The sequence below is a fragment of the Tamandua tetradactyla genome, chromosome 12 (genome assembly GCF_023851605.1).
Source record: "Tamandua tetradactyla isolate mTamTet1 chromosome 12, mTamTet1.pri, whole genome shotgun sequence".
Classification (NCBI taxonomy): Eukaryota; Metazoa; Chordata; class Mammalia; order Pilosa; family Myrmecophagidae; genus Tamandua; species Tamandua tetradactyla.
This window is the reverse complement of record NC_135338.1, coordinates 17,586,062-17,730,240: the sequence shown is the minus strand read 5'-3', so window position 1 is coordinate 17,730,240 and position 144,179 is coordinate 17,586,062. Positions and strand designations below refer to the sequence as shown.

The 144,179-nt window shown below is 35.0% G+C and overlaps 1 pseudogene; it reads left to right on the top strand.

The window, feature by feature from the left end:
* Nucleotides 1-111,850: 111,850 nt before the first annotated feature.
* On the top strand, nt 111,851-113,134 carry LOC143651245 (G1/S-specific cyclin-E1 pseudogene; annotated as a pseudogene).
* Nucleotides 113,135-144,179: the final 31,045 nt, after the last annotated feature.

The following is a 144,179-nucleotide window of genomic DNA, read 5'->3' as shown; positions in this document are numbered from 1 at the left end:
ACCCGGGGAAATCTGACTAAATGCCCAGATGCCAGCAGAAGATAATGGATCACGCTCAGAAAATTGAACATATGGCCCAGTCAAACGAAGAAACCAATAGTTCAAATGAGATACAGGAGCTGAAACAACTAATGCTGAATATACGAACAGAAATGGAAAACCTCTTCAAAAACGAAATCGATAAATTGAGGGAGGACATGAAGAAGACATGGGCTGAACATAAAGAAGAAATAGAAAAACTGAAAAAACAAATCACAGAACTTATGGAAGTGAAAGATAAAGTAGAAAAGATGGAAAAAACAATGGATACCTACAATGACAGATTTAAAGAAACAGAAGATAGAATTAGTGATTTGGAGGATGAAACATCTGAACTCCAAAAAGAAACAGAAACTATCCGGAAAAGAATGGAAAAATTTGAACAAGGTATCAGGGAACTCAAGGACAATGTGAACCGTACAAATATACGTGTAGTGGGTATCCCAGAAGGAGAAGAGAAGGGAAAAGGAGGAGAAAAACTAATGGAAGAAATTATCACTGAAAATTTCCCAACTCTTATGAAAGACCTAAAATTACAGATCCAAGAAGTGCAGCGCACCCCAAAGAGATTAGACACAAATAGGCATTCCCCAAGACACTTACTAGTTAGAATGTCAGAGGTCAAAGAGAAAGAGAGGATCTTGAAGGCAGCGAGAGAAAAACAATCCGTCACATACAAGGGAAACCCAATAAGACTATGTGTAGATTTCTCAGCAGAAACCATGGAAGCTAGAAGACAGTGGGATGATATATTTAAGTTACTAAAAGAGAAAAACTGCCAGCCAAGACTCCTATATCCAGCAAAATTGTCCTTCAAAAATGAGGGAGAAATTAAAACATTCTCAGACAAAAAGTCACTAAGAGAATTTGTGACCAAGAGACCAGCTTTGCAAGAAATACTAAAGGAAGCACTAGAGTCAGATACAAAAAGACAGAAGAGAGAGACATGGAGAAAAGTGTAGAAAGAAGGAAAGACAGATATGATATATATAATACAAAAGGCAAAATGGTAGAGGAAAATATTATCCAAACAGTAATAACTCTAAATGTCAATGGACTGAATTCCCCAATTAAAAGACATAGACTGGCAGAATGGATTAAAAAACAGGATCCTTCTATATGCTGTCTACAGGAAACACATCTTAGACCCAAAGATAAACATAGGTTGAAAGTGAAAGGTTGGGAAAAGATATTTCATGCAAATAACAACCAGAAAAGAGCAGGAGTGGCTATACTAATATCCAACAAATTAGACTTCAAATGTAAAACAGTTAAAAGAGACAAAGAAGGACACTATATACTAATAAAAGGAACAATTAAACAAGAAGACATAACAATCATAAATATTTACGCACCGAACCAGAATGCCCCAAAATACGTGAGGAATACACTGCAAACACTGAAAAGGGAAATAGACACATATACCATAATAGTTGGAGACTTCAATTCACCACTCTCATCAATGGACAGAACATCTACACAGAGGATCAATAAAGAAATAGAGAACCTGAATATTACTATAAATGAACTTGACTTAACAGACATTTATAGGACATTACATCCCACAACAGCAGGATACACCTTTTTTTCAAGTGCTCATGGATCATTCTCAAAGATAGACCATATGCTGGGTCACAAAGCAAGTCTTAACAAATTTAAAAAGATTGAAATCATACACAACACTTTCTCGGATCATAAAGGAATGAAGTTGGAAATCAATAATAGGCGGAGTGCCAGAAAATTCATAAATACATGGAGGCTCAACAACACACTCTTAAACAACAAGTGGGTCAAAGAAGAAATTGCAAGAGAAATTAGTAAATACCTAGAGGCAAATGAAAATGAAGACACAACATATCAAAACTTATGGGACGCAGCAAAGGCAGTGCTAAGAGGGAAATTTATTGCCCTAAATGCCTTTATCAGAAAAGAAGAAAAGGCAAAAATGCAGGAATTAACTGTCCACTTGGAAGAACTGGAGAAAGAACAGCAAACTAATCCCAAAGCAAGCAAAAGGAAAGAAATAACAAAGATTAGAGCAGAAATAAATGAAATTGAAAACATGAAAACAATAGAGAAAATCAATAAGACCAGAAGTTGGTTCTATGAGAAAATCAACAAGATTGATGGGCCCTTAGCAAGATTGACAAAAAGAAGAAGAGAGAGGATGCAAATAAATAAGATTAGAAATGAAAGAGGAGACATAACTACTGACCTCACAGAAATAAAGGAGGTAATAACAGGATACTATGAACAACTTTACGCTAATAAATACAACAATTTAGAAGAAATGGACAGGTTCCTGGAAAGACAGGAACAACCAACTTTGACTCAAGAAGAAATAGACGACCTCAACAAACCAATCACAAGTAAAGAGATTGAATTAGTTATTCAAAACCTCCCTAAAAAGAAAAGTCCAGGACCAGACGGCTTCACATGTGAATTCTATCAAACATTCCAGAAAGAATTAGTACCTACTCTCCTCAAACTCTTCAACATAATCGAAGTGGAGGGAAAACTACCTAATTCATTCTATGAAGCCAACATCACCCTCATACCAAAACCAGGCAAAGATATTACAAAAAAAGAAAACTACAGACCAATCTCTCTAATGAATACAGATGCAAAAATCCTCAATAAAATTCTAGCAAATCGTATCCAACAACACATTAAAAGAATTATACATCATGACCAAGTAGGATTCATCCCAGGTATGCAAGGATGGTTCAACATAAGAAAATCAATTAATGTAATACACCATATCAACAAATCAAAGCAGAAAAATCACATGATCATCTCAATTGATGCAGAGAAGGCATTTGACAAGATTCAACATCCTTTCCTGCTGAAAACACTTCAAAAGATAGGAATACAAGGGAACTTCCTTAAAATGATAGAGGGAATATATGAAAAACCCACAGCTAATATCATCCTCAATGGGGAAAAATTGAAAACTTTCCCCCTAAGATCAGGAACAAGACAAGGATGTCCACTATCACCACTATTATTCAACATTGTGTTGGAAGTTCTAGCCAGAGCAATTAGGCAAGAAAAAGAAATACAAGGCATCAAAATTGGAAAGGAAGAAGTAAAACTATCACTGTTTGCAGACGATATGATACTATATGTAGAAAACCCAGAAAAATCCACAACAAAATTACTAGAGCTAATAAATGAGTACAGCAAAGTAGCAGGCTACAAGATCAACATTCAAAAATCTGTAGCTTTTCTATACACTAGTAATGAACAAGCTGAGGTAGAAATCAAGAAACGAATCCCATTTACAATCGCAACTAAAAGAATAAAATACCTAGGAATAAATTTAACCAAAGAGACAAAAAACCTATATAAAGAAAACTACAAAAAACTGTTAAAAGAAATCACAGAAGACCTAAATAGATGGAAGGGCGTACCGTGTTCATGGATTGGAAGACTAAATATAGTTAAGATGTCAATCCTACCTAAATTGATTTACAGATTCAATGCAATACCAATCAAAATCCCAACAACATATTTTTCAGAAATAGAAAAACCAATAAGCAAATTTATCTGGAAGGGCAGGGTACCCCGAATTGCTAAAAACATCTTGAGGAAAAAAAACGAAGCTGGAGGTCTCGCGCTGCCTGACTTTAAGGCATATTATGAAGCCACAGTGGTCAAAACAGCATGGTATTGGCATAAAGATAGATATATCGACCAATGGAATCGAATAGAGTGCTCAGATATAGACCCTCTCATCTATGGACATTTGATCTTTGATAAGGCAGTCAAGCCAACTCACCTGGGACAGAACAGTCTCTTCAATAAATGGTGCCTAGAGAACTGGATATCCATATGCAAAAGAATGAAAGAAGACCCATCTCTCACACCCTATACAAAAGTTAACTCAAAATGGATCAAAGATCTAAACATTAGGTCTAAGACCATAAAACAGTTAGAGGAAAATGTTGGGAGATATCTTATGGATCTTACAACTGGAGGTGGTTTTATGGACCTTAAACCTAAAGCAAGAACACTGAAGAAGGAAATAAATAAATGGGAGCTTCTCAAAATTAAACACTTTTGTGCATCAGAGAACTTCATCAAGAAAGTAGAAAGACAGCCTACACAATGGGAGACAATATTTGGAAATGACATATCAGATAAGGGTCTAGTATCCAGAATTTATAAAGAGATTATTCAACTCAACAACAAAAAGACAGCCAACCCAATTACAAAATGGGAAAAAGACTTAAACAGACACCTACCAGAAGAAGAAATACGGATGGCCAAGAGGCACATGAAGAGATGCTCAATGTGCCTGGCCATTAGAGAAATGCAAATCAAAACCACAATGAGATATCATCTCACACCCACCAGAATGGCCATTATCAACAAAACAGAAAATGACAAGTGCTGGAGAGGATGCGGAGAAAGAGGCACACTTATTCACTGTTGGTGGGAATGTCAAAGGGTGCAACCACTGTGGAAGGCAGTTTGGCGGTTCCTCAAAAAGCTGAATATAGAATTGCCATACGACCCAGCAATACCATTGCTAGGTATCTACTCAAAGGACTTAAGGGCAAAGACACAAACGGACATTTGCACACCAATGTTTATAGCAGCATTATTTACAATTGCAAAGAGATGGAAACAGCCAAAATCTCCATCAACAGAAGAGTGGCTAAACAAACTGTGGTATATACATACGATGGAATATTATGCAGCTTTAAGACAAGATAAACTTGTGAACCATGTAATAACATGGATGGACCTAGAGAATATTATGCTGAGTGAATCCAGCCAAAAACTAAAGGACAAATACTGTATGGTCCCACTGTTGTGAACGGACATTCGAGAATAAACTTGAAATATGTCATTGGTAACAGAGTTCAGCAGGAGTTAGAAACAGGGTAAGACAATGGGTAATTGAAGCTGAAGGGATACAGATTGTGCAACAGGACTAGATACAAAAACTCAAAAATGGACAGCACAATAATACCTAATTGTAAAGTAATCATGTTAAAATACTGAATGAAGCTGCATCTGAGCTATAGGGTTTTTTTTTGTTTTTGTTTGCTTGTTGGTTTGTTTGTTGTTGTTGTTTTTTACTATTACTACTACTTTTATTTCTTTTCTTTATATTAACATTTTATATCTTTTTCTGTTGTGTTGCTAGTTCCTCTAAACTGATGCAAATGTACTAAGAAACAATGATCATGCATCTATGTGATGATGTTAAGAATTACTGAGTGCATATGTAGAATGGTATGATTTCTAAATGTTGTGTTAATTTCTTTTTTTTCTTTCCGTTAATAAAAAAAAAAAAAATAGAGCAAATGATCACTGTGCTGATTTGAAAGGATGTATGTATGTCCTCTAGAAAAGCCATGTTTTAATCTAAATCCCACTTTATAAAGGTAGAATAATCCCTATTCACTACTGTATGTTTGAAACTGTAATCAGATCATCTCACTGGAGATGTGATCCAATCAAGAGTGGGAGATGTGATTTGATCAAGAGTGGTTGTTAAGGTGGATTAGGTGACAACATGTCTCCACCCATTTGGGTGGGTCTTGATTGGTTTCTGAAGTCCTATAAAAGAGGAAACATTTTGGAGAATGAGATTCAGAGGGAGCAGAGAAGAATGACGTAGCCATGGGAGGCAGAGAGTCCATTAGCCAGCGTTTTGGAGATGAAGAAGGAGAACGCCTCCCGGAGAGCTTCCTGAAGCAGGAAGCCGGGGCAGAAAGCTGGCAGATGATGCCATGCTCACCATGTGCCCTTCCATCCTAGAGAGAAACTGTGACTGTGTTCACCATGTGCCTTCTCACTTGAGAGAGAAATCCTGGACTTCATCAGTGTTCTTGAACCAAGGTATCTTTAGGTATCTTTTTCTGGATGCCTTTGATTGGACATTTCTATTGACTTATTCTAATTGGGACATTTTCTCAGCTTTAGAACTGTAAACTAGCAACTTATTAAATTGCCCTTTTTAAAAGCCATTTTGTTTCTGGTATATTGCATTCCAGCAGCTAGCAAACTAGAACAATCACCATGCTATGGGACTGCTGCCTGTGGTATGAGATACATTATAAGGAAAGTGCCCAGCATATGTTAAATGCTTTGCAATAGGTAGCCTAAGAAAAAAAGGAGACTGGATGAGTTAAAAAATTTAAATAAATAAAATTTAAAATAAGAAAACACATATGCACCCAAATCAGACTAATTTTTAATTTGATTTAATAATTTGGCATATCTTAATGCACACAAAGACTAACAAGTCATCAATTTTCTCCTACCTTCTGTCTTAGAGAGCAGGCATTCCATTTTAGTTCCCAATGAAACATTTGTGGTTGAATACTAGTTTTCATCATCTGAATTTAAATTAGTAACTGAATACCTTAGGCTGGTTTACTCAAGTAAAATCTGATAAAATTAGCACTTATTCAAAAGAGTTGTTTGAGGATTAAGATAACACATGCAAAAGATCTAGCAGGGTAAGCCACATCCATAATAAATACTCAGTGAGTATTAGCGAATGTCATTATTGTTATTATTATTTCACACTACCACACCTTACCTCCTGAAAGTTCTAAATTTAAATGCCTCTGCTTATAAAGAATTATTATAATCACAGAATGAAAGAATATTAGAGAGAGGGATATTATACTGTGGCTTACAGATGGGAAAGCTATGGTGCAGAGATGCACTTGGACCTGCTCAATGTCAGCCAGCATTGGGTATTACCCAGAAACACTGAAACCTGGAGGACTATTCATCAATGCACTTAGTAGTATTTTCTAAATATCCACTTAAGGAAATCATGCTTCCAATTCTTACAGTCTTAGCCTTGGTGGCTTTATAGATCCTAGGGCTAAAAGGAGGAATGCATTTTCTTGTTCAAGGGAAAATTGGATGGATTCTCCTTGATGGGGGGTGGAGATCTATTCCTGGAACCCATAAGATCACTGGGCACATCTCAGTACTCCCATATCCAAACTAATGATACATGAAAAACTGCAGCAACCCGATAAAGATAGTGCCACAAAATACTTGGAGCCTGAAGAAATAAACCCTTTTACCAGCAGAGTTCTGGTAGAAGGTGAGGGGACTGGTGAATACTAAGTAGAATAAGAATGTATGATTATCAGTCTAATTCTATAATCAGCTATGGAAGCAGGGACTATAGCAGTTTCCTATTAGCTTAAATCATTGTTCCCAACCTCCCCCCCGCCCCATGCCCTCCTTCCTTTTATGTAGAGCACAGATGATGGCTAGTTGTGCATCTGAAATTCCAATAGTAATGTGACTGCCCTGATCACAGTACACTGATAGATTGGCTGACAGTGTGTTCCCTATGTAGGGACTCAAGTTTTTCCCTCTGAAGGAAGGGCAATTATGGATGCTGAGTGGCAAAAGCAGTGGCCTGTATTAATTATTCTTTCTAGGCTACTTCTGACCCTTTTTCACCATTTTAAGGCTGCTTTTAACTTTGGTTTATCTCAGAGGAAGCAAGGGCAGCAGATCAGAAGTTGAGAGAAGAGAGAGATTGAACAATTTTTCCTCTACTCCATCCCTGCCTAACCATGGGAGAGTGTAACCTTTTAGGAATAGTGTTGTGCTTCTCTCCCTGTGGCCACTATTGCTATCAGATTATACCTCTCCCATGGCCACAGCTATATTCAGATTCCAGAGACTCCCCTCCTTTCTGTTACCCTTTGGTGATCCAATTGGGTAACAATGGCTCCCTAATGTAGCTAGTGCCCAGAGTTTAACCATTCCTATGGTTTCCCCTTATGTATCTCCACACCTCTGTAAATAGTTTCATCCTTAAACATTTCAATTAATATTTTGATTATGTTTTCTCTTTCTTTACAGTATCCTAAAGGATTCAGTAGGGAATAGGGGTCATTTTGTAGTAAGGTACTGGAAAATGACATATTGGTCTACTGTAACCAGAATTGGCAGTAGAGAAGGCAAATGTGGAGCAGTGAAAGGAGAGACCTGGCTTAGGATTTTGATGTACTCCCTTTACATCATCATTGCACCCGTTTATGGTACATTTCAAGTGAATAGACATCTACAAATTTATCTATCCTCTGGCCTTAATGACATAGATTAGACACGTCCCTCCATTTGCTGAAATCCAATATACATCCAACATTTCAATCTCTTCCATTCTCTAAAGTTTCCCATATTTGTGTGAGAGTCTCCAATGATGAAGTAGGGAGCCTGAGCATAGTTAGATAAATGTGAAGGAACCATTCTTAATTAAAAGGAAGATAAAAGGGAAACTGTGTCTTGGGAAGATGGAGAGCTCTCCCACCTAACATAATTTTCTCCAAAGTACTCAGCAATAAACCTATTTACGATAAAATAACTGAATAATTTTTGAATGTTTAAAGGTGGCATTTAGAAGCATGTAATTTACCACCTAAGAGCATCTACAGTGTAACTGCTCACAGAAATTTCATATTTCACATGAGAAATAAAGAACATTTGGAATGAACCTTTTCTTCCCTGACCACGTATATCCCTCTCTGTCAATTTCTCTTGAAAATATACTTACTCAGAGAGCTTCAGTGAACGCAAATGAAATTAACACCCCATGATTTTCACAGTTTTTGTTTTTTTTTTAATTTGTAAGAGGTGTGTGGTAGATTGAATTATGCTCCCCGGGTTAGATTTTTTTCTCAATCTTAATCCATGTTTCTGTGGCGCAAAGCCAAGGGAACTCCTGAAGAAACTGTTTTAGTTGAGGTGCGGCCTGACTGAAGGAGAGTCGACTTTACGATGGATTATGGGAGCCTATTTTAAGCAGTAGAAATTCAGTCAGAATCGGAGAACGCCGGGTAAGTCCCAGAAGCCAGAAGGGAGCAGCACCAGAAGAGGAAGTGACATTGCCACTTCCCAGGCAGGACCGGAAGAGGAAGTGACGTCGCCACTTCACAGGCGGGCCTGGGAGCCCGTGTGGTTGCTGCGGGGCCCGGGCCGGGGCGCTACAGACTTCGAGGAGAAAGCTGCGGTTTTGTACTTCTAGACTTAAAACCGTGAGTCAGTAACTTCCTGCAGCTTAAGCCATTCAGTTATGTGGTATTTGTCGTTGCAACCTGGGAAATTAAGACAGGACATGTTTATAATTTTTATGTCAAAAACCACTTAAACTTTTTCCTCCTTCATGATTGATATATGATGAGATTATGGTCAAATATTCTACCAGTAAGATAAATCTATTTTGTGGCCTGTAAATTGAAAAAAAAAATTCCACATATGTGGATATGTGTTTATATAATCTGTTTGAGAGCAAATAGACTTTAAGCCCCACACTTCTCTGGAAAAAGATAGGAAGGGGTAGAAACACACAGAGCAATATCCTTCTTAAAAATCTGAGAACTGCAGGACTATCTTTTTAAATTTAATTTAACAAACCCCATTTATTACAGAATTAAGAATAGCATTCCTATAAGAGATGGCCCTTCATTAGTGCATTTTAACTTTATATGTATATTCTTGGTCCTTTTCTTCCCCCTTCCAAATACTGTGGCTTTAAATTACTGCTCAAGAACTAGGAAGCAAGATGGGGCTATTAGATTAAGTGTCATATATTTCCCAAGCTGTATACACAGAACTTTTTAAATATGTATGCAGCCTACTTTAGACTGTAATCTCTTTTCAGTTATTTATACCACTGACGAGCTTTAGATCCTTATTTCTGACACTATAATTTAATGCCATGACACAAGCCCCAGATTTACAGCTTCCACTGTTGGCCCGAGAGTTCCTTTCCACTTCTCTGATTCTAATACAGTGAATTCAGGGGATTTGCAGAAGGGAATTTCATCGGAAAAGTTTTTTTTTCCCCCAGTAGTTTTTTTTAGACTCAATGTCGACTTCTTTGCCTTTAGGGAGACACTCTAACCCCAGGTTTTAACACACATTCTGCAGTTCCTGCTTCCCCAGAATTGACCTTCTACTCATCTACCCAAGTGCTCATGTCATTCATGGAAAGTTTATATGACTGTAGTATGAATCACTGTACTTCTGTAAGAATCTGTTTTCTCATTTGTGAAATGGAGGTAAAATTCCTACTTTATGGGGCTCTTAGGATTAAATGAAGTTTTGCATGGGAAGCACTTATAACACTGTCAAGGGCATACCAAGAGACAGTGTAACATAGTGTTTACAACTTCAGGGGCACCATCCCTGTGGAAAATTATGGGAATGGTCCTTCTCGAATCATTCAATTTGCCAGGTCTGCTTTGACTCAGAATTTCTAAGAATTTATCCCAGAGGAAAAAGTGCAGACAAATATATGCATGGCATATTTTCTGGAGTATTGTTTAATTTTTTAAAAATTCAACTGTTTACTATTAAAGAGCTGTTTAATAAATAAGTAAAATGTGGCATATGTATAATACAGCAATGATTCTACAGCTATTTAAGAAGAATGCAGGTTGGTCTGTACTGATATAAAAATTCTGTAATATATTGACAGAAATAAATTTCAGAAATGTATATGCATCAAGATCCCAATATTGACAATATTTAAAAGTACTTAGGGAAATGTTAAATACCAATATTGAACTATTAACCAATGGTTACATCTGTACTTGATCTTATTCAAAAAGCCAAGAAAGAAAACAATGTTGTAACTGAGGAATGGAAATACAGAAAATTTTCACTTACTATTGTCAGAGTTTCATAATTTTTGAAACAAAAATATATTGCATATGTAGCAAAAATATTAAAAATATCTATTTAATGATAATATTTCTACTCAAACCATTTTACCTATTGGTTATAAAACGAAGTCCAGGATCTTCATAAATTGTGCATTTACCTGCCTGTCCAATATCTTCTGCCATTATCCATCTTGCCTTATCCATATCCCCAAGTTATAGAGAATGAGCCTAGTTCCCATTAATCATATTGTCAGGTGGCTTGGTGGTTTTGTTCATGCTGTTTTCTCTGTCTGTAAAACATAGTTCTGTGACAGACTTTACTGCAATTATCCATTTGCATATCAAATCTCTCTCTATATTTTGACTTAAGGAAAGAAACCTAGCAGAGGAACTTACAAATAATGATCACCCAGTAAGTGCTCTTTAAAAGAAAAGCAAAAGAAGAAAAAAAAGAAAAAGAAATGAAATGTACTAATATTTGGGGAAGTTGATAGGTGAAGATAAGCTGATAAGCATTACTATTTAGAAAAAGTTTATATTATTTTATAACCTGAACCCTGACCAGTGTTGTAGCAAGTTGAAAGACTAACAGTTGAAAAACATATTCAGTAGTCAATGTACAAGTTTTGTTAAATATGTGATGTGAAAATTCACCATATTACATACTACATGTAATATGCATATATACATATTACAATGGTATAAAAGGTGCATTTGGGGTTACAGTAAAGAACTTGAATTGTTACTGCAATGCAGAAATTAGTCAATACGTTTCTTGTATTGAATTATAGGACCCTTGTAGAGAAGGCTGGGGATGAATGAAGCACTAAGGTATAGAAGGTTCAACAGAAATAATATTGGGAAATAATTTGACAGAAATGATCTAGGTTTAAAAGAAGATTAGGAAAGTGAGGTGATTGAGTCAGAGATTGCTGATGTGAAGCAATACAGAGGATGTCTTATAGGCTGTTTTTGGGAATCTTTGATTTAAAATAGCAGCAGAAGCTTTTTTTAGCATCATATGTCTTTAAATGGTTGCCACATTTTTTGGGATGATGCTGAGTACTTGTAACAGAAAACAATTTTCGATTTATTGCAACATATCTATCTTCATTTTTTTTTTTCAAAGAACCACTACATTGAGGGTGGCATCTCTTAAGTTTAGATACAAATTCCTTGGCTGAGCATGTTTGCTCAGCATAGACTAGGTGCCCTGTTGTGGTTCATTCAGCTGGGCCAATGAAGTTCAATTATGTTTTTCATTTTAGCTCAGGTTTTCGTTCCTGTACCACAAAGTTTGAGGTAGATGATGTTCACAGCAAATTTGCGTAGCAGAAAGTCAAATTGCTGTTCACTTATAAACCCAGAAAAAAGGCTTGAAAAACCCTAGATTATTTGTCTTGGAATGCTAGTCTGTAGTACTCATTCATGTATCTGTTCATTTATTCATCCATTCATTCATCCAGCTATCTATCCATCATCATTTCAAACTGGCATTCTCATGAATGATATAATTATTAAGACATTAGACATAGTCCCAGTCATTTAGAAGGTTATAGACAGGTAGGTGGTAAACCAGATGTATTTTGATACAAGTTAGAATAGTTTCATATTATATGCCTTACAGCTGTGCTAGCACAAAGGACAGAGTATTAACTTGTCAAATAAAGTTCATCTAGTGATCATATTTGAGCTGAGCCTTAAAGAATATATATAGGAATTCAAAGAAGATGAAATAAAAAGAAATATAAAATATATGTGCAAAGTTTAGGGAAAAAAAGGAAAACTTTATAAGTTTAGGAAATGGAGAAAAGTTAAGGATGATAGGTTTGGAAGTACACCAGGAGAAAAGTGTAGGAAAGTGGCTGATTCCAGGTTATGGTGTATTTAGTTAGAATATTAAGGGGTTGAAATTTATCAAGGATGCAAGACATCTTTAAGCTGGGGAGCAACTTGATGAGATTAGTGTTTTCAAAATATTAATTTCATAGTGGTGAGGATGGACTGTAGTTGGGTGGAATGAAAGCAAGGAAACTCAATAGGTGGCTTTTTAAAAAGCTTAGGTAACAGATATCAGACTGGAACTAAGGAAATTGTAGTACTTAATTTCTTTTAGTAATTAGGCTTTTTCACCTAAAAAATGAACATGGAAAGGAATAGAATTCTGTGACTAATGAGGTGTTTTCCTACACCTGTGGTCTAATTAATTGTTCTTTGATGTTTAATTAAATGCTTGTGTGTGTCTTTGTAAAGGATGTGGAACAACCAATTACAATTTTCATTGTGGCCTTTCAAAATTAATTAACCATCAAATGCCACAGACTAATGTATGTCTCAAATGTATTGCCCTAGCAGGGGAAATAATTTTTGCATTTGGATGTATCACTGTATCTTCATATTATCTAGCCTATACTCTTATCTCAGAGGGAAAACAAAAGGTAAAATGCAATCTTATAACTGCAAACCAGTGCTCTCCTATAGAATTTTTTGTTTGTTTGTTTGTTTGTTTTTAATATGTTCAGGCTCCAGGAACCGAACCTGGGTCTCGGGCACGACAGGCAAGAATTCTGCCACTGAGCTACCATTGCCCTGTCCTCCAATAGAATTTTGAATGATGATGGAAATGTTTCACATAGTTGCTGCCAGTTTGGTAGCCTCTAGTCATTTGTGGCTATTGAGCACTTGAAATGTGGCTAGTGTAATTGAGGAACTGAATCTTTAATATTTTCAAATCTTGTTTAATATTAATTACTTTAAATTCAAATTTTAATAATTACACACAGCTAGTGGCTACCAGAGTGAACAGGCAACTATAGACCATAAGAAATTTGCAGAATCATTTGGGCATTATGCCGTCTGTAGCTAGGAAGAAGGCTTTTGGGACAGGATGAAGATAATAGGGTGTTTGTTTGAATATAGTCCCAGGGCTGTAGATGGAATTTTATTCTACATCCAGTTAATTAATGAGCTATGGCACCTTGGAGAAATCAGTCCACACAGAGAGGTCACATTTCTCACATGTACTCCTATGTAATTGGCCTAGATATCCATTACAATCCATTTAAACTTCATGTTTCTATAGAAATAAAAGTGGTTTGTCCCATTTTGACTAAATTAGATAGAATTGAAGAAAATGGCTTATTTGCCTTGTAGTTTCTTGACTCTTATTATGAGAAATTGCTCTAAGTGTGAATTTGATATATGAGAATCAAAGATGTATATTTTGAATAGGATGACCATGGGAAGGAAAATGTGTATATTTGTTGTAAACTATTTAGTTTCCATCTAGTAATTTACACTTACCCTCCTTTGTAAATTTTTTTTATTCTAATGTTTGTATTGCCTGACTGTTACCTTCTGTGATAGATAGCCTCCCCTAAGATGATCTCCAATGAGTCCACTTCCTGGAATTCATACCCTTGTTTAGTCTCTTTCCTCATTGGAGTGGGAGTAATCTGTGTAAGTATGGTGAATGTGATTTGTCACTTCTGAGATTAGGTTATGAAAGACTGTGGCTTCTATTTAGATTCACTCTCTCTCTCTTACTTTTTTCACCCTTTGGAAACGTCCACAAGGTGAAGAATTAAGACTTGTAGCCCAGAGCTACTAGCTGAGAGCTAAATGAGTCTCCTAAGAAGCGAATCCTTGAGCCCCATTACAGGCTTCAGATGAATCAAATTGGTTACAACTTCGTGAGAGACCCTGAGCCAGAACCGCTCAGCTGAATATGATCAACCATATTCTTGATCCTGAGTAACTATAAATGTTTGTTGTTTTAAGCCACTAAGCTTGGTGGGTAATTTGTTACACAGTTATAAATAATTAATGCACCTCTAATACTATATTCATTCTTTACTAAACTTTACAAGCACAAGTCATCATAATAAGCTATTTGTAGTCCCTAAAATATTTTCCTCTCTCTTAAGCCTCCATAATGTATTAAATGCTATTCTTGTGGTGTAGAACATCACTTCTCTTGCATACAGCTAACACGTTTTCTTCTTTAAATTCAGCTGGTGTTCCTTTTTCCAGAATTCCATCATATTACCAACATGAATGAAACATCTATTATCATTTACATTTCCAGAAAACCAGGTACCTGTATGTAACTTAGCACTGGTCACTGTGTATTGGTTCTCCATGACTCTTTCTCCCACTAGAATGTGGCTGGGAACTTAGTCTTATTATTTTGACATCATCAATGTCTAGTATATAGCATAGTATGAAAAATTTGCTTGACCATTGTTTTAAATTTTGAATACTAACAGAATGAATGGCCAAATCCCATTACACATATTAGTTTGGATTACATGATATTGCTGACTTTTGACCGTTTTCTGCAAAATGGACATTACATCTTGTTCAACCTATAGGTATATCATCCCCTCACTCTCACCCCACCCCTAGACATACTATCCTGAGAAAACTTTACCAAACCAATGTACCAGTGTTGCTCTTGCTTAACCCTCAGCTACAAATTTAGGGACACTCAAAATCTCTCCCTAATTTCTGAGTCAACTCAGAAGTTTCTTAAGGGTGTCTCATTCATTCTGGCCAGAAATTTACTGCTTATTATTGACATCTGTTATTCTTTCATCCAGCATTGGTGAACTCTTTCTTTCACTTCCAGTGTCTGTGGTAGTATATTTTTATTATTTAGTACCAGATGCTTTCAAAATATGTTCCAAAAGATTATAAAAGTCTATTTCTACTCTAACAAAATATTTTTATCCTGGGTCTGCAGTCTCTTTGGAGGCTTATAAAATTAAGATAATTTCATTGAAAATTTAAGATCATAGAAAAGATGGGCTGAAGGGTTAAAAAAAAAAAAAGGTAAATAGCAAGCCATACTCCAATGCTTCTCAGCATGCTCCAGCCAGATTTCATGGCAGAGGAATGCGTAGCTCTAAGGTGATGTTCATAAAATACTGCATGCTCTACAATATATTCATGTTGTTTTAATGTAAAATACGTTCCTTAAAATTACCTATAGTTGGATGGAATTTGGATTTTGAGAGCACAAACCAGGTTTTCTTCATCTAAATTCACAGTTTTTGCACAAAGATACCAAAAAGGCCCTTCTCAAAAAGAAGAAAAAAATCTCTGTCTTTAACAGAAAAAATTTTTTTGTTCTAAACCTATCTTCTTGGGTATCTATTCTGCAAGTATTAATTATTTTTAGTGAAAATTAGGCTACTTTACAAGTTATCTTATATATTTCAACTTGGGCCTTAATATATCAAAACCTACATAGTGTGAAAAGATGAAGCTTCCATCCTGAGACCAAAAATACTCAGATAAGGTTTTTTTGGCTAATTTTGGATGAAGCATTTAGTCACTAACATTCTAATACATGAAATAAAATGGATCCCTATATTTAAAAGCAAATGAAGTTCTATTGGATGAAAATGAGCCCACCTTGACATTCTTTACTTAGTTATCAGCATTGGTGATAGCAGAGGAAGATGATTAGTGAATGTTCAAGTAACACACTGTGGTTTTTGAGGTCTAAAACTCCCCCACCAAGAATGAAAGTACTAGAAGTTAAAATATATGCTGCACACCCTCTCTGTAATATTGCAAGGCTATCAACTTTCAGTGAGAATTGGTACAGTGCCAGTTATTTGAGAAGTCTCTGCTTGACTGACTTCTTTCACAGAATGTAAGTATATATTTCTTGTTTGTAGAAGCTGGTTGGCATTTCATCATTCCATGGCATATCTCATTGTTTCTAAAATAATGTGATAATAATTTAACAGTACAGTATAGCAGAAATATATAGTGGCTACTCTGTGCTGAAAGTTTTACAAGGGTTACTTTTCTTCTCCTGTGAAGGAAGTTTGTTAGAGTATTAACGAAAGTTCCCCAATCTTCAGTAGTAAAATGAGGATAACTTTTAAACCAGGTTTCAGGGACTCCTGTCATTTCCTCCTTCTTAATATTATTTACAGGAAGCACTTGGAGTTTGGTGGAAGGAGCAGTGGATTTAGTGTCAGAAGATGTAGGTGTGAAAGAGGGCTCTGCCCTTTCAATCCGTGTAACCTGGGAAATAACTGTAGGCTAAGTGTAGCTTTTTCCAGCGTTGACTTCCTTCCTGTGCATAAGAAGAAATTTGAATTGATAATACAAGAAACTTATGGCTTTTCTTATGATGGAGATTATCGGGCAACATAGAAAGAGAACTAGTAGCTAACAATATGATGCATGTTGGAAAAGGGAAAGTATAGGATAAGATGGAAGCATTTAGCAGAAAGATTTAATCAGTGAGTCAGGAAAGCAATCCCAAAATGCTGAATCCTAAAAGTTAAACAGGTGCTAAAGAAAGGATGAGTAATGGACTAAGATTATTCTGGGTGGAAGAAAATAGCAAATATGAAGGTATACAGAAGTGAATAAAAAATAGTTCACTACTTCTAGAAAAATACTTACTTTTTCTATAGCCATGGTAACCAGTAGCCACGAAAATGTGTTTTAAACTCATTTAATAGATCAAAGAAGACAGCTAATCTCAATCAACAAATTTTGACAAACTGATTAATCAGTGGCAGTCCCTAATCTGTAAAACTCTGCCTATCAGAAAACATACACTCCAATAAAGTACCTCTTGGTGGCATCCAGTCAAAAATAGCCCCACCCCAGTACTCAACAGGTTTACAGATGATATGGTCCCACTATATCATTGATAGATCCTTGAATCTACCGATCTACCAATTCCTGGTCACTACATATTCCTTTGAGCCCAGATAATATGAACAATCTGTTCCTCAGAGAAACTGTGCCTGAGCAACATAGCTTTCCTTACTAAAGAAAGCAAAACATTCAGCTTTTATCTATCTATCTATCTATCTATCTATCTATCTATCTATCTATCTATCTATCACTGACATATATTATGTATTCACATATATGTAATCATCCAAAGTGTACAATCAGTGGTTCAAAATATGATCATATAGCTGTGCATTTTTGTGTGAAAAATACATATATCAAAAAAAAGCAATAAATTTCAAAGCACAGCACAACAATTAGTTGTAGAACAGATTGCAGAGTTTAATATAGATTACCGTTCCACAATTTTAGGTTTTTATTTCTACTTGCTCTAAGATGTTGGGGACTGAAAGAAATAGCAGTATAATGATTCAGCAATCATATTTGTTAAACCCTACCTCCTCTGTATAACTCCATGATCGCCTTTGATCTTTTTCTCACTCTTTAGGGGTATTTGGGCTATGCCCATTCTAACTTTTTCATGTTGGAAGGGTCTAGCGATAATAAGGGTAGAGGGATGGAACTAGTTGATGTTCTGAAGAGGGTGGCCCATTTGCATTTCAGGACTTATCTGGTCCAGGGACCCATCTGGAGGTTGTATATTTCTGAAAAGTTACCATAGTGCACGGAACCTTTGTAGAATCTTATATAACTCCCTAGGTGTTCTTTAGGATTGGCAGGAAAGATTTGGTGAAAAAGAAAGATTGTGGACCATCTGGAAACCTGTGTAAATGATTTCATTATTTTTCATAAAGGTGTTGGAAATCATTGAAAAATTTCAATTTGTGGATGATACAGTCACATTTTTTTTTTTTTGATAAATCTGGTTGTAGTGTAGAAAGTACACTGATGAGAATAGATACAGTAGAAACCAAATAGAAGGCCAACTGCTGAGCCACAGAAAATTTACAGGCATGCTGGAATGCTGGTCCTCTCTACTCCTTGGAAATTTGAGCCCTCCAAACACTCATCTTAGGCCCCCAGTGCTTGATTTCACCGTACTGAGTAATTGTGATTTTCTACGTGTCCCAAGATCAAAAAACATTTGGGAAGCAGTGGCTGATCCTATTTTGTTTGTTCTTCAATATGGTTTGATGATTTAACACATACACTGGCAAGGAATTGAGCTCTTTGATTAAGTTGAACAGAAAGAAATTTTTACTCAGAGGGGAGCAGCCCAATGAAAGAGATGAGAAATTGTACTGAGAGGGGATGCCAGCAAGATCACAGGGACCATACAGTTTTGATTTGGTTCCTCATCATGATCATCCCAAACTTTTAACTGTAATGAAGTTCATGCTGTGCATGGTGTGAAAGGGTTTATGGTGTACATTAGGTAACAGGCTGTGCTGGTTTGAAACTATTGTGTACCCCCAGAAGAGCCTTGTCCTTTTATCCTTATTCAGTATTGCTGGATGGGACCTTTTTGATTGTTTTCATGAAGACATGACCCACCCATTTGTGGGTGGTAACTTTTGCTTAGATGATTTCCATGGAGATGCGTCTCCACCTATTCAAGGTGGAGTTGCTTACTGGAGGCCTTTAAGAGGGAACCATTTTGGAAAAAGCTTTAGAGCCACCAGTACCGATAGAGCCTACACAGCCAGAGAGAGACCTTTGGAGCAGAAGGAAAATGCCCCCAGGAAAGCCTTATGAAATGAAGAGAGAAAGCTAGTAGACATTGCCGTGTGGCCTCCCAGCTGAGAGAGAGAAACCCTGAACTTCATTGGCCCTTTCTTTGGAGTTAAGGTATCTTTCTCTAGATGCCTTAATTGAACATTTTCATGGCCTTAGAACTGTAAACTTGCAGCTTAACAAATTCCCTTTTTAAAAGCCATTCCAGTTCTGGTATATTGCATTCTGGCAGCTTGCACACAAGCCTGCTTCTGTGCCAGGGTTACTGTGGAGGAAAATGTTCAACTCTTGCAGGTATACAGTTATGAGGAAGAGCCATGGGAAAGTAATATGAAGAAATGAGAAGTAAATTATGAGAAATGTGAAGAAATTACAGAATTTTGAACTTTTACAAATATTGAAATCAGAAATCTGATCTTAGGTAATTCAGATTTTTGTTGCATTTTTTTTTAAACTCAGCTTTTAGAGCTGAACCCAATCAAGAAAAAGGCTTAAATTCATTCTAACAGTTGATTTTTCTCCAAATGACTTAGTCTTTGTTCTAGTTTGCTAGCTGCCTGAATGCAGTATACCAGAAATGGAACAACTTTTTAAAAGGGGAGTTTAATAAGTTGCAAATTTATAGTTCTAAGGCTGAGAAAATGTCCCAATTAAAACAAGTCTATGGAAATGTCCAATCTAACGCATCTAGGTAAAGATACCTTGGTTCAAGGAGGCTGATGAAGTTCAGGGTTTCTCTCCCATGTGAGAAAACATGTGGTGAACATGGCATCATCTGCTAGCTTTCTCTCCTGGCATCCTGTTTCATGAAGTTCCCTGGGAGGCATTTTCCGTCTTCATCTCCAAAAGTCCCTGCCTGGTGGACTCTGCGCTTCATGGTGCTGCAGCATTCTCTGCTCTCTCTAAATCTCCCTGGCTTTCTTTCTCATTGTTCTCTTTTATAGGATTCCAGTGAACTATTCAAGACCCACAGGTCTCCACCTAATCCAGTTTAACAACCACTCTTGATTGAGTCACATCTCTAGGGAGATGATCTAATTACAGTTTCAGTATATACAATACTGAATAGGAATCGAAGAAACAGCTGCCTTTACAAAATGGGATTAGGATTAAAACATGGTTTTTCCAGGGTGCATACAATCCTTTCAAACCAGCACAGTCTTTTTGCAATAAGATATTGATAACAAAATGGTTTCCCAGGCAAAGGAGCTATCTAAGAGTAACAGGCTTGTCTTTTCAAATTATAGGATTTTCTTATGAAAATTGTCTTATGAAAGCAAAGCTTCCGTGAGAAATTTAAAGTTTCTCTGTCTAGCTCATCTCAACCCCACTTAGTGTAATGTCTCATAATTTTCCTCAGTACTGTAGTCTAGGATGCCTTTTTCCATAGGTATAAAGTGTAAAAGGTATGAAAAGCCTGATATTTTATATTTGCCCAAGAAAAGTCCTAAAATAGAGATCTCAGCCAACTTTCCAGGTAAAATGGAGGTTTTTTCTCAGAATTGCAAATGACGAGAAGATGGATGTCTTTTTTCTAAAAATGTTACAAATTAATTAGATAAAAAAGGTTTCCCTATTAAAAACATGATGAGTTAAAATAACAAAGAAACTACATAAAATAAAAGTGATTAAATAGGGACTCTTTGACAGCAAACATAAAATTTTATTTAATATTAAATTCTGTTACTAACAAGATTTTTTTCTCATTGCATGTGTTGAAGATTTTTGGTGATAGCTTAAAATTTTAACATCAAATCAATTTGTTGAATTGTACAAAACCTTTTTACATCTGCTCTTTCCTGTGAGATGTTACCATTCTAAAAGGAAATAAAAAGTGACATAAACTATTCCATTTATATGACCTAAGAAAATGTTTCTTCCCCTTTCTTTTTCCTATTAACTGTAACCTTTTTCAAAATAATGGCATTCTGAGACCTTGAAGAAAATATTAACAGTCTCATTGAAACTTTGTACTCTGATATCCTTTCTAAAGTACTTGCTATTTTTCTTTTATTGACTTTTTTTCTTTAATCTAGTCCTGTCCCAAGTTGCCTCATGTTTGATCAACAGTATCTTGTGGCAACTAAGTCATAGTGCTTGCTTTTCTCGACTCAGACTGTCTGGAGCCTTGTTCAATCAAACAGTAACTTTGCACTTAACACCTTAATGGTCTTAAAAAGTGACGGAGAGAAATAGAGATGTTCTGAGGTAGGAATAATTAGAGATAGACACACAAATGCATTTGGTGCCAGATTTGATGACCTCAAATGAGTAAAATTAAACATTTTATCATCTCCAATTACTCTAGTTACTCTCCTGAGAATAATGAAGACAAATGGGTAGAAGTCCTAATGTCAAAAACTTTATGTAATTCTAGAGGAAAATGAACAACTTACATTGAAAATAATATCAGATAAGATATAGTTATAGTTCAGTTATTATATCCAGTTATTATATAAGCTGGGCCAATTTCTTTTATTCTCTCCTAACTCCCTTGTCAAATCACACACATCACCTAAGCCCCACTTTCAGTATGCAGGCTTCTTTGAGTACAGCACAACTCAAATGGAGACAGCCTGTTTTAGCAAGAAGCGATTGAGTTTTGGGGTCAGATAATCTAAAGTCTGTATCTTATAAGAAAATGATGTTGAAACACCCACTTAATTTCTTTGAGCTAAAGTTTTAACATCTAACAATAAGAAATATACTAATCCTGCTCATTGCCTGCAAGATCATTGCCAGAAACAAATGTAGTAATGTAAATAACAGTAGTCAGTGAACTTTAAAGCAATGTATGAAGCTTAATCATCATAGTTATTAACCTCATTTTTCTGATTTCTGATATATTTTATCATACCTGAAGAATAATTCTTATAATAAGATGATTATTATTGTAAATTCATAATCCAGCTAGCAAATATTTACTCAGACTATTATGTGTATGTATAGGTCGGTATTTTTGACTGCAAAAATAGCTGCTTTTGGGCGGGCCACGGTGGCTCAACAGGCAAGAATGCTTGCCTGCCATGCCAGAGGACCCGGGTTCGATTCCCGGTGCCTGCCCATGTAAAAAAAAAAAAGTTAAAAAAAAATAGCTGCTTTTTACTGTGCAGTGGTCATTTATTCAGGTAACATGCATATTATTCATTTTTATGTCTCAAATGTCTATCCCAGCACATTTTATTTATTCAACTCCTCAATAAATAGTAAATGAAAATATTAAAGATTAAATGAAAAATAATTTATTGAGTGATTTCAGCAATCATATCAGGTAAGTAAAATATTCAGATGCTTCTTAGATTAAAATAAAAATTTAGAGAAGTTAAACAGTGTACTCAGGATTACAGAGATAGCAGTCAGTGGTAAGTGTGTATTCTATTAAATCAACCTGATAAATTGTTAAGATAATATTTAAATTGTTTTTACTTGGCATGTTTTTCTACTTATAGTAGGCTCCTCCTAGCTAATGCATAATACAATTAGTGATTAAAATAAAGATATTTAGAAATATTCTAGTTCTCAGCTTTGCATCTAAATTGCCTATCTTGAGTTTCTCTGAAATGCTACACGTGGTCTATAATATCTACAGATATACATGGCTCTAGACTAGAAGAATGTTCACATTAAAGAAAATCTATGAAATTCATCCGTCTTTGGCAGAGTTGCTCAGGCATTTGTTTAATGTATGAATATTCAGTGGCCACTTTAATAGAGAGGTTTACATGGCATGCAAATGAAATCATTTTTGTTTACCTTTGCACTGATAACACTGAATTCTGAATACAAATATTACGTGTATTTATTTTTACCCTCTTGGGGGATTGATGAGGATTCACTACTTTTGAAAAATGGTAAAGTTGAAGTGTAGTATCATTTTGGTGGTTTGTTTGTTAATTAATTCTCCAGTGCCATTGCCTTCCCCCTAAACCTGTCTGTCCAGAATTCCTCACTGTTTTTTTTTTTTGTTTTTGTTTTTGTTTTTTTTTTATTAATTAAAAAAAGAATTAACAAAACAATTAGAAATCATTCCAATCTACATGTACAATCAGTAATTCTTAATAACATCACATGGTTGAATTCCTCACTGTTTTGGTAATACCTGTGTCCCCAGCCTAAGCCTTCCTACACTGGCTACCCCTAGCTCTGGATCTTTCCTTTTTTCTTTTAAAAGCTTTAATTTCTCATGTTCTGGATGCCCAGACTAGCAGAGTAGAGTTGTCCAATGGCATGCCATTCAACCTATTTGTTCTTTGCTCCTTCATCCCTGCATTGAAAGAATGTAGTTGAACTTAGTGATTTCTGAGCTTTCTTCTATTTGTACGTCATTGCATTTCCATAATACCACTTAAGAGCTTGCTTTATATTCTTGTCTCACATAAGACTTTCCCTTTTGTATAGACTAACAGTATAGCAGAATTTGAAGGATTTTTAGAGGATTTGCATCTTTGGCTCACCAGACATCATATCTCTGTGTTAGTATTTTCCATGGGAATGTGATTCACTATCTTACAAAGGCAATATTTAAATTTTCTGGTAGTTTTGACTATTAAACACAATTTTCATATAGACTTAATATAACCCCAGCTACAAGTCCTGTGCCTGTTTTACCCACATGAAGGCTTTTCAGAGTCTAGAAGAACTTGGTTCATGTGCTTCTGCAATTTCTGTTTTCCAAGGTTATTTTCTTATCTGGAATACAGTAACTCAACACACCATCAATATTGGAAGTAGTGTGATCCTGGTACATGAAAATAATACAGGGTTAGCGTGTGTTTAAAATCTTACTATAAAGTTTATTTTTTATCCCAAAACATGATTCATAGTTTCCTTTACCAAGTTTTCTTGGTTCTCTGTTCAAGTCTCTTAGAGACACTGTCACACTGTATTATAATTTGAATTATCTTCTACAGGCTTCTTCCCTTTGTGATGAAGGAGCTTGATGTTATTCATCACTGTATCTACAGTGCCTGGTACACAATATGCTCTTAATGTTTGTTTAAGAAAGAGATGCTATTAAAGATGTTATTTCCTGTATTAGATGTCATATAGCCACATCAGAGCAGCATGACAAAGATGCTCTCCATTCCCATGGATTTTGTATCCCTTTTCATGCAACATTGAGCTCCTTTTCATTTCACATCACTGAGGTTCTTTCACATGAACTGAAAAAAAAGAGAGAGGGAGAGAAAGAGCAAGAGAGCGTTGTTTTGCATCATCTTGCCATTTGGGGTGTAATGTTTGGTGTTATGTGTCATATGCCTCCTGCTGAAGTGACAGGACAATCACAGATTGTTTTTTCCACAGCCTTACAGATTAGATGCAAACCCAAAGTGGCTTAAACCTTCTGTTTCTCAGACTAGCATATGCCCCTTGCACATTCTACAAGAGAGGCCCTTTCATACCTCTCTTTTGCTTTCACATGTGTACACACGCACACACACATGCACAGAGTTGGAAGTGCTGTCTCAGAAAATGGGACATATCAAATGCCGTGTTATGGTGCCATTTGTGTACTGCTGTGTTCTTATTGAGAGTACCTTTATCTAGATACAATCATGTTACTATGATACCCTAAACAAGTAAATTTTGTCTTGCAGATTGAGAGGGAGAAAGTTTTAATCAAACTGATCGTTTGAGAACTGAAAGAAAAAAAAATCTTGTTGTTTTGGCTTCAGATTTTAATTAGTAGTTACTGAGCAGATGCTCCAAAACATAATTTTACATATTGCAGTAGCTCCCTGTCTCTGATCTTATCCCTTTTCACTCTATCATGCACACTCCAAAGGGAGAATTTTACGAACACAAATTCAAATATGCCCCTAGGTTTTTATAGGAAAATGTTTGATATTTTCTTAATGCCTTCAGAATAAAGTTTAACTATTTATAATTAAATATAAGGCCCTTTACCAACTAAATACAGCTCATCCATCTAAACACCCAGCAATGTCACATACACCACATATGCACCCCCACACTCATGCAAACACCTACATTTTTATCTGTTTACCTGGCCCTGTTCATATTGCAAGATTCACTTTGTTAACTCACATTTTTGAGCTTTCCCCAGATTAATACCGCCATTTGGATGGTATCTTTTCCATCCTCTCCTTACCTGAAGATTTAAAAATTATTCTTCAAAATTCAATTAGAATGATACCTCCTCTTTGATGTTTTGCTCCTCCACCCATGTATCACCATTTGCTGTATTTGGCTGTTTATTTTCCTTTCTTCCAGATGGGCAGAGAGATTCTCCATAAACATACAGTATGTAAACATACTTTTTTATTATAATAACAGTGACTATAAATCAGATCCTCTAAGGTTGAATCCAGCCTTTGCCACTTAGCTTTATGACATGAGCAGGATTATTTTTTTCCTTTTTAAATGTCAGATCCTTGATAAAGTATAGATAAATCGTTATTTCTTCAGAGTTATTTTGAGAAATAAGTGAGATGCCACTTGATGGAGAGTAAGTGGTCATTTCTAACAACTTATACATTTAATAAGAAATCCTGTTCCAGGTAGTGAATATACAGTGGACAAAAAGACACAGTACTCTAAAATTGCAGAGATCTTCCTGGATGTCTAATAGAACATTTCAGTCTAAAACTGAATTCTTGATTTGCCATCCTCACCTACATCCACTCCTAGCATTCTTCCCCTCAAATCTCATTTCAGTAAATGGAAACTCCATCTTTTAATTTCTCATTGCAAAATTTTAAGATAGCATTTAACCTCCTTCTCCCACAACCCCACATTGAATCTATCAGTAAATACTTTTAGCTCTACCTACTTAGTACATTCCAAATATGACTATTTCTAATCCTCTCCATTACTTCCACCAAAGTCCTAGTCACCATGATTTCTTCCCTAAACAACTGATAACCTTTAGCTGGTCTTACCACTTCCATATTTGGGATCACTAAAATTTATTCTTGATTTCATAAAGTAATCCATATCAAATCAGAAAGCTCAAACCCCTCCATTGATTGTGTGGTGGCCATGGAAGTGGACCTCATAGACCTGCCTTCAAGAGAACATGCTTCAGGGACAAAGTTGACTAACAGCCTCTAGCATTTGTCCCTTTGGATCCACAGTGGGGTTCATGACAAAGCTACATTTCCTTGCACTGGTTCTAGCCAATACCTTAGCACCTTGAGGGTATTTGCGTAGCCAGTTATGCTTGATACAGGGACTCTAACATGCAAACTGTGATTAAACTCCCCACTGGCCTCAACCATTTGTGCTTAGAGGCTCTTTGTATCCAATCTTTCTTTCCTTCTATGCTTGTTGAGGTGCCTCAGATTTCCCCAAGTGCTTCTGCTCCATTCCTCTTTATCTTTTAGAGGTGCTTCCTCTAAAAAATATCATGCACACCTGCTTCTATTTTGACCTCTTCTTCATGGAGATCAAAACTGACACAAACTTCCAATCACACAGAATAAAAGCCAACATCCTTATCATTGCCTTGAGACTCCTATATAATCTGGCCATTGGCTACCCTCTCTTGTCTCTTCTATTTTCTTTTTCTGCTCAATGACTTGGTACCAGCTGTACAACCGTCTTTAGTTTTCCTTAAATATGCCAAGCACATATGTTCCTACCTCAGGGCCTTTAATTTTACAACTCCAACTGCAGGAATATTCTTTCCCTTGTTATAGTCTCATGGTTAAAACCCTACTTTCATTCAGGTTTCTGCTTTAGTAATTTATTTTATTTTTTATTTTTGCATGGGCAGGCACTAGGAATTGAACCCAGGTTTCCAGCATGGCAGATGAGAACTCTGCCACTGAGTCACCATGGCTCGCTCTGCTTTAGTTTTGCCTTTTCCAAGAAGAATTATCTGATTACCTTTCTAAAAGCATCCATAATTCCGTATCATTTTGGCCTTGCTCTCTTTTTCTTCAAGCATATGTTACTTCTTTTATTATAGTTTTTTGCCTTTTAGAATGTAAACTTAATAAAAACATATTTTCCTATCTCACTCTCTGCTGTATACCTTTCCCTTGGAATCATAAATTGGCAGAAAGTAGGCATTTAAATATTTATGGACTCTATCAATGAATGTAAACCCTTTACTTGAATTTACTTTAAAGTTGCTATTGCATGAATAAATCAATAATGATTAATTTGAGAATTATATTTAGTAACTAATGTAGTCTATTTAATTAAGCCTCCTTTGATTTGAAATTTGTGGTTGCATTGTGTTACACTCACAGCAGGCATTTTAGGGTGATGTTTTAGTGGTTGGATTAAATTTCCTCTCTCTTTAGTTATTAAAATTTGCTTTATGAAATATTGTCATACTTTAACAAAGTTTAAATAAATAATATTTTATACAATTATTTATGTTATCACTTATACCTGATAAGATGGGAAAACCAAGCTTCAAGTGCCCTGAAAAGAAACTTTGAAGTTATTCAGAAGAACTTTTAACTCAGATATTCATAAGATCTGATCATCTCCAGCACTTTGGATCTCCTTGGCTTTTAGTAAAAGATTATAGTAGTAAAATGTTAAATAAAAGCATATTTAACTATGGCTTTGTTAGGTAGAGAACATCCAAGGCAAGGATAATAATTTTATTGTTTGCAGGCAATTTTTTTCCCTTGTAAGGTCTTGAACGTAGTAACAATTAACAACAAAAAGGCAGCTCTCTACCACTAGCCATAAAAAGGTTATTTTTTAAAGTATTTATAAATATACCATAAAATTGCCAGAGAATTAAAAAGTAAATGAACAGAAACCAGAAGAGAAATAAAACTCAATCATCCCTTCACGCTTAGATCCCACTCCATTGCTACCAGTGGTCTCATTAGAATCCTTTACAACAAAAGGGTTTTATTCAGGGTCACACATGGCATTTAGTTGTCATGTAACTGCAGTTCTCTTCCAAACAGAGCAGACCCTCAATTCTGCCTTGGTCTTCATGACTTGAATATTTAGGAAGATTATGATTATTCCATTAAATAGCCTGCCCGTTGGTTTGTCTGATATATCCTCATGAATAAACTTAGATTATACATGTTTTGAAGGATTTTTAGGGGGCTGCTATGTGCTTCTCTCACCTAATGAAGGTGACATACAATTTAGATTTGTCCCACTATTGGTGATGTTAATTTTTGTCATACAATTAAGGGGTATGGGTCAGATTTCCCCACTTTAAAATTATTCTTTTTTTTCTTTACAGTAATTAATATTATGTAGGGAGATAATTTGAAATTCTGTTAATATCTTTGGTCCTCAACCAACTATTGTTCACTAGTTTAGATCAATTGAAATTTCTTACTTCGATTAAGTATTAAAATCAGGATAGCAAATAGTAATTTTCTGTCACCATTGGATCTGCATTTATTAACTGCTATTCTAATGTACTATAGAGATTTTACTCATCCCCATTTATTTATCCACTTATTTATGTTTACGTGTCTCATGGTTTTCTGTTTTATTCAACCAGACTATTGTGATAGTCCCATATTTGGGCAAGGGAGAACCCCTTCAATCTCTTTTGTGTTCTTTTGACATCATTTTTTGGTACATGTTTTTATATTATGGAGCCATAAGATACTACTAGGCTCATTTTGTACTTTTTTATTTTTTATTATCCCAGCCAGTTCTTAAGGGTATCTGGTTTCATTTCATGGAGAATAATGTATAGAATATAAGATCTGGGCACTAGTTTTGAACATTCTGTAAATTGTTACTGTTATCAGGCCCTGAGCCAGAAAAATAAACAAACAAGATATATATATATACACACACACACACACACACACACACACACATTCATTATTTCCTTTATATTTATGTATGTATCTCTCAATATAATTTGAAAACAATGATTTCATGTCAGTATCTCCAAATCTAATCCAATACCATGTAGTTCATTACAGCGTTTCCTCTTTTTGTAATACCAGTCCTAGCAAAAGAACCCTGTTTCCCAGTATCCTTAAAGTATTTGCTTATTTACCTGATTCTCCTGTCCTAACTTCCTGGTCTTCAGTTCTCACTTAAGGCCTGATCCTGTGGGGTCATCATCCTGCTTTTCAGCTTTTCTCATACTACCCCTACCATTTCTAGGCTTCCCATTTGAATAGGCCACTTAGCTGAAATACATCGTGATACCATCCAGGCTTTCAGCTGTATCTCCTGCTGGGCTTCAGCTTTGCCTGTTGATTCCATCATTTAGTTCTCTCTTGCTAGCTTGTCTCCTTTGATGTGTTCTGACCTATGCTGGGCTGTCATTCCTTTATCTTTCTCATGGAACCCTGACTCCCACCAGTTTTTCCTCTTCATGAAACTCCTCCTAATGACTTTTGGACTGACTTACTTCAAAAAAAAAGAAGGAAGGAATAAAGAAAATGAAGGAAGGAAGCAGGTGATACTTGTTTCTAAAAATTATTTTTTTCATGGAATGCAGGTGCAAATTGGTGAACAGGAAGTTTTATAGACTGCTACCTATATGAGAAAAATGAATGATCTGAAAAAAGGGATTGGAATTGACTAGGTGGTAATCCTGGAACTAGACTGGACATTTAGAATAACCACAGGAATCCAAGAAGTAAATGCAAGACTACTGAGAGTTCAGTTTTAGTACATGGAGGCAGAAACCAGTGGCCATCCCTCTTCCTCTGCCCTGCTGTAGCTGCTGTGGAAATGGTGGTGGGCAGACAGATTCCATGAGCCACTGGCTAGGGCCAGGGCAGGCAGAGAAAACTTTCCTATAAAACTTGGGGTTGAAGATTGAGGTCAGTCTGAGGGAGTCCTGAGGGACCAGTGCTGATGCTTTCCCTGGTTTTAGCCCCCTGAGCATCAGTAATTTCTGATGTCCCATAAGCATGCCCCAGGATGTAAGAAGCCAGTGCACCTTGGTTGGTTGTTTTTCTTTTCTGTATGTGGAGGTTTTTTGGTCTGGCAGATGCCTGAGGGCCCAGTGCAGAAACTGGCCTTTGTTTAGGTTAGCCTTCATTTATGCCTCTTGGTAGAAGCAGCCTTTAGCCTACCACCAGCATCCACCTGGACATAAAGAGCCACTACCTCTTTTTTTTTCTTGGACTCCTTTTTTGCATTTGTATTATCAAAGAAAAGTCAAGACAGTAAAGTGGTAGGGCAGACTTTATTCAAACTGCCATTTCAAGGGAGATGAGAAGTCAGCAGCCAATATCCAGTTAGCAAAGAGGTATGTAGGCTTTTGAAGGGCACAAGAGGGAAGATAAATGAGGAACTATAAAATTACTGAGATGGCCTAGGGGAGGTCTGGAAGGAAAGGAAACTGGCACATTGCTGAGAGATCTGGGAAAAGGTCCATGGGACTGGCAGTGGGCTTATAGAAGAAATTCAGGCAATAGTGCAGTCTTTCTGAAAGTTGTATATTCTGTGGTTTACATATTATTGTCTCATCTTAGTTAAGAGCAGAGCTCAGAATGGGATCAAGGGTCCATCCTGGGACATGACCTAACATTAAGGAAGCCCACACTGAAGTTTGAGCAAGTTACTAGTGCAAAATTTAGACAAATAACAAGGCCAGGTAGTCTCTGGCAAGAATTCATAGTTCAGGTGTTTCTTGATCTGGAAGATCCCTGATGGCCCAGTGCAAATGATAGCCACGATATGGCCCTCTGTGCAGCAAAGACTTCTGGCCTCACACCAGTATCCACTGGAATATAAAGAGCCCATGGACTTTTTGTTTTATTTATTTTCATAGGAAACTATCCCAGAGGAAAATCAGTCTCTGGAATTACTAAGTAAAGATCTTAGATTATCACTTTTAAGTAACATTAATGAACAAAGGAAACATGGACAAAAAACTAAAGGATATAAGGAAAACAATATAAACACAGTAACAGATTCAGTGATCTTATTGAAATGATGAAGAAGAACCAAATTAAAATTGTGCAGCTGAAAGGTACAATAATTGGAATGAAAAATTCAATAGAAGTACAGCAGATTGAAGGAGACAGAAGAAAGGATCAGCAAATTTGAAAATAGTACTATGAATTTGTCTACTCTGGGGTAAAGAAAGATAAAGTAATGAAAACAAATGAGCTGAGCCTAAGGAAGCTAAAGGGAGAGGCAAAAAGTATTCAAAGAAAAAAGACTGAAAGCTCCTCAGATCAGATGAAAGATATGGATTTACAAATCCCAAAAGTTCAACAAACATGAAACAGGATGAACCCAAAGAGATTGTTTTAATTTGTTTATGCTGCCAGAAATGCAATATACCAGAAATGGGTTGGCTTTTTTTTTTTTTTTTTTTTAAAGGAAAGACAGAGAGAAGGAAGGAAGGATAGAAGGAAGGAAGGAAGGAAGAAAGGGAAACATTTTTAAACATTTTCTTGTTTTATTGTATTCTGTTTCTCCGTTTTTGTTACATGGGCTGGGGCCGGGAATCGAACCGAGGTCCTCCGGCATAGCAGGCAAGCACTTTGCCCGCTGAGCCACCGCGGCCCGCCCTGGGTTGGCTTTTATAAACAAAATTTATTAAGTTAAAAGCATACAGTTCTAAGGCCATATAAATGTCTAAACTTAGGTATCCAGATAAAAATAACTTGATTCAAGAAAGGCCAATCTGGGAAGCCATGTGGCTTTCAAACAGCTTCCATGGGGCGTTTTCCTTCTGTATCTCTAAATGTCTTTGTCTGTGTCAGCTTTGAAGCTTTTCCTAAAATGATGGCATCTTAAAGGACTCCAGTAAGTGACCCACTTTGAGTGGGTGAAGACACAGCTCCATGGAAGCCACCTAAGCAAAAGGTCTCACCCACAGTTGGGTGGATCACATCTCCATGAAAACAACTTAAAAAAAATTCTTGCTCAGCAGTATTGATCAGAATTAAAGAACACGGCTTTCATGGAGTACACAACAGTTTGAAACTGGCACAGAGACCTATACTGAGACATATTATAATCAAACTGTTGAATGCCAAGGATAAAGAGAATCTCTAAAACAGAAGAAAGCAAAGAATATCATTTACAGGAGATCCTTAGTGAGACTAACATATACTTTCTCATTAGAAACTGGAAGCCAGAAGGCAGTGAAATACCATATTTAAAGTCTTGAAAGAAAAATTCATTACCCAAGAATAACATAGCCAGCAAAAATGTCCTTCAAAATAGAGGGAGAAATGAACACATTTATGGATAAGCAAAAGCTGAAGGAATTTGCTACCATTAGACCTGCTGTTTTAGTTTCCTGCCCTGCTAAAACAAATACCATGCAGTGGTTGGCTTAAATAATGGGAATTTATGGCTCAGGTTTTGAGGTTAGGAGAAATTCAAAATGGAAGTGTTAACAAGGCAGTGCTTTTTCATTGAATTAAGTGGGTTCTGGGCCTGCTATCCCTGGTTCTTGGTAATTGGCATTCCTGTTACATGGCAGTGCACATGATTGTGTCATCTCCTTTGTCTTCTGGGTTTTGTTGACTTCCAGCTGCTGCTTCTCCCTGTGGCTTTCTCTCACTATTACTGAATATCATGTTTATGAAGAACTCCAGTATTCTGAATTTAGACAAAACCTCATTCAGTCAGGCCACAACTTAACTAAAAATAGCATCTTTAAGGAATTCTGTTTATAGGGGGTTCATATTCATAGGAATGCAGATTAGGAATTTAACATGTTTTATGCTCATGTTTTAATTCTGTCTTGAATGATTTCTTTTCTGATTTTGAGTCATTTGTTAACTCTTTTTTCACGTCTAGTAATTATTTTTATTGGTATTGGACATCACAATGTTACATTACTGAGGGCCTGGATTTTATTATATCCCATTAGACAATGCAGATTTTAGTTTTGAAAGCATTTAATTTACTTGCATATCGGTTTTATCTTTTGGGGGTTTGTTTTTAAACTGCTAAGATAGATCTAAGTAACATTTATTGTGTGGATAATTTAGCCCTACTCCTAAGGTATGGCCTTTGTAGGGTTTCCACCAAATATACTAGAATTCTGTGACATTTGTTCACTTCAGCTGGTCAAAACTTGAAACTTGAACATTTCCTTATTCTTTGTGAATATGATTAATAATGCTGCTTATGACTCTCTGTCTTTAATTCTGCCCAACAATGGGCTTTCTCATCCAATGTGTGCACCACCTAGTCAGTTAGCCAAAAACTCAGATTTCTAGATCTTTTTTTCTGCATAGAACTCTTTTTTTAAATACTCTGCCTCATAAATTTTATCTTGTGCCTCCCTAAATTCCAATCTCTTTCTCTTCAGTTAAAAAAAATACAGCTGTTTTCTTCTAGGATTAGCTGAAATTAGAAAGCCTGACTTGGATTTACCTGGTTTTGTTTCCACTTCTTTTTGGGAGCGTGTCCTTTCTCTGCCTTTATTCCAATGTCTTAAAATAATTGTTTCATATATTTTATGTATGTCCCCAGTTGCTTAGGACAGGAAGTCTGGATTTGAACCTGTTTCTTCATCATTGTCTGTAAAGGAAGTCCTCTAAATTATGAATGTTTATCCTTTTATGTTTGCCTAGGACACTATATCATTTACACAGATGGTATTAATTTACTTCTTTTTTCATTGAGATATTCAACCATATAAACTATAGATATGCTCAAGGTATAGTCAGATAGTGTGTATTTAGAGGAATTTTGGGATGACTATGAAGCATTTGTAAGGCTCAGGTTAGTGCAAGAAAGAGACTACCTTACAGTAGCAGTATTATGTATAAATCTTTACTGTAAGAAAATAACTTTTAACTATTGCTTCACTTAACCTTTATGAATATTTTAATAAGTACTCAGGGTTGATATAGTTAGGGCAGTTTATTTGAAAGGATTGATGAGATTAAAATTAGCTGAATTGCTCAGTTTCTTCTAGGTGATAGAACAAGGACTCATACTTGAGTGTTCCATCTCAAGTTTTGTATTGTTTCTACAACTGTCTAATAGAAATGCTAATAGAAGATGACACATTTAGTTGGATCAAACATGGTAAAACTAAAGCTCTTCCTATATTTACCTCATATTATATATGGTGAATATAATGGGACATTGCCTAAAGATCAAAGTCCATGCAAACACTCGATGAAATGCATTGATGGAAACTGTCTGATATTGAATCTGTTTGTATTGACTTCTGCTTACCTCTGTCTTTCATTTTATGTAGATATTCTAACTGGATGCTAAATAGTGGTGTAGTGGGAAAATGGATTTAGGGCTGTCAGTATTCTTTAACTACTTTCTGGCAGAGCCCCAATTCTCTTATTATGAGGAATATATATTTGTTCCCTCTTTATTCTACCAAATAGCATCCTTTGAGCCCTTTCACAAAGATGTTTTAGGAAACTGTGTGCTCTATTGGGATGCTCTTGATCCTCAAAAATTATGAACTTCTCCTATGAGAAATGGTAGCAATACTGTCAGAGACCATTCCAAAGATCCAGATACAAAGAGTATGCTCTTGCCTATAAGTGTCTTTTATACAGCTAAAATGCAGCAGCGAGGCCCCTGGCCTAGAAGATAGAAATTCTGGGAAAATTTCCAGATCTGTTGCTGACTTTCTATAAGAATTTGGGCAAGCCACATGGTCCCTAGACCTCAATTTCTTTATGTACCTGATACTTTGAGACAACTCCTGAGGGCCCTTCTAGCTATTAGATTTTAGGTATTTCTAGTTTGCTAGCTGCTGGAATGTAATGTACCAGAAATGGAATGAAATGTACCAGAAATGGAATGGCTTTGAAAAAGGGAAATTTAGTAAGTTACAAGTTTACAGTTCTAAGGCCATGAAAATGTCCCAATTAAAGTACATCTATAGAAATCTCTAATCTAAGGCATCCAGGAAAAGAGACCTTGATTCAAGAAGGCTGATGACATTCAGCGTTTTTCTCTCAGCTGGAAGGGCACAAGACGAACATGGCAGCATCTGTTAGCTCTTTCTCCAGGCCTCTTGTTTCATGAAGCTCCCCGGGAGGCATTTTCTTTCTTCATCTCTGAAGGTCACTGGCTGGTGAACTCTGTGGTTCTCTTGTCCTTATGTCATGGTTCTGTAGCTCTCTCCTCATTCTCAAAAAGGGACTCTCTCAATAATATCTACTCTTTTAAAGGATTCCAGTAAACTAACCAAGACCCACATAGAATGGGTGGAGATATGTCCCCATCTAATCAGGTTTAATACCCACGAATGATCGAGTCATATTTCCTTGGAGATAATCTAATCAAGTTTCTGCAGTACTGTATATGGATTAGAAGAAACCGTTGTTCCCACATGATTGATTAGGATTAAAACAAAGCTGTTCTAAGGTACATAAATCCTTTCAAACTGGCACAGATATCTATGTACACATGCCCCCAAATAGATATTTTCAGAGACAGAGTTTGATTTCTGGCTTATGTAGATTGTCTCTTCATCCAGAAGAAATACCATTATTTTATGAAATGCCTTTTTTAGTATCCAGCTTAAAGTTAAGTAATAGACTTTCAAATAATAATATTCTGCATCAGATTTTATTTTTTGCTTATAGCATCATGAGGATAAAAGTACTAATAGTGTATTTACTGAATATTTGCTGACTGCAGAATATTACGTTATGTTTTTGTTCTTTTCAGCACTTATATAACTGGTATTATCAGATCCCCCCCAAAATAAAATCATGGTTTATAGAGATTAATTAACTTTCCCAAGTATACATAGTTACCAAGAGGAGGAAGGAGAATTTCAAGTTAGGTTTATTTGATTCCAGACTACTCACATAATAGAGTAGTTAACAAACAGTCTCTGGAATCAGGGTGATTGAATTCAAATTCTGGATTATTAGTGACTGGATACATATGCCTTACTATAACATGACTTTGAGCAAGCATCTTAATATCTCTTTGATTTAATTCCTTCCATTGTAAAATGAGGATAATATATATGTCATTTTGTTTTTGTAATAATTAGGTGAGAAAATATAAATGCAGAGAAGACCACTGTATTAGCTAGGGTTGTCTAGAGAAATGGAATCAGCAGGAAATATCCATAGATATAAAATTTATAAAAGTATCTCACATGTCCATGGAAACATAGAGTCCAAAATCCATAGGGCAGGCTGTGAAGATGAGAACTCTGATGAAGGGTCTGGATGAACTCCACAGGAGAGGCTTGCTGGCCAAAGCAGGAAGAGAGACTATTTCTTCTAATCCTCCTTAAAAGCCTCCCTATGTTTAGATTAAGCTTCACTCATTTCAGAAGATACTACCCTTGGCTGATTACAAATGCAATCAGCTGTGGATCCAGCTGATGTGATCATGATTTAATTATATGAAATGTCCTTATAGCGACAGACAGGCCTGCACTTGCCCAACCAAACAGACACCACTACCTGGCCAAGTAGACACATGAACCTGACCATGGCAGCCACATAGCAAATAGTACATACTCATTAAATGTTTGTTATTAAATCTGTGCTCTTTCCATTAGATTGCACTTAAATCTTAGAATGAAAGGAGAAAGGGGAGAAGGTGTTCTCATCTCTCCTTGAGTCAAACTATGTTTCAGGTATCCAACTGCCTGGCTTGGGGAATTCCAAATCTTTAGGAATATCATAGGGCAGATATTTTCTGGTAAGATAACTGATATATTGCTCAGTAAGTACATTGGGGCATGGGAGTCATGTGGGTCTGCCCCCAGACATGCACATGAATAGAAAGAGTATTATAAATGAGCTTCCATTCATACCCCATTACCAGCCCTGTCGCAGTTGGATTCTCAGACCAACTCCTGGTTTTGCATTAAGAAAGGAGTTGACATAACCCAGGACATTGAAGTTTGCTAAGATGGTTGCACAGAGATTAAAAATGGAGCACAAATCTAGTTGGGATGAAATTATCTCTGTATTCCCCAATTAAGGGAGTCAGGAAGTACCGACTGGTGACAAGTGCTATGTCCTAAAGTTTGGAAATTCTATCACCACCCCATATTTTGTGACATGTTACTACCCAACTCATTGCATCTGTGAATATTAGAAAAAAACATTAAAATAAGGCATTGAGCTTTTCCATAAGGGCACCAAGGGTGAAGAAAGAAAGATGGGGATATTGTATCATGTTGTGCAGTTAAAATAAGGGGTGAAGAACTCCTTGATGGTGTGCACAAGAAAGCAAAAGGAGCTAAGGGTTCCTGACACTTGATAAATTCTCTCACAGGTCAAACATTGGTAAGACCAATATGACTTTAGATTGTAGGTCTATAAAGAATTCATTAGTTCTTCTACTCAATACTGTAGTTTTACAGAAGTTACTCTTTCCTAGTCATTATTCTAGTTGCAGTAAAAATGGCAAGAAAAAAATCTATAAACCATCACAAATCTTTCAGTTTAGTTGTTGGTGAGAGAACAATAAGTATTATACAGATAAGCTTTATTAAAAATATATGACATAATGGCACCGAAGAGTATGAGGCAACTAAGTAACTATAGAAGTGAATGGAAAGTGTAGATCTAAACCCAAAAGGAACATCCATGAAAATGTTCGCATTTTACTCTGGTAATTTTTTTCCTCACAGGGAAAAAAACAACCACTGTGCATGTATGCTATGATTGAATGAATAAGTAAATGGATAGCAAATAGGAGTTATCTCTCTTAATTTTGAATTAAGAATTTACAAATAAGGTAAAAGGGCTGCAGTGATCCAAATATACTGTATTAATACCAGAGACTTTGGTATGAACTTATATTTCACTTAATATAGATACTGATGGAAACAGTCATAGATACACGTATTTACATGAATTAATGTTACACACCCATACTTCCTGGCTCTGCCCACTGAGGGAGTCTTGAAGCAGTAACAGCCTGGTAGCAGCAAGCAAACTCAGTGCCCAGAGCCTGTAGATTCTTCTTATATTAACATGAAGTAAAAAAATACTCAAACAAACAGTACAACAATTGGAGTATGTCAAAGGGACACAGAAGCTAAGTGAAAGAGCTCCCAGTGGCCAAACCTGAAATAATTTGAGCAATTGAATTATTGACATAGTATTGGATTGTAACTCAAAGTATGAAATAAATATCAATGAGTTCATAAGACAGAACTAAATGGTTGAATCAACAAATACATAATAAATAAGTAAAGGCAAATACACAAGACTCCCATGCAGAAAAATTTCAAATAATTTATGTAGATACTCTACTCAAGAGATGGAGCATAACTCTGACTCCGGAAGTTTGGCCTACACATAGTGACTTACTTCCACTGGGTACATTAAGAAAAGGAAGACAAAAAGAAACTTTAGAGTGGAGAACCTGACAAACCCTACGTCAGGCAGGGAATGAAGGTTAACATCACCAGTGATAAGTCATATTGATAGTCAGGACCTTTCACAGGATGTGTTGAGACTGGCACTTTACATCTGCTTTCTTCCTCCCCAGATCCCATAACCTTGATCTTTTCCTGAAAATCTGTTAGACAAACTCAAATAGAGAGATAGTCTACAAAACACCTGACCTGTACTCCTCAAATCTCTCAAGATCACCAAAAACAAGGAAGTCTAAGAAACTCGTGTCCCAGAGAAGCATAATGAGTAATGGCAACTAAAGTCATCCTGGATGGGGACCCTACAGTAGAGAGAAGATATTAGAGAAAAACTAATAAAATCCAAATAAATTATGGAATTTGGTTGATAAGAATATATCAATATTGGTTCATTAGTTGTGACAAATGTACTATAGTAATGTAAGATATAAACAATAGGGGAAATTGGGTGAGGGGTGTATGGGAACCTTCTATGTTATCTTCACAACTTTTTGTTAAATCTAATACTGTTCTCAAATTAAAATTCCAAAAAGTTTGCATAGGTAAATAAAATGATTTTGCATTTTGGTAGGTGGTCTGAAGAGAGCAAATGGGGTGAACAGTAGCAAATAAGGGGCTGGAGAAAGGGCTGTATTTAGGATTAGATTGATCAGACAGCCTGACTGTCATTGATACAGAAAGCTAAGGAATAAGAAGCAGCAGGATAAACTGAAGCATGTTAAGATTCTTTGAGGCAAAGTGAAGAGAAAGTAGAAAAGTCCTAATAAGTGAAAGTGCTTGGTGTGATTAAGAAACAAAGTGAAGAACAAGCTGTTTTGATCAGTGAGAAGAAGAGAAAGGGAACTAATGGTGGAGTTGGAAATTAGAGGAAAGGCTATAAAATGTTTGAAGACCATGATGCTGCAATTTTATTGTAAGGAAAATTGGAAGTTGTTGAGGAATTTTAAGCCCGAATGATGAATTGCTTAATTTTTAGGTCACTGTGGCTGTTGTGTGGATAATAAAATAAAAGGAACCAACAGTGAAAACTGGGAATCCAGTTGGTTGCCTGTTGTCATAGTCTAGGCAAGAAATTATGATGGCTTAAATTAGGGTAGACCTCATAAACAGAGATTTGAAATAAATTTTTCAGATGCAAACAGCAAGATATAGTGATGGATATTTAAAATTATTATGATGGCTTCTCATATCCTATACTTATACAAAGGAGCCTGTTAAATTTGAAACATATTTTGGGTCTTGGATGTTTTTCACTTTGATGCCTAAGGTGCAGAGTGCTTTTTCTGTCCTCCCCCTTCAGAAACAAAATCTGCAGATTTTAGATAGAGACCATGTTTTCATGCCCATTTGCAGTCAGGTAAGAAACCTTATTCTGTTCTAGTCCATGGAATATAGGGGAAAGCAATGGGTATATTTTCTGGAGCAGTTGTTTAAATGGTGAGGTCAGTGGGGTCAAGGCATTTCTTCTCTGTCTTACCCTCTGGCTTATTATACTGCATCCCAGGGATGACAGAGCAGCAGAGTTGTCTCCTTCAGTATTGGAAGCAGACAACTGTGGTTATGGTACTGCTGTATCCGTTTGAACCTGCTAATACCTGGATTTTGTTACATAAAATCAAAACACCCTATTTTGGTTAAGTTATTATTATTTTGAGTTTCTATTGTATGCAGTCAAACTTAAATTCTCACTGATAGAATATGCAAAAATTGTCTTTTATTTTTACCTTACATACACAATATAAATGCTCTTGGATGCTGGGCTTGAAACTGTTATTTCTTTCTACATCTCTAGAGGTGCATTATAAAGCTGAACTTTGCCTCACTGTCCTACCAAGACTGTCAGATTGAATGACAGACTCAGGGTGTATTAGACAGAGGATGTTAATTATACAAAAGCCTGATTGATGAGGAGGAATGGGGATGGAGGGATGGAAAGAACTGTAACTATGAAGTTCAGAGAAAAAAAATCAGCTGCAGTAGATTTAAGTCTCAATAAATGGTTTTATATGCAATTTCTGCAAACATATTTTCATTTTCTATAAAACAGCAAACAGTTTGGGAGGGAGAAGCCAGAAATATGCACAGAGAAAGCAAAGAAGTCTTAAATAAATACTGGCTTGCAGAAAAGAAATTGCAGCCCATATCAAAATATGCTTATCTTACGGTGCTTCAAAATGCAGTAAATTTCTCCTGACAAAGTTATTTGGTGTGAGGTTAAAACAAATTCCCCTTTTTATCCTAAGGAAGATATAATTTCAGAGTTTTGAAGATGAATGGTTTTTTTGCTCAGAAATTCAGCAGTAGTCTCATAATTCTGGCTGGACTAGGCTGCTTAGACTTTGTGATTGTACTGAAAGAAATTTCATTAATGCAATTTGTTTGAAACTTAAGAAATGAGTTTGAAGAAAAAGGTGTCAGAACTTATAAGTGGAAAGCTAATGTAATATTCATGATAAGGAAAATTTAAAAAATCCACGGGAATGACTTCCTTTGGGACAGGGAATTAAAGTGAAACATGGCATGATATATAATATTTGAATAATCATGACTTACATTATTTTCACTTTTCATACAAAAATCCAAAGCATTTTAGGTTAATAAATCAATTCTCACTGAAATCTGATGAAACATAAAGAGTCTTCTGCTCATTCTGTCATCTTAGACTTTATTTGCTTAATAAGTATTAAACTAGACTGGAATATATATGTGTGTATTATATTGTAATGTAACATGTTACTAGAGTACAGAACCCAAGTAGATGCTGATTTTTTTTGGATAAATTATAAAGAATGTGGGCATTCATTCATTAAACATTTATTGAATGCCCTCTGTGTAGCAGAAGCTATTCAGGGAATTAGGGATATAGAAATGATGAAGATATTTCACAACTTCTTCTCTTGATGAGCTTATGGCTTAACAAAACATACATATAGGCAAATAAGCAATTATAATATGCTTGCTGTAACAAAGACTATGATGTAAAATATTTTATTTGTATCTCATATTGTTCCAGAGAGAATTTAAGGAAACCAAAATAAATAAATAAATAAATAAATAAGATAGCATGATTTGAGGAAGGAACAAAATGCAATTATGTTTATCACAAAATTTTAGTAATAATAAATATGCTAGCAGCTTAAGTGCCCAGTTTTTAAGAAAAAAAAAACTCTGGATATTAGAATTCTCTACAATGCTATAGAAACATTTCAGCAATATTTATGGTATTTGTTTTCTTACACTGCTATACACAATTACCAAAAATTTGAAAGCTTAAAACAACATGCATTTTTTTGTCTTACGATTCTATAGCCTGGAAGTCTGCAAACAGCATGGCTCAGCTGGGTCTTCTGCATAGAATCCCACCAGGCTGAAATTAATTTCAGCGGGGATAGTTTTCCTTCTGAATGCTCTGGACATTAATTTGCTTCCAGACTCATTAAGGTTGCTGGGTGAATTCATTTCTTTATGGTTGTAGGACTGTGGTCCCCATTTCATAGCTGACTGTCAGGTGGGGGCCAGTATTTCCTCCTAGAGGCTCCTCCATCTCATACTTTTCATTGGACCCCTTTCCAACACCCGTCATCTAATCCCTCTCACACTTCAAATGTTTCAGACCACCCCTTCTGCTGCATCCTTCTGATGCCAACTAGAGAGAGCCTTCTGCTTTAAAGGGTTCAGGTGATTAGATTGGGCCCCTAGATAATCCAGGCTACTCTCCCTATGTTCAAGTCTGTAACCTTAATTAAATCTACAACATTCCATTTGCCATGTATCATAACATAATCACATGTTCCAGGGATTAGAGCATGGGAATCTGTGGAGAGCTGTGTTATTGATCATAGTCAATATTATAAAAGACAAAGAATGAGCATTTGTTTCAAATTAATGGAAGATGAAAGACATACAATGACTAAATTCAGTATTTTACCCTAGACTGGAGTGTGTACTAGAGGTGGAACATTATTTGATCAATTAAATTAAATTAGTATACAAATGATGCATGAGATAAATGTATTGAGTCAAAGTTAAATTTACTAAAGTTGACAAACATACTGTGGTTATGTAAGGTAATATTCCTTTATATAGGAAATCTACATAGATATAAAGGGACATAATGTACATAACTTATAATAAATAATTTCAAAAAAAATTATATAGAGATATATGATAGAAAAGAATAAAGCAGGAGGGATGAGATGTTAATACATGAATGTAGGTAAAACATGCACATATTGTTTTGTACTTTTCTATAATTTTTACAACATTTAAGTTTGAAATTATTTCCAAAGATGATTTTTTAAAATGAAGGTGAAAAAGCGGCGGGCAGTGGTTGTGCAGTAGCAGAGTTCTTGCCTGCCATGCCAGAGACCCGGATTTGATTCCCGGTGCCTGCCCATGCAAAAAAAAAAAAAAAAAACAGCAGAAAAAAATTTCTTTAAAAAAAAAAAAAGAAGGTGAAAAAGACATTTTCACAGGCAAAAGATGAGAGAATGTATCTCCAACAAACCCAAATTCTAAGAAATGCTCAAAGACCTTGTATAGACTAAAGGAAATGTTACCATATGAAATCTCAAAAGTGTTGGAAGGAATTTAACCATTTAACCAGAAATGGCAAAGGCATGGGTAAATATAGGAAACCTTTTATTTCAATCTTATATTTAAAATTACAAATAATTTTTTAATATTGACTATAAAAACATATATTTATTGCTTAAAGCAAATTAATTTATTCTGGAGATTATAATCTTTGTAGAAATAAATTATGAAATAAAAAGAAAAAAGTGTAGGAAGTTAAATGAAATTATATTGTTTGTTAAATAGCTAATTATTTGAATGTAGACAATAATTACAAAGATTCTTACTGTAATCTATAAAGTAAACTTTACCCCCCCACACACCTCTGGAGCTAAGGCTAAAAATACAGAAGATATAATAAAAAACAAACCATGAGATCTGCCTAACAGAAATCAGAGAAGGAGAAACATAGAAAAATGAACATGGAGTAAAAAAAAAAGATGATCCTTAGTCTTTCCTTGTTTTTCATGACCTACAAACTGTTGAAAATTATTTATCGATTATTTTGTTAAATGCCCCTCAGTCTATTGGCTCTCATGATTGGAATGAGGATTGTGTCCTTCCCATGAAGGATTTCATAATACTGATAGGCCTCATTTCTATTATGGAGTGTAGGAGGGAGAGGTCCCTGTGTATTTACCTATGTGGTTTACTATTTTTGGAGTTCTGCGTTCTGTTGTGTACATAAAAATTTCTAGAATCATTCTTTAGTTCCTCCTGAAGGAATTGCTGTAAAATTTCTCTTAGTGATGAATATCTTCAGGTTTTGTATCTCTGAAAAATTCTTTGTCACCACTTTATTTTAAAAACATTTTCTCTGGATACAGAATTCAAATTATATATACATAGAGCACTTGAAAAATATGCCTCCTGAATTTTCTCTTGCATTGCTTTTTGCAAGAAATGGGTCTTTTTCTTTATTCCTCTGTATGTAATGAGTTTTTATTCTCTGTCTTATTTAGATTTCTCTTTATCCCCCCCTTTTTTGGAGAAGTTTGGCTATATATTGCTTAGTTTTCTTGTGGGTGGATTTTGATTTATAATTTTCTTCAGCTTTAGAAATGTGGGGCCCATTTTATCTAAAAATAATTTTCTGCCCCTATCCTTCATTAGGGACACGAATTACATATATTTTATGTTCACTTAAAGTTATAGCCCCTCTCACAGATGCATTGTTCTTTTTTGTTTGTTTGGTTTTAGGCTGTTTTTATCATTTTGGATAGTTTTTATCACAGTGTGTTTAAATTCACTAGTACAGTTTTCTGCAATGCCTTATCTACCATTGATCTGAACTAGGGTATTTTCTTTCTCACTCACTGTAAATCTTATCTGTAGTTTTTATATATCTAATGTCTCTAACATGTTCAGCATTTTCTCAACCTTTCTTAGCATACTGGATTTTTAAAAAAACTTTAAAATTTCTCCTAACACCTGTGCCATTTCTGGATGGATTTTAATTGACTGATTTTTCTCTTCATTTTTGATCATATTTTTCTTGCTTCTTTGCATGCCTGATAATTTTTTATTTGATGGTAGATGCTGTGGTAATTTTTTATTTGATGATAGATACTGTGGACTTCACATTTTTCAGTCCTGAATATTATATTATTCTTACAAATATTTATTATTTTTTGGGGGGAATCCCTTTAAGTGATTTGGAAGCAGTTTAATCTGTTTAGGTCTTGCTTTTAAGGTATGTTATGTAAGACAGGAACAGTCTTTAAGGATAATTACCCCTTACCATAAAGAAAGACCCTTTTAGGTACTCACACACACATCGATTCTTTGATCAGTACTCTACTGAATACTTTAAGAAGATCCTTTGCAAATCTCCCAAATCCTGCCCCTATCAACACTTTTTGTTCTCGTACTTTTCTCTACAAATTGCAACCACTTTGAACTCCCTGGACTCAGAACTATGGCTTTAACTCAGTGTTTTTTAGCTCTGTGTGGGTTCTCCATCCCTTATAGCACAAAGCCAGAAGAATTATAAATCTTATGTGTTTCTTATTTCTCAGGAATTTTTTTTATCATAGCATTGCCTGATGTGTAATATTGACAAATGTGTTATTATTATTTTTTTGGCATGGAGAGGCTCCAGGAAGTGAACCTGTATTTTGTTTTAAATTTTGATTGTGTGAAGTGGAAAGGTAGATCCAGTCCTGGTTATTCCATCTTGCCCAGATGTAAAAGTCTGTGTGATTCTATTTTTCTGGAATTTAGAGATGGCAAAACTAATCTAGATGATGTAAATCAGGATGAGACTACCTGTTGCTGAGGACTGACTGAAAGAGACAAACAAATATCTTACATAGGCAATTGTTAACACAGGTATATTACAATTGTCAAAACTCATGGAAGTGAACACCCAAGATCTGTAAAAATACCATTTTATTTGTGCCATAAGATCTCTATATTTGATCTTACCTCTGACCTCTAAATAAAGAGATGCATCTTGCATTCTTATCCGAAGAGACATATCTTCATCTCCATTCCCATGCTATACCTCCCCATATTCTATCCAAATATAGGAACACATGTCCAACACAAAGCAAATTCTCTCTAATTTTGAGCAGAGATATAAGCTCTTCAGGTAGAGCCTAACACAGGATTAATATATACAGAATGAACCCTGTTCATTTGTATTGGTTAAATCCTATTCATTCATGTTGTTTCTCTACCCATTTTGGCATAACTGGGAAAGATGTTACCTTTTCATTGCAGTGTTTGTTTTACATACCTTTAGAGGTTGCTTCCACAAATGGCATTTTTGAATACACTATTACCAACTTCCTGGTTTTTATTCAACAAATTTATTACTACATCAGTTTTAGTGGTTGTTGTGGTTTTTAGTTTCAGGGGTCTCTGCCCCTCAATTGGGTTTCATAGCTTGGCAGTTAGAGCTCCCTAATTTATTATCATGGAAGTTATGGGTTGCACACTTGTTATCAATCCATTATTTCCCCCCTTAAAATATCTTACAACCTGTCATGATAATAAAAGAGTGTAGTGGGGAAAATAGCCTCAGTGTTGTAGGATATCCCTTGCTTGTTCATGTGCATTTTAAAAGATGATATAAAATAAAGTCAATGATACACATTGGCTATGGATTTTATTTTATTTTATTTTATTTTTAAAAAATTTTTTTTTATTAATCAAAAAAAGAAAAGAAATTAACACAACATTTAGAAATCATTCCGTTCTACACATGCACTCAGCAATTCTTAGTATCATCACATAGATGTATGATCATCATTTCTTAGTACATTTGCATCGATTCAGGAAAAGAACTAGTAAAACAGCAGAAAAAGATATAGAATGTTAATATAGAGAAGAGAATTAAAATAATAATACTAATAAAAAATATATATATATAAAAAGGAAAAAGAAAAAAACAAAAATAAAAGATACAAACACACAAACAAACAAACAAAAAACCATATTTCAGGTGCAGCTTCATTCAGTGTTCCAACCTAGTTACATTACACTTAGGTATTATTGTGCTGTCCATTTTTGAGTTTTTGTATCTAGTCCTGTTGCACAGTCCGTATCCCTTCAGCTCCAATTACCCACCATCCTACCCTGTTTCTAACTCCTGCTGGTCTCTGTTACCAATGATATATTCCAAGCTGATTCCCGAATGTCGGTTCACATCAGTGGGACCATACAGTATTTGTCCTTTAGTTTTGGGCTAGACTCACTCAGCATAATGTTCTCTAGGTCCATCCATGTTATCACATGTCTCATAAGTTTAGTCTGTCTTAAAGCTGCATAATATTCCATCGGAGGTATACGCCACCGTTTGTTTAGCCACTCGTCTGTTGATGGACATTTTGGCTGTTTTCATCTCTTTGCAATTGTAGATAATGCTGCTATAAACACTGGTGTGCAAATGTCCATCTGTGTCTTTGCCCTTAAGTCCTTTGAGTAGATACCTAGCAGTGGTATTTCTGGGTCTTAATCCATTCTACCATTCGATGTCTTTTGATTGAGAAATTCAGTCCATTAACTTTTAGTGTTATTACTGTTTGGATAATATTTTCCTCTACCATTTTGGCTTTTGTATTATATATATCATATCTGATTTTCCTTCTTTCTACACTTTACTCCATACCTCTCTCTTCTGTCTTTTCGTATCTGACTCTAGTGCTCCATTTAGTATTTCTTGCAGAGCTGGTCTCTTGGTCACAAATTCTCTCAGTGACTTTTTGTCTATAAATGTTTTAATTTCTCCTTCATTTTTGAAGGACAATTTTGCTGGATATAGGAGTCTTGGTTGGCAGTTTTTCTCTTTTAGTAATTTAAATATATCATCCCACTGTCTTCTAGCCTCCATGGTTTCTGCTGAGAAATCTACACATAGTCTTATTGGGTTTCCCTTGTATGTGATGGATTGTTTTTCTCTTGCTGCTTTCAAGATATCCTCTCTTTCTCTTTGACCTCTGACATTCTAACTAATAAATGTCTTGGAGAACGCCTATTTGGGTCTATTCTCTTTGGGGTGCGCTGCACTTCGTGGATCTGTAAATTTAGGTCTTTCATAAGAGTTGGGAAATTTTCAGTGATAATTTCTTCCATTAGTTTTTCTCCTCCTTTTCCCTTCTCTTCTCCTTCTGGGACACCCACAACACGTATATTTGTGCGCTTCATATTGTCATTCAGTTCCCTGATCTGCTGCTCAAGTTTTTCCATTCTTTTCCCTATAGTTTCTGTTTCTTTTTGGAACTCAGATGTTCCATCCTCCAGTTCACTAATTGTAGCTTCTGTCTCTTTAGATCTACCATTGTAGGTATCCATTGTTTTTTCCATTTTTTCTTCTTTGTCCTTCACTCCCATAAGTTCTGTGATTTGTTTTTTCAGATTTTCTATTTCTTCTTTTTGTTCAGCCCATGTCTTCTTCATGTCCTCCCTCAATTTATTGATTTGGTTTTTGAAGAGTTTTTCCATTTCTGTTCGTATATTCAGCATTAGTTGTCTCAGCTCCTGTATCTCATTTGAACTATTGGTTTGTTCCTTTGACTGGGCCATATCTTCAATTTTCCAAGCATCATCCATTATTTTCTGCTGGTGTCTGGGCATTTGATCAGATTTCCCTGGGTGTGGGACCCAGCTGGTTGAAAGGTTTTTCTGTGAAATCTCTGGGCTCTGTTTTTCTTTTCTTGCCCAGTAGGTGGCGCTTGTGGCGCTCGTCTGTCTGCGGGGCAGTCGGCCCGGGAAACCGTGCGTGGAGGCGGGGGTCGCTGGCTGCCGCGGCTTGGGGGAGTGCCAGTCCAAATTGCCCAGCTGACCCGAGACGCCAAACGTGACAGGAGGGCCCTGCTATCCAACGTTCCCAGTCAGACTGGGGAGCCACGTGCGTGGAGGGGACCCCAGTCGCCAGCCTCCCTGGCGGGAAAACACGCGCCCCTCGGGTATCTCACCGCAGCGGATTCTCCCTGCCCGTTCAGCCGTTCCAGAATGGGGTACGCTGTCTTTTGGTCTCTGTCGTGACTCCAGGAGCTGTTTTGTATTGTTTCTGTTTCTTTAGTTGCTTTTCTGGAGGAGGAACTAAGACCCGCGTGTCTTACTAAGCCGCCATCTTCTCCGGAAGTCGGATTTTATTTTTATGGTGATAGCTAAGATCTGGTAAATATTTTTATTTGGGAGCTAATAAGACAAAATACCTTCCCTCATTTAATATAATCATGCTGAAATTATAACCAGAATTTAGAAGCTAAAGCCAATTCCTGTAGCACGGTGAAAGGACAGAGACCCAGGAGGCAAAGAATCTGGATTCTGGTTCCTCTTACTCTGGTTTGAAAATTCCCAATTGGAGCAAAATATACCTATTGTAGAAGTGAAAACAAACAAAAAAATGAAATTATATATATATCTCATATATATATATCTTATAACTAAAACTACTGGAGAAGTATTTATACATATATATATATGCATAAATATATATGCGCGCATGATCATGCGCATGAGCGCATGATCTTCATGTAATATACTTGAGGACTCCTAAAGATCCAGGTACTTTGCAAAATGATAATGATGCAGATATGACAAGGAAATAGTCTGAGTTACCTGCAGACTAAATGTGAATTTAATACAGGCAGCAGGTTCTTACCTCTAAGATCAATCTTGAGAGCAATTCTAGAGAGAAACATAGAACCAAGAGAATAATGTTTCAACAACAGCATCTGTAGTAGAAGCAGAAATAAACTTGAGAAACCACTGGCAAGTTAGAAAGCTGTTTGAACTTTGGAGTTTGTGAAGTGGTGAGTGGTAGCCCTAGCCTGGGACAGAATGAGAAAATTAACTGGAAAAAAAGTGGTTTAAGTCCTGCTGTTTGTTTTTCCCTCTGTTGCCTTTGAATTATTGTCTGCCTTCTCAAAAGGATCTCTGAATGTGAGATCCACAAGGTCAAGATAAAGGCTGTGGAATGGGCTTACTGGGTTGAAAAATTAGTGAAAATGAATGGGGGAGGTGTTGGTCATGCCTCAGCATTCACTCTTCCTTTCCTACCACTCCACGTATCCATGACTCTTAGATTGGATTCTAGAGTCAGCATCCTCCCTGTGCTATTTCTGACTAAAACCAATGGTGAGACCTGAGCCAGAAGACTGTTTCTTGCAATTAGGTCACAATTGGGTTATTCTCTGTAGAAGCCAAATCCCTTTCCTTTCCTTCATTTTACCAGAGCTAACACAGAATATTTTCTGACCTCCCATTTCCAGTGTACAGTATGAGAGGAAGTAATCAATACCTATGAGGACAATGTGCTCACAGTCCAAAATAAGGAAAAACACAGGAAACTATTTCAAAGGGAAAAACAACAGACTGGACAGCATGTATCTGGTTATCTGAATATGTGAGCAGAAACATGAAGAATTTATATAAGGTTTATAAGCATAATAAAAATATACTAGAAGATATTTTATTACCAATGTTAAAGAAATAGTAATTAAAACTAAATAAACCCATTAATGATAAGGAACACAATGAAAAAGGTTGATAGTAGAAAGGATAGAGTTAAAAATGAATTATTGACTTAGAAGATCAGATTGAGAAACTCTCCACCCCAAATCAGGGTGTAATATAGAAATAGAAAATATTAAAGAAATTTAAGATATGTAGAGAATAGAATTAGAAGTTTCTAAAAACAGGAACAAGATGGGAAGAAAAATGTGGAAAGAAGGAAATAATTTGAAGAAATAATGGAGATGCAATCCTAGAATTGAGGAAAGATGACTGATCTAATTCAGAGTCTTGTAGAGTGCCAAATAGAAGGGTTAAGTAAAAACCCGTGCTCAGATACAATATAGCACTATATAAGTATATCAAAGACAAAGATAGCTTCCAGAAGAAAAGAACAAGTCACTTAAAAATAGCAAGTGTCATATCCACTTCAGTCTTCTCAAAAGCAAGAAATGAAATAAACTAAAAACAAGCAAGTTGTATATGTTTCTTAGTTTTGAATGAAAATTATCTTCATCATATAATTCATGTAGCATTTACTGTCCATTTCAATTTTAGGGAAGAATGATATTATTCTCATGGAAATAAAAGTTCCAAGATTTACCAATAAACTTTCACTGAAAACAATGCTGAAAGAATGCTGAAACAGTGCTAAAATGAGATGATGAACAAATCCAGGAGAAATTGCACAAAGGAAATAAACATGTATGTAAAAATCTACTGTTGTCAATGCAAACACGCAGACACACACACACAGGAAAGCAAAATTAAGTCTGTTATTAATAATCCAGAATTAAAAACATTACACATGTTTAAGAATTAAGCATGTGTAATGCCAACATGAGTAAAATTGTACAGAAAGTACAGAAAGCTCCCACATTCTACCCTCATGACTCTGCCCCCTGCTCCCACACATTTCCCCTATTATTAACATCTTGCAGTAAGGGGGTACATTTTATTACTATTGTTGAACCAATATTGATACATTATTAATTAAAGTTCATAGTTTACCTTAGTAGGCTTCACTCTTTGCATTTTACATACAGTTCTATAGGTTTTGACAAATATGTAATGTCATGTATCCACCATTGCAGTATCATATAGAATATTTTGACAGCCCTAACATTGCTCCATGCTGTGCCTACCCAGCCATCTATTTCCTCCACCTAAATTGCTGTGAACCACTGATCTTTTTACCATTTGTATAGTAGCCTTTGTAGTCTGGCTTCTTTTAATGAGCAATATGTACTTATGTTTGCTCTGTGTCATTTTGTGGCTCAGTAGCTCTTTTATTTTTTCATCAAATAATATTCCATTATATATGTACCACAACTTGTTTAACCATTCACCTATTGAAGGACATCTTCATCACTCCCAGTTTTTTTACAGTTTTCAATAAAACTGCTATAAACATGCAGGTTTTGCATGAACAATAGTCTTCAACTCATTTGGGCAAATACCTAGTAGTTTGGTTGCTGGATTGTATGGTAAGGCTATGTTTAATTAGGAAAGAAACTACCAAAGTGTGTCACAAAATGCCTATACCATTCTCGATTTCTTCTAGCAATGACTGAAAATCCATATTGGTCCACAACCTTGTCAGAATTTGCTGCCATCTTTGTTTTGGATTTTAACCATTTTCATAGGTATACAGTGATGTCTGGTTTTAAATTGTAATCTCCTAATGAGATATGATATTGAGCATTTTTCACATGCTTATTTCCCATCTGTATATTTTCTCTGGTGAGGTGTCTGTTCAGATCTTTTACTAAGTTTTAAACTGAATTGATTCTTTTATTACTGTCAGCTTTCAAGAGTTCTTTGTATATTTTGGATGTAAGTCCTTTGTCAGATAAGTGTTTTACAGATATTTAAACCTTTCTTTCACAAAATAGAAGTTCTTAATTTATCAGTTTTTTCTTTCATTGACAGTTCTTTGCTGTTGTATCTAAGAACTCATCACCAAACACAAGGCCACCTCGATTTTCTCCTGTGTTGTCTTCTAGATGTTGCATAGTTTTGTGTTTTACATTAGGCTTACTGGGCATTTTGAGTTAATTTTTCCTTTCTATATACTCTTTTTGTCCTGCGTTTGCATGTCTAGTTGGTCCAGGACCATTTGTTGAAAAGACCATCCTTTCTCCTTTGAATTGCCTTTGTTCCCTTGTCAAAGTCAGGTGGCATATTTGTATGTGTCTTTTTCTGGGATCCCTATTCTTTTCTATTGATGTGATGGTCTATTCTTTTGCCATTACCATCTTGAATTTGGGTAGTGTCAGTCCTCAGTCTTTGATCTTGTTCAGTGTTGACTGTTTTGTATATTTTGCCTTTACATATAAACTTTGGTATCATTTTGTTGGTTTGCACAAAATAACTTGCTGGTATTTTGATTGGGATCATATTGAATTTGTAGATCAAGTTTGGAAGGATTGAAATCTTAATAATTTAAGAGTTATTAAATTATCGCTCTTAATTTATGAGTCTTCTTATACATTAATATGGGTTTCTCTCCATTTATTTCAATCTTTGTTTCTTTCATTGCAGTTTTATTGTTTTCCCCCATAGATCTTGTAAATATTTTGTTAGATTTATACATAAATATTTATTTTGCTAATGTAAATGATATTGTTTTTTTATTTCAAATTATAATTGTTTATTGCTGTTACATAGGAGATCAATTGAATTTATATATTAACCTTGAATCCTGCAACCTTGCTATGAGGAAGAAACTAAGGAACTAGGCACATGTTAGTTCCAGGAGTGTTTCATCAATTAAAAAGTCATATCCTCTGTGAACAAGAACAGGTATATTTCTTCCTTTTCAATCTTATACTGTTAATTTACTTTTCTTATTATGTATCATTAGCCAAGACTTCCAGTAGAATGTTTAATAGGAGCTGTGAATGAGAGCATCCTTTTTGTTTTTAATGATATTTGAAAAGCCCTTAGTTTCTTAACCATTAAATAAGACACTGGCTGTAGGTGTTTTGTGCATGTTCCTTATCAAGTTAAGGATGGTCTCCTCTATTCCTAGTTGGTTGTGTGTTCTTATTTTTTTATCATGAATAGCTGTTGTATTTGTTAAATTATTTGTATTTGTATATATTGATATGATCACATGATTTTGTTTTACTTTAGTCTGTTGAGGTGATGAATTACATTATTTGATTTTTCAAATGTTGACCCAACTTTGCCTATCTGGAATAAATCCCTTGGTTATAGGGTATAATTATTTTTTATACATTATTAGATTTGCTTCATTAATACTTTGTGGAGGAATTGTGTATCTATTTTCATGAGAGATAATGATTTGTAATTTTCCTTTCTTGTAATGTGCTCTTTTGTTCCTTTTTTTTAATGTTTGTTTCTGTTTTTTTACCCTTTTTAAAAATCTTGACTTGATATCCTTATTTTTAATTTGAAATATATCTTCTGTATCTACTTTATCCTTCAACCTTTTGTCAGGTCTAAATATATCAGTAATCACATTAAACATAAGTGAATTAATTCATCAATTAGAAAATATAGATACTCAGATTAACAATAAACTTTATTTTTTTAAAAAGAGACACATCTAAATTATAAGGATGCAGGATTTAAATGTTAAAGGATAGAAAATATTGGGCAAATAATAATCAAAAGTAAGCTGATGTATGTATATTTTATCATTTAAACATAAATTGTTTAATTCACTAAGATGATATAGCAATCTAAAATAGTTATGCAATTACTAAAATAGTATCAAAATATATTAAGTAAAATTGATAGAATTATAGAGAGAAGTTAATGAATTCATCATCATGGCATGTGATTTTAGCAAATTTCTTTCTTGTTTAGATGAGCTTGATAATTGCAATATTTGCCAAATTTAATGAACACATTTAAGAAAGTTGACCAAACAAACATATGGACTTTGGACACATCAATTAGAGAATAAAAATTCTTTCAATTGCACTTTAACTATTTACATAAAATAGAAAGAAGCAAACAAAGAAAAAACATTCTCAGCATAAAAGAAGTCTCAACAAGTGTACAGAAATAGTATCATACAAACTGTACTTTCAAACCAAAACACAATTAAGCTATGTTAATTACAAAAAATATTCTCATTATAAATTAAGTTAGAATTTCACTTAAAATTTTCACTGACCAAAGAGCTGAGATCAATAAAAATGTTTAAAGTAACTGAGAAACAAATGATAATTAACCTAATGCATATAAAAATTATAAATTTGCAAGCTAATGACTAAATGTCTGATATGACAAGTTAATAAAGAATATTTAAAAGTAACAGTAATCAGATCAGAAGCAACATTTCCTCTGTTCATGAGACCAGGATTACCCTGATAGCAAACCAGAAAAGGACATAAAAAGAAAGAAGAACATATAGACCATTATAGACCATTATCTCTCATGACCGTAAGTCCAGAATTCCTCAACAAAATATTAGCAAACCAAATCCAGTTGTGTATAAAAAGAATTGTATACTACTTTGCAATAAATAGAAACAAGCTGCTACTGTGCACAGTGGAGTGACTCTCAAAAACCTTATGCTGAATGGAACAAGCTTTACAAAATAAAATGTAAAATGTGATTCCATTTATATAAAAGCATTAAAAGCAAAAATTATCTATGGTGAGATAAAACATTTCAGTAATTGCTTCTCGGGGAAGTTTGCCTAGAAGGGGGTGTTAGGAAATTCTAGGAGTGATAGAATTGGTTGATAATTGTGTGTGCAGTTGTCAAATCTAATCAAACTGTGCATTTAAAATCTATGCATTTCATTATATGGAAATTTTCCATTAAAATGAAAAAGGAAAGCAAGCTAGTAAGAGAATGGGTTGTGAAACATGGGAGCATGTACCTACTAACATATGTAGAGATTGGCCCCTCCTCAACATTTCAAATCACCTCCAAAGAGGTAAAAAGGAAATACATAAATCAAAATGTGATAGATGATAGTATAATAAATCTGTTATATTAATTGTGAAAACTAATTGACAATTCTATATGGTATATAATGATATAAAATACATTTTCAGCAGTTATCATAGAGAAAAATCATTTCCTACATAAAGAAAGATGTGTCACTACTGAGTAGATTGTGCTCTCTCCCAACATTTTTGGTTGTGTAAATACATCTAATTGCTTATCATAATGCTACTTCTATAATTTCCTTCTGTTTTCAACTACAAGGTCCCAGGGACAGAACATTTATAAATCTTATCTCCATTCATAACAATCATAGGAGTTAGGAAGGTAATATAATTATCATTTTGCAGATGTATAGACAAAAGTTTAGCATGCTTAACTAAAGCTGGTAAAATGTCAGATCTAGATTTTGAATCCAGGCCTCAAAATCAGAACTTGACACTCTGCATCCTTCCTCCATTATTAAATATCACCCTGGTTCCATACTGATGCTTACCACGTCTCTAATTTCTTTTGTTCTGGTAACCAGATTCTAGTTTTCTTCCTTTTTCCTAGGCTCTTACATTTTTTCCCCTGTTTCCCCAGGTTCTGCACATACTTGTTCAGTTTCCCTCTCTCTTTCCTTCTTAGACAAGTGTGTTTTACATTAGGATTCAGCCCATTGGTTTGGAATGTATCACCTGTTCAGACACCTTGCTTTATAAGACCTCACTGTTGCATCAGGTTCTCAGAGGATAACACTCAGTCTTACTGGACTTCATTAGGACTGTCATCTCAGTGTCCCCCACTCCCTCAACAGACCAACCTATCTTCAATTTTTGACCACCACCACCCCCTTTCTCTGAAGCATAGTGACAAAAGCAAATTGTGTAGTTAGACATACTAGGTCTGAGAACCTGTGTCTGTCTATTGCTCTCTATATTTATATTCTTTGAGCTTCAATTTTTCTTGTTGTTAAATAGAGATGCATGTCTACACTGCATGCATGGAGCTATTTTAAAGGTTATATGTCATGAAATAATATATGTAAATTACCAAGTAGAATATCAGCAGCAGAGTAGATGCCGAATAAGTGATAATTGTCATTATCACTGTTAAAATAAAATATTCTGCATGTTTGGCCCCAGTTTGATCATGGATGGGTGAGGAGAGTTAATTTTCTCTTGGCTCATGTGTTTTGCCATCCCCTCTTTGAGATATGAGAAATATAAACACACTGAAGTACTGAGATATTCTTTGGTAAGTTCATTTAAAACCTTCTAATACACCACATAATGCAGAATAAACTTTGGGAAAGCTTGTCCTCAGAAAAGCCATCCCTGTCTTCCATTTGCTCTTTGAGTATGAAGTCCATGCTGGAGGCACCAATTCTATTAATTTATTGTGGCACTAAAAGTAATCGTAAAACAAGTGCTATGTGTCAAACTAATAAGATATGTCTATTCAAAGTCAAGAATGCCAACTAATGATGAAATGCCTAAAGCAAATATATATTGATAAAAATAATTTCACTTTTAGAAGATGACAAGTTTCTCACATTCCAAGCTAGGTATTGCTGGAAGGTAGAAAGTCAAGTTTTATTAACATTTAGTTTGTCCACTGGGAAACTTATTAATACTGACATTACTGAATCCATTGATACATGTATGTAAATATAAACTGTTATTTAACTTCAGGGTCAAAAACCAAACTACTGAACTTTCTTTTCATTATCCTTTTTTACCAAGAAGGGCAGAGAAATTTTCCTAAGCACAAATTAGACTGTGTTTCTATTCAACTTGAAAACTTCCAGTAGGTCTTTCAGCTTAGCATAAAAATAACATTCTATAATTTGCCTCTTACGTATGTTTTCAGTCACAAGTCCAAAATGACCATTAAATTCAATCACTGTGTATATTTCAGGATTTTCTGGGATAATACATTTGGATATAGGATGTAGATATGGACGTGGAAGGAAAGCATAGTGAAATGGCAACAAGCAAGCCTTTTTTTGGGAATGAGAGAACTGGATTTGAATTCCAGCTTTTCCTCCTTTTACCTATGTGACCATGAACATTTGGGATACTTTACAATACTATGAATTTTAATCATTGCTCCCTCCAATATACAAAACAAGTATTTCAGTTCTGTATTGATTTTTCAGTAAGCAACTTAAACACTGTTCTTATTCTTTAAACCCTCAATTGTTTAGCTTTTTCACTTACATATTTATCATGTTCTTCTCATTATTTTTCTTCATTTCATACATTCTTTCTGGCCCTATTTTTCTTGCTGCTATAGGACAGCCTTTAGAAGTACCTTTTATGAAAACAGAGAAAATGTGTTGACAGTTAATTCTTTAAGCTTTGCTTTATTTTATTTTTACTGTTAAGTCTTTTTCTTGGCAGACTTACTGGACATGGATTTCTAAATGAATACTTTTTTTCTTTCATCACAGTGATGATTTTATTCTGTGTCTGAGTTCCAATGTTGCTGTCATATTTTCAGCTGTCAGATTATTTGTAGTTCCTTCATAGGTGATCTATTTTGACATCTGGCTATTTTTAAATCTTATTTTGTTTTCAGTGTTCTGAAATTCAACAAAATGTGTGACTATGGATTTATTTTTATCATTCTTCTTAAAATTCCTTGTCTTCCTGGATTCAATAATTTGTATTTATTAGACATGGAATATTTTCAACCAGTGACTTTCTAGATATTTGCTTGGGCCATATTATCACTTCTCACTTCTAAAACTTCAATGACTTGAACAAACTTTTCTCTTTCTGTTCTCCATATCCCTATTATTATTTTTTTAGTATGCTTAGTCAGTTTTTGCAAACCTCTTATTACTGTCACATTTTATCAATATTTTCTTTAATTTCTTTAGATATAAATAGATTTACTTCAGTTTATATATGTACTAATTAGTGGTAACAACAGATATTTTATATATATATATTTGGTTCCATAGTTTACCTTTTATCTGCTTAATCCACTAGTGGTGGCTACCGTGTTTATTGGTTTTATTCAAATTACAAAATAATATTCTTTGAATTTGTGTTTGGGAATGATTTAAGTCCTGAGTTTGCATATGTTTCCCACAAGAGGAGATTTCACTCATTAAGATTGCTACTCTTTTGGGAAAATTTTACATTTTCTTGGGGTAAGGTTTCAGATCTAATCACCTATCCTATTCAGTCAGACCTTTGTGTCCTTCCTTCCTTCTTCCTTCCTTCCATCCTTCGTTCCTTCCTTCTTCCCTCCCTCCCTCCCTTTCTTCATCTCTCTCTGTCTTTAATTTTTAGTGAATATTACAGGTTGTAAAATGTTACATACAGTGAATTAGTTAGAATTTGTGGAGTGGTTATTGGTGACCATTCAATACCATTTTGCCGCTTCATCCTTGCTCGTAGAGCCCCAACTTTGCTCTATTGAACTAATATATTCAGGCCTTGAGGATGAATTAAGATCTGACTAAATCAATCATGGCACTGTTGTTCTCTATATCCAGTGACTGGTCTTGAAGTGGGCATGTTGCCCAGCTCTGACCAATGAGACATAAGGGAAATATACATTTTTGTGACATTTTAATCCAAAGAAATACATTTATTTAAAAAAGTATTTTATAGTATACGAACCTTTGTAAGAAACCTCAAACAGAAGGAAACAGTGGAGTATATACAAGTGCAGAAATGAGTGATTGATCCCTTAACAGATTATTTATTTATATATATATATACATATACACATACACAAACATATATATGTATATATGGTCTACTAAATTGAATGTGTATTCAATTAAAAGTCCAAATAATACAGTAACATTCAAAGGCATCTCATTATCTTTTCAGTTAACACTGGAGGCAGCTAGAAGATAAGAATTTACTGTGAGTTTAACATAAATAGCAAAACAGTTTGAATATAGTGCCTTATTATCAACTATAGTGTGACATGAGCCAACATAAAAAGATGTCAAGCATAGGAAGACTAAAAATGTATGAACACAAAAGCATAATTGACATTTGCATGATCATCATCGGTATAGCTGCTCAATTAAGCTTTTTTGCACCATAATATAGACAATATGCTCTAAAAGTTTCTATAACATTAAATAAACTTTTTTATTTCCAATACCATAATTTTCTTCAGTGGATTAGCAAGTGTCCCCCAGTTCTGTAAAAAGGAACAAATTCCCTTGACCCTTGTACACTGTTTCTCTATATCTTAATTGTTTAAGAACTTTTAACAATTTTGGCATCATTTTCCACTGAGGGTCAGGCTGAATACATTCTTAAAACAGCACTGACACTAAATACTAATATTTCAGAAAATGCTCAATGCCAAGGTCCTTATCAAGGTCTTAAGCTTGTTTTGCTGCACATTCCAGGCCTTTTTTTCCCTGTTCAGTTTTTTTTTAACTTCTCTATCCTTTGCAGGGTAGATTCAAGATTTTACATTAATATTCTCTTCATTTCTCAAAATCGCTTTTGCTCTTGGGCTCAGTCCTTGGTGGCCATTTTGCTACATAGCCATTGTCTGAATACTTTCTCCAAAGACCTCAGCCTGGTAGCAGAAGCCTGTCCCTGCTCTTGCTTGTCCAGGAGTTGAGTTTGAACAGGTCCTACCCAAAGCCAGAATGAGGGAATGCGTAACAGTAAAAGTTTGTCCAAGAGGCATGTTAATCAAGTCAGTGTCAGCTCTGTCTTGATTTAAATAAAGCCATATCAGCTTAACTCTTTATATAATCATCTTCACTGAGCTATGCCTTAAATTAATACATTCCATTTTTATTAACTATTATTTCAAGAAACACCTCCAAGACATTTACATTTCCTGCAAAACTATCACTGAAGACATCCATTGTTTCCCTTCCAATTTATGTAGAGAATATATGCATAGTAATTTAGACAACGAAAAATTTTACTCTCTCATCCCAAATCAGTTTTCTTTCATATTTCTGAAAAAAGAAATATATATAACTGTTTAAGTTTCCCATTTTTGACCATCTCAGAATAACTTTTAAAACAATTTTTATCAATTCTCACTACTAAGTTAATCACTGCAGTCAGGATATTTGCTTTCTTTCTTTAATCTTGGTTCTGATATTTCATTTCTAATTAAGTAAACATATTCTATGTATGTTCTGCTGGAAGCCACTTCAAATCCCATTTGGACTAGAGTTAAGTTTAAATTAAAAATCAATGAATAAATGAATCAATAATTGAGTGACTTCATTAATACATCAATGGATATGTTACTTCATATTCTTTTAGCGTAAATCTAACATCAAAATTGAAGTCTTAGCATTTAAATCAAATCTATTATACATCAGAAGTTTTATACATTTTTGGAGACCTCCTCAAAATCATAATTTCCTGTTATTATACTATCTAGGGATATCAATAGTCATCAGATTTATATTTTACTATGATCCCATTAATGAATTTTTAATACAAATATTTGTGTGGAAAGCAAAAATAAACTGAACTAATTAAAATATGATGAAACAGTTACAGAAGAGCAGCTTCTGGGGACATATCCAGTGTGAGTGCTCTGCTCTTACTAGACCTTAAGGCCTCCTTGTAAAGACAGCGGTGATGCCTAGATCATGAACATTGCTAGACTGTTTTGTAGAAAATTGGAATAATGTATGTTCTAATAAATATGTATATAATATAATATATAATTATATAACATTAGCCATAATATTCAATTAAAAGTTGATGTCTTATGGGAATGAATGCAGAGCTATATGATAATACTGTGAACCATTGATTGTATATGTCATACTTATGGTGTGTAAATATATCTCAATAAAATTGCATTAAAATTGATGTAATTTTTAGAAAAATGTAGAAGAGGTTGTCAGGTACCGTTTGTATGACAAAATAATAGACTTTCTGAGACATTTTGGACTCTTATGCTCTCCCCTCTCTTTGTATTTTTTTTTTTACATGGGCAGGCACCGGAAATTGAACCTGGGTCCTCTGGCATGGCAGGGGAGCATTTTTGCCTGCTGAGCAACCGTGGCCCACCCTCTTTGTAAATTTTGACTGCAAATTTATTGAAAATGGAAGGAGTTAGCTGAGAATGTAGGGAGGTTCTTATCACCACTAGTGTACAAGCAGAGACCAGATGACCTCCTGGTAAGATTTTTGTGGGCATTCAAACCCCAAAATATTTCCTCAGGTTAGAGAATCATGAAATGTGTTAGACATCACTATAATCTGGAAGCCATTTAAGAGGCCATGTACAGATTACATGGCTACTCTGTTGGTTTCCTATCTTCTAAAACAAATAAAGTGGGTTGACTTATACAACAAGAATTTATTGGTTCATGAGTTTAAGGCTAGGAAAAAGCCAAAATCCAGGTATCAGCAAGGCAGTACTTTCTCCCTGCAGACTGTGGCATTCTGCTGCCAGCAATCATTTGGTCCTTGCTTCAGCCTTTCTTTCACATGGCAATACTTATGGCAGCATCTTCTCCTGCATATGGCAACATTTTCTCCACGTGGTTTTCTCCTTCAGTTTTTGTTGACTTCCAGCTTCTTTCCCTGTGGCTTCCCTTTCAGTGTCCAGTTTCCCTTCCTCATGTGGCCTTCAGCCATATTGGATTAAGACCTATCCTCATTCAGTTTGGGCACCCCTGAATAATAACATCTCCAAAGGTCTTATCTACAAATGGGTTCATACCCAAAGGATCAGGGGTTGGGTGGGACCTGGAGATTCCTTCTGTAGAGGACATGATTCAATACCAACAGATAAATTCTTGAACTACTATGAGAGACTATTTGAGGAAAGAAAACCAGAAAATTGTGTATCTTTTTGTTCATTTGTTTTGTTTATGAGTAAACTTCTTGGATAATTTTGAAAGAGGTAAACTGCAGATTACAACCATGAATACATAGTGCATAAACACTTTTGCTCTAGTGGATGTATTATCTTGTGATATTGGATTTGACCATGAGTCAGAATTTGAAATGCCCTTCTGTTCCATTAAATCTTAGCAATATGATGTGCCAGTTTCCATAAAACCCTGTTAGTCTCTTCATGACAACAGGTGGTTTGATATTCTTACTTAATTCAAACTGTATTCATGTATTACTCCTAGGGCATGTTTTCACTTAAATTGGCTAAGTAAAGATTTTTGTTTTGGTAATGTTATATGAGGAATTTTATTTTTTGGAAGTTATGTATTTAGGGTGGTGTGATGATGGCTCCGTGGCAGAATTCTTACCTGCTATGCCAGAGACCTGGGTTCAATTCCTGGTGCCTGCCCATGCAGAAAAAAAACCCAGAAAAGTTATGTATTTATTATTCTCTTATATTCGAAGGTCGAAACTATTTGGAACATTGTCTCATAGAGTCTGTGTATGGAAGCAACCAGAAAAATAGGAATTTTATTTTGCAAGCTTTATAATGGCCATCAAGGATTTGAATGAGAAAACAATAACTGATAGTCCTGAAAACTTTATTTTTATTTCTTTAAAAAAGTCACTTTATTCTAATATTAGAACAGACTGTTATTTACCGTCATCACATGTAATAAAGCATGTATCCTACAATTTAATTACTATTAAAGGTAAAATATCTTAAACATGAGGGAAAAGTAGGTGAAATTTAAAATTATTAATTATTCCATGTAATAGATTGAGAAAATGTCCAAAATAATTTTTTTGCCTTTCCTATCATGAAATGGAGTCTAGCCTCCATACCTTAATTTGGGACTGTATTTGTGGATGCTGTGATCAGCAAAATGCAATGAAAATTGCTTTATGAATCTAGGCATTAAGAGACTGTAGCTTCTGCTTTTTCTGGTCTCAGAAATTTCCCACTATAGAAATAGTTAAAAGGTTGCCCTTCAGATAATGACACTTGTCCCGGTCACCACTAATGACCCAATAGATGGCAAGCCAGGTGCCATACATGTGAGTAAGGCCACCCAGGACAATCTGGTCCTCTTCTAACTCACAGATTTATATGCAGGTACACCCATGAACAACTGAGACTGGCCCAGATGAGGAAATTTGTGAGTTGAATATGCGGGTGATAACTTAGGGTGCTAAGTTTCAGAATCTTTCATTTTATAGCAGTAGACTAATGTATTAAACATCCTCTCTTTTCATTCACTGCTTGATGTAACTCTGGTTGTGTTTATTTGGGTTCTGTACTAATCAGTCTCCATTAGTATTCTCTACAGAGTCAGAATCCTTAGAGTTTTTGTGGTGATAAATCTCAGCCTCTCATGTCTAAGACCTTGTGTTGACAGCTCTTTTGAAATAATTTAACTGTGTATTAGATATACATGTTTAAGACAAAAATAAATTGACCAAATTGGTTTCATAAATGTGGTGGGATTACAGTAACTACTAACTATAATTCCCACTACTATTACCTCTTCCAAATACTCTCGCATTTCACAACCATTTTAGCAGAACAGTGCAGATGACATTCCAAACCAATTCATGCTGCTGTACCTTGGGACATGCATGCCTTAAATATTATATCCTTACCTGTTCAGTACTGTTAACTTATAGTCCACATTTTAAGTCTTAGGTGAAACATCATATTATCTAGAAATCTTTACTGACCTTTCTGCTTGTGTATCTTCTGCCACCACATCCCCCAAATAGAGTTACAGCATTTCATATAACTCATTACATGGTGCCTCTTTACTACCACCTTTGGTGGTTTGAAACTATATGGTCTCTAGAAACTTATATTCTTAAAGCTAAGCCATTCCTGTGGGTGTGTACCCATTTTGAGTAGGATCTTTTGGTGAGTAGGATCTTAAGATGTGACCCACCTCATTCAGGGTGGGTCTTTGTTTCTATAAGAGAATGAAACTCAAGACAGAGAGATGGACACAGAAGCTGAGGAAGAAAGCCAAAGAAACAAAGTGGAAGCCACTGAAGCCAGAAGCAGGAAGAAACAAAACCCAGGAGAGAAGGGAGAGATCAACAGAGGCCACCATTTACCTTGACATCTGACAGAACAGCCCAGGATTGCCAACAGTTTGTCTTTAGGAAAATGATATCACATTTGATGATACCTAGATGTGGACTTTCATGACCTCAGAAACATAAGCTAGTAAACTAATAAATTCTCATTGTTGTAAACCAGCCCATTTCTGGTATACTGTATTTTGACAGTCTAGCAGACTAAAACATCACCTCAGATTTCCTCCCTATTAAAAATTACTTAAGTACCTGTAAATTGGACTGAGGGCTTACTCTTGCCTCCTTCAGGGAAGTTAATAGCCCTGCCAGCAGCTCTCAAACAGTGGCAATCTGGAAATCTGTTCCATATCACCCACCAGCGGTCAACAGTGGATCTGATCCCCAATTGTCTAAAGCGATAACCTCCTTACTACCACACACCTGTATTTGCTTTCCTTAAATTTTTTCTTTTCCCCCCACTCTCTTGCCAGCACTGCTTGGGATCACCTCCTAAATGAACCACTTGAATAAAGACCCTTGAATCGGGTTGGATTCCACTAAACTTGTGAATGTTCATCTATTTATGCTCCCTAAGGGATTCTGTCCTTTCGGAATGCCAAGCCCTTATCTCACTATCTCTGCATCTTCAGTGCTTATCAGTAACATGAATGTTCAACAAATTTTAGTTGAATTGCATTGATAATCATTTTTCCAGTTTTAGTCTTACAGTTTCTTTTTAATATGTTTTAGAAACCATATATCATGCTTTCCCCTCTTCTGCTGTGGGTGTTGCATATCTGGGCACAAAATGAATGATTTTAAAAAGAAAAAAAATAGTTCTCAAATATTCCCAGTAAGAAGAATGATCTCATCCCCTCTGTCCCTAAGCAAATTATTTATGCCTTTATCATTGTAAATGTCACTTTTTTCAGCCTAGCATATGTCTGTTTTCTTCAGGGCTGAAAGTGTTTGTCTTTCAACAGAAGAATATTATGCAGCAGTTTAATTATCTTCATAGTCATTGAGCAAAGAGAAATATATACTAAAATTTTTAAGAATTTGGAGAAGGAAAAATATGGGGTTCACTTCCTGACCCTTTTATTTGCTAACTATAATATAATACTGCATAACCTCTCTTTTCCCCCACTCATCTGTAAAAAGAAAATAAAATAGCAGTTACTTCTTGGTGTTGCTGTAAGAATTAAATGCTGTAATATGAGCAAAGTACTTAGTACCTGGTCCATAGTAAGCAATCAAAAAATGGATAACAGTGCACTTGGGAAACACAAAGATAGATCAGAAATGAGTTCAGATCTCAAGATTTTACCTAATAAGCAAGAGAAAACATGAGTTTCAGTTACTAGTGGAAATTGGAAAATGAGTGTATAATAGAACAAAAGGAAAAATACTATGAGGTCATTTCCATTAGGTAGAATCCAAGAATCTTCCTGGAAGAAGTGATAATTATGCTAATCCTTGATGGTATGTGTGTGTGTGTGTGTGTGTGTGTGTGTATATATATATATATATATATATATATATATATATAGTTTGGATAGGAATAGAAGTAGGGTAAATGCAAATATCATTGAGTGAGTATCTTAGTTCTTTTTATATAGAAGCCATAAAATAACTCTTTAAATGGAATTGGGGAATACCTTAATGTTTTTAAAAAAGTTCAGATAAAAATTTCCATTCTAAAATGATCATGTGATCTGTATTTCCTGTGCTTCTGTAGGCTTTTTTACTCCAGTAGGCCATTAAAATATAATGAATTATCCTAGCAGGTATAAATATGACAAGATTCTAAACAAGATATAAAGAAAGCAAAATTTCTTCTATTTCCAGTGACTCACTCCTGATAATTTCAGATTCAGCCTCTTTCAACTTTAAGGCATCTGTTGTGGCTTACAAACAAACAAAGAACAACTGCACATACTTTATTCAATTATTCTTGCTACCTACTGCTTAATATAATGTATATAATTGACAGTGATGCAAGGTATAGGTACTTTTTTTTTCTGAACTGCAATTTTTAAAGGAGTTTTTTGAAGAAAAGCACATCAACCAATCAGCCATTCATTCATCTTTTAACATGACAGAACTGAGGAAATCTCCTTTAGGAGAAAAAAAAAAGATAAAATCCCCAGGTACTGAAATTCCAGTTAAAGATCTTTTTCATATCACTTAAATGCCTGTCACTGGGAGGTTCTCTGATAGTCTCAGATTTTTATAGTAGAAAATCTGGGAAATTTTAGTATCTATCAAAAAGCAGTGTTTTAATGCAAGTTGAAAAGAGAAAGAGAGAATAGTAACATTAGATAATAGGTATTGTTTTATCTATTATAAGGTATTTAAGACAATTTTCACTATCATACATCTAGGTATCTAAAATAATTGTTAAGATGTTTTACAAATAGGTAAATTGAAGCTCAGGGCATCTAATCATAAAGTTAAGTCTACATATATTGGCAGATCTGGGATGAACTCAGATCTTTGTCAGCATAATGACAGGGTTGAAAGCCTTATCCTGCATGTAAAATGCGAGATGTAGAATTTAGTTTGTAGTTTTCTGTTAAGTTTATTATTCAGTTATCACAAGTCTGCTTTTATGACAAATTTTAGATATTTGTTCTCTGTATCTGTGTTTAAGTACAAGGCGGTGAATAAAAGGAACTGTTAAAAACCTGAAAATGGAAAAGATACTACCAAGTATGAGAAGGACCCATAAGAGTCACTGTTAACAGATGAATAGAAGATGGAACTTGCTTAGACTAAGCAAGTGTGGAGAAAGGCTGAATTTGCAAATTAGATCTCCTGTTTCCTGAAAGATAAATCCTCAAGATGACCCTTGTAATCACAGTGGAGTGGTAATAAGGCATAATGAAGTAAAGTAGTAAACCAAAGTAGGACAGTTGGTGACCCAGATTTGATGGGGATGAATAATGGATGACACCCATTCAGGAAGAGAGGGAGAAAGTTTGGAGTAAAGGGAGAGACTGTTTTGTGTCTAGGGCAGAGTTATCTCTCAGCCATTGAGTCTTAGCCAGGCTTAGAACAGTTACAGGACCCCTTGAGAGGGAAGGGCTATGTAAGAAGTATGAAGTGAGTGCAGTTTATTGCTGGAGAAAGATTTCACATGACAGGTGAAATCTCTCTGAAGAAAAGTCTCTCTGGAATAGTTTGCATTGACAGAAGTGGCTCAATGTCTTGGAGTTGCTGGAGTGTATAGTAGGGATATTCAACAGCTTTTGAGAATAATATAATATACCTGGCAAGTGATAAGAATGTCTTAAATAATGTTTCTTTGACTGTACTTTTCCACTAAATCTATTCTACTTCTAATACACTGTTTCCTGTCTGCATGGACCCTGTTCTGTTAAGTGAACCCAGCATATCTCTTCATAATCCTACACAAGTCAATAATTAGATTTACATACACTACAATATTGTCTCACGTGAGATATAGGGCTGAAGACAAAAGAATTTTGGTCAGATTTTAATAGTCATCTTAGTTATATTATAGAGTGCAGATTTTATAAAGAAGGGAAATGCAGATTTGTTATAGATTGAATTTTGTACCCACACAAAAGGCCTGTTCTTAATCTTAACCTGCATTCCTGTGGGAGTGAGCCCATTTGTAAGCAGGACCCTTGGAAGATGTGTTATCAGTGAAGGCATGGCCCAGTTGAATTGCTGTTTTCTTTAATTTGTATTACTGGAGTTTCCTTTATGAGCAGAAGAAATATGGGTGCAGTGAGTTAGAGGAGAAAGATAACTGATGCTCTCTCTTCCTCACAGACATATACTTATGAGGTTTACAAGTAAGACAATAGTCAAAGAAAAGTGAAATAGAATTGGGATATGGAGGAAGAGGGCTCATGGCAAAAAGTCACTGATTACTTACTTTCATCAACTGTATTCTGTCAACAAATCCAACAGTCTTTCTATGCATGAGTTTAGGCTTCAGCTGGTTAGAATAGTTTTGTTTTGTTTTCCCACTCTAAAGCACAAAGAAGTGGACTAATATAGTCATATGGTTTTCAACGCAGATCATCAGATTAATATTAACATGTCATCAGACTAAATAAGAATGTTAAAGATGATTTCTGTTTGTTCCCTCTAGGTAACCAGAGAGAAGAGAGGTCTTCTAAAAGATATCTATATGCATATGTATGCATTATGGTACATAAATATGTACACATTTAGGATAGCAATCAGCTATCAGGCTTACATTCTATTCTCCATTCTACCATTCCAGTTTGGAGATTTTTGACCCATTATAACATGTGATCCAATTTTATTAGTTTAACATTACAGTGATTTCTTTAGGAAGCAAATATCTATATTTCAAATAAATAATATTTCTTGTGCATCTACCATAGGTTGGATACTTTACTCATATTTTGCCATTAAATATTTTCTATACTCCTAGACTACTATAATGATAAAATGAAAAAAATGTCTCTGCCATTAGTCTGTGAGGGGAAATTTTCAAACTGGACTTTGGTTTAATTGTAAAATAGGCAAACTGTGCTACATCAGGTTATAATGTCCTTCAGAGATTATCTAAAATCAAACAACACAAATGGATTCAGTCCCATATATTCTAAGAACACAAACATTTAAAGTTAACTCCAAATGAATACATGTATTGTAATAAGGTAACTATCTATTCCCAAAATCTCCTAATTCATTCTGACAGTTCCTTAGCAAGATAGCTCTATCACTCACTCAATGGCCTTAGCTTTATAAGTACTCATAATACAAACAACCCCCTTTTATTTTTTTAAGCACGGCAGTCACCGGGAATTGAACCTGGGTCTCCGGCATGGGAGGTGAGAACTCTGCCTGCTAAGCCACAGTGGCCCACCCCAAACAACCCCTATTTCTGAGACACCTGATTTGCCCCAGTGTGTAGCCTCCTTGCAACAAGTAATAAATCCAGCTTTAACCACAGGTGCATTCCTGACAGTTTTTTTTCTTAAGCCCTTAGGGGCAGTTCCTGGAAGACTGAATTCAGTATGATGGAAGAGTGCTGAGAGGAGGGTGGAGAATGGGAAGGGCAGACCATTTCCCTCATCAGGAAAACCGTCCTAATACACTGGAAAATGTCACAGGGAGAGGGTGTGGCTACAGAACCAGCCTCGTCTCTGCAGACACACCATGTATTTGCATGGAAGCCAAGAACAGGTATTCTTGATGATTTGGTTTTAGTTTTGCTTTTATTGCACCTGACAAAATACATTTAATAACCTATGGCTCCTCAGTTATGTCATTTCAATAAATTAAAGTCGAAAAGAAAAAGAAATGCTAGCGACATGATGCAATTCCATCCTTCAAGGAGTTCCCAACCATTTGTGTATGTGAGTACATATGCTCATGTGAGTGAAATAGACAAGAGCTGGGGTTGGACAATTATAGTACAATATGTTAATGTTTATGGTAATTGCATATACAGAGCTCTGCAGGCCTGGAAGGAAATAGCTCTAACCACACTCCAAGAAGGGGAAGGATTCTCAGAGCGAACAGCATCCTAAACTTAGATTCAGGAACAGGATGTTTTTCTGGGGAGAAAATAGGGATGATACAAGAGTTTGTTAGAAATTATGTAACTGTAAAAGAAAAAAAGACCAGTGCATTTTAAATCATGTCTTTATATTTGAACTGTCTGTTAAATTTGGTATACTTTTTACAAACTTACCTTACTCTTCAATTTACATTTCTTACCCAAATGTCTCCTTTTTATTGACAATATTGTAACTCCAAAACAAATGTTTATTAGAAAACAAATAAGCCATAAGAAATGATACTTTGACATCATGGTTTAAGGCAAAGATACAGGCAGCAATTAAGATAACAGATTTTTAGTTAGAAATTTCACAAGAGACACATCTGAAATTATGCCCCACCCTGTTTGAATAATCCAGAACATGGTTTAGCACATGTACACTAAGTTAAAATGGTGAAAAGTTGATACTTCATACCATATCCTAGTGTGTTGGGCATGCACAGGATTTCTACTGCGTCTAAGCATTCTAAAATTTAGAATACTACACTTTCTGTTTACATGGAGCTTGAATGTCAGATAGTCATGTTACCCCCAGACCCCCCAAAAGTCAAAATCAAAAGTTACTGGTACAGAAAGGAGAAAAATTTTCCAAAAATTATTCACTTTCATCCACCAAGCATACCCCATCAAGTTTTTTCTTCCTCCTTAGGCAAGTAATATTAACCTTCATTTATATTATAGTTAATATATAATCCATATTTGTTTATAAATTTCTGATTGCTCATATTAATATTCTTTTTATTCAATTGTTAGATTTTTCTGAGTGATTATTTGAGTATTTTGGATTAGGACAGGCCCAACATATTTCTTTTTATTATTATAATATTGGAATATTATTTTATTTAATTGTTGCTAATTAAGGGGGCAGGAATTTAAGGGGTAATTTATTCTTATTAATAAATGAATAAACAGATGTACTGGATAAACAAGACTTTTATATAAATTATTTGAATCATTTATTTTGCAGTAGCAATGAGTGAATATCTTTCATTTGGTTATTGCCTGTGTGTATATGTATTCTATGAAGTGCCTGTTTAAGTTATTTGCCTTTTTTTCCCACTGGTAGTACAGGCTCAGGGAGAATGGCATTCTTTTCATTTTTTTTCTTCCTAATTTGAAAATCTTTGGATGTAAAGAAATCATTTATTAACCAAGGAGTTGCAAATGTATTTTCTCAGCAGGTTACTTTCTCTTTACACTTGGTTTTGGATTTTTGCTATAAATATTTTAAGTATTTTCCCTTATGAGTCTCATACGTGTCTAGAGAAAAATAAATAATTCCACAACTTTTAATGAATTTATATGTGTTTTATTGCAGTTTTTGTTGTTGTTTCTGTTGATTAATGTAGCTTAGATTTTTCAGCCTTGGGAGATTGTTACTATCTCCACTGTTCCATTAATCAGTTGACACAGTAGAAAGCACCGATAGACTTCACAAAATGGAGCCCTTTCCCCAGAGACCTGCCCTTCACACTACGGAAGAAAAACATTTTACATTTTCTGTGAGCAGATAAATCCCAAAAGGAAAACAGGAAGGACTGAGACAAAATGAGCCATAGGCCCCCCAATGTTTGAGTCATTCTATTCTACATTTGCTTTCCCCTTCCTTGTGGAGAACAGGGGTTGGACAAGAGGCCAGATTTGTTATATTAGCACCATGGATAGGGGGCTTAGCATTACTCTCCTCCCAAATTGACAAATAATGACAGTTTTAAAAAGTTAGAAGTGGGTTTATTTATATAAGCATTGCATTTGGCATCTCTCATCAAGGGCAATATATTTCAAAGTGATGATATGTATTAACTTTAAATTTCTCTAATTTCTATTTTTATTCAGGAAGATTCAGTCTTTTTAATCAGCAAGTAAAATACATCTCTATCCCTAAATTAGTTTCATAGGTCGAATCTTTTTAATCATTCTCTAGTGAGCTTGTATTTAAAAAGATTTTACTGAATTCAAATTGTTCTGTTGCAATGTCATTTTTCCAAAGGGAGCCAAAGTTCAAATGCTAAAAAATACTTGAGGTCATTCCTAAATATCTTTTGTCAATTTTCTTAATTATTAAATAGCTTGTTCTAGTTTGCTAGCTGCCGGAATGCAATATATCAGAAACAGAATGGCTTTTTAAAAGAGGAATTTAACAAGTTATAGTTCTAAGGCTGAGAAAATGTCCCAATTAAAACAAGTCTATAGAAATGTCCAATCAAACACATCCATCCAGGGAATGACACTTTGGTTCAAGAAGGCCGATAAAGTTCAGGGTTTCTCTCTCAAGTGAGAAGGCACATGGTGAACACAGTCAGGCTTCTTTCTCAGCTGGAAGGGCACATGGTAAACATGGCATCATCTGTTAGCTTTCTCTCCTGGCTTCTGGTTTCATGAAGCTCCCAGGGAGGCATTTTTCTTCTTCATCTCTAAAGGTTTGCTGGCTCATGGACTCTCTGTTTTGTGGTGCTGCATCATTCTCTGTTCTCTCTGAATTGCCTTCATTCTCCAAAATATTTCCTCTTTTGTAGGACTCCAGAAACTTACCAAGATCCATCCAAATGGGTGGAGACATGTGGTCACCTAATCCAGTTTTACAACCACCCTTGATTAAATCACATCTCCAGGGAGATGATCTGATTAGAGTTTCAAACATACAGTATTGAATAGGGATTATTCTGCCTTTATGAAATGGGATTTTGATTAAAACATGGCTTTTCTAGGGTCCATACATCCTTTTAAACCAGCACATAACCCTTTCAACTTTTAAGTATGGTATTATTATACTGTGATTTTATATTTCAAATAAAAATATTTTTTTAAAAAAAGAGTGTATCTTTGAAATCAAAGACAAAGCTAGTCCTGATTGTCTATCAAGATAATATAGAATTTTTTTCCATGTTCTTTCATTTTTGTTAGCCAGGCACCTTAGACAGTGATGAGCTTCTGCAAGAGGTATCACTGGTTTGTGGGCAGGAGCTTGGACACCCCCAGGGCTCTGTCACAGACTCACTGCAAAGGGGGCATGGGAAATGGCCTGGCCTTCTGTCATCTGGCTGTGAGGGTTGGATGAGGTCATCTAAGGAAAGCCATGCAGGATGGGCAGGATGGAGCCCCTTATTGTCTCCCAGTTCCTTCGTGCTCTCCTGGTGGCCCCACTTTGGAGGCAATGCATGTGGAAGGGAGAGTGCTACCCCTGGTCATTGCATATCTGTTTCTCCAAATGCGGTCTCTAAAGGATCATCTAGAGAAATGAAAACCAATGTCTGCCCCCAGACTTCTGCATGAATGTTCATGGTAGCCTTATTCACAATCACCACAAAGTGGAGACAATTTCAAACACCCATGATTGGGTGAACTTTGATAAATAAAACTTGGGTTATCCACAAGATGGACTATATTATCTCAGGCATAAGGAGGAATGAGGTTCTGATACATGCTACAACATGAGTAAATATTGAAAATAATATGTTATGGGAAAGAAGGTCAGATGTTATATGATTCCATTTATATGAAATGTCCAGAATAGGTAAATCCATAGGGATAGAAAGTACATTGGTGGCTGCCAGGGGCTGGGAGCATGGGAAGAAAGGGAAAATGTTCTAAAATGTAGTGTGAGGATGGTTGCACAGCTCTGTGAATATCCTAAAGTAACACTGAGTTGTACACTTTAAATGAGAAAAAATAATATGGAAAATTATTATTATGGTGAGAAAGAATCTATTACACAATTTTGAGGATTGCCTTTTGATTTGAAGTTCCCAGTGACTTATATTTACTTTGATCCTGAAATAAGCTTGTACAACAAAATTATTCTCTATCTTGGGATATAAATGTTGTTACTCTTCTAGCAGCAGCACTTTGATTTTAATCAAAGCCTTATAGCTGAGAGACATGAGTAAAAATACAAAAAAAAGGCTGTCTCTACATGACTCCTTTTCAAAAAGCTTTCAGGCATATGGGAGAAAATATTTTCACTATAAACAAATTTCCTATTTTTGAAAGGGGACTTAAATGGAGCTTTAGGTCCTATGTACTTAATTATGTAATTTTTTAAGAGGTAATTTTAGACTTCTTGCTTTTTGCCCCTCTGTTTTAGTGAGAAGGCCCACATGTCTTTTACATGTGTTCTCAATAAATTTTCTGCCTTCTTGCTTTAACACAAAAACAAAAAGCAACAAAAAGTAATTTTAACTAGGTTTTTACTTGGATTTACCCATCCAAGATAACTTAATTAAAACATTGCAATTAACTGTTGAAAATTGAGTCAATAATTAACAATGTCATTGAAGATGGAATTTAGACTTCCTCTTTATGTTGTCAGTGCCTCATAGAATCTGGTCTCCAGGACATAACGGAGAGTCAATATCTAAAAAAATACCCTTATATTTATATAATAAAAATCTATCATGTATATAACAAGGTAAAATCTTTATAAAAAAATTATGGAGCTGCATTTTCAGATTTGTAATCTATAACAAAGGTATTTATAATTTTAATAAAGGGCTTTACCATATATTTTGGTAGACATACTTGATTTCATAGTTTTAAATAGTAACTTTTAGCAATAATAGGAACAACTCACTAATAGCTTAAACACAATCACTCCTGACACAATGAGACTTTTTAGGGGAAATCAAATACTATGTAACCTTTCTCAAACCTTTAAACAGTCTCACTACAATATAAATTTGACACGCTGAAAAGACTGAGTATTTAGAACTGTGCATAATCTGAATCAGTCGGCAGATTATTGCAAATACATGAGTGGTTACATTTTTATATATATTTCTAATCTTCTATAAATATAAAGCAGGCATTCCAATTTTGTATGTTATACATAGTGCTGCACTCAGAAAACTCAAAAAAACCTTGATTTTTAAAATTTTATTTTATTTTTTTTAAAGCAAAGCTCTGCAGGTCAAGTTTGAGGCAAGAAACTTGGTCAAAATCAATCTCATTAACCATCCTAAAGATCAAATATTTTTGCATGGCCTGGAATTGATACAAACCTTTTGGTTCAGGAACAGAAATTGAAACTGAAAAGTGCTTGGGGCATAGGGTCAGTGTAATTTATATGATGAGGCATTTGCCAATGAATTCTTTCTTCCTCCTCCTGGCTTACTTCTTTTCATTGGCACTTCAGTTACTAAGCCAACAAATTCATTACCACCACCAGATCTTTAAGTTCTCATTTATTCCCTTGCATTGACCTATTTTCCTTCATTTCAGCTCCAATATAGGATTGGAAAGCTTTGTTAGCTGTTATTCTCAGCTGCAATGGACAGCCTTCCTTTGGAAATAAGTGACTGCAATTTCCTCCTAAAAGACACTGCTCTCTTTAGTTCAGAGTAATTGAAGATGTTAATTTCCCCTGGTTCCTGGACCAGAAAGCAGTTCTAGAGGAAGAACCATGGAATGAGGGAAATCCTTGCTCTTAGGAATATTTTGAATACCAGGCAAGATATTTTGGGGAAATCATGAGGGTGATATTTTAAAGAGTGTGTTCATTAAGATGGGTGTCTTTGGATTTTGAGATTCTTGAGTATGATCTAGGTTACCTATTTATTGACAGTTCAGTATTTGAATGCTGTTTGATGATTTTCTCCTGTGAATAATGAATTATGAGGTCTCTGTTTGTTTTTGTGTTTCTCACTTTATTTTAATTGCAAAATTTTTTTAGACACCATGCATAGGATCAGTAGTAAAACTGCAGCCCAGCAGCATGTGTATGCAATGTGTTAAAGAACCCACTTTAAGTTTTTCAAATGAAAGTGAAATGAGCAGGTTCATTCACAGAGGATTAATTCATGTAAATTGAATAACACACTTGCAGTTACTTCTACGTATGTGTCTCCAACAATGTACACTTGCATTACAGAAGGATTATAACTTGATCATTTCACAACTAAAATATTTGTAAAAGATAAAATAAAATTGAGGTCATTTTTATATGCATTAGAAATGAATAAATATGACTTGGCTACATTATTATACAATGCAAAATTAAATTTTGTGAGTTTTAACATCATACTTATATCACTAGGTTTTCCTTTTAGGGCCATAATTCAAAAATCATGCCCACATCTTGAACTTTTAAAAAATTTAAACATGTTCATAAATATATATCTGCCACTGTTGTATCAGGAATGATGTTCATAAAATACCGTGGCAAAAGCTTCACTGTGTTTATAAATATATGAGAAGTACTATGCCAGTGATATTTTTCCTGAAGTAAGACAAAGCTTTAAGTAACTAGAGATTAATGGTCTGTTTCCACAGACCTTTGCCAGGTTCCATGACTTACTCTGGTTTTATTAACCCAAGTAAAAAATTGGGTTAGAACAGGCCTTGTTAAAATTAGATGATTCATTGAAAATTGATTTTCTCAGATGGGAGTGTAAAAAATAATATTCATAAAAGAGTTTTCTGTAGTTATAGAACTGCCCACTCAAGCTCTAGGTAGTAAAGGTAGGAGGAAATTATTCCAGAAATTATTTGAGAAAATATAAAGCACAATGCAAAAGTAACATAGGTTATTATTGTACTGATATTATTTTTTAAATATTGGAAATTTATATACGTATGTTCAATTTGCTAAAAGAACAGTGCCAACAATTTTAGCTCAAGACAACCTCAGTGAAAATGCAAAATTTTGAACTTTAGGAAAGAGGAAATGTATTATCAGAAATCTGTTATAGCTTAAACACATGGACTAATCAAATTGTACACTTAATAGCAGACAATTCAAAGAGCAAAGACAGCTTATTTGCTGCATATCCTAGAAGAGAAGCAGTCATGGTAACTGGCCCAAATGTAGGATACTTTCAAAGGACAGATGTGCCTGTGAAATAATGTGAAGTGAATGACTTCTTTAGAAGCATGAATTGACAATAAATTGTCTCAGGGCATCACCTGAATAAGTAAGGGATGTACCCCAATGAGAGCTAACTCATCTCATTATTTTATAGTGTTCCTTTTCAATGCTTTGATTCCTCAGAACAGGGCAAGGTCTTCACTGATAAATCACTCCAAAGGTTTTTAAAATGAGAAATATGTATTTTATGTCATTGTTAGATTTTCTCCTAATTTGTGGAGACAGTCATTATTTTTGGTTCAATATATTTGTATTGCAAACTAAAATTTTATATTTTATATGTCTTTCTATCTATACATCTAATATTTCTAAAGTTATTCAACATGACTCCTACTCACTTTTTCTCAAGAAAAGTACCATCTGAACTTTGTAAAAAATTCTCAGATAAAGATCAGTATGACCCCTCACCCTCTTCATCCTACTATTTAAGTAGCATTATATTACTGGCACATCCACATCTATGGTTTATTTTCAGCTATATCCTGTTTCCTCCAGCCCAGTATTTCTCTTAATGCACCTTTTGTCCTGATCCCAAGAATGGAAAATCCAGTTTCTTACTATATTTTGCCTTTTTTAAATTCACATTTACACTCTCTCTTACCTCTCAACTTTCTCTACTTCATTTGTTTTCTGTCTGGAACGAATCCAACTCATCTACCTAATTACCCCCCCACCTCATTCAGCAACCCACCCTAATTAAAGGAATCACCACTAGAAACTGCCAAAGTTTACTTTCATAAATATTCCTCAGGTATGTATTTTTTATTTTAATCTCAACTAAAACTATTCTAAGAGTTTCATCTATTCTTACCCAAATGGAAAACCCACCCATCTGTCAGTCCACCCTTCCTCACTCTAATCCATTCTCCTGATTGGCCCCACTTTAATATAGCCCCAGATACACTCTTTTACTGTGTATTCCTGCCGACACACAGGACATGTTTTTGGTCTAAGTCGTTAGTAAGCTTGTATGTGCCCCTGAATGCATGTGCGTGCGCACACACACACACACACACACACACTCACATACTGCTTCTAATTCTACCCTCCATGTTCACAACTTAAAAGTCTCTAAGCGGAAATCCTTCATTGTTGCTACTGAAATTTTTATTTCTCTTACTCTTACTTTGGGAAATTTTTATTTCTCAAGAGACAGTCAATTTATTAACCACTGATTTTTAACTTTGATTAGTCTCTTAAATCTTTTTTGTTGTTTATTAGGTATAAAATGACAACATGATGAGTGCATTCTTGATTCTCAGCTAGATGACTGCTATTGAAATTTCCTATCATGAGATCTATTTCTTTTCCATTTCTGATTGCATTTTATACTATTTGAATTAACATAATTTGAGGCGATAATCATTTTTCCCATTCTGATCTTTAAACCTATTACCCACACTGCACACCCACACAACAAAACTTATCCTACTTACAAACCAAGTAGATATTTTCTATTTTCTTCTATTCTGCTTTTTCCATTCTTTTTCATTGTCTTATCAAAGGTTCTAGTCTAATTAATTCAACTCTAATTCACACTGCTTCATTATATGTAAACTAACAGCCATTTGTGACCAAATATATAGACTTCATGACCCACTTGTGTGACACTGTTCCAGGTTACCATCCCAACCTATCCACCTTACAATTTTTAGTATCATATGAAAAAAAAACACCCAGGATATTTCCTTGTTAAAGATTTTAGTGCTTAACAATGAGAAATGACATAAAGTAGTATATTCTTTACGTTGCTACATAACAAATTATTCCAATGCTTATTGACTTAAAACAGCAAATATCATTTCATATTTTCTAGGGTCTTTCACTAGGCTGCAATCAAGTTATCAGCAGTAGGTAAAGCCCTCTCAAGATTTGGCTGGGGTATTTGCTTCCAAGTTCACTCACGTGGGTCTTGGCAAACTTTGCTGGCTCTTGTCCAGGCCATTATTCCTTGCCACTTGGGGCTCTCCATGGGCCAGCTCACAACAGGGGAGCTGACTTCCCTCAAAGCCAAGAGAGAGCAGAGGGCAAGTAAGATGGAAGCCAAAGTCTTTTTGTAACCTAGTTTGTGAAATGACATGCCAACATTTCTACTGTATTATGTTTATAAGAAGTGGGCAAATAAGTCCAGCCACATTCAAGGGATGGAGATTATACAAGGGCAAGAAGAACAGGAAGTGAAGGTCTTTGGGGGACTAATCTGCCAAATAACACAGACATGATGAAGCCCCAACAGATATAAAATGTTCCCAGGACATATAGTCAATATTTCTTAAGTTTCCAGTTTTCTTTCTTAAATGATTTAATAATCTTTTATAGTATGTCTCATCTACTTCAGCCTTTATTTAAAAGACCCACCACTGACTTTGCCAGTTTTTCTTTCTCAAAGGCAGTTGCTAGCCTCTAATATCATTTTAATGTGCCATAAATACATGATACTCTATTTTATATAACATTTAAAACATTTTTGTAGAACAAAGGCAAATTTATTTGCATCCTTATTTGCTACAATTTTGTGTGCTTGAAATTATAGAGGAGAAAGAGGAGGAATAAGAGGAAAATAGGAAGAAAAAAGGGTGAGGAAGGGGAAGGGACTGGGGAAAGAAGAAAGAGAAAGGTAGAGTCAAAGACAATAAGAAATGATCATTAATACAACTCAAGTGCTTTGAGTACACATTATATATCATATACTGTTCCAGGCACTTTTTATATATTAAATTTATATACACATGCATGACATATATTAATGTACACATATGAACATATATGATACAAATTATGTATGTATTGTAAAATATGTTATATGCAAATATATACAGGTATGTGCGTATATATCTTCTTTCCCCCTTTGAGAATGATAGAATTATTTCTATACTATGAATAAGGAAACTGATGATGAATGACATTAATGTCACAATAACAGAACTAGAATTTTAACCTTGAGAAGCTGGTTATGAAGTTCATATTTCTAACTTCATAATTCCTCCTCACATGAATTCAAGCATAAAATCAAGCATACACACTTACTTAAAGTCAAAATAAATACTGCACATTTCCAAAACAACAAGAGAGAGACTTTATCTTCAGCACATCTACCAGATATTTAATAAATAGTTTTTGCATGAATAAATTAATATGCTAACTTATTTTGAGTTTTCTGGAAATGATCTTAAATTAAAAGTATAGGCTATGTTCAGATACTTGCTTTGCATCAGAAAGCAAAAGAAATGAAGAAAATTAAATTAGAAGGAAATGTTTACAAAAATAGAAGAAAAGGGAAAGAAAAAAGTAAAGTAAAAAGAAAGAAAGAAAGTGGGGAAACTAAAATATATCTAAAATATAAGGGAATTTTGTTTTAATTTGATATAATAGTTGAGGAATAAAGTTAGATTTTTGCACAAATTGTACCTCATATATTATTATATACAATTAAAGGATGTCAAATGAACCGTTTGAAGTTTAAGAATTAAAATGATAGAATGAACACTTTGATATTTAAGAAATAAAGTGATATAATGAGCAAAAAGACTGTAATATAAGATAATTGCACATAGCACAAGAAAACAAGATTTGTAAACATAATCATGTTTTGAGCTTAAAAGTGTAGTAGCAATAAAGTGTAATAAAACCTATTATCAGCATACAAATGTTAATTTGAATATTTTTAGTTAAATGAGACAAATTTATAGTTATTCACTAGCATTTGCAGGGTTCTGGAACAAAGGAACTTATTGTATTTAATATATTTCTCATAAAAGTACATCATATGTATTAATTTCATGCTTGACACAATTTTTATGGGCTTTGTGATTTTATATCTTTGATTTACACCAGGCTAGTTTTGTTGGATGATGAACTCTCAAATTGCAGAAATTTTAAAACTTAATGAAGGTTTCTATTTTAAATATAGCAAGGAAGTATGGTTGCTTCATTATAAAATATGCACCCTTGACTGAGTTCATTTTATCATGATAATGTAATTATAATAGTTATATATTTATTTGTAAGAATAAAATATAAATTGAATATTAAATAGTCATTTCCAAATGTAATTTCCTTTTAGTAGCTTTATTTGAAATACAGTAAGTCTCAGGCAGCAATATAGTCAAGTATTCAGAGACCTTTTCCCTTTGCCATCAGATAAGAAACAAAAATGACATAAAAATAATATTTATTGGCTGGTAAAACAGAAGGTCGTGAACTTTCAGTAAACAGAAATACCTAACTTACACAATGACAGAGGTTAGCAAAAAAAGAAAAGAACCAGAAGTAGATTAAAAATGAATTAGATATTTTTACCATCTGTGATGGGAGTCAACACAAACCAGTAGTTCTTGCTAAAAATTCTCCCAGTATATTTATTCTGTTTGCCAGTCTGTAATCAGATCTGTCCAAAGGCTACTTACTCACAGAAATCCAGTAATTATAAATAAGAACAATGATCTAGCAATGTGAGCCATATTGTTCCTGTCCTAGCAAGGTTTGTTCAGAGCTCTAATCGTCATGCCTGTAACAAGTGCCTAGCAATTAGTACAAAATACATATTTGCTGAATGGAAGGATTTGATACCTAAATTCCCTCAATAAAATTGATCTTGATAGGATCAAGATCTTATTGCATCTAAAGATAGGGAACCCATTACTAAGAATTATGACTTTGAAATCCTCTTGTTATATAAACTAATATTTTATCTCCAAAGAAAATTCCACATTGGTATCTGTTCTAGTTTGCTAGCTGCCAGAATGCAACACTTCAGAGATGGATTGGCTTTCAAAAAAAGGGGATTTATTCCATTAGTACTTCAGAGAAAAGGCAACTAACTTTCAACTGAGGTTCTTTCTTACATGGGAAGGCACAGGGTGATCTCTGCTGGCCTTCTCTCCAGGCCTCTGGGTTCCAACAACTTTCCTTGGGGTGATTCCTTTCTGCATTTCCAAAGGCCTGGGCTGAGCTATGAGTGCAGAAATGAGGTATGCCAAGCTGCTTGGGTTGTGCTATGTTGAGCTCTCTCATTTAAGCACCAGCCAATTAAATCAAACATCATTCATTGCAGCAGGCACACCTCTTAGCCGACTGCAGATGTAATGAGCAACAGATGAGGTTCACATAACATTTGCTTATATCTACAGCAACAGAACTAGGTACCTTCACCTGGCCAAGTTGACACCTGAATCTAACTACCACAGTATCACATTATCACTTAGAGATGTGAAATAAAAATGAATCCCTCTTATACCTGGCAATACTGAAAATGTATGAAGTCTACATTGGAACAGTATATCTGAAGAAAGTATCTGAAGAAATTTAAGGAAATGTCACAGAGGCTAATCTGTGATTTGTCTATGCTGTATCTGTGATCCCCCCTGCCCCCATGTACTCCAACAGATAATTCAGGGGGTAGACAGGTTTGTAGGGGTCAAAAGCAAATTTATGTGAAAAACCAAGTTATTTTAACCCATTCGTGCAGAACTATTGTGGTGGGAACTTTGGTTAGATGGAGATGTGATCCCACCCATTCAAGGTAGATCTTAATCCACTTACTAGAGTCCTCCATGAAGAGAATAAAAGACAGAAAACAGAGAGCTCAGAGCCAACACAGAGAGCATTAAGATGGATCCAAGTGAAGGGCACACAGAGTAAGATAACACCCCAGCAGAAGCCAAAAGGACCCCAGGAGCTGAGACAGCCATTTTGAAAGCAACCCAGAAGAAAAGTTCCAACAGATGCTGCCATGTGCCTTCCCATGTGACAGGACAACCCTGAATGCGATAGGCCATTTTTGAAATAACATATCCTCTTGTTGATGCCTTCATTTAGACATTTTTATGTCCATAGGACTGTATATTTGTAAACTAACAAATCCCCTTTATAAAAGCCAATCCATTTCTGTTGAATTGTATTCCAGCAGCTTTAGCACACTGAAAAAGGAGTCAATGAGCCCATATGTCCTGCTTGATATGGGAGAAACAAATTTGTGCTCCCTAGGGATCATATAAGCTAATCCTGAGAGAACATCAATGGGGCTTTCCACTCTTCAATAGATACAAAGTGAGTATCCAGGATTCTTATGTGACCCTATGGAGGAAAGTGTTTCGATTATGGGCTCAATTAATTTTCCTTCATTCCAATGGGATGATTGTATGTCTGGATTAATTTTAGTCAAAATCCTTAAAAAAATGTGAGCTATCCTGCACATTTGATTTGGAGACTATTTTTCTAAATCTTGCCTTTTCTAAACCTTAGACTCTCCATCCTTGCCTGCCATTCTTTAGAGCAGTATCAGTTAGTGAAAGAGCAGAGATTCCAGTGCCAGAGGAGAAATGGATTATAAGCATGTCTTCTAGGGGACGATTCTCTAAAGAGTCTGTGTTTTTACACATATAAAACAGAAAGTATAATTTCAACAGTATGTATTTAGGACATAGCCATGAGGTACCACTAAGGAAAAGGGATATAATTCAAGTAACAAGGGTCCTGAGCATGACTTTTTCTCTCAGAACATAGATAAGCAAATTCCCCTTAAATGACCAAACTTTTCTCTGACTGGCAGGACTATGTACCATATTTCATCAATTCTAAGACACAGTATATTGTCATTTTAACATTTCTAAAATTAAGACGCATTGTTTTAGTTTCCTGGGCTTTCCAGCAAATGCCATGAAATAGGTTGGCTTGAACAATGAGAATTCATTTGCTTACAGTTTTGAGATGATGAAAATGTCCAAATCAAGGTATCATCAAGGAAATATTTTCTTCCCTAAAGACCAGGCTGCTTCCTATCCTTGGCTCTTCTGCTACATGGCATGTGACATGGTGGTATCTACTGGTCTGAAGGACTCCAGTAAAAGTTGGGCGGGCCATGGTGGCTCAGCAGGCAAGGATGCTTGCCTGCCGTGCCAGAGGACCCGGGTTCAATTCTCAGTGCCTTCCCATGTAAAAAAAAAAAAAAAGTAAAACAAACAGACAAACAAAAGAATTAAGCCCCACCTAATTGAGTTGGGTCACATCTGAACTGAATTAGCTCCATCGTAATGTCCTACTTAAAATGAGTTTATACCCACAGGAATGAATTGACTTTAAAAGCACATTTTTCTTGGGGTACATACAGCCCTGAACGATCACATGAATCTTCTAATCACTGGGGTGTCAGACTTAATTGAGCAAATGTCTTCAATTTTAGTCATACATAAAATGTCGGTCCCTTTCACAATTCAATGTGAATATTTATATATATATACATATACATGTATGTACATATGTATGTAAATGGAAGAATATTCTTATACATACACACACATAATAGATGTAGATATTGATATTGCCCATATAAACACTTTAACCAGTTATTCATTCATGTGGTTTTATGTCAAATAGAATTTCATTAAGATAATAGATGCATCAAGCTGCATTCTGATTACAATTTGGCTTATTGCATAACTTATTCACAGGGAGAAATGTGTTGTCCAGCAAACAGATTATCTGACCCTTTATCATTGCCAGGTTTTTAAATTTTTGTTTGTTTGTTTTTCCCCTCTTAATCGTTATATTACCAATTTGAGTAGAATTCGGCTATGGGAGCATGGTGTACTTGAGTTAGCTCAGAGACAAATATCCATTCTTATTATGCTAATCAAATTCAGGAGCTCAACCAGGCTATCATCAAAAACCAGATCAGAAAATTGTGATATCACTAATGTACTTGTTTGTACCAGGGAGGCCCCTTGCAAGACAATCAGCTGACTTCTGATGTCATCTATTATATATCAACATCATCATTCACCTCACAGTTGCTGTTCTCTGAATTTATTCCAATTTGACCAATCACCTCAATTGTGGTTCCTAGCAGTAACAAAATTCCAGCAGGGTCTATATATCACTCTTCAATATGGTTATTATACTTCTATTCATAAAATATAAGGTCTCATAAGCTCTTTTGGAGATATATCATACTATTGATTTACATTGATCTACTATCAAGTAAAAAACATATTGCTAGTGCTAGGTGATCCTATGTTTGGGTAATTGGTTTTGTGGATTTTGGGATAAGGCATTACCTTTATCACCTTAAAATAATTATTAGTTTTGGTCTTTCACTCTTGTCCAAATATTGTGGATTTTCTATTCTGTTTTACGAGATATATACCATACCTCCCTACTTTTTTTGACATACAAAAATTTGGTAGATAGAAATAATTCACAGTTTTCAACTTATAACTTGAACTGTTTGCAACCTTTGAAATAGAGACGAATTTAGATCATCCGAAAGGGATATGCTGGAACCCTCTCTTTTGGCTGAGGCCATTGTCTAATTTTCTTTATCAAGTTATGGATCCATATTTTTAACATCAATTTCATATTTATATGTCTTAGTTACCAAGATCTTATGAGCAATAATTTAATCAAAATCCAATCTACATTTCTTTGATTTAACTTTTTATTTTTAAAAAGGGTAAATTGTTGTGACATATCCTTTCAAAGTGTTTGCTGTAGTCTATGAAATATAATAAAAGCTAAACTCAGCATGTGTCTTTACTCTTTAAACTGCTTTTCTTCACACACTTCCAAGCCCAATTTATAGAGCCACCAAAAAAAGCATAAAGATTACAGAAATTTTTCCCTCATTCACAATCACAATATACTAGAACACCTCGTTTTAAGAACTTATCCTTCCTATTGACACCTTTCTTCCCTTTATTATTATAGTATTAATTTGGGAAATTTGCATTTCTTGTAAGTACTGTCACAAGAGTCTAGCTGGTCTTAATGTCTCTTAGGCTGTACTAACTCTAGAGGAAGATTTAATATGGAGGGAATAAAACTAAGAGCACCAATTTTAAATTGATTTAAATTGGAATTATTTTTAATTTATACATTAAAACACACAAATTCTCTAGTCTTATTTGCTGTTTATCCCTCAAGCTGCTGACTATACCTTAAACTCTTCATGTCTGGCTTTCTATGATCATCTGCAATCCATTGGTGACAACCACACAGAATAGCTTTCATGTCCCACAAAGCACCCCACTAGCAAGGTGTCTTTGTTTTCCTTCACACCTTACCTTCCACCTGAGAAGCTTTTCACCACCATCTCATTCAGAGGCAATTGGATAGAGAGGTAAATTAGACTCTCAATGTCAACCCTATCTACAACTCCATCAAAAATAATAACAAAAGTAATACAGTGTACAGTTTAGCATATTTTGTGTCATGTGGTCTTTCAACTCTGACCACAACTTACTGGATCATTGAGTGGATCCTGAGTCAAACTGCTCATTTGTAAGTTGACTCTCCAACCCTAAGGAGGCTAAAATGAGTTGACTCTCTCTAAAATGAGACCTACAGGGCTAATCACATTGCCTTTTCTTTACAAAACAAAATTTAGTTTTAAGTACAAGACTCATAGAACAGGCAGAGTTTTTCAAAAAGTAGAAAGTAGCAAATGGAGGGAAACATACAGGTAAGGTTGTAGTACAAAGAATAATTCCCTCCTCTCCATATGTTTAATCCCATGAACCTGTGGATATGTCATCTTACACAATAAAAGGGACTTTGAAGATGTGAATAAATTAAGGAACTTGAGTTGAAAAAATAATCTTGGATTATTCTCGTGTGTAAAAGGTAAACATATGAGTCCTTATAAGAGAGAGGCAAGGATGTCAAAATGAGCGAGGCAATATAATGACGGGAGCATGGTTGGAGCAGCGTACTTTGAAAATGACGGAAGATGCCATGAGCCAAGAAATGCAGGTGGCTACTAGTTTTAGGTTTCTGAAATTTTGATGTTATGTCTTCTGACCTCCAGAACAGTGAGATTTTAAAATTGTGTTAAGTCACTGAGTCTGTGGTAGCTTATTATAACAGCAGTTACAATACAAAGTGTTATATTTGAAAATGCTTACGAAGAGTTACATGATGCCAGCCCAATCTTAAAATCACTAGGTATAAATAACTGGTCTATCCACATAAGGGCATACTTTCTGCCTACCACTTTGCATGGAGAGAGAAAGCAGGAAGGCATTCCAGTAATTAAAGAGAGTCAGAGAATGAAGATGCAAAGAAGTGAAAAGACTGAGAGATTTGAAACACACACATATTCAGTGCCATAGCGAGAATATTTTTCTAAGCACACTTTAAAAATTGCCTGTGATCTTTGATTTATCTACTAATGTGAATTTTGGATTCATTTCCTAGGAAATATACATTTTTTCAACATCAAATATTCAACACATTTTACAAATTTCCATGGACATACTTCGAACTTGTATTTGATTTTTAATTAGATGGCTCTACTCTTAATTCGCTTCCTCCCTATGCTTGACATAATTTAGAGAAGAAACAAATTCAGAAGAAATAGAAAATAATGCCATTTATTTTTAAATGACCTTTTGCCTAACCTCACACCGCATTGCAAGAGCGACTACAGCGTTGTCTTATATATCACATATTGAGGATGGGCAGGCATAAGGGGGAAATAGGGGGCTTGGAAATGGGAGGTTATATCACACATATATGTGTTTAATCAGGCCAGAAGACTTTCTTCTATATTTATTGGTTGCTGGTCTAAGAAATGAAAATTGCCTATGTGACATCAAGAAATAAATATACATATTTGGAATACACTCTTAGAAAAGGCAAAGAGAAACAAGAATACAAAAAAAATATGATTTCTGGAAATAACTGGAGAAAACATTGGGAAGGAATTATCTGCATAGAGATAAAAGGATGGCATTAATACATCTAATCAAGAAAATTTTTCTTGCCTTAAATCTTCAAGTATTTAATTTTTACTTCATGTAAAATGTAAAGCCCAAGTTTTACTGGGATATAATTTCTAATTAGAAATGAAAAATATCAGGTTTAAAAGTTTGACTTCCTTCCTATCTGTGTGATTGAAAATATGGGCCTTCATTGTGTAATGTATAAAATTGTGATAGTAACATTCCTGGCTTATAGGGTTGCTTTTGAGGATTAAACATCAGATTGTATTCTCTCAGTAAAGTGTTATGCACATTGTTATTTAGGTTATTACTGTTTTACATTGTTAATTTCTCACCAGCTTTGTTTTTTATTGAGACAGCCGTAGGCAAAGCATTGCAAAGGAAAAGACTTTTTTCCACCTTCCTACATTCACTTATTTTGGTTATAACTCTAATATAAGAAGTTATTCTTATCCTTTTCTCCAAGATTAAAAAAAAATCCCACTGGTTGTCCTCAGCCATGCTTTAAAATGTTTAATCAAGTCCTCCCTTCTTCAGACTATTCCCCTATATTAAAACCTCTTGCTGTCTCTCTTAATTTATCTTAATCTGGCTCTCAACTTCTCATTATATCTGAAGTTTATTATTTGATAACCAATGTGATATAAATTTCACTATTAAGTATGTGTTACTTAAAAATATGATAATGGTTAAAAACAGTAATATATTGTCAATTATAAATATATATATATATGCCTACATATGCAAACATAAATATAAATGCATGCAAATATATATATGCACTAATACATACAGATAGATATACACACACCACACACACACTTTGAATATGGTTTATACCATAAAACCTATGTCTCTGAATTATAAGAGATGCAGAATCTGATACTTGCCCCAGTGGTACAACACAACATCAAACACATTTAAAACATAATCCAAACAAGATTTATTTAAAATCTTAATTTTATATTATTGCAAAAGTTGGTAGTTCACATATTTCATATGAATATTTTGTTTTAGTTTGGACATTCTCAAACAATTATATTTATAGTATGTTTCTAAATATATTCTACTTGTCCTTAGCAAAAAAATTCATGACAATGATTGAAATAAACTGCCTACGTATGGTGCATTCAGTGAATCAGGAGTTTAAGCATTTCTCCTTTCTGTGTAGAAAATGAATTTATAATGAGAACAGTTATAACATTTGATTAAGCATTTAGAATATAGATCGTGAAAACATATATATGTAGGGTCATTACAAGTGGCATGGTGGTGAAATATGTTCTTTTCTAAAGTGAATGGGCTTGTACAAAGGTAGCTGATATAAATGCATTGTAAGCAATTTTCAATTTCTGTCTGTATAATATATAGTGATTTCAATAGTTTTTTAATCAATGTGATTTTGTTAATCTTTTAAAATGAATGGATTGCAAACTAATACACTAAAGGGACTGGAGAGAGGACTGGCTGCTAAATTTGTATTTTTCAACCAGCAATGATGGGCTATTACAGTGAGAAACTTTTACACAAACCACCTATTTTTAATAACTTCTGTTCTTTGACATCACAATATGAAATGTTTATCTTTTTGAAATCTCCAACACATTATCTACATTCATGAAGTTCACCCTCACATTCATTTAACCAATATTTGTTGAACACATTTTATGACAGGAAATACATTAATATTAATATTTTACATAAATATATAATATTTAAATTGCTTTTTAAGGGCCAGAATTTATAGACACTTGCAAAATACAAAACTATACATGCACACACAAATCCTTTTACAACAGAGGGAAGTTCAAATCACACAAGAGAACCATCTCCCTGGCCATGTCCCTTAACACCATAAAATCCCAAGCTAGTCTCCTTTCTCTGCTTCTTCAAGCCATTTTGGAACTGCTTGGGAGCCTCCTCGCTGTCCTCAGGAAGCCTCATTTTGTGAGTAATCCATATTTTCATATTTTGTGGGTGTGTACTAGCATCATCACTAAATGTGTATCTCTGAATGAGAACCAAATTTTGGGTGGTGGTCCAATCTGCTTATGTGATGTGCTTACATAAGAGTATATGATTTATTTATTTGGTACAAACACTGTAAGATGTATATCTTGGTGCCACTTTTTTGACAGTCATGCAAGTTATCAAAACATGTAATTTTTTCATTTAAAAAATCAAAAGTTATTTGCTTGAAAGTTTATTTAAATGAAAATTGAGGGATCTACTTCCCTATTCTGAGAACTGAAGATCATTCAAGCACAGAAAAATAAAAGCATATATTGTATATTTTAATATTGATTTAAATCCCTCCTACCTCTGAAAGTACTTTTTTTAATTTCATTCCTAATATTCAGATGGCATTGTTTAGGAAAGAAGATGACCATGAATAAGACTGGGAAATATTACCCAGGATTTTACTACATTTGAATTCAGACAGGCATACTTACTCCATATTTGATATTATTTATTCATGACTTAAAGTTTGTTTCTAAACCTATTTCTCTTTTGTAGAATAGAAGAAAAATAAAGCTGTATGTCCATCCATATGTGAGAGAAAGAAGGAGGATGTGTCAGGGAAAATTAACAGAATAATACTAATATTGAATAGTTTAGAAATGAGATAGGATAAGCTTAAGTACCACATCAATGAGAAATTGCACAATGCTCCTATATGGAGATTTAACTTGTTGACTAAAGCAACAAGTTGCCCACTCACTGTGGTTTCTTTCTTTTTAATTTAATGTAGTACTAAACTTCCAAAGATCGCCTAAAAAGCAGTTAATGCAATCAAGGACGGGCAAGTATATGAAGCAGCAGGGATGCTACACTCTGCCCAGAGATGCTACACTCTGCCCATGGGAATTTAAAATGCTATAATCACTTTGGAAGATAATTTAGCATTATCTGTCACATTTGAAAATATGCAAACCAATGCTATAACAATATTTATTCCTGGAGATTCTTGCATATACTCGCTCTAGCATTATGTTAATTGAAATAAAAGGAAACATGAAACATAAATTGAAAAAATAATGGCTAATCTGAGATTCTCAAAAAAATTATTTCCAATATGACACCTTTTATTTAAAAATTCAAAATTATATAATACAGCTTAATGCTGAAATAAGTACTGTAAGAGAACATTGAAAAATCAGGAGAAGATCTACAATGTGGTCAAGAAATCTCATGCAAAAAGTTACTTTTTTAATTTTCTATCTTTATCCTGAGTTTGAATACATGGTTGATTAATTTATTGTCATTATTATATGCATTATATATTATTATATACTTTTTGTTTTAACTAATATATTTCAAAATGAAAATTATCAAAAATTGAGCAACTAAGTTTATTTTAGTGAAAAGCTTTTTAGTATGTAATATATTTAAATTTTTAATGAAAAAATCTAGACATATTATTTTACCAGTATAATTCCAGTTCTCTTAGATGTTGACATAGTTATAGACTGGGTAGAGGAAATTATATGGAAGCATTATACCAGTACTCTGAGTGATTATCTTTGCATGATGTGATGACAGGTAACATTTGTATTGTTTTAATTTACTTTAAAAAATTTCTATTTTTTCTTCTAAAAAACTTTTCTTCTACATGCACATATAAATACTTAGATTGCCTTAGTTCATATATCATATTCAATCAAATAAATATCATTTATTAGAAATAATAAGAGGGAGCTTTTTATTTGATGTATATATTTAAGCCATATTAGACTACAAATATTCTGCAACAGAGTTTTTACATAAATAATTTTAAAAGAATCAAATTAGATACGAGTCTACATACAGGCATTTAGAGTGATCTGCAATATTTGCATGAATAGTTAAATGATTATAAGATGAATCACATCCATGTTATTTATTCCATGTGTTCCTCTGTTCCAAGAAATATCTGAAATTAATCAGTATTGAATAATCTTAAAAATATGATAAAGTAATCTGAGGCAGAGATAATTGATACCTCAGAGGCCAAACTCTCTGTTTTACATACTTCATTATTATTTACAAAAATAGATTCAAATCATGCTTGATGAATAACAAAGGTGCATGATACCCATAAGATCTTAGTTTTTATAGGTTATAAAATACTTATTTTATTGAATATAAAAAATTAGAGTTAAAGAAGATATTAATGAGCTTACTTTAAAAGCAAGTGACATGTTTTAGCATATTTTTATTATTACATTGTATGGAACTAGGAATAAAGAGGCCAACCTACATTTTTCCTACTTTATTATAACTGCCATAAACTTACAGACTGACAAATCTACACCGAATATACATGTCTAGGCTGAGGTATATAAGTAATGTACTAGTTCAGTTGATTCTTTTAAAGTAGTTGCACTGACAAATATGCCATAAAAGACCACAAATGCCTAGAAAATAACACAGGATAAATCTTTCAAAGTCATATATTAGGGAAGAATTATGAAACAAAATATTTCTGAAGATCCTACACCTGCCTTATTTGATTTTGAGAATGGATTAATTGAAAGTACAGCCTTTTACAAATATTAAGAAATTATAGTTATATTTTCTTCATTAAGGCATTAAGTTGGTTGCAAATTTGAAAAACTTAGCACGGATTTACTTTTTTCTCTTAAATGGGCCAGTTATGCAATACCAGACAAAAGTATATTTTGACTTCTGAATATGCTAATATCTTTCTAGGTTAAAATGTAGTTTAGTGTAAAAATATAAAATATGAATTTCTTATACCGGCATACTCTGGAAAGGAATTCATGCATCTAAATAAGATATGCATTCTTTTAATGAAAGACATTCATATATATGTGTAATATATGTGGTTATGTATTCCAGGCTGAACATAAAATAGTAAACAAAATTGAATGTAAGCAGGCTAATCTGGATAAGAATTTTTAACATTAAAGAAAGAAAAAACTAAAAAGTAATTGATCTATCCTAGCAGACACAAAATTTAGGAGGTATGAACCTAATTTTTTCAAGTGCAAAAGTGAGAGAGAAGCTCATGGCTAAAAACTGCAGAAGGGAGACTACATTTTTAAAGAAACATTGATTCTGATATTTGAGAAAACAGAGATAGATTTTTAACAGGGAAAATTTTTTGTCTTTTAAAAAAGTGGTGACAGTAAACATTTCTATAATATTATTGGTGAAATATTGACTAGTTAATACATTGCAAAACAGTTCTATGAAAAGTTTATCAAAGGAAATATGTCAATTCAAGATATTCAGAGTCTATCTTATATCTTAAACTTTATTTTGTTTTTTATTATTTTGGTATAGTAAAATTCATTTCCAATAATGGATTTGAATTAGCATCAATGCTGTACATCATGGAAAATTCAAACATTATATATTATTCCTCTGTATCCTTAGTTTGAACATAGCTAGGAGGAACCAAGTGTAAGTTGTATTTACCAAATCATTAGCTTTGATTTAGTCAATGAAAGCAGTATACAAAGAAAATGTTGAAACCCAAAGGGAAATAATTGCCTTTGGGGCAAGCTCCAGATTTCAGTGATGAGATAGTTCTCTAATAATCTCTTTAACATCTTTTATTCAACAAATATTTATTGAGCATTCCCTAAGGTTTACATACTGTACTAATTCCTAAGTATGTATAAATGAATAAACTGTAGTTCTCATCATCAGTCACCTCAGGGGCTAATGGTGAAGATAACATGTGTAAATTTGTTACAGTTATGTCAACAATTATTAATATGTTTAATATTAATATCTCCTTATTTTGCCTTTATATTCCAATAGACATGTTTACTCTCACAGTCAAGTCTAAGGCAGAAAAAATGTCAAGGAACACTTCGCACTAATTGTAAAATAAAATCATTTTTTGCTGAGCAGTATTTTGTCTTCCTTAACCTAGAGAAGGGGAAAGGGGAGAAGTAAAAAACTTGAAAGAAGAAAAAAATTCTTCAGAAAAAGAGGACAGAGTGTCAGAAGGGAATGAAAGGTCTTGGAACTTCAGAGTGGGGAGTCAGTCGTTCACAGCTGTCATTTGTAAATCACTGACAAACATATGTCATGGGTCCAATAGATTAATATTTGGAGGAAAAAGGGAGAAGCTAGGTCCCCGGACAGATTAGATCAAAATCAGTAGGGGGAGGGGGGTTCTTTGTGAGATGGAGGATTAATAAACACACCAGCGTTGTCTCATGCTGAATTACCATTATTTATTCAGTGATAAAATGGATGTGTGAGGTATTCTTCTGAGACAAAGATGAGAGTGATTGCTCTCACCTGTTAGGGAAAAGAATATTCAGGGTAGCCCAAGTTTTATTAAAGAATATGTTTCTATTCTTTTTTTTTCCCACATGGGCAGGCACTGGGACTTGAACCTGGGTCAACAGCATGGCAGGCAAGAACTCTACCAATGTGCCACCGTCGCATTGCCCCTTTCGTTATTTTTTAAGGATAGTTTGCAAAATGTTTATTTCAAAGGAAACTATGTTAGCAAAGTATGGATATCAGTTAATTACAACGGATAGTGTAGGGTCCTTGGACTATTAGAAGCAGAAAAATCATAGTTCAAAAAGAATGAGAACAGAAAGAAGTTAACACAGAATAGGGGAGCTAAATAGAGGTCACTTGGACAAGACTAGTCATTTCTACAAAAGGAATCAAAGATTTACAGCCTCTCAGAACACAAAGCAAAACAAAGTGGGCCACGGTGGCTCAGCAGGAATTCTTGCCTGTCATGCGGGAGACCTGGTTTCGATTCTTGGTGCCTGCCCATGTGAAAAAAAATAAAACCTCCCAATCCAGTACCAGGGCTTGCCATTGCCATACACAGTGAAAAAACAGGGGCCAGGATAGACAATTTGAGTACTCCATGGTGCATATCCTTCTGGAGCAGACAGCATGACAGAGAAAATAAAAAGCAGCTATTTAGGGTGAAATGGAAGATGTAAACCCAAGCTACCACTTTTGCTTGGCTAGTTTTTGAAGAAATTTTTCTCAGGTAGAGTCAGGTTCGATTTAGATAAGAAAGGCTTTAACCCTTTGAGAAATGGAGTCGATATGGTTATGAAAGCACGAAAACGCAGGACACTTCTGCAAATTGCATGTTGTTAGGTACTGTCAGAGAGTTGTATAGGAATATGGGAACATTCTTTTTGCAGAGGACCTGGCCCTTAGTCATTGAGCCTGAGCCCAAGTGCCGGTATGCTATCCCCTGTCAAATATCCTCTGTGCATATGCTTGTTCCATTGTCCTATCATACTCCACTTGCTAAACCAAGTTCAAATACAATATTATTAAGTTATTACAAATTTCAGGACTGAGACAGAAGAGAATTAAACCAAGTCAGGGCCCCTTCTGAGAGCTGGCCTTCTGTGACTGCAGAAGTTGCATACCGATGAGGCTGGCCCTGCAGTAGGTGGTAGCATCTGAATTTGAGAAGAAAAACCATGTGTGATGCAAATTAGTTTCTGTAATCCAATTAAGGCTTCAGGGTTTGGGGGTGAGGGAAAGGGCAGCAAAGAGAAGTAAAACAACCAGAGGTTGCAATGAAATTGGAGAACAGGTTCAGAGCGATTTGGGGGGAAAAAATTAAAAAAATAAAAGCCAGAATGGATGGAGATATATTATCCAATAGAAGGATTTGAATTTCAGTGTTTCAGAGAGAATGCATTACCAGGTAACACCAAGGAATGATTTGTCAATAGAGGTTGAGTGGAATAGAGCGAAGAAGACAACTGAAAATCAGTGATCGCATGTGGAGAAGTGTGAAGTGGGGGTGAGCTTCAAGTTTGCTGATCATGGTTAGGTGGGATTTGGCTTATTGTTTTGAGAAGACAATAATTCAGGTGTTACATTTTCTCCATAAATAGAGTGGAATTCCAGGAATATGAATTTCGGGTGAAAGAAGTCTATCTCTGGTGAATAAGAATGTTTATATTTTATAAGACTGTAAATGAGTGTGAACAAAATGTCTTGGTTATGAGGTCTGGGATATCTGTGACAATTATTAACCTATATTTCAAAGGGCAACTAAATTGTAGTACTATGACACCACATTTTAGCTGTGGCCAGGGGGTAAATAGAAGTGAAGTGAAAAAGTAGCAGGATGATTGATATTTAAGAATAAATCCTCAGTCTTGAAACATCCTATACCTTTTCGAGCCTTGGCTAGAAAAACTTTTATTTCTTCTTACATTAACCACCATTAAATTGCTTTTCCATCTCTGCGGTGGAAACATAATCGTGCTGCTCACCTCCTGGAAGTCTCACCCTAGGTGATCCTTTACTAAGTCTAGACAGGTTCTGGGGCTTTTAACCAGGAGAATACAGTGAAGGAGCTGGAGTGTCGCTGTGTGATGATGATACATAAGAGTATAGCCCAGCATAAGGAGAATCACCATATTTTCCTAACTTTTAGGGAAAAAAAGACCATTTTTGGGCAGCCCTCCAGTCCAAGAGCTGAGAGGAACCTCTGGCCAACCACTTGAAAGAAGAAACTGAGGTCCTCAGTCCAAGAACACACAAGTGTGAATGCTTCTAATAGCTGCATGTGCTTAGGTGTGGGTCCTTTCCCAGTCTAGCCTCCAGATAGAATTACAACCCTGGGAGCCACCTTGATTACAGTTTTGTGAGACTCGGAAGCAGAAGACCAACTAAACCACACCCTGGCTCTTGACCCACAGAAACTTTAAGAAAATAAATGGTGTGTTGTTTTAGACCACTAAGTATATGGTAATGCTACTATGGAGCAATAGTTAACAGATACAATCTTAGAAACAGAATATTCTAAACTGTTTGTTTATAGATATATAAAGCAAGGCTTGAGTATTTTATTTAGTCATTATAAATAAAGTATATTTTGGGGAATAAAGACATTTTCTTTACTTACATAATCTAAATACATGAAGTGTTATAAATGCGTGGCCCACAGAGAGCACCAGATGGAGCTCTAGGAGAGGAATGCCCCATCGCTCAACTTGCAATGCCCAAAATACACTTATGACTGAGTCACACATGAAAATGCCTCATCTGCCTTGATAAAACTAAATCTAAAAAGATTTTTCAAAATAATGACATATGAAATACATAAATAGTTACTAAGATTTCGGTGCTTGCTATTTCAATCATTATAGGAATAGAGATAATAAAATGACAAGATTAATGGGATCCTGAAACATCTTTGGTTTGACATGTATAGGAATATTCATAAATGCCATTAATTTAGCTGATCATCTATTTAGCAAATAATTTATTTCAAAAGTTATAAAGTCAAGATATTTTAAAATGATTTATAGAAGGGAAATAGCAACTTTAAGAAAGTTAATTCTATTTAATTTTATTAAAACAATTCTAAAATTAATTTATTTATATTCAAAGTTAAGTGTAATTATTTTATCAATTTTGTTCTTTGTTTTTTTTTTTCCTTGGATTTTCTGAACACAACCATTGAGTGTTCTCAGATTTTTTTCTCCTGGGGTAATTATAGAGCTGGAGCGATTAATTTGATATATCTAATTTTAAACATACTGTTCACAATGATTAGTAAATTATTTAAATGAATGGAATAAAGTTTACATATAAAAGAATAGTACTGATGAAAAAGGCAGTTCTTTAAAAGAGAAATAACATAAAACTACAAATTATGCATGGTCTTCTGCCAGATCACTTCAGCAGAAAAGAAGGGATTATAGAAATAGAATATTAGAAGTGTCAAGCTTGTCAGAAAATATTAGTAACACATCTAGTACTTTCTGGCCTAGAAGAAAGGCCCTGACTTTTGTTTAAGGAAGAGGAAATGAAAGCCATATAGAGAATATCGGGAATTAGATCCTGGAATAAGTCAATAATGAGCACATGATACTCTGGCTTCCTCAAAGAGAGAACAGAACTAGAATCATCAGCAGTGAAACAGGTCACATGGAGAAGAACCCCTTCTGCAGTGGTGAAATTTGAGCAGAATTAGCAAGGTAGAAGTTAAATACAATTGATCCTTCCTTTGTCCCTACCTGTGTTTGAGTGGCTATTTTCTGAGAAGTTCCAGTATAGAATCTAGATTTGTAACAGTGAATATGACTTACGGAGTCTCTCCCTTTACATAAATTATAATAGAGGAGAAGATAAAAGTTTAACAAGTAATTAAAATTAAGAGGGATGATGGCTATGATAGGAGAAATAGGGATATCTCTAGGAATAGAACTCATGGAGATATCGTACTGGAGGAAGAGTCTCCTAGGGTTAATTCTGAGAAACCTGTGATTTGCACAAGGAAGAATTTAGCTGGCTTGCAGCATTGTGGGAAGAATGATCTATGTTTCAGGTATTAGAAAAGAGATGTGCAGATTATGAAGGATGTTCAAGTTCTATACTTCGGAGAATGTTGTGATGCTTTGCAGCACTCTGAAAATTAACATGTAAAATGGCAAAATCCATTGTGTGCTGAAAAAATCTTTGATAGAAGGATTCTAAAAATATTTTATGACCAGGAACTTTATTTGGAAGTAGTAAACATCATTTATCCTTAATAGAGTTATCATGCTTTCTAATTATAAAATAATATACAACGTAATACAAGACATAAATATGACTACAAAAATATCACAAACATATTTTAACAACCTTGAGTTTAAATATTTAATAAATGCATATTAACCTGTGTCAGATGATCATCCTACTTTTAAGGATTTTATCATCTAATAGGAGAGTTAACATATTTGCCTCTGAAAGATGTATTAAAAGACTCAAAATGCAGTGTAAATTATTCTAATTTGTGTTTCAAATAGTTTTAATAAAATGAAATTTAGCATTATTATTTATATATTATTTCTGAGAATTATATATGTACCTGCATCCCAAGCCATAATCTCTATAAAAGCCATCTATTTTAATTTTTATAACATTAACCAGGAATCTACCATTATATGTAATGTAAAATAACACCATTATATGCATATTTAGGTCATGTGAGATCTTAATAAATTTGTAGCGACATAAGAAGAAAGAGCTCTTTATTGCACATGAAAAATGTCCTTATAAATATAGTTTGTATTAATCATTCATAATATAAAATGCAAATCTGCCTGCCTAGCATTTTAACTAATATATAAAAAGAAGTGTAAGCACACATTTGGTATTCTTGAATTTTAGGACTGTTCATCTTAAAATTTTTGCAGGCTAGCCTGTTAGTCATGTTCCAAATAAACCCTGAAATAGATTTTGTGAACCATGGAAAGTGAAAGGTATGAAGAATGGAAAGTGCAGGGATTATGTAGTATGTGGTTGAGTTTAAAAATAGAACATAAAACCCAAGCTGAAATAAAGCATGGTATATATTCAAGAATATATTTTAAGTATCAGGAGGGAAATTAGATAAGAATCTAAGACCTTCTGTAAATTCTAGTTTGTCCTGCCCAAAGTTAAATATTCCATTAGGCTAGACATCGCTGTCCTTGTGAAGCTTTAAGTATATGTTATAAAAGAAGCCATTAAAAGCACTGCAAAGTCCAGATCCAACACCTTTCACTCACTCTCACAGGGTCCTAGTCGGCTCTGTTTTATTTTAATGCCTTGCTTTATCATCTTTTTCCTGCCAATTGTTTTATTGCTTCACCTTTCACATTATATGCCAAAATTTTCCCTTAACTCACTATTACTGCCATTCATTTGTCGGTCTCATCTTCCCTCCTCTCACTTCCAATAAAAATTCCCTATTCAAATAGTTCTGTCCAGTAACCCAGGTCTCATAAGGTTATTTGCATGTGTGTTTGTGTTTGCGTGTGTAAGTGGTGTATAGAGATATTTGCTAGAGTTGGAAGTCTTGTTAGCAGTCTGTTTGGTGATTCCTCAAGCTGGTGGTATGACGAGGGACAAGCAATTGCACACTTTTAAATAAAGTGTGTTTAGCAATCTAATTATTTTAAGCAATGAGTCTTGCAAAATATAAGTTGTATTTTAACTTACAAAAAATTAAACATTTAAAGGCTTTTAATGGATGAGGAATGCACAAGCAAATCTGATCAAGTATAATTTCCTTATGCTTTCAAAGACTTGATAATATAGAGAATAGGTGAGTGAGTTATTAAAATATCTCCACGTGGTTTCTGAAACATCCCTAGAAAATAGAATTCATTGGTTGCTTCAAGGAGCTGGAATCCTCCTATTAATTTGCATTCAACAGTCATATTTGAATCCTTTCTCAGCAAGAAGGAAATAATAGGTGCTTTCCAATAGGAGTGATTAGCTGTGAGGTTAATTATTTGTCAGCTGTTTCTAGCGGTATAGCTGACTATAAACCCTGACTGGCCCATTCAATAAAAATAAATGTAAAGGTTTTTATTAAAAATACTTTTCAAATGAATCAGTTTGTTGGATAAAGAGTAAGAAATAATTAAAGGCCAAGAACTAAGTGGTACATAAGCAAGTGAATCAGGCTTTTTATCATAGTGGTAGTGCTGAATCAGATGAAACTGAGTCTCTTTTTCATGGTTCACAGGGTTTAAGGAACAAGCAACAAAGCACAGGGCCTGCCTGAGATGACAAATCTAATAGGAGTCTCCTTTAATATAAAAGTAAACTGAGGGCCATGGTGGCTCAGCAGGCAAGGACGCTTGCCAGCCGTGCCAGAGGATCCGGGTTTGCTTCCCAGTGCCTGCCCATGTAAAAAAATAAAAACATATTAAAAAAAAAGAAAAAAGTAAACTGAGGGTGGGCCATGGTGGCTCAGCAGGCAGAATTCTTGCCTGCCATGCCAGAGATTCTGGTTCAATTTTTGGTGCCTGCCCATGCCAAAAAAAAAAGGAAAGTAAACCAAAAGTTAACCCAACACGGTAGACTCGGCAGTGAAAATTTCCTGCCTTGAAACTTGGTGTTAAGTGGAGATGAGAAAAGGAAAGAGATTTCTTTTAAAAATGCATATACAGAAATTATCCTTCACATATTTGTGCACCAGGAATAAACTGGGTGGTACAAAAACTCTAAAATTGAAAATTCAGTTTAAAATAGTTGGTCTGGGTGTTCCATTAGTCACTTAAAAGAAGTAAAGACAAACTCACTCCAGAGAAAAGCTACCCCAGCATGGGCCCCATAAAATTCCCACATTTAATGTTGAAAGAAATATGAAACTACAGATAAAAACTCTCTCTCTCACACCCACCCACACACACACCACAAAGAAACAAAGAACCATGAGTGAGAGCCAGCATAAACAAGAGAATTAGATACTTAAAAATATTTGGAATTATCAAATATGGTATAAAATACCAACATATAAAATATCAAGATGTAAAAAACCGATTGAAATTAAAAGTAAATGGCAAGGGGGCGGGCCGCGGTGGCTCAGCGGGCAAAGTGCTTGCCTGCTATGCCGGAGGACCTCGGTTCGATTCCCGGCCCCAGCCCATGTAACAAAAACGGAGAAACAGAATACAATAAAACAAGAAAATGTTTAAAGATGTTTCCCTTTCTTCCTTCCTTCCTTCCTTCTCTCTGTCTTTCCTTTAAAAAAAAAAAAAAAAAAAAAAAAAAAAAGTAAATGGCAAGGGACAGAAAAAAAATCAGACTACTTTTGTACAAATAAAGAGTCCAAATAGGAAAAAAGTATTTCAAACTTAAAATGCAATGGATTTGGGGGTGCGAGGGTAGTTCAGAGGTAGAATTCTCACCTGCCATGCAGGAGACATGGGTTCGATTCCTAGCTTATGCACTTACCAAACAAACAAACAAGGAAGCAAACAATCAAAAAACCAAAGCCAAACAAAAATTCAACAAATGGTACTGTAATAAAGGGATATTCACCTGGAAAAAGAATGAAATGTGACCCCACCATGCAGCATACAAAGAAAAAAAAATGCAGTGGATTTGTTTAATAGCAGTTGGGACAAAATTGAATAAAAAATTAAGATAAGAAAATATGGTTAAATAAATGATATAGAATGTTACACAGTGAGACAAAAGCACAATAAAAATGGGAAAAAATTGAAAGTGAATAGTTGAAATTCCAGAAACAGTGGAGAAAAACACATGCAAAAGTATATTTAAAAAGCTATAAATTAATGTTTTGCAAGGATGATGAACAACAGCAACTCATGTCTTCAAAGTGAAATAAATCCCAAACAGAAACAATTAAAACCAAATGAAGAAAAATTCATATACTGGGCATAATTTCAGTACACACAAGATGAAAACAAGATTATAATAATAACCAGATTTAAGAAGAATCCCCTTTAGGAGGAATATAGTCTGATATTTAGATTTTAGATTTTACAATTCATAGCACCAGTGGAAACTAGAAGAAAACACTGGAATGATATTTTCAATGTTTCAAGAGGAAATTGCCAACACATGATTACATACCTAACAAAAATATTTTTCAACTGTGCTGTTGAAATAAAGACATTTACAAGCAAACAGGACCTGAGTGTGAAATTGTCAAACTCTCCTAAATGTCATCCTCAAGGGTGTATTTAAGATGAAGGGAAGGTTATCCAGACATAATATTTGACATATAAAAAAGATTGATGAGAAATAAACTAACAAATATGAGGGTAAATTTAAACAAAATTTGATTATGGAACACAATAATAACAAACTCCTGTAGGGTTAAAAAATGAAAATAAAAGAAACCTAAAAATAAAAGAGAAACATATAATCAAGAAAATAATTTTACCAGTTGTGCTGTTCTAAAGAACTTGTATTCTTTAGGAGGGTAAATATATTGAATAACATTAGACATTGATAAGAAATTTCTAAAATAATTATTAAACAATTACAATGAGATTTTTAAATATTCTAAACTCCTAGAGGAAATCAAATTTTAAGATAATCAGTGCAAATAATGCAAGGTAGAAGAGACAAAGAAATTTTGCAAAGGTTGAGTAAATAAAAATCACAAAACAAGATAGAAAAAATAAATGGAAGTATGTCAACAATTGCAATCCATGATTTACAGATAGGATTTAAGAACCACCACCCTACAACAATAAGTTTATGTTCTTTGCCAGATACATATTCAAACGAAGAATTTAAAAGAAAAGGTTGTGAAATGATAGGAAAGTGTAAACCAGAAATACACTAACAAATAAAATATTTTAATAGTGACATTTTAAAAAGTCAGAAATAATTTATGTATAACAACATTACTATAAAGGCTTATAGTGTAGTGATAAAACTTTCACTTCATGTGGAACATCTTTGAACTCTAATTATATATGCACCTAGCAATATGTAAAATAAGCAGCTACAAAGAGATAGAAATATTTCTAATATTAGCCATTCATTCCTTTTTCCATTCATTCATTCAATAACGTTAGTTAAATCTTTTCAAGCAGCCATGTTGAACTTCTAAACAGTGATAATAGGAAAAATATGGAAAAAATTTGACTTTATTGTGAGTGTACATGTACACATACAAAAATATGAAATTTTTGGAAGGATGAGATAATAGCTAGATATATTAAAGAATGGTTGGGAAAAGTTCAAATGAGTGCAGTGTTGAGTAACTGTTGCAATTTTTGATAAGGACACTGGGGAAAGTCTTACTGAGGGAGAAAATGATATTTGAAGAAAGACCTGAAAAAAGTTAAAGAGTAAACTAAGCAAGGTGGTGCAAGGATAGTTCAGTGGTAAAGTTCCCGGGAGACCCAGGTTCAATTCCCTTACATTACACTTCCCCAAAACAAAGAAACAAGCAAAACAAACAAAGGAAAAAAAACTAAACAACAAAAATTCAACAAATGGTGCTGGAAAAATGGGATACTCACATGGAAAAAAAGAATGAAATGTGACCCTGCCATAAAGCAAACAAACAAACAAACAAAAAGAATAAATCAAGCAAATAGCTGATGAAAGTTTGTTTCTCACAGAAAGAATATCAAGTATGAAAGATGTGAATTGGGAGTCTGGTTTGTTTAAGGAACTGCTGTGAGGCCACTATGGCTGGGAATGAGTGAGTAGGACAAGGATAGAGGAAAGTAGGGCAGAGAGGAAAGTAGGCAGGTATGCAAAATGTAGTGCCTTCCAAATCATTCCAAATCAACTCTACACAATTGGGTTGTAATCTGAGTGAGATGTGAAGCCACTAGAGAGTTTTGAACTGCCTGGTTGAGTGGCATGATCTGACTTTCCTATTAGAAGGACCAATCTAGCAGCTGTGTTGAGTGGGTTCACTTATCATTCAGTTTACAAATGAAGACACTGAGTCACAAAAATATTAAGTAAATTGCTTATAAGTAGGAGAGCCAGAAGTCAAACCGAGGCAGACTGACTCTTGAGGCTACACTCTTAACTTACAGTATCCTATCTTTCTGAATTGTTCATAACTCCTCAGAAGAGTACACATAGTGTCGTTTTCTTGATGTAAATCCTAAAACTTTACAACCTAAAGTATTTTATTAAGGTAACAGGTACTTAGTAAATCTATGAAGAAAGCAAGAGAATGATAAATTTATAGTCAACTATTGTGACTGCCTTTGCAACTGAAAGGAAGAGATGGAAACTATCAATAGGTGTTCAGGGTAGTTCAAAGTTAACAAAAAAATGTTATCCTGTAAACTGGTCTTCATTAGGTCTTTATGAATTATGTTTAGTATGCACACTGCAAGTATTAATTTCTGTCTATTCACTATTTAATAAAAAAATTCATAAAACTAAATTTTATGGTTATTTGTTCTGAAAGTCCATAGTCGTACAGCCCAGGGAATATTAAACAATGTATACTGTTTTATTGCAGCAGCTACACAAAGAAAAAGACAGTGTAGCTATGGAAAGGATGAAGGTCTTCATTAGAAAATCTACAATTCCATGGTATCAGGTACAGCTAAGTGTAAAACTTTAGTCTAAAAATATCACAAGGTTTATAGGTCAGAGGATTTGAAAAGAAACAATTGTGTGCAAATATTATCTCTATAGGTTCTAGGTTATTTATCAGTGGACAGAGTTGAAAGACATTGGGTAAATATATTTTTACAATTAGATAATTTCAGGCTGATTGTAAGATCTTACCAAATGATGCTGATTTTTTAAAGTAAAAATTAATAGGCATTTATTTGGGAATGTCACTGAAATCTGATATCAACTTTATTCTATTGAAATGCTAACTATATATCCCAGTTAAAGGGATAAAGAATATACTTCTAATTGATATAAAGTAGGAAGGGATCATTAATAACCTGAAGGAAATTGAAAAATAGATCTTATTCACTGAACTCAATAACTACATGTGGTGAAACAGACCCAATAATTTAAAATTTGAGTAAGAATATGCTGAAAGGATAAGTACTTAGGGTTGCCAGATAAACTAATGTAATCTGAGATCAAATTATCTGGATTATAATATCTTTAATGGATTTAAGTTATGATTCTCAATTTATATTAGGAAACCAATGATTCTTCAAGTTACAGGAAAATTTAGGTAATGCAGAGAGAGAGAGAGAGAGAGAGAAAGGAATATGGCACAAATGACGCAAGTGGAACCTGCTATCTGAGGCACTGGTTAGGAAGTTAGGATAATGAATGCGGTATTTGCCGGTATGTGATATATACATGTATTTCACATTCATGTCTCCACTCATTTGTTTAACACTTATTTTATTGATTAACTATATACACCAATGTGAAAAAAGTTATTTCTCTATATTTTCCTAGGGCTGAAACTAGAAATATAAAAAAGAAGCTAGAAGTTAATTTTCAACTTTTCTGAAGTTCTAACTGGAAGCCCCAATATGAATTTGGTGCTCATAGTTGAAGGAATTAAAGGAAGTTTGGTCAATTTCATAATGCACATTCTATAAACATAATTCTAACAATGGATGAGTTATTGGAATAAAGGAGGCATGTTACAGTAAAGGAAAACATAGATATCATAATGCATTATATTCAAAACAGACTTAAATTCTGATTCTGTATCTTTCTAGCTTGGAAGGTTTTAGGCATGTCGCTTAACTTTCTGCAGTCTTAATATTTAGGGCAAATTCTGCAGTCTTAATATTTAGGGCAAATTCAGAACTGTTAGACACATTATAGACCTTATCTTTTACAACTTGCACTGTCTCACCTATACTTGCATCACATTCATGATATGTTAGCACTTTATGTTTAACAAAACAGAGGTGTCTCCATTTTAATTTCCTACCAAAAGTATTCAAATGGCTGAGTAGATTGAATGGATGGCCGTGTTGTTAAGCCCTAGTAATAAATTTTCACATTCATGCCCTTGTCTTGACTTTCAGGTAGAAAGAGTGTTCTTCCCCATATGTTGTTTTTGGCTTGGCAATGTGGCTTGCTTTGGCCATTGGGATATTAGCAACCATGGAGACAACAGAAATTTGAAATGTTTCTGTTCAGTTTAGTTTGGTGCTCTTCTGTTTCTGTGTCCACAATTGGAAGATTCTCTCTCAAATAGCCACTGCCTCTGCAGGGGTCCCAGAAGAAATATATCTACAGACCTAAACTGGGTGAACCTGAGCACAGAACAGAGTCACTCAGGCAGAGGCTAGACTTGATTATCCAAATTAGAGTCAATTGGCAGACACATGAGCATGAGAAAAAGCGCTTGTTATAATCAGCTTATTACAAAGCGGTAACAAGAGATTAGATGACTGATATAGAAGACCCTAAAAACACAAATATTCTGTAATGCTAATGATTTTTCTTCTGTCTGTACGTTAGCCTACATATGTGTGATAATGTTCCAATTTTTAGAAAATATATTAAGGTTATTATATCAAGCATAAACTTTGAATACATATACACATTTTTACTTTTCAATGAAAGTAATGCCTTTCTCATTTGATCTTATTGAAAGGCTTAAGAAGTATGAACTATTTATTTCCTCTATTATTGCATGGTGACAAAGATAAAATGCAAACTTATGTCACTGACATAAACAAAACAAATTTCCTATATCCAAGATATTGTACTAGACAATTAAATTGTTTATGACAAATTTCATTTAATGCATTTCACCTACTAGGAATATGGAAAATAACAGAATATACAGAGAGCTGGAAAAAAACCCCTCTGAATCCAGCAATTAATGGATATATATATATATATATACACACACACACACACTCCCAGAAAATTCCAATAACTTTTTTATAGCTTAGCACATGAATATTATTCCAGGCTTTGTGTTAACCCTAATCAAAATTTTCATTTGAGATTTCTATTTGTGCTTAAAAACAGCAAAATTAGTTCTCCTACATCTATCTCTATTATAATTGAAAATACAAAGTACGAAGAATTTAATTGAGACATTCTACTTGTGGAGCATCCCTTCATCATTAATTATACTAGCCAGTGAATCTTCTTTCTATAAACTTTTTCTATATTTTTATATATAAATCTCCTTGTATTGAACCTACCTTGTTTTTCTATGATTCCAATAAAAGAAGAGATTGTGAACAATTTTCAAAATTTTCCTGAAAACTGAATTTAATATCAGCCATATCTAAACTGATTTTAAAATCCATATCTAGAAATTTTTTCTCATATTGACTTAACTATAATGCATTCTGATTTACAAAGTGAGGGAGAGAGAGTTTTCAAAAGTTTCATATATTACATACATCTCAAATATATATGTTTTATTACTTCCCAAAACATTGTTACATAATGTATATGAAACAATGGTTAATATTAAATGCTGTTAACAAAATAAACGCATCAAAACCAAAGGAAAAACAAAGGTTTCTTTTATTAATTATCCACATCAATAAACTCTTTCAATTAGTTATTTTATCTCATTTGTGTAGCATGGTTTAGCTCAATTCAGGTATTTCTACATGTCAGATTCAAGGATGGGGAATTTGAAGAAGAATCTGCCCTTTCTGATTCCCAAAAGCACTTATAATCTAAATTGAGAGATAGAGAAAAATAGACAAATTCAATATTATGTTATAAAGAAAAGAGCAATCATAGATTTCCATTAAGGATGAGAGAATGCCACCCAATTTTTAAGCATGGGGAGAATTCAAGGTATTAGTTCTATAAAAATGATTCAGTTGAGTCTTCAGAGATGAGTGTAAGTTAGCTAAATGAGAATGTGGGTTAATTCCTTACAAATGAAATAGAGCAAAAGATGTAAGTTTGTGTGTTTGAGTATGTAGACACAGACACATGAATGCACATACATGCATGCACTTTCACTGTAGGAGTTAGAACATGTTTGGTACCATATTTAGATCCTCAAACCTTATCCTCTGCTGATAGGAATAAATGGTGGTGTTCAAGCAAAAGGTGAAGGGACAATTCCTCTGTGACAGCTGTATTTCATGAGATTAGTAAAAGACTGAAAAAAAATAAGACAAATTATGGTTTTATGTAATTTTGTAGGAAAATTAATTACTGGCTATATGAAAAAAATGATAAGCAGAAATATATTCAGAAGGTACTGAGAATTTAACTTATTTGGCCTCAGTAATTGTTTACGTTAAGGGAGCTCAGGGTAGGGTCTGGAGGAGAAAATGTCAAGGACACTCCAGGTTACAGTTTTGCAAAACCAAAATGGAAGATGTGGTTACTGACAGGTGAAGAGTATAAGAGGTATAAATCCTCTCTAAGAGGATGAGCTTTGGCCTCAGGTAGCATTGGCTACCATTCTCATCTGTTCCACTTAATAGTTTTGGGAACTTGGCATTAAATTCTCTTTCAGAGGCGAGGTGTCTTCATATGGAAAATGTAACAGGTCAGAGGCTTATTGGAATATTAACTGTGATAATACATGTAAAATACTGTAGTAACTGACATTAAATAAACATTTTTAAATCTTAGTGTCATTAGTACAATAATTAGGAGTAAAAGTGCTTTAGTGTCATGTGTCATGTGTCCACAAACATCTAAAATTCAAGAATTTTTTAGGGCTATAAATGTCTATTTCAGAATATTGAACATACCCATATTTCTTAAGATGATTACAGTGGTGAATTTACTCTGGGAGAGCAGAAAGTTGTGGGATTTGGTAGTATTAAGAAAATCTCAGTAGGGAAGCATCCAGAAGGAAAACACAAAGCAACAGATACATTAGGATTAGGAATTGTCAAAAAGGTAATAGTGTAAAATTTAATCATGACAAAATATTCTAAATATATGTTAGAAGAGGAGAATCAAAAATAATATTACTGTTTCTCTGTTCCTTGTTCTCTAATTACTCTAAATTCTTCCATTCTTGAAATATATGTAGTTTTGTAGGCACTCAAGAGACAGTTGTGGGAGATGAGAATGAACAAAAGTGTCAGCAATGAACAAATACGTTAGCTCAACATGTAGCTTTTATCTGAGACTCCAGAAGCCAATAATGTCCTATTTAAATACATAATTATCGGTTACATTTGATGAACATCTTTACCAGCATTCATTTTTTTCTAATTTTCTTTAATCAGCAAGTGCTTTATTTTAAAAATTCAAAATTTACTCTTGAAAATATATCCTCCAAATCAGTCATTCTGCATTCATTAATTAATTTAGATTTTGTATGACTAATCTTTTTCTCCTATTTAGATTGAATTATTTTTTTCAGTAGTTCCCCAACTAGGTATCTCATGGTTTGGATTGTGTTTTTAACTTTACCTAGGATCAGGATCTAATGCCTGATAATGCAATGAACTGTAGCAAATAAAATAAATGAAACAAGATCTGGAATAGGGCGGGCCATGGTGGCTCAGCAGGTAAGAATGCTTGTCTGCCATGCCAGAGGACCCAGGTTCAATTCCCGGTGCCCGCCCACATTAAAAAAAAATAAAAAAAAGATCTGGAATACTTTGGATGATCCTAGTTAAACCATAATGGATTGTGATACTAGTGTGGAGTGACTCGAGAGCAGGGCAGCCAATGCAAAGATAAAACTGTCTTCATTGTCATATTTCCAGTGCGTGCCATATTAAGACTCAATGAAAATGTCCTGAATGCCACAGATCATGTGAAATCAAAGAACAGTAGTGAAATGCAATCCATGAAAATTCAGTGATCTGAAAACCATTTGATAATTAACAATGGTAGACTTTTATTGTTAAGGATTGATATAAACATCAAGTGCTAAATTAGAAAATGCCTAGTAAAATATTTTCACTTAATTATCAAGAATTTAAGAGTCAGAATGTCTTTGCATGTGATTTTTTTATTTAAAAAAAAACACAGGAATACTTGATCTCAGTATCCTTACTTTAATTTATTCAACATTTTTAAACATTTGCAATGTTCTCTTAGGGAATAATCTATTTTATCAGGGACTATATAATTGTCAAGCTTTATCTTTGTTGTTTCACTTTTTTGTTAGGAATAATTACACAATGCTTTAATGGTCATTTAATTAAATCAAGATATGTCTCTACTTAGCAAGAATCTATCAGACTTTTGCAAAATCACATTTACATTCAATAAATGGTCAATGTTATGACACATGTTATTTTCATATGTTAAGTAAAGCCATCAGGAAATAAAGCTCCACTAAAAATAACTACTCCGTGTAAGAAATGCAATCATCCTCTTTAGTTTTGTTTTGAACTAAAAGGACATAACCCTCCATTAATTTCGCACTGACTGTTTCCCCATGAGATATGCTGGACAGCATGACTATCAGATGTTTCATTTAATAATCCTTGACCTTCAAATACTGAACACACAATCTTTTTGCTGTAGCTATTGCATGTTATAATTGCAAAATTCTTCACTCATTAGTTAAAACTCCTTTATATTTTGGAATAGGTGTGTGGACAGCCTCAGTTCATTTACACTTTGCCAGGAAATAATTAGAGAAACAGAAGATAAATGGCTCTTTTTTTCTCAGATTCTATACTTGAGAGACAAAGTAGTGATTTTTAGAAAGTAAAATGGAAAATAAGATAACTAATTTATGGTTATAGGGAAGACCAGAAACAATGCCAGAATATTTGCAGAGAAATTTCAAGTAGTTAATTAATTTGACCTTGACATCAATGAAGATATTTTCAAGTAGAGCTCTCCTAGGTATGTAGACATTAAGTATGTAAATTGTAATAACTGTATTTATTATATAATGATGCATTCTTTTGCCATGATTTTAAAACAAGTATGACTTAAAAGCTTCCTTTTCCCTTTCTATACAAAGCAAATGAAAAGTTCGACATGGCCTGAATCAATATGGTTTTGCTCATTTTGTAGAAATCAGATGCTGACTAAATCAAATTTCCAATTAATTCATTATTGATATTTAGGGATATTGCAAGAAAATCCAATATTTTCAACTATGTCTCATATTGGATCTTACTAGCAAGCATATATTATTTGAAATTATCCTATTCCCATATACTGTTTTTACCAAGAATGAGCTATGCAGCAAACATTTCTAAAGGAAGGGAAGGGAAAGACAGGGAAGGAAAAGAAAGGAAAGGAAGAAAGAAATCATTATGCAATATAAGTCTAGCATTATATCAGATGAAAAAGCATTGGAGCCACTTATAAATAAAGGGCCACAACACTTTGCAATAAAATTTGCATTTCTACTTAGTAAATACTGCCATGAGAGGGGTTTGTAAAGATTTTTCCTGCAAGAAATTGCTAGCTCTCTGTTAAAAACGTACAACTCTTTTAGAGGAATACTCAATGTAAATCTAAATGTCATTTGATTGCTCTTCCTATATTCTTATCCATATCTATTCACACAGAACATCTTTAATATTTGTCCTTTATAGGGCCAAAATGCTTAATGCAGTTATATCCTGTAGTTCTTTAATAGAAAAATATTCTGGAAATTGAAAACAAGCAAAAGATTATTAGGAAGCTTTCTAAAATATTGTAAACTAGGCTGTCCTGAGAAGAATATTGCAGATGGGGATCAGCATTATAAAGTTCATTAGTATTTCAAATGCATTCTATCATTTAGTTGGAGACAATTATTACTTGAAAATTCTATTTAGTGCCAGTAGTAACAAATAAAACTAAACATTCATCTGTTCTTTGAGGATCAGATCAAGGAGAACAATCTTTTTAACAAGGAGATGGGCTTATTTCATGACTGATTATTCATGGGCATCCTGATCTCTGTGACTTAAGGTTCTCAGAGGTATTATTTCACCTTTAACCTGTTTCTGGCAGGGGGACCATACTTGCACTCTGAATAGAATCTTCCACCAACAAGCCATGAACTACACCTCCCTTTATATATATTTATCTCTCAGTCGCACAATGTCCACTGTGGGTCTGGCCAACTTTCCAGGAGAGCTTTCCACTCCACAATGGTTGGTTGACAAGGCAAGGGAAGGGGGATTGAAGAATGATAAGCTCTTCCAACAGGAAGATGAGTATCCTGTCTGATTAAATTTTATCTGATAAGTCGACTACCCTTCAATATTGATGGAAAGTACAATTTTCCCTTCTGCATGTAGAGGGGGAGAAGTTATTGGACAACTGTAGCAAAGTCTGTGTCAGTACCTTATCATACTTTACCCCACCAGAAGTTACATTTTATGAGGGGAGCTTAGTGTAAAATAAAACTTCCAATATAGCAAGAAGAATTAGACCAGGAATAGTTAGATCCCTCACCTCAAAGAAACCATTATAGGTAAGGTAGGGAAAAGTCTGAAGTCTCTGGAGGTATCTTTAAAAACATTTTTATTATTTTTGGTCTTTTTCCTCCAAACTGTCCATAAAGAATGGAGACAATTTGATTCAACCTGATATTCTCCTGTGGGCAGTAGAAAGAAAAGTGAACTAACAACAACAACAACAAAATTGTAGGTGCATATTTTAGCTCAGGTGGCTATTAAAAGAAGTGATCAGGGGCGGGGCAGGGGTGGCAGAAGGGCGCGAGGGCCGGCGGCGGCCGGTTCCGCGCGCTAGGTTTTTTAAATGTCCGGCTCGAAGCCGGGCGCAGGAGCAGCCGCCTCGGCCGCCAGCGCGGAGTAGGGGGAGGCGCGGATCCCGCCGCCGCCGCGCCCTCGGCTGGCTGCTGCCCGCCGTCGGCTTCCAGCTCGCTGCCCACCCCCTACCTCGGCTCGTGCCGGCCTACCTGCCGAGGAGACCGCTTCGGGCCTGAGGTCGGAGCCCGCGTCCTGCGTCATGCCGAGAGAGAGAAAGGAGAGGGATGCGAAGGATCGGGGCACCATGAAAGAGGAAGGCAGCACCGATTCTTCTGTTCGCCCCAGGAAAAGGAAGGCAAATGTGGCCGTTTTTTTTACAGGATCCAGATGAAGAAATTGCCAAAATTGGCAGGACTGTGAGAAGCCAGTGTGGTAGTCAGCCTTGGGACAATAAAATAGTCTGTGAAAACCCTTGCTCCTTGATTCCCACACCTGAGAAAGAAGAGGATGAGCCTGTATACCCAAATTCTAAGTGTCAACCTCCGAGTTTTACACCGTCTAGAGCCTCACCACTGCCAGTACTGAACTGGGCAAATAGAGAGGAGGTTTGGAAAATCATGTTGAACAAGGAAAAGACATACTTGAGAGATAAGCACTTTATGCAGCGGCATCCTCTTCTGCAGCCTAAAACGCGAGCAATTCTTCTGGATTGGTTGATGGAGGTGTGTGAAGTCTATAAGCTTCACAGGGAGACATTTTACTTGGCACTAGATTTCTTTGATCGATATATGGCAACACAACAAAATGTTGTAAAAACACTTTTGCAACTTATTGGGATTTCATCTTTGTTTATTGCTGCCAAACTTGAGGAAATCTATCCTCCAGAGTTGCACCAGTTTGCTTATGTTACAGGTGGTGTTTGTACAGTAGATGATATTCTTAACATGGAATTAGTCATTATGAAGGCCCTTAAGTGGCATTTAAGTCCCCTGACGATTGTATCCTGGCTGAATGTATACATGCAGGTTGCATATCTAAATGACTTATATGAAGTGCTACTGCCACAGTATCCCCAGCAGATCTTCATACAAATTGCAGAGCTTTTAGATCTCTGCATCCTAGATGTTGGCTGCTTAGAATTTTCTTATGGTGTACTTGCTGCTTCTGCCATGTATCATTTCTCTTCAACTGAACTGATGCAAAAAGTTTCAGGATATCAGTGGTACGACATAGAGAAGTGTGTCAAGTGGATGGTTCCATTTGCCATGGTTATAAGGGAGACCGGAAGTTCAAAACTTAAGCATTTCAGGGGAGTTCCTGCTGAAGATGCACACAACGTACAGACCCACATAAACAGCTTGGATTTGCTGGACAAAGCCCAAGCAAAGAAAGCCATATTATCTGAACAAAATCGGATTTCTCCTCTGCCCACTGGGGTCCTCATTCAGCCCCAGAGCAGTAAAAAGCAGAGTAGTGGGCACGGGACAGTGTGATCACACCAGTATTTTCCACCAAAGACTCTTGTGCAGAAGGAAGGCCTGCCCCAGTCCTCTTCTGCCCACTGCAGCAAAGCCGTGCATTAGCTTTTACAAATATTTAAATGGAAGAGCATGTCTCTTCCACAACAGAGGTGTTTCTGTAGATAGTATTGGACGAGGAGAAGGGTTTTTTATTGAATGCTTAGTTGTTTTTTTTTTTAATAAATGGGTCAAGTACACCAGCCACCTCCAGAACACCACCAAGTGCTCCAGATGCTGCTAAGGAGGGTGATACTTGACTTGATTGACTGTTCACACAGATAACAAAGGCTTGAAGTTGAGGAGTGCCACTGTTGCTGTTGGTCTCCCCTTAGGTGCTCTGGGCTGCAGTATTGAGTGCAACAAGTGGTTGTGAGGGTTGTGATGTAAAGCCCACAACCAGCTGTGCTGGGGGCCTGCCCTTTGCACACTCTGAGTTGACAACATTCAATGCCTTTTATGAACTATTGTTTTGTAAGTGCTGCTATGTCTATCTGTTTTTTAATAAAGATAATACTGTCTTTGAAAAAAAATGAAAAGAAGTGATCAGCAGACTCTGGTTTTCGGCTGCAAAACTGCCTCAGTTCTACAGTTGGGAGTTCAGGAAACCATGTGACTGCTGGAGGTGCTCCCAAATGGACACTTTCATTGTATTTACCATTTCTGTGGGAATTTCAAAATTGTGGCTGACCCAGAACTGTTGTACTAGTTTATGCTCTGAAATTACTTATCTGAGCTTCCTTAGTTCCTATGGGACTATGACTTAATGGGATATATGGATTTGAGGCTAAAAAAGAATATGTTCTATATAGGCAAGGATTTTCCTGTTGTTTCCATAAACAGACAGCATCTGGCACATATTAAGTGATCATAAAATTTTTACTCAAGAATAAATGAAAAATAATTTAATTTTGGGTCATCGAATTCAATAAGAAATTATCTCAAAGGAGGATAAAAAATGTAAAAGTCTAAGGATAGTATCAAGTCTTCCAAACTACAATCATATATATATCACTATATATGATTGATATATTGATTGATATGTCTGATATATTTATCAGATAAACAACTTGTTTTACACATAAATATGAGTAAAAATAATGTTGAAATGTTGCCATTTTAGCCATCTAAAGGTACTGATTATGAAGAAAGAAGTGGAAGATCACTTTTTTCCCACACACATTCTGAATAAACCATAGTGTTGGACATTTTGTTTCATACTGCTTTTTTTTTTTTGCTTGATGTATACTTTGATCACAGAGCAAAATAAGGCTGATTAAATATAGTAAGTGGTTAAAATTAAATACAGTTTACATCACAACTGCATTAGACTTTGAACCACAGGATCAAGTTTCAATGATGTCAGAATATTTTGCTGTAAATTTACTTTACTTGATATATACCAGAGTTAACATAGGGGTGTTGAATAAATTTTACAGGATCATGAACCATAACAAATGCTTAGTTCTTTATGTACAGTATTGATCTAATATGGCAAAGTGAAATACATATTGTGTGTTGAAAGGAACCAACTCTAATCAATATAACAGATATTTTTATTTGTTTAATAAGCAATTTATTTGGCAGTTTGTTAGCCTACCTAGATTTTCTTTCCTTGTTCACTTCATCATATTTTGGCCTATGTGGTTAGGTTAATTATATAGTTAATCACACTTTCTTATTCACCTTGTGACTGGCAATGACATGATGGGTATATGTAGTTATTTTATTCAGTACTCATGCTTAATTAGCTGTAAAATCATTAAATTTTAATACACAAGAAAAAGGCAAATTCCCACTTCTTCATATAGTCTTTAATTAAATTGAATAGCATACATTTATTAAATAATCTTCATGATAGGAATTTATAGATTATCTTCTGTTCTTTCTCCATTAATTATTTTTTTATTCAGGGAGGGTATTTAGCAGAGCATGTGGCTATAAGCAAAATCCACAAACAGAAAATTAAATGAGGTTCCCAGCAAACCAACTATCATTTAGAGTTTGAAAAAACAGCATAAACTAACTATACTGGATTGTGCAATGCTAACTTGATTTAACTGGGAGCTACATTTCCCAGGATTGCCTTTCTTGTATGATTCTGAATTAGAGTTCAACTAAAGGGGAAATCAGTCACTTACTGGAAGGTGGCCATAAAGCAGTAGTTGTTAATCTCGAACTTCAGTTAGCATAAAGGAGAAAGTTAGAAGGACGTGATGGGTACCAGTTTGTCCTGCTCTCCTCTCTGTTTTCAGCTAATATTGGTTAACTTTATGTCTCAGAGAATAATATTCCAGTACCGTATGTACCTTATTTTGGAAAGAGTGAATATACTTAGTTGCATCATATTAGGTGGAATATTGAATTTGTTATTTTTTTGAAGTCAAATATAATGTAAAGATACATGGATGGATGCCAGAATGATAAAGGATAGACCCACTGCATGGTGCTATGTTAATTTGTGAACCTGGGGCTATGTTTCAATGATTCCTAATTCAGACGGCTGCTGGTAAGCATGCACCAAAACTGGACACTGGGCATAGTTTGGAAGGCAGAAGTGAATGTGCAACTGTTATTCATAAAGACCACAGCGGACAGCTTGGATGGCCAGACTCACAGCTGGATGAGCTGGCCCTGTCTGCCCTCAATCTCCTAGATTCCTTATTTAACATTTCTGCCTGGTGCTGGCCTTGATGATCTGCAGCAGCATCAGTCTACCCCATCCTCTTGGCTGCAGACACAGAGGCAGTTGCTCAACAGAGGCAACAGTGGCTGTACATGCATGATATGGTTTCCCTGTTTCCATGTGGCTTTGACCCTTCTACTTGTATCTGCATGTTTTCTCTCTGATCCTCAGTTTTTTAATTCCAGATGGTTACTTTCCAAACTAACTTCCAATTTGCGTGAGTTCACTGTTATATTTCATACTTTGTTCTCCAAAAACTCAAGTAGGTTCTTCTTCCCTGATGGAAGCCTAACTAATACACTGATTTAAGGTTGTTTTTTTTTTCTTTCTCTTTTTCTCTCTGTCATCTTCTACCCTCTTACCCATGTCTCACTTCCTCTGGGTATGTGTACTCATGTGTGTGTGTGTATGCCTATTTTACACTTGTAATTCTTGTAGTCCTGAGAATCTACAAACTCTGGCTTGCTTTATGTCAATTTAGTAACAAACACAAAGGCACATAGCTGTTGCTTGCTCACACATTTGGGCTCATATTTAGACACACATACATTTTCACCTTGGGTTGTAAATGATTGATATGCTTGAGAGAGTGAGAAATAAAGCAGGAAAATAATAGCTGCAAAAAGAACAGCAGATAGAGGTAAGTATTGCCTCAGGTTTCATTCTCTACCAACGAGATGGAATCTTTATAAACAATAAGTTAAAACTCTGATTTCATTTCTTTAAGTGCAATTGAAATCACAAAATTATACACACACATGAACAAATCCAAAACAAACTAAGCACTGCAGATGTTTCATTTTGCAGTTCTAAAATTCAACCAATTTCCCTTGTCATACCACAATGTATAAGACGATTTACACTGGCAAAATGTTCTTTCTTCCTTTCTTCTTTGTTCCTCCCTTCTTGATTCTTTCCTTTTTTTAGTTTAAAACAAATGAGTGCATACGGTTGTCCATACAGGTAGATGCATGAGGGGCTGTGAGTGTCCACGCTCATTTATGCTCATGTGTGCTTATGCCACACAAGAATCATGTAAGATATATGAAGAGTGTGTTCATTCATATATTTTAAAAGATATAATGAGTGCTTACTAAGATAGCTTTCCAGGCACTATGCTATTCTCTTGAGATAGATCTGTACACAATATGCAAGGATCTTTGCTTTCCAAGTGTTTATTTTCTGAAAGTAGAGGTGGAAAATAAATAAACATAATGAGGGAAAAATAAAATGCAAAATAGGATAAAAGGGTTTGTTGCCTGTGGAGTTTTTTGCAATCTGCACTATTAAAATAGATTTTTACCCATAGGACTCATTGAGAAGGTGGGATTTCAACAAAGATTTGAATGCATCTAGCCAACTGTTTGACAAGCGTTCCAGGCAAAAGGATTGTCTAGCAAAGGTGGCTGTAAGCCTTCTTATACATTCCAGGAAAATCTAGGGGAAGAATGATGCAAGTAGAATGAGAAAGGGGAAGAATAAAGGGATAATAGGTAAGAACTAAAATGCAGGGACACAGATCATGTAAAATTGTGGAATTTCCTCTGAGTTAAATGGGGACCCAACAATTGGTTTTGAATCAGGCATGACATGATCTGACACATTTTAAAAACATGATACTAGCTGCAACAATGTCTTTTTAAAGTATTTTTGTTGAGAAATCCTCACACACATATAGTCCATACACAGTTTACAATCAACAACTCATGATATCATCACATAGTTGTGTAGTCATCAGCACGATCATTTTAGAACATTTGCATCATTTCAGATAAAGAAAGAAGAAAGAAAAAAAAGAAGAAAAAGCTCATGAATCTCATACTCCTTAACCCTCTCTCTCGTTGACCACCAGTGTTTCAATCTACCCATTTTCTTTACCCTTTATCTCCCCCTTTGCATTATTTATTTATTTTTTATCCTTATCTTTATCCTTATTTTTTATTCATCTGTCCATACTCTGGAAAAAAGAAGCATCAGACACAAGGTATTCAGGATCACACAGTCACATTGTAAAAGCTACATCACCATACAATCATCTTCAAGAATCAAGGCTACTGGAACACAGTTCAACAGTTAGGAGGCTATTGTAATAATTTAAGCAATAGGTAACTACACATCAAGAATTAAGGTAGGAGTAGATGTTGTTGGAACTGCTCAGAGATTATGTGTACTTTTGGAGGTAGTATCAAGATTTCCTGGCAGATTAGATATCTGATGTGAGAGAAATAGAAATCTTTTAGGATGATTGTGAGATTCTGGTTTGAATCACTGAAAGGATGGAGTTGTTATCAATAGACATGGGGGAATCTGAGGATAGAATGTGTTAATGAGAAAAGACCAGGGAATTATATTGGATATTATTTTTGACATTTGAGATGTCTATTAAACATCCAATTTTATATGCCAAGAAAACATTTGGGTGTATGAGATCAGATTTGGGGAGGTCTGAGCTGGAGTTTTCAGCATGTTGGTATATAATACTCTGAAACTGGATGAGGTGACTACAGGTATCAGTGTAGACAGGGAGTGAGGAAGACTAAAACCACTCTGACATTAAAGACAGGAAAGAAAAAATAAACAGCAAGTGAAACTGAGGAGGGATGGCTAGGGTGGTAAAGAGTAAAACCAAAAGCTCATGGGTATCTGAGAATCCAAGTTAGAGGGTGGGGATACTAAATGGGAATTTTGTGCTTAAAATGACCAGGGTTCTCAGGAAGTGTCATGGTGGCTCAGTAGGCAGAGTTCTTGCCTGCCATGCTGGAGACTCGGGTTCGATTCTTGGTGCCTGCCTGTGCAAAAAAAAAAGGCCAGGGCTCTCATTTGGAGTGATGGTAATGTTTTGGTAATGGATGGTGATGATGGTAGAACAACATTCTGAAAGCAATTAACAGCACCTAAATAATACATTCTGAATATGATTAAAAGGGGAAATGTTAAAGTATATATATAGTAACAGAATAAAAATTGAAAACCAAAAATCCATGGAACAACACTACCCGAACAGTGAACCTTAAGTTAAACCACTGATTTATTTAATAATACAATTATAAAACATGCTATCATCAATTGTAACAAATGTTCCAGATAAACACAAAGTGTTAATAGTGGAGTAGTGTATGGGAACCCTGTATCATATGCATGATTTTTCTGGAACCCACAACTTCTCTAATAAAGAACGAAATTGTGGTAAGAAGGAGGGACTAATTAATTGGGTCAAATAATAATTAATTAAATGGAATGCAAAGAATAGTCTACTCTATATTCTTGGATTTATGAGTTGTTAGAAAGCTTCTTGAAGACTGCACTGGAAACTGCTGATAGTGAGCTGTTATCTTTGGAGCATGGAATAGAAGGTGAGTAGAGAGGGAGGTGAATATTTCAATTTAATACATTCAGCTGTGTTTTATATTCTTCTCCAAAAGCACATGTAAAATTATAACAAAATGTACAATATGATTAAATAATAATATTCATCTAGGTGACAAAATACACAGAAGGCAACCCCAAACACATTATATTTAAAAATCAACAAAAATCACACCACTCTCAAAATAGTATTCATGGGACTGTAACAGAAACCCAAATTCTGCTAGCCATTGTATGGATTAAATTTTAATTCCAGATGGTTTCTTTAAAATGTAAACAGGTTACCTGAAATTGATAAAATTCAATAAGTGATCTCAAAAGTCTTTTAAATAGCAGATGGCAAAAATTGTTAAATGTACATATTCAGCTAAGAAAAAGCCCAATGCAACATAAGGAAGAAACAAAACTTCTCTGACTCTGTGAAGATAAATGAAGTTAAGTTTTAGGGCATGAGAGTAGGAGCTGGGGGCTATCCAATCTGATACAAAGCTGCCAGTGAAAGGGGCATGGCTCAGGAGAAATTTCTACAAGGTAAAGTAAAGTTGTCGATTATTATAGAGGCTAAGAATAGTCAGGGAATGGAGGATAGGTCAAGGTAATAACCTGGAATCAGGTATTAGCCAAAGATCCATTGACATTACAGGCCAAGCAGAGATGGCAAACTGGAAATAAGGCAAGATATCTCTAGTGACACTTACAAGATGTGGACATCCCAGAAGTAATGATAAAATTCCAGAAGAAAATTGGAAGCATCAAGCTACCTGGAGTTTTTAGTATGATATCAGAGATAAAGTTTTAAAATATTTCCAAAAATAAAGAAAAAATAGAGAACAGTGATTATGAGAGGCTTTGATATTTTTGTAACCTGTCATCCAAAATATTGAAACATTTTTATCATGGTACAATTCCTGGATGCACTTTTCTAAATGTACTTTAAACACTGAACAATAAACCACAAGGAAATTAAGGAAATGCCTTCATAAACAGTTTTTGTAACCGCTTTTACTTTCCTTAATTTCTATCAGAGAAAGAGATTTTGTTTGTTTTTGCAGGAGAGAATTTGGCTCTACATTTTTCACCTTAAAATTATGTCCTTATTTCAAAGAGTTTAAAACTTTTCTTGGTGTTAAAGGATGAAAGAGCAATGCATTTATGAAATATGTTAATTAACCATTAATGAGAATATCTTGGCTCTGTGCTGAAGTTATTAATCATAGATTTGTGGCTGGGAAACTAAATAAAATAACTTTTCAGGGTAGTTTTCTGTTGCATACAATAATGGGGAATTTTCCCCAGTCTCTTTAAGCATACTCATAACTTACCAGTTCTCCACAGTGACATGAACTAATGGACCATCTTTAAATAAATTCACTTAGAGAATTTAAAATATGGCACAAGGCTCTGTTTTTCTGTTGTGCTGTGAAATTAACATCAAACACAGAAGAATTCGCTATTTTTCACCTTCTCCACAGTTGTCATTTCCACACTGTAAATCGTAGAGCAAGAATAATGAAGTTATTTTACTCCTGTCATTCATATTTCATAGCTTTCTCTATAGTGTGGAAATACTTCATTTTTAGGAAGGATTAGTGCCAAAAGCATTTATAACCTTCTATCAGAAACATTTAGCTTGAGAAGATGTTAGGGAAGAAGTAGCTCTTAGCACTTATATGTGTGTGTGTGTGCACATATTTATAAACATAAAGTGCAAGGGCATTCAAAACGTACATGACTAAAATTGTCATTTGTACATATACATCTAAGAAAAAGCCTAATTCTACATAAGGGCTGTAAAATATTTAAAAATATACTTCCAATGTACTTTTCTTTATTTTCAAGATAGTCCAACAAGTCAATGTCTCTAAAGACAGTACAGAATGAATGAAAAAGCAGACATGTTAAGAAGCAATAAACATGTTATCATGTAAAGCAGACTTCCAGCTGCTTGGGATGACATTGATAAATGATGTAACTTTTTTTTTGAACCTTATGGACTTATTCAATGTTCACCACACTTGTTCCTCTGTGTAGGAGGGTGTATCTGTGTGCATTTGTGTCTATAGACACATAAGGGAGGTGGGTAAATAGAAATATAATTTTGAGGATGCTTAATTTTGGACAACCTGCTCATGAGCTTTCTATCCTTCATCAAGAAAAGAAAACAATAAAGAGGAAGCTAACAAAACAATGAGAAAGCTAAAGATAAACGTCTGATTTTGTGTTCAAGGAGATGCCCTGATGACCTTTTGAATAAGCAGCTGTTATTGTCACAGGGAAATTAACAATTAGCTGAAATTCTATATTCTAGAGAAAAATAATAATTCATCAGCATTATCAGATTGAAGCTGCATCATGGACTTGTTCACTAAGGTTCCCTGTAATCACTTGGAAACAAGAAAATGGGCTTAAATCGACATTTGGATATGATAACAGGACCTATGCAAATGTTAGAGGATACTGTGAAACTCCGCTCACTGCAAATCGAATAGCTCCATGATCTATCATTAACCTAAGTGAGCCCTTGCTTTATTGAAGTAGCCCTCTAAATGGATAGGTCACAGCCTGTTTAAAAGCTCAGAGATTTGTTAATGTTCCAAGGACTTAGAGTCTATTAGATCAGCTGGTCTAAGCATGTACAATTTTGTAAGCATTTTGGAATGCTAACATGCTTTGGTGCCTATGCAAACATTTTAAAGAAAATATTTTGAGAAGTGTTTTTAAAAGGGCACAGTGCATTGTGACATTATTGGGCATCAATGTTTCTATGTGTCAAGTTGAAAGGAAAAGGAAGGACCCTGTAGAGTCCATAAGCAGAAATAAGTTTCTACTCTAAACTGGCTTTCATAATGCAATTAACTCCATTAGAAAGAATGGAATTTCAAAGGCTGTTCAAATTAAAACAGTGCAGTCAGAAGCAGCAGCAATTCTGGAAGAATTAGCAATGTCCTTCTGAAGAGAGCTACTGAATTAAACCTTAGAGGGTTTTAATATTAAGCCATTTAATTGCTACTTCAGGAGCTCTGGACTTTGCATAGACATGAGTCCAGGTGTTAATACTGATTTTCTTCTGTTCTTTCCAGATAACAAAACTGAATCTCAGAGCCAATTAAGACAAAGCTTTAAAGTTCTTATTCTCCCTTTTTAGGTTATCCTGGAAGTTTTATTTTAATTGTAGACACCGTGGGGAATTGGGACATTACACACAGTGAGATAGTATTGAAGTTTGAGTTAAAAAGATAACCAGTATTCATCCAAATTATTCTGCACTAAACTTTCAAATCTTTTTTTTTCCTTAGACTTAGTCTCCAATTGTGTTCTTTTTAAAATCCCCTTAATCATTTTAATAGGGGAACACTGTTTCTGTACTGAATACTGATACAAGTGACATGGCTAAATTAAAGATTATTATAGTTATGGGCTAAGTTATATACATGAATCCATTACTGTAAAAAAAAGTCATGTAATTCAAAAGGACATGCCACTATTCTCCCAACAGATAACCACCCTTACTATGCCATTGTGTAATAAGTCAAGAGCCTTTTCTGTGAATGTCTACCTTGCAGGTGAATGTATGTGCCCATATTCATGCATTCCTTTGAGGGTTTCTATGTGCCAGGCATTATGTAAGGTTTCCTTTGTGGGGTTTACATTTATTTGGGAAGACAGATATTGAAATGCAATATTGTGTAAGTTTTGGCAAGTCTTATAAAGCAAATTAAAGTTGGATAAATGTAAAGGCTATGCCTCTGGGGATGGAAGCCCTACTTATGAACAGTGGGCAGACAATGTTGTTCTGAAGAAATGACATTTAAAATAAGATATAAATAGAGCAAAGTTGGGTATGAAGGCCCTGTGACAAGAAGGAACTTAGCTCTGGAAACACAGTAAGAAAGAAAATGAAGGGTCTAGTCCACACAGGGAATTTACGGCATGGAGAATATTTTGACAGCAATATCGGGGGGTTTGGAGCAAAGAATGATAGCACGTGTGTGTCTGTATATACACATACTTATGGACATGCATGCACAGTGTTCATTAACTCTGCTTGCTGTGCAGTGAATTTGTGAAAGTTCAAGAAGAAGGATTGATTTGGAGACTCCCACATAGTCTACGTCTTCTGAGATGATTTTAGCCAAGGTGACTGCAATATAGGAGGTGAAAAGTGATTGGTCTAAAGAAATATGTAGACAATTGACTTGGTAGACCCAATATTGGGTGGACAAAGGGGGGAGGGGATAGAAGTAGAGTCTCACATCTGACACTCAGGGCTTGAGAAATTGGGTGCATAATTATTTTATTTACTAAGATGGTGAAAGCTCAGGAAAGACTGTTTTAGGCTTGTATGAAGAAAGTCAAAGGTCAATTTGAATTTGAACAAATTTTGTGTGATTGGTCATTAAATGTGCAAATGGAAATGTTGGGCAGGCATTCAGACATGGGAATCTGATGCTCAGGGAAGGGGTTGGAGATAAACACCGAGATTTGAAAAGAAACCTATAGAAGGCATTTAACCTTGTGAAATAGGATGGTGTCATCTCTTTAGTGAGTCTGTAGAGGTGGGTAGAGCTTTGGACTGAAACTGAGCAAATACTACTAGTTGCTCTTTAGAGGTTTAAAGAGGAGGAAAAGTCTGCAAAGGAGAATGTTGTGAGGGAAGAAGAAAAACAGAAGAAATGGAAAAATTTATGAAAATATTTCTTGTAATCCTTTTATTGGAAATGTTGGTTTTGATTTTGGAAGGATACTGTTAAATTTTCCTCCTAAAAGATTTTACATTATCCAATCAATAATCTACGAGATGGGTCTGTGCTTTTGTGGTGTGTTTGTGTGTTTTGAGCATGCTCTACCTTAATTTTACTTTTTTTATGAAACAAAATAAAAAAAATGTTATTTGCTAAATCTCTGTTTAGAGGCAAGTATAATCTCCTGTGTCAAAGAAGGTCACAAGTCTTGTTTGCTTCTATACTCTTGTTTACAACATTATCTGGCCTTACGTATATTGCAGGCATATTATTCACTAAATAAAAGCATAGACTATAGAGTCTTGAATGCAGTAAAGAGTACTTTTTAAAATACTGCTGTTAAAATTGTCTATTATTTGTGTTTAGTATACATAGGAATTTGCTGTATGAGCTGGTTTCCTTAACAAAACTACATTTCTAGTCCCCATCTTCCTTCTAAGTTAGGCTCTTTTCATGCAATCTTTTTCTAGTAGCAAGTTAAGCCCAAATACTGATTAAGATCACTAGATGTCTCAAGGTAAGAAACTCACTTATTTCAGAAAATGTTGGGCTTTCCATTCATGCCAAAGCAAATATATAATCAAAAGCCTTGCCCAAAGCTTATTTGCACTTTTCAGTCTCTACCTTCTTGCTAGTGATTAGGGATGAGTGGAGTTTCAGTAAAATTTCTTGCTTTAAAATCTGCCTGTGATCATATTTCTTGGAGTAATGGTACTCGTTGGAGTGATGACAATCAAAAATAAACACTGACTCATAAAATTCTAGGATGATGTTTCAATTTGGGTATATGTGCTTTGCTTGATACCTCAATTATTCCTACCTTATCTCCTCAGAAATAATTTTAAATGCATCATAACCTTTAATACTAATAATAACATTGCAACGTATATTTTATTGGCAGAATTGGGACTAAAAATGCTAATTTCCTTTACTTCTCAACATATACCAAGCAGTTGAATTTCATTTACTTATAATTTTAAAGAATTACTTTGGATAATTTTATTAGCATCACATTTTGGTTGACTATTCCTAACAATATTTTTTGACATACAAGATATTATTTTAACATGTATTGAAATACCAGATAAAAGTAGGTGATATTTAACTTTTTTTTTTTTTGCATTTTTTTTTAATTAACGGAAAGAAAAAAAAAGAAATTGACACAACATTTAGAAATCATACCATTCTACATATGCACTCAGTAATTCTTAACATCATCACATAGATGCGTGATCATTGTTTCTTAGTACATTTGCATCGGTTTAGAGGAACCAGCAACACAACAGAAAAAGACACAAAATGCCAATATAAAGAAAAGAAACAAAAGCAGCAATAATAGCAAAAAAAAACAACAACAAACAAACCAACAAGCAAACAAAAACAAAAAAACCCTATAGCTCAGATGCAGCTTCATTCAGTATTTTAACATGATTACTTTACAATTAGGTATTATTGTGCTGTCCATTTTTGAGTTTTTGTATCTAGTCCTGTTGCACAGTCTGTATCTCTTCAGCTTCAATTACCCATTGTCTTACCCTGTTTCCAACTCCTGCTGGACTCTGTTACCAATGACATATTTCAAGTTTATTCTCGAATGTCCGTTCACATCAGTGGGGACCATACAGTATTTGTCCTTTAGTTTTTGGCTGGATTCACTCAGCATAATATTCTCTAGGTCCATCCATGTTATTACATGGTTCATAAGTTTATCTTGTCTTAAAGCTGCATAATATTCCATCATATGTATATACCACAGTTTGTTTAGCCACTCTTCTGTTGATGGAGATTTTGGCTGTTTCCATCTCTTTGCAATTGTAAATAACGCTGCTATAAACATTGGTGTGCAAATGTCCGTTTGTGTCTTTGCCCTTAAGTCCTTTGAGTAGATACCTAGCAATGGTATTGCTGGGTCGTATGGCAATTCTATATTCAGCTTTTTGAGGAACCGCCAAACTGCCTTCCACAGTGGTTGCACCCTTTGACATTCCCACCAACAGTGGATAAGTGTGCCTCTTTCTACGCATCCTCTCCAGCACTTGTCATTTTCTGTTTTGTTGAAAATGGCCATTCTGGTGGGTGTGAGATGATATCTCATTGTGGTTTTGATTTGCATTTCTCTAATGGCCAGGGACATTGAGCATCTCTTCATGTGCCTCTTGGCCATCTGTATTTCTTCTTCTGGTAGGTGTCTGTTTAAGTCTTTTTCCCATTTTGTAATTGGGTTGGCTGTCTTTTTGTTGTTGAGTTGAACAATCTCTTTATAAATTCTGGATACTAGACCTTTATCTGATATGTCGTTTCCAAATATTGTCTCCCATTGTGTAGGCTGTCTTTCTACTTTCTTGATGAAGTTCTTTGATGCACAAAAGTGTTTAATTTTGAGGAGCTCCCATTTATTTATTTCCTTCTTCAGTGTTCTTGCTTTAGGTTTAAGGTCCATAAAACCGCCTCCAGTTGTAAGATCCATAAGATATCTCCCAACATTTTCCTCTAACTGTTTTATGGTCTTAGACCTAATGTTTAGATCTTTGATCCATTTTGAGTTAACTTTTGTATAGGGTGTGAGAGATGGGTCTTCTTTCATTCTTTTGCATATGGATATCCAGTTCTCTAGGCACCATTTATTGAAGAGACTGTTCTGTCCCAGGTGAGTTGGCTTGACTGCCTTATCAAAGATTAAATGTCCATAGATGAGAGGGTCTATATCTGAGCATTCTATTCGATTCCATTGGTCGATATATCTATCTTTATGCCAATACCATGCTGTTTTGACCACTGTGGCTTCATAATATGCCTTAAAGTCAGGCAGCGCGAGACCTCCAGCTTCGTTTTTTTTCCTCAAGATGTTTTTAGCAATTCGGGGCACCCTGCCCTTCCAGATAAATTTGCTTATTGGTTTTTCTATTTCTGAAAAATAAGTTGTTGGGATTTTGATTGGTATTGCATTGAATCTGTAAATCAATTTAGGTAGGATTGACATCTTGACTATATTTAGTCTTCCAATCCATGAACACGGTATGCCCTTCCATCTATTTAGGTCTTCTGTGATTTCTTTTAGCAGTTTTTTGTAGTTTTCTTTATATAGGTTTTTTGTCTCTTTGGTTAAATTTATTCCTAGGTATTTTATTCTTTTAGTTGTGATTGTAAATGGGATTCGTTTCTTGATTTCCGCCTCAGCTTGTTCATTACTAGTGTATAGAGAAGCTACAGATTTTTGAATGTTGATCTTGTAGCCTGCTACTTTGCTGTACTCATTTATTAGCTCTAGTAATTTTGTGGTGGATTTTTCTGGGTTTTCTACATATAGTATCATATCGTCTGCAAACAGTGATAGTTTTACTTCTTCCTTTCCAATTTTGATGCCTTGTATTTCTTTTTCTTGCCTAATTGCTCTGGCTAGAACTTCCAACACAATGTTGAATAATAGTGGTGATAGTGGACATCCTTGTCTTGTTCCTGATCTTAGGGGGAAAGTTTTCAATTTTTCCCCATTGAGGATGATATTAGCTGTGGGTTTTTCATATATTCCCTCTATCATTTTAAGGAAGTTCCCTTGTATTCCTATCTTTTGAAGTGTTTTCAGCAGGAAAGGATGTTGAATCTTGTCAAATGCCTTCTCTGCATCAATTGAGATGATCATGTGATTTTTCTGCTTTGATTTGTTGATATGGTGTATTACATTAATTGATTTTCTTATGTTGAACCATCCTTGCATACCTGGGATGAATCCTACTTGGTCATGATGTATAATTCTTTTAATGTGTTGTTGGATACGATTTGCTAGAATTTTATTGAGAATTTTTGCATCTGTATTCATTAGAGAGATTGGTCTGTAGTTTTCTTTTTTTGTAATATCTTTGCCTGGTTTTGGTATGAGGGTGATGTTGGCTTCATAGAATGAATTAGGTAGTTTTCCCTCCACTTCGATTATGTTGAACAGTTTGAGGAGAGTAGGTACTAATTCTTTCTGGAATGTTTGATAGAATTCACATGTGAAGCCGTCTGGTCCTGGACTTTTCTTTTTAGGGAGCTTTTGAATAACTAATTCAATCTCTTTACTTGTGATTGGTTTGTTGAGGTCGTCTATTTCTTCTTGAGTCAAAGTTGGTTGTTCATGTCTTTCCAGGAACCTGTCCATTTCTTCTAAATTGTTGTATTTATTAGCGTAAAGTTGTTCATAGTATCCTGTTATTACCTCCTTTATTTCTGTGAGGTCAGTAGTTATGTCTCCTCTTTCATTTCTAATCTTATTTATTTGCATCCTCTCTCTTCTTCTTTTTGTCAATCTTGCTAAGGGCCCATCAATCTTGTTGATTTTCTCATAGAACCAACTTCTGGTCTTATTGATTTTCTCTATTGTTTTCATGTTTTCAATTTCATTTATTTCTGCTCTAATCTTTGTTATTTCTTTCCTTTTGCTTGCTTTGGGATTAGTTTGCTGTTCTTTCTCCAGTTCTTCCAAGTGGACAGTTAATTCCTGCATTTTTGCCTTTTCTTCTTTTCTGATAAAGGCATTTAGGGCAATAAATTTCCCTCTTAGCACTGCCTTTGCTGCGTCCCATAAGTTTTGATATGTTGTGTCTTCATTTTCATTTGCCTCTAGGTATTTACTAATTTCTCTTGCAATTTCTTCTTTGACCCACTTGTTGTTTAAGAGTGTGTTGTTGAGCCTCCATGTATTTATGAATTTTCTGGCACTCCGCCTATTATTGATTTCCAACTTCATTCCTTTATGATCCGAGAAAGTGTTGTGTATGATTTCAATCTTTTTAAATTTGTTAAGACTTGCTTTGTGACCCAGCATATGGTCTATCTTTGAGAATGATCCATGAGCACTTGAAAAAACGGTGTATCCTGCTGTTGTGGGATGTAATGTCCTATAAATGTCTGTTAAGTCAAGCTCATTTATAGTAATATTCAGGTTCTCTATTTCTTTATTGATCCTCTGTGTAGATGTTCTGTTCATTGATGAGAGTGGTGAATTGAAGTCTCCAACTATTATGGTATATGTGTCTATTTCCCTTTTCAGTGTTTGCAGTGTATTCCTCACGTATTTTGGGGCATTCTGGTTCGGTGCGTAAATATTTATGATTGTTATGTCTTCTTGCTTAATTGTTCCTTTTAATAGTATATAGTGTCCTTCTTTGTCTCTTTTAACTGTTTTACATTTGAAGTCTAACTTGTTGGATATTAGTATAGCCACTCCTGCTCTTTTCTGGTTGTTATTTGCATGAAATATCTTTTCCCAACCTTTCACTTTCAACCTATATTTATCTTTGGGTCTAAGATGTGTTTCCTGTAGACAGCATATAGAAGGATCCTGTTTTTTAATCCATTCTGCCAGTCTATGTCTTTTCATTGGGGAATTCAGTCCATTGACATTTAGAGTTATTACTGTTTGGATAATATTTTCCTCTACCATTTTGCCTTTTGTATTTTATATATCATATCTGGCTTTCCTTCTTTCTACACTTTTCTCCATGTCTCTCTCTTCTGTCTTTTCGGTTCTGACTCTAGTGCTTCCTTTAGTATTTCTTGCAGAGCTGGTCTCTTGGTCACAAAGTCCCTTAGTGACTTTTTGTCTGAGAATGTTTTAATTTCTCCCTCATTTTTGAAGGACAATTTTGCTGAATATAGGAGTCATGGCTGGCCGTTTTTCTCTTTTAATAACTTAAATATATCATCCCACTGTCTTCTAGCTTCCATGGTTTCTGCTGAGAAATCTACACATAGTCTTATTGGGTTTCCCTTGTATGTGACGGATTGTTTTTCTCTCGCTGCTTTCAAGATCCTCTCTTTCTCTTTGACCTCTGACATTCTAACTAGTAAGTGTCTTGGGGAACGCCTATTTGTGTCTAATCTCTTTGGGGTGCGCTGCACTTCTTGGATCTGTAATTTTAGGTCTTTCATAAGAGTTGGGAAATTTTCAGTGATAATTTCTTCCATTAGTTTTTCTCCTCCTTTTCCCTTCTCTTCTCCTTCTGGGATACCCACTACACGTATATTTGTACGGTTCACATTGTCCTTGAGTTCCCTGATACCTTGTTCAAATTTTTCCATTCTTTTCCGGATAGTTTCTGTTTCTTTTTGGAATTCAGATGTTTCATCCTCCAAATCACTAATTCTATCTTCTGTTTCTTTAAATCTGTCGTTGTAGGTATCCATTGTTTTTTCCATCTTTTCTACTTTATCTTTCACTTTCATAAGTACTGTGATTTGTTTTTTCAGTTTTTCTATTTCTTCTTTATGTTCAGCCCATGTCTTCTTCATGTCCTCCCTCAATTTATCGATTTCGTTTTTGAAGAGGTTTTCCATTTCTGTTCGTATATTCAGCATTAGTTGTTTCAGCTCCTGTATCTCATTTGAACTATTGGTTTCTTCGTTTGACTGGGCCATATGTTCAATTTTCTGAGCGTGATCTGTTATCTTCTGCTGCGTCTGGGCATTTAGTCAGATTTCCCTGGGTGTTCGACCCCACAGGTTGAAAGATTTTTCTGTGCAATCTCTGGGTTCTGTTTTTCTTATCCTGCCCAGTAGGTGGCGCTCGTGGCACACGTTTGTCTACGGGTTCCACCAGTGAAAGTTGCTGTGGGTCCTTTAACTCTGGAAAATTCTCGCCGTAGGGGAGGTTCGGCAGCCGAAGCGTCTTGGATGAATGCCAGCCAGCCTGGGGTTCCGAATGCGGGGAGGGTCACCAGCCACCGCAGCACGGGAGAGCGTCCGGCCGAATTAGCTAGTCAGCCCGGGGCACCAAGTGTGGTGGGAGGGCGCCAGCTGTCGCAGCCCGGGAGAGTGCACTATTCCCAGCCGACGGGGGAGCCACATGTTTGGAAGGGATCCCCCGGTCACTGTTCTCCGCAGTCTGGGAATTTCCGACCCAACTATCTCAGTTGTTCCGGGGGGCCTCGTGTGGTGGGGGCACCAGCCACCGCGGCCTACGGGGACCGCCTGTCCAATTCTACCAGCTGGCCTGGGAAGGTGGAAGGGAGGGATTCCGGTCGCTTGCCATCCCACCCAGGAAAGCCCGTGACCCTTAGGTGATCTCACCGGAGCTGGTTCTCCCAGATAGTCAGCAGTTCCAGGATGGGGTACGCCGTCCCTTTGCTCTCCCTCATGGCTCCGGGAGCTGCTCTGTATTATCTCCACTCCCCCAGTAGCTGTTCTGGAGGAGGAAAGGTGAGGGCGGCAAGGCTGTAGAGGCTGGTGGTGGAGGAGCCGGTGAAGGCGGGGGAAGAGGGCACCGTGGTGGTTGGAGAGCGGCCGGAGCAGGAGGGGGAGGAGGGGGGAGAAGGAGGGCAGGCGGGTCGGCTGCTGCGGGGCGTGGGCGCCGCGCGGCGGGCCGGCGGAGAAAGAGAGGGGAGAAGGAGCGATATTTAACTTTTGAATGTTACATCAGTCACGTGGTTAAAATTAATGACAACTTTTAATTGTATCTGCCACCTATCCACTGAATATTATAATTTCTCATATCCTTTAAGACTTGGATCCATCACCTATTTCCCTCTCTCTCTCCTTTGATCAACCACTTTCCAAAGATTTCCATCTCAGCTATTCACACATTCAAGTCTTGTCAGAATCAACATCACAAACTCTGTTCTTCCCTAGCTCTCTCCCATGCTCCTCTTCTCTTTGCAGATGATCTGTTAGAAATTTGGCAGTAAAAGTTTCACCACAAACAAAACTTCGCTGATTCCTTGCACCACCCAAAACAGCCATACCTTTCTACTGAAATCACTCTTGCCAAATTAAGTGGTGATTTTCAGGTAAATGACCTGAGGACTGCCTCCACACCCACATGACAAAGTCCAGCATATAAGTCATCCTGTCAACCACATGTTGACATGTAGCTCAATGGGCCGGCTCTGGTAGCAGTAAACCTCCATAAATATAGTTTGTCTAAGTTAAGGAAGATTACAAAGGGGAAAGACCTGAATCACTCATGAGTAATTTCTATGATTATTAAATCAAGAGAATAAATCAAGGCTCAAATAGTTAAACATCTTGCCCTAAACCACCCATTCAATAATTTTCAAAATTTGGATTCAAAATATTGACCGGTTTTCTCTCATTTTTAATCTTCCCACATCATTGTGAGATAATGAATCAGGACTCATCATTATACATGGGGACTGTTAAAAATATTACAGCATTATTTTTTGTAAAATAGTAATTATAGAAACCATTGACTCTGTGACAAACTTAAGGTATAATCAATCATACTTGTAATGTGCTTTCTACTTTGTGGACACTCTATATTCACCATTTATACCCTATTGTTTCACTTCTTATTTGACACTTGGAACTAAGCATGTATCATTCAGTCTGAACACATATAATTAGTGCATGATACGTAAGTCCTGCATTCTCTCATGAGTATTTGTGCACAGATTGGGGTCACAATTTCTTTCTTTCACAAGGATATTTGCACGTATATGCATGAGATATACACATTTTAGGAAGAATATTAAATGGTTCAAGTTACAAATTCCTTGTATTCAGGTCAATATAAATTCATTTAAAGAGCAATGCATTATATAATTACAGAACAAGGTTTGTGAAAGAAAAACAGTGAAAAAAATAATTGAAGTATAATGAAAATTCAATTTATCACCTAATACTATGAGCTGTAATATGGTATAGAGGGTAGTTAATAAAGCTAAATTTCTAAAAATGTACACATTCACATTTTCAACAGTTTTATTGGATGTTTATTAGATGAGATGATAATTAATAATTGAATAATATCCTATTCTTAGCCAATTTGCTCAGGATGCCACAAAATGTAGAAAAAATTATGTGGTCTTAACTTGCTAATTTAATTTTTCAAAATATGTTATTCATTCCATTTTATTAATTGCCTTAATAGCTCTTAATGACCATTATTGATATTATACAAAGGCATCTCTTTTTCTCTCTCTCTCTCTTTCTCACACACACACATTTTCCTATGAAAATTTTTAAACGTTTCATCATTCTTCCAGCACAGGAATTAAAAAAAAGAAATTGCCTTAAAGCCAAATGTTAAAATGCTTTTAAAAGCTACAAAAGTGTAAACTGTTCAATTATTATGGATAGCTAAAGTAAAAAGTAAATTTCTAAGTAAAAGTCATAAAATTTCATTTCCTATTTATTAATTTTAGTTTTCTCCATATAAATCAAGCCTATCATGAAACTAATTCTCAATGTTTATTGAACAGGAAAGGTTAAATATTTCCACTTATATCTTAATATAAACAGGATTATGAATCAGTGCCACACAACAAGAAAAATGTTGTTATTGATGTGGTAATGCTGACATTGTAACATATGAAACAATTACTTAAAAAGTAACAATAGTTTGTTAGAAGATAATCAGAACAGCACCTTATTTTATGCCCCCACTTTTGAAATATGAAGATATTTTACAGTCTAGGAGTAGGTCATTTGATTTCAGAAGTCCTTATATTTAGTGTTTTGCATGAAAACATGATCTACCTTCGAAAAGAACCATCACTCTTTGCATCTTTCTATGATAATTGCCAATTATGCTTAATTATATAGCATCTAAATGATGCAGGTATGAACACACTATATTGCACTTTTCATGTAAGAACACTGTAAGCAAAATATTATCATTTTTGTTTCAACAGCAAGAGTTATTTGATGTTCATCACAACGCATTTTAATAAGTAAGGGTGGCATATATTCCTAACATCCACAAAATGAGAAAACAGGTTGAAACATGCTTTGTTAAAATACTCGATGCAATATATGCTCAATTTAGGAAGACCCAGTTTTGCATCTCATCCTTACGTGATGTAGTCTCGTTGAGTTGTATGGAAAGTCATATGAATCATTAATGGGATTTATCTATAAGTTAAGCATTGTTTTTGCTGTGATCAGAACTTAATTTATATTATCCAACACATGGAACATGTGACTTTCTCCCCAGAATTTAACTCTCTTTTGGGGGGAATTATTTAAAATGATCACGTCACAGAGAAGAGCAATGTGAGAAGTGAGGTCTAATAGGAAAAAAGAGCATTTTTTACTATAAAACTTCCTCCTAATGCCTGGAAATAAAACATGGCAGAAGAAGTTTTGATACAGAAACTGCAGGTTTACTGAACACAACAGAAAATAAAGTGGGATTTTGTTTTTAATGGGGAGAAAATGAACAGTTACAGTAAACTTGGGTAGCAATCTTTGGAGTAAGAGCTATAAATAAGGGAGAAAGGATGTTCTATTCTCAAGTTAATGTGAGACCTCTTATACTGCAGTAGTTTCTGTACCAGGTGGAGGAGCAGTCCCTAAATCTTGCTACTTAATAAGGTGTGTCAGTTAATTAGACTGGTTAAGAGGAAGCTCCTTCTTTTTATTTGGCTTTACTCTTGAGTACTCCAAACAATTCATCGGTCAACTGCGTATGGCTTGGGAAGAGTACACACCTCCTTTGCCATTCTGAAGGGACATTCTGTTGGAATATTGCAAATATTTATTGTAAAATCTATTCAGCTAAATTTCTTTCTAGAAATAATATTGAAAAAAGCATAACCTAAAATGCTATTAAAATTGTTTAGGATAACAATGAATAAAATATGTCAAATAATGAGGTTCAATATTGCTGTAAAGCTGTGTGTCTGAATATTATTTTATAAAATTATAACTGGTCAGGTGTGTAGTAAACTATCAAGCAAACTAATACCTGCTTGCATTGGTTGGATTTTCTATGTTTTGGTCATGTATAGTGTAATTTAAAACTGTAAACACATTTTCAGAATCTTTTCAATTTATTTATTTCTCCCCTCAGTATGTAAGGTAATTTTCCAGGTGAACAGTTTCTGAATTAGTATCAAAATACCTGACGGGAAATTGAGAGTCATAATATGGTCACAGAATCAGCCAAAAGTATGTCAGATCCCTCTCCAGAGAGTACAGCGAAATGTGCTTCTAAGGAAGATTGAGTCCCCTGAAATAGAGAGTCTGACACCACAGGGATCCCAAATTAGGTAAAAAAAAAAAAAAGTCATATTTTTAAATTTCTAAAGTCTCTTTTAAAACCGATTTTCTGTTGTCATGCATCATGTTTCCTACTTATTAAATCTTATCAACAGATGACCAATAACCTTAAGATGCTCTGAAATGCTTATTATATAACCCAAAAAAGATCTTGTAACCTTATCTCTTCTACATGTCCCAAATTATTATTATTTTTTTTTGTGGTAGGAAACTCAATGGCTGCATACTGAGAGACAAGCTATTAAAATATTTAAATTGTTTTACAGTTGTTTTTCAGTGATGGATGCAGTGTAAAAAATTCACGTCTTAACCATCAGTGGTGAAAGGGAGAGCCTGTGTTTACAGTCTGTTAGCAATCAAAGCCTTACTTATTTGGTTATAAAATTTATATATCAATAACGTCCTTAAAAAAAATAACCAGTTTAACGTCTAGCAAACCTAATCCTTTTCAGTTGAAAATTTAGCCATGCTAAGCTACATTAGTAGCTAAAGCATTTCTTTCCTTCCCCTTTTAATTTAACCTCTTCCTCTAAACACTAGAGACTTGATTAGAACTTACCGAAGATTCCTAAAGCAAAACCACCCACAAGCTCCTAATTCACATGCCAGATTCTTGTGCAGCCTCTTTCTGCTTCTGACTACGCTTGGCATCACTTTATCAGTCATGTATGAATTTCTGTGCAAGTACCCCGAAGCGATCACACACGTGAAGCAATTCCGATCAAAAAAAAAAAAAAAAGGAAGCCTTAAAGCCTTACCTGATGGCAGAAACAGCAGCCGCAGGAGCAGCAACAGAAACGGCAGAACGATGCAACAACCCAGCCTTGCACGGAAGGTGAGAACCTTCTTTTTTTCCTTCTAAATCACTGTAGCAATAAACTGCTTTGTATTTTGTCCCCTTTCATTCACAGAAGGTTCTCCGGGCCGGGCCGGGCAGCCAGTAGAAACCACTTTCTTCCTGGAAGATGTTGCCTCTCTTCTCAGAAACGCCTGGACCCCTCTCTCGGGCTCCCTCCACATTTACCCTTCAGATCAATAAAGCTCTGCTAGCGGCTGAAGCTCAACTGCAGGGGCGAGAGGCGAGCCAGTGGGGGCTCAGGATTCCCTCCCTGTCATCTCCCTCTCCCCCCCCAAAAAATAACAAAACACAGCGTGCCTTTGACACATCATTGAGTTGTGAAAAGTAATTGAATCCTGTATTCGAAGTTTATCTTGTGTGTTCTTTTTCCTCCCTACCGTTCATTGCATAATGCTTTGAATGAATCGCGTGACTCCACAGCTCTCAGAAGACTCATTAAATAAGCTTAGTAGAAGGTGAAGATTAGGCTCTGAGAGTGATAGCACCTGGACTTTAGCAGCTGGAGCTGTGGTTGTTAAATGTTTGAGGTCTATTGAATATCAGAGAACTGTCATCTGGCAAGCAGAATGCTTAGGTTCTCGTACCCGCCCTTCTCAGTAGCTTAATTGCTTCATCTGGTGGAACATGACATTTGATAAAGTCCAGTGTCATGGGAAGTTGTCTGATTTTTTAAACTGTGCCAGAAAAAGAATCAGATGCTAATTACTGATAACCTTTTCAAGCAACTTCTATTTTATTCACCTGTTTCGATGTTGATTCAACTTGTTTCAGATTATATGAACTAAAAAATAGTTCAAATGATTTAGGCAGGTCCAGTTTATTTTTGGCCTGTTTATATATTGTAATGAATTTGATTAATATTAATTTCTGATAGTGAGATATTTATTAGTAATTACTTGTAAACTTTATAGACTACCAGAATACCTATAAAGTATTGCAATGGAGTATCATGTTGAAAATAATGATGTTAATTCCTTCAAAATCCCCCACACCACAGTGTTTGCTTTTAACCATGATGAGATTTCTTTATATTTCACTACTGAAGTGAGGTTATTTATTTTCTTTGCCGGAATCTAACTCATGTTACCATTTATATATCAAGAGTTTAGTAATATTTAATCTGAGTCAAAAATCTCAAGTGCATATATGCTCTATCCAGTTATTAAAATAAATTTTAATTCAAATAAGGCCAGTAGCTTAAAAAACTGCCCAAACAGGAATGTCTTTCCAATGTCGTTGTTGAATAAAAATAAAACCAATGTCTTTTTCTGAAATATGTTTATTGCACTGAAGTAATACAAATGAGTTAATGCGTTTGGGTAGCCAAGCTTTGTGTATCGTGGCAAGCTGAAATAGCTTGGGGAGACTCAATGAACAAAACAATTTTGTTACCGGTCCATCATGGGACTGAGGCATGGAAAAATGCAATATTTACAACACTGTATGCTGTGTTGCTATAAAAGGTGAACACTTACTTTATTGTACCTCATTCAGGTAGCCAGTAAAATTTCTTTCAGGGGCATTCTATGGCTAAGTGTAGTCGACTGGTTTTGTGTGCACCTGCTTCATATAGGGGCTTTTCTATCATTCTGACTTGTTGAATGAAGTGAATATTGGACAGTCTTAGCTGTTCCAAGATGGACAAGTAGCCCGAAAGAGTAATAAAGCTTTTATCATAAGCCACTGAGATTTTGTGATCATTTGTTACCACACTGGAAGCTGTAACACCCTTACTGAAACAAATAAGTAGAAGTTAAAATTAGCAAAAGTATGAAAATAAGTGCTAAAGCAAAAGCAATGACAGGCAAAAGGAATTTAACTGGAAACTTATGAAGCATTTTGAGAAGAGAACAATAAAACCAGTAGAGAATTTCTTTAAGGAAGGGATGGCCTAAAAGTTAGGACATGAATATTTTAAACATTATGACAGATATTTATCTCTAAGGAGATAGAACTTCTTTAGCAATGGGAAGCCACAGACGACTGCTTAAATAGAGAATGACATCATCAAAAGTATGTTATAAGAAGATTACTGTGTTGGCAAGGAAGAAGGAGAAAGACAGTAAACAAAGGAAAACCCATCACAAGGCTTTGAATAATTAAACCATAATATAATGTGGCCTAGAACTCATGTTGTCACCGTTACACCTACATTCAATTAGTCAAAAGCCCCATCAATTTTATTTCCTAAATACCATTTAAAGCACAATTTCATCATTTATTTTATCCACTATTGTCATTGTTTTGATTTGGGACTTCACCCTTGCTCCCTGGAAGTTTGGAGCAGTCTCTTAATGGGAATCTCTGTCACCTTGAAACATCAATTAACAGTCACACTGTAGCTTTTCATCACATCCTCTTCACTCCGGGAACCATCCGGACTGATGGGTCACTACCAATATCATGGAAGAGAAAAAGGACTTGGAAGTTAGGAGATGCTTGCAACAGCTACAAAAATAACTTTTGCTCAGAAGGGACTAATGTTAGCCAAAGCAAGTCACTGACACATTACTAAACCTGATTATAAATCTGGTAGGGATGCATAATCTTCCTAGAAGGAAGGAACCACAATGAAGATCAGTGATTACTTTGCAGAATAATACAAACTACCATGTTCTCCTCTGACCCTAAGACAGCTAAAAGCTAGCATGACCTTCTAGGCTATCTGCATGTCTAATGTAAAGATCATATTTTCTTCCTCGTTTAATGTCACCATTTCATATGTGGTACTTAGTGTTGAATTGAAATGACCTGTAACAGAAAATAAATCCAACAAATAGGGATTGTGTAAGAATAACTGAGAGGATTTTTAGGAAATTATGGATATAGATTGTCTGGAGAGGAAAAAATACAAGTGTTCAGTATTTTTAAATCCTGGAAATTATACATCCATGCCTGTATGCTTTTTAAAGCAGTGCCTGAAGCAGGAGCCCATGTGCATACATTTTATGTGTCAGGTGCTCACTGGACCAGTATAAGGACACCTAACTACAGTGGCCACTGTGAGTAATATGGCTTTATCTTAATGAGATTTCTGAAGAAGTATTAGAATCCCTCCCAGATTTTTCTGCTTGAAATTCAAGAGCCTTCCTTCCTTCATTGGTCTAGGTCCCACTCAGGGATGGACTTCTGAGGTTTGTTGGCCTGTGGAAATAGGAGCTCCCACCAGCCTCTTCAATGGGAAAAAAAGACTGAGGGCAGAAAGCAAAGACAAGCTGTGTCCACCCAAAGGACAAGAAGAAAGTGAATCTTAGCTGCATGGAGCTGTCCTTCCTGCAACTGAAATCAGAAGGGTGAAGAAAATACATGTTGCCATCTGTGTTAGTTAGATTCAGTTGTCAACTTGGCCAGGTGAGCATACCTATTTCTGTTGCTGCAGACACAAACCAATGGTACCTGAATCTCATCTATTGCTAATTACATCTGCAGTCGGCTAGGAGGCATGTCTGCTGCAATAAGTGTGACGTTTGACTTAATTGGCTGGTGCTTAAATGAGAGAACGCAATGTAGCACAGCCTAGCAGTTCAGCATTCCTCATCTCAGCACTTGCAGCTCAGCCCAGGCCTTTGGAGATGCAGAAAGAAGTCACCCCGGGGAAAGTTGTCAGAATCCAGGGGCCTGGAGAGAAGACCAGCAGAGACCATCTTGTGCCTTCCACGTAAGAAAGAACCTCAGTGGAAAGTTAGCTGCCTTTCCTCTGAAGAACCAACAAAATAAATCCCCTTTTATTAAAAGCCAGTCCGTCTCTGGTGTGTTGCATTCCGGCAGCTAGCAAACTAGAACACCATCTAATATCTTGGGGTAATGGTTGTCAATACAAAGGGACAGAAGGAGATGAGGAATTCATAGAACTAGTGTAGAATATTTTAAGATTCAGATTAAGTCAGAATATCTAGGTTGTCTATAATGAGTTGATATTGAAAATATTGGACAGAACCCAAAAGCATGGCAAGAAATAGACATCTAAATAACAGTAACAATAAGCAGGATGACATCTATTGAGCCTCATAAATGGGTTGATGTTTACTGAGCACTTTCAATCACTGGAGGTTAAATGTTTCCCCTCTTTTTCATGGCCCCGTGAAAGTGGTTTTTCCCCCTGTTCTAGTTTCCTAGCTGCCAGAATGCAATATATCAGAAATGGAATGGCTTTTAAAAGGGGAATTTAATAAGTTGCTAGTTTTCATTCTAAGGCTGAGAAAATGTCCCAGTTAAAACAAGTCTATAGAAATGTCCAATCAAAGGCATCCAGGGAAAGATACCTTGGCTCAAGAAGGCCGATGAAGTTCAGGGTCTCTCTCTCAAGTGAGAAGGCACATGGTGAACACAGTCATGGTTTCTCTCTCAGTTGGAAGGGCACATGGTGAACACAGTCAGTGTTCCTCTCTCATCTGGAAGGGCTCATGGTGAGCATGGCATCATCTGCTAGCTTTCTTTCCTGGCTTCCGGTTTCATGAAGCTCCAAGGGAAGCATTTTTCTTCTTCATCTCTAAAGGTTTCTTGGCTCATGGACTCTGCTTTGTGGTGCTGCAGCATTCTCTGCTCTCTCTGAATCTCCTTCATTCTCCAAACTATTTCCTCTTTTGTAGGACCCCAGAAACTTATCAAGACCCACCCAAATGGGTGGAGACATGTCATCACCTAATCCAGTTTAACAGCCACTCTTGATTAAATCACATCTCCAGGGAGATGATCTGATTATGGTTTCAAACATCCAGTATTAAATAGGGATTATTCTGCCTTTATGAAATGGGATTTGGATTAAAACATGGCTTTTCTAGGGTCCATATATCCTTTCAAACCAGCACACCCCCAGTTTCAAATGAGAAACAAAGTCATAGAAAACCTAAAGAACCTTGAGTAGTCTAAAACATAGTAGACCAAGAAATAAGGATTAGAATCAAAGCAGCTAAGTTCTAGAACTCATCTTCATAGTCACTAACCTCTAATCCTTGCCTCTAATATGTCTTTACTGCTATCTGAATACAAAATCTCTGAATAAAGTTATAGTTCTTGCTTTTCAATAGTAGAAACAAATCTTGACTATTATGAAAGAGCACGTTTGCATTTACTGAGACTATAATAATTAATTCAACAAATAAGTTGACTTTTGCAACGTATATTGCTCTAGATTAGAGGGAAATAATGCATGCGAATAGGGAGCGCTGTTCTCTGAGGACCAAATAAAGCTTCTTTGGCTCTCAGAAATTTACAGTACCTGTATATTTCACCATCAGTTCTATATGGATTAAATACTTTTACAGTGAAATACAGACTTGTGCAAAGCTGTAAAGTCATCTTTATAAAAAAGAGAAGCAAATGTAACATTTGAAAAGAAATATGCACCTAGCAGAAGACTTTTCTGAAAATGAATTTCAGACCCAGTAGGGTCTGCAAACAGGTGGAAACCAGACCAATTTCAGTAATGCTCGGACTTGACTTACATGGAAAGAACTAACTTTTAAGGAATATATGTGTGCTTGTCATTCATATAATATATATATATAATATATATAAACATATGAGAGATTAATTGAAATGTCAAGGCAATAATCATTATTTTATTATTGTCCATTTATAGGATGTATTATTGAGGCTTGGAGGGATAATATCTTTTGTTTAAGGTCACAATGACAATCAGTGTCAGAAGCATGATTCATACTAAATGGGTCTTATTCCGGTATTCTCTGTTTTCAAAATGATGCTTGCTCACACTAAGTGTGATAACCTCTTTTTTACTATTTTAGCGCCAACTGATATTATTGAACTCAACTTGCCCTATGAGTTATCTTCAATCAGTAGAATCCTAACTCCCACCTTCCTATCCACACTCATCCCTCCCCCTGCAAAGAAACCCCAGAAAACTATGATTTGATATAATTTGGGGACATGTACAGATATTAATAAATATGTGAAAATGAGAAACATGAGCAGTATCAATACATATTGAAGATTTTAGGAAAGACCACAAAGTATAGCTGGGTTTAACCTGGGTCCTAAAAGGTAAGTACTACTGGGGTGGGTAGAAAGATCCAAATATTCAGACTTGAAGACATTATAAGACAAAGTAGTCAGGTTCAGGACTTGTTATGGAACTAACTAAAAAATGTATTACATCAACATATGTTAGAACAATTATATAATTCAGTGTTGTTGTTTGGTTTTTAATCAACTGGGAAAGAAGGTAGGATGCAATTATGAAGCAAATATAATAGTTTAGGTTGGCAAAGATTAAGACAGATGAGGAAAGAAGGAATTGCAAGAGGACTTTTAAAATATGGAATTATAGGATATCTTGACTTCCAGGACATAGAAGATATTACACTGGATAATGTTAGACATTAATCTGAATTTTCAAGTATCAGTAAGTAAAGAAATATTAGTGCCATTGATATTGAGAAATTTGGCATTTGCATTAATGTAGGGGGAAAATTAGTTTGTATATATACACACATATATATAACACACACACACACAATAGACTCACAAAGAAATTGTAAATGCAAGAGGTTATTTTTGTTTGTTTGTCATTCCATTATATAACTGTCTATCTGGCCCTCAATTTCATGGTAACAATATGATCAAAAACAAGATCAAAGTAACAGTGTACAACAAATTATAAAACAAGTTCATGAAATACATTAGAATTCATTAATATCAGAGTACGTGCTCAAGAAATTCAAGCAAACGTCAATAGTTTAATAAGAACCTAATCCAGAAAATTGAATATTTTTCTACTGACAGATTTATGTTAATTTTGCCTATATATTACAGATATAGTAGTTTTTTATTAGAGAATAAATTTTTAAAGACTTACATTTTGTGACCAAATCTTATATGAGTGTACTTTTATATTCAATTAGTAGTTCAAGTAGCAGTTCAGTAAAGCATTTTAAAGAAAATGAATATTTTTTCAAGCTAAAATGTTTTTTAAACATTTTTCTGTAGAATTTATATAGACCTAAATTTTGATTGAATAAATATGTTTGGTAGTTCTGGTCAATTGCTTAGTTTGATGTATAAAACCAAAAGCAAACAATAGATATCAATTTTAAAATAAATATATACTTTGTTATTAGTTGAATTGCAGCTTACAAACTTTGATATATCTTACTGAAGTATAAGTAATTAAACTTGGATATACTAAAATAATCTTATTTACTATGTCATATCAAATGTATTTTTATATCAGTGTCTTATTTTCCATTTTTGTTCCATACATATTTTCATGGTCTATGTATTTTTAAATGTTTTGACAACATTATTCTTTTGGCTTGACTATATCTCTATATAAACATATATCTAAATAAAGAATGTATTTTGATGTTTGCTATGCATCAAGTGACTTGGTCAAATGGCTGACACTGAAATAGCACAACCAAAAAGGAGAAATCATGTTTTTGCATAACCATATATAAGTAAAGAGAAAAAAAAACAGAGGAAATGAAAAGAGGTTGCAAGATTCCAAAACTATCAGCATTTCCCTGATTTTCTTTCCTGACCATTAATGTATGACATCAAACACATAACCTGTAGGGACTAAAAGTCTTAGAAACCACTTCAGTTTGGTCTTTTGCCATATTAGGTCATGGATTTTCTCCTGCAACTCAGACTGACCCTGAATTTAAGAACTAAGCAATCCTAAAGTGGCTTGAGTCCACAGAAGCCCATAACAGCTAACCTTGGATAAGGTTAGATTTATAAATAAAAAAGAATATGAAGATGGTGGGCAAGTAAAGGTCAATTCTCTTATTTAGTGATATTATCCACTCAGCATTATAGCATGTGGTCTAAGCTAAAGTCTCAAGACTGCTCCTAAAAATATCTCACAGTAGGAAGAAATGAGTAAGTGTGTTTGTAAAACCCAAAATAAAGACACACAAAAAAGGAAACAAAATAAAAGAGTATCTCTTGTAGCATCATTCTCCACAGTCCTAGAGTGAATATACTGGATTTTTAGTAGAACAAGATCATATACAGATAAGCTGTCCTTTAAGATATTTGGGTTTCTACATGATGCATAGTCCATTTAAAGTCAGCATATTTATCAAGGACACTCAAGGATAGGCACACTACCTGATAAATGGCCAAGCAAATTCCATTCCATTTGCAATAAAAAGATGATTATAGCAAACTTAAGGGCTACTGGAAATCACTACATTACAGGATGGCAATTTTTAGGATGGCAGATGCCTTACTGTTGCTTAAATCTACAAGTCCTGGGTGAGGAAGGCCTCTTAAATTAGTACCAAACATGAGGATAATCAACAGTGTTTCACTTCATCATAAACTCAATAAGATATAATTGCCAAAAACCTAAAACATTCTGGAGTGAAATGAAAAGAAATACTTGCTCATAAATATCCAAGA